At 33.5% G+C, this 125,078-nt stretch overlaps 9 protein-coding genes and 1 pseudogene across 15 annotated transcripts; 4 read left to right on the forward strand and 6 right to left on the reverse strand.

Moving 5' to 3' along the window:
* Positions 1-13,350: 13,350 nt before the first annotated feature.
* EID1 (F-box family protein) lies at positions 13,351-17,898 on the reverse strand. 2 transcript variants are annotated; one of them, XM_086450643.1, is made up of 2 exons: positions 16,252-17,898; positions 13,351-13,650 (listed from the first exon to the last, which is right to left on the reverse strand). In XM_086450643.1, the coding sequence occupies exon 1, from the start codon at positions 17,243-17,245 to the stop codon at positions 16,256-16,258; it is 990 nt and encodes a 329-aa protein (XP_086306769.1). In that variant the 5' UTR covers positions 17,246-17,898; the 3' UTR covers positions 13,351-13,650; positions 16,252-16,255. The 2 variants fall into 2 exon arrangements, with proteins under 2 accessions (XP_086306769.1, XP_086306768.1); XM_086450642.1 differs by having other exon boundaries at positions 13,351-13,658; positions 16,252-17,893.
* Positions 17,899-32,435: 14,537 nt separating this feature from the next.
* On the reverse strand, positions 32,436-41,251 carry LOC147395997 (serine/arginine-rich splicing factor SR30-like). The gene is made up of 14 exons (XM_086450312.1): positions 41,126-41,251; positions 40,699-40,790; positions 38,408-38,473; positions 37,374-37,448; positions 37,172-37,280; positions 37,038-37,084; positions 36,852-36,909; positions 36,217-36,266; positions 36,039-36,095; positions 35,824-35,939; positions 35,639-35,743; positions 32,974-33,007; positions 32,806-32,886; positions 32,436-32,702 (listed from the first exon to the last, which is right to left on the reverse strand). Exons 2-14 carry the CDS (start codon positions 40,783-40,785, stop codon positions 32,658-32,660), a joined length of 930 nt encoding a protein of 309 aa, XP_086306438.1. The 5' UTR covers positions 40,786-40,790; positions 41,126-41,251; the 3' UTR covers positions 32,436-32,657.
* Positions 41,252-49,524: 8,273 nt separating this feature from the next.
* LOC147395998 (Transducin/WD40 repeat-like superfamily protein) lies at positions 49,525-58,639 on the forward strand. The gene is made up of 16 exons (XM_086451504.1): positions 49,525-50,368; positions 51,090-51,162; positions 51,401-51,667; positions 51,833-52,947; positions 53,225-53,366; positions 54,588-54,833; positions 54,920-55,217; positions 55,354-55,475; positions 56,155-56,274; positions 56,469-56,600; positions 56,683-56,805; positions 56,887-56,997; positions 57,072-57,218; positions 57,296-57,421; positions 58,228-58,344; positions 58,452-58,639. Exons 1-16 carry the CDS (start codon positions 49,659-49,661, stop codon positions 58,467-58,469), a joined length of 3,867 nt encoding a protein of 1,288 aa, XP_086307630.1. The 5' UTR covers positions 49,525-49,658; the 3' UTR covers positions 58,470-58,639.
* A 1,252-nt stretch (positions 58,640-59,891) lies between these two features.
* Positions 59,892-64,652, reverse strand: LOC147395999 (peter Pan-like protein). Of its 3 annotated transcripts, none has more exons than XM_086451531.1 (8): positions 64,521-64,652; positions 64,195-64,259; positions 63,927-64,103; positions 62,425-62,655; positions 61,633-61,725; positions 61,341-61,528; positions 60,519-60,712; positions 59,892-60,228 (listed from the first exon to the last, which is right to left on the reverse strand). In XM_086451531.1, exons 2-8 carry the CDS (start codon positions 64,210-64,212, stop codon positions 60,173-60,175), a joined length of 957 nt encoding a protein of 318 aa, XP_086307657.1. In that variant the 5' UTR covers positions 64,213-64,259; positions 64,521-64,652; the 3' UTR covers positions 59,892-60,172. The 3 variants fall into 3 exon arrangements, with proteins under 3 accessions (XP_086307657.1, XP_086307656.1, XP_086307658.1); XM_086451530.1 differs by having other exon boundaries at positions 64,195-64,251; positions 64,521-64,641; XM_086451532.1 differs by lacking the exon at positions 59,892-60,228 and having other exon boundaries at positions 60,514-60,712; positions 64,195-64,251; positions 64,521-64,646.
* Positions 64,653-68,973: 4,321 nt separating this feature from the next.
* LOC147396000 (uncharacterized) lies at positions 68,974-74,295 on the forward strand. The gene is made up of 3 exons (XM_086450923.1): positions 68,974-69,130; positions 69,246-69,336; positions 73,920-74,295. The coding sequence occupies exons 1-3, from the start codon at positions 69,061-69,063 to the stop codon at positions 74,056-74,058; spliced, it is 300 nt and encodes a 99-aa protein (XP_086307049.1). The 5' UTR covers positions 68,974-69,060; the 3' UTR covers positions 74,059-74,295.
* Positions 74,296-91,179: 16,884 nt separating this feature from the next.
* Positions 91,180-92,141, forward strand: LOC147396001 (UDP-glucuronic acid decarboxylase 2 pseudogene; annotated as a pseudogene).
* A 67-nt stretch (positions 92,142-92,208) lies between these two features.
* LOC147396002 (UDP-glucuronic acid decarboxylase 4) lies at positions 92,209-95,253 on the forward strand. The gene is made up of 6 exons (XM_086449893.1): positions 92,209-92,434; positions 92,792-92,871; positions 92,986-93,069; positions 93,184-93,258; positions 94,296-94,388; positions 94,821-95,253. Exons 1-6 carry the CDS (start codon positions 92,314-92,316, stop codon positions 95,031-95,033), a joined length of 666 nt encoding a protein of 221 aa, XP_086306019.1. The 5' UTR covers positions 92,209-92,313; the 3' UTR covers positions 95,034-95,253.
* A 2,878-nt stretch (positions 95,254-98,131) lies between these two features.
* Positions 98,132-102,500, reverse strand: LOC147396003 (Small nuclear ribonucleoprotein family protein). The gene is made up of 6 exons (XM_086449895.1): positions 102,408-102,500; positions 102,232-102,286; positions 101,919-101,943; positions 99,521-99,598; positions 98,449-98,553; positions 98,132-98,367 (listed from the first exon to the last, which is right to left on the reverse strand). Exons 2-6 carry the CDS (start codon positions 102,234-102,236, stop codon positions 98,251-98,253), a joined length of 330 nt encoding a protein of 109 aa, XP_086306021.1. The 5' UTR covers positions 102,237-102,286; positions 102,408-102,500; the 3' UTR covers positions 98,132-98,250.
* Positions 102,501-104,198: 1,698 nt separating this feature from the next.
* Positions 104,199-110,952, reverse strand: LOC147396004 (caffeoylshikimate esterase-like). Of its 3 annotated transcripts, none has more exons than XM_086450908.1 (9): positions 110,800-110,952; positions 110,532-110,604; positions 110,302-110,392; positions 110,177-110,209; positions 108,772-108,918; positions 107,289-107,419; positions 106,041-106,178; positions 105,329-105,427; positions 104,199-104,698 (listed from the first exon to the last, which is right to left on the reverse strand). In XM_086450908.1, exons 2-9 carry the CDS (start codon positions 110,550-110,552, stop codon positions 104,330-104,332), a joined length of 1,029 nt encoding a protein of 342 aa, XP_086307034.1. In that variant the 5' UTR covers positions 110,553-110,604; positions 110,800-110,952; the 3' UTR covers positions 104,199-104,329. The 3 variants fall into 3 exon arrangements, with proteins under 3 accessions (XP_086307034.1, XP_086307033.1, XP_086307035.1); XM_086450907.1 differs by having other exon boundaries at positions 110,532-110,560; positions 110,800-110,949; XM_086450909.1 differs by having other exon boundaries at positions 110,532-110,560; positions 110,872-110,887.
* Positions 110,953-113,525: 2,573 nt separating this feature from the next.
* On the reverse strand, positions 113,526-120,445 carry ATOEP16-4 (Mitochondrial import inner membrane translocase subunit Tim17/Tim22/Tim23 family protein). Of its 2 annotated transcripts, none has more exons than XM_086451474.1 (7): positions 120,322-120,445; positions 120,167-120,218; positions 119,938-119,969; positions 119,815-119,848; positions 118,314-118,381; positions 115,577-115,748; positions 113,526-114,327 (listed from the first exon to the last, which is right to left on the reverse strand). In XM_086451474.1, exons 1-6 carry the CDS (start codon positions 120,403-120,405, stop codon positions 115,614-115,616), a joined length of 405 nt encoding a protein of 134 aa, XP_086307600.1. In that variant the 5' UTR covers positions 120,406-120,445; the 3' UTR covers positions 113,526-114,327; positions 115,577-115,613. The 2 variants fall into 2 exon arrangements, with proteins under 2 accessions (XP_086307600.1, XP_086307599.1); XM_086451473.1 differs by having other exon boundaries at positions 113,537-113,981.
* Between the last annotated feature and the right edge of the window lie 4,633 nt (positions 120,446-125,078).

Here is a 125,078-nt window from a genome sequence, read left to right on the forward strand (position 1 = left end):
AATCTATCCATAAAAAGTCATTAATTTCTTTGTAAAAAATTACTAATTTATGTCCTAGCTCCTAAATAATTCATAATAATTCTTATATATATATATATTTATTTATTTATTTATTTATTATTTATTTATTGTATAGGGGTTCGGTTCTCGATTTGGTTTGGTTCTATACAAGATTGATTTTAGAACCAAATTAAATTTGTCGATTTTCCATTTTTATTACCTATAATCGAACCGCAACTTATTCTAAACCAAATCAAACCATCTTAAAACTATTGATTTGATTCCGTTCTCGGTTTGAACCGGATCAAGTTGCACCCCAACATAAAAGTCCTTTAAATAATGGGGATCGGATGTGACCATGACATGTTAGTTGGGAAATACCGTTTCTACGATTAAGTCAAGGTAAGCTTTTTTAATCGTACTTTCTCAGCTCATATATGTATTCTTTTTTCGCTTGTGATTGGGACTCATGTTTTAAATTTTTCACAACTACTTCAAATGAGAGAGCTGCTATTGGCACCCTAATGTTTTACTTATTACACCTCAATTACAAATGAAGAAAATAAATGAATAGTTAAAAATGAGTAAAAGTTGGGTGCCAACAGATAAAGGGCAAATTATCAAAAAATCTGTAGAAATTTTTTTTTTAAAAGGTAACAAACTTTTTGTTTTTATCATTAGGAATCCAAAATGTCACTTAAAGTGGCGTTTTTGCATTCATGAGAACTACAGCCCCAAACTACCCTCTGAAAACCACACTTGAAGTGGCATTTTTTTTTTCTATATTACGAGCTCTATTCCAAGCACTGCAATCTGGGCAAGCGAAGTCCAAATCCGATGGGTTCAACTCGACCTTGGGTCAAGTTTGGGGGCAATTAGCTAGAGTTCATGCCTAGGTTTGGATAAAAATAAATAAATAATTTGACCGAACTAAATCAGGTTGGGTTTGGGCATAGACGTCGGATTGTCAAATTTGCCCAAACTCGATCTTAAAATGGTTATAATTTAAAAATATTTTTAAATATCTTTGTTTGTTTCTCATTCACAATTCACATTTTTTTTTTATTTATTAGAAGGGTATCTGGCCAGCTTGTGAGCACCAACTATTCCCTCCTCCCCGAACAAGACCTGCGAAATAGGATTTTAATCCTGCGATCCGTGTTCACAATTCACATTCTAAACTCTAATCATTCATCATCACTTTTTCTAAACAATTTCTCATGATTTCATGCATATAAACTTTGAAATATATTTTTAGGATAAATTATTGTAAATTTTATGTTTTTTTTACATACATACTACTTATCTTTATATAGGTTATTATGTTTTTTACATACATACTACTTATCTAATATTAATGAGGAATGAGTCAACCCGACCAACCTGACTTGGGTTGGTCTTGGGGTTAGCATTTCATGCCTGAGATCGGATTGGGTTCGGGCACGGTTTGGTGTTTGTCAAGTGTGGGTTGGGCACGGATTGATCCCAACCCGCCCAATTGCAATCCTACTCGCGCTAACCCTCTTCTTCTTCCCGCTTCTTCATTTCATTGATGCACATAACACACTCTTTCTCATTTTAACGACGCACACAACACACCCACTGCATCAAGATTAGTCTTTTTTTTTTTTAATCTATTTTATTTGTTCACTCTAGTTTGTTAGATACCCACAAATTTTTTTATGAATTTCATGATGCACCCATGATCTATCATGAATAGATCACGATCTTAGAGCATGATCAAGATCTTTATATCATTATTTATTTGGAGAGTTGTTATTTGCACAACAACATTTACTTATCACACCCCAATAAAGAATAAAACATACTTTTCAAACATTACAAAGGTTTGACACAATAGTATAACACTCGTTCAAACAATTTTATCAGTTGTTTATAATTATTATTAGAAACCTATAGAATCCTAAACACAAAAAAATATAAATTAAATCTAGAAAAAAAAAATCGAGTGAGATTTTATTGGCACCCCAAGTTTTACTTATTCTCTCGACCATTAACTTATTTCTTTATTTTTAATGTAATATGTAAAAGTTGGGGTGCCAATAGAAGTTCACTTGATTTTTTTGCTAGATTTCCATTTTTTTGAGTTTTGATTATAAATGATCGACAAGGTCACATATCAAGTGGTATTTGGATCAGATATGTTAGCATTATATATTTAAATATAAAAAAATATTATTTAAAACTTATTATTTTTTTAATAGTTAATTTTATTAATAATGCAAATTGACTGTGTATCCCCTACGAATGCAATCTTAATTACAATATTTAGGGATTGGGACATTAGTGCTCCGCGAGAAGTCCTTACTGCTACTACTAATTTTTAACAATACCAACGGTTACATACAATGTATACATGTGTTATATTTTAACTAAAAGATTTTAGCCACAAACTTGCATGTTTCATCTTCTAGTTTACTACTTATATCATTTACAAGTGCGATATCAATCATAATTTTTTAGGGATTGAAACATTAGTGGTTCGCAGGAGGTTCTAGATGTTGTTGCAAGTATAGGCATACGAATGATTACCAAAAGGGAGGCTCATACTGATGAGTCTGGATCCCATATTCTCTAGAGCTTATAGATGGATAATACTTAATAAGACTTATATTGGAGATCTGCATCAAAGTGTATTGTCATACCGAACTGAGTTAGATTTTATTGTTCCTTCTTGGTAAATATAATTAGTTTAAATATATTTTATATGTTTAAAAATTTTAAATATTATTATGTTAATTTTTCCTAATTTTTACTCAAATATTATTTTCTACTTCTTTTCAGGTTGTCTGGACTCATATTATCCTTTAGTAAAGAATATGGAGATGATGAATACGGCCCAAGATTTAAGTACCTACATCATTCTTGTGTTCTTTTTATGCACATCATCATATCATCTTGTGAATAGATGTATGGGACAGTTCGATTTACAATAGACTATCCTAGGTCATGTTCATGTGTGGGGTGGAAGAGGGAGGAGAGATGAAATACAAGCTACAACAATTAGAGATTGGGAAGAGAGATTTATGAGATATCGCGTAGATGGTCGATTCTACCCAAACTTGTAAGGTACTTTTAAATATCAAATATCCAATTAATTAAAATTTTGTAGGAAATGTTAAAAAGAATATTTATTAATATTTTCAACTTATTAGCCATCCTAAGAGTTTTGAAGATGGTATGGCTGCCCCCCGATGCATAATCCAAGGGTGCAGTTTGTTAAGCTTCAACATATACCTTGAGGTTATATGGATGACTTATACACAATATATACTATAGATGTTACAATGCGATGAGTTGTAACATTTATTTTAATTAATTTTAAAATACTTTATAAATAAAGACAGTTCGATTTACAATAGACTATCCTAGGTCATGTTTCATGTGTGGGGTGGAAGAGGGAGGAGAGATGAAATACAAGCTACAACAATTAGAGATTGGGAAGAGAGATTTATGAGATATCGCGTAGATGGTCGATTCTACCCAAACTTGTAAGGTACTTTTAAATATCAAATATCCAATTAATTAAAATTTTGTAGGAAATGTTAAAAAGAATATTTATTAATATTTTCAACTTATTAGCCATCCTAAGAGTTTTGAAGATGGTATGGCTGCCCCCCGATGCATAATCCAAGGGTGCAGTTTGTTAAGCTTCAACATATACCTTGAGGTTATATGGATGACTTATACACAATATATACTATAGATGTTACAATGCGATGAGTTGTAACATTTATTTTAATTAATTTTAAAATACTTTATAAATAAATGAATAAATAAAATTAATAGATTAATTTATTTTTCAAATCGTTACTATTGGTGCTTTGATTCCTTGCATTTGTGAGATGAGTATAGATCTACGCGTAGTAGATGAGTTGGATGTTGTTGTAGAAAGGCTGAACTTGCTACCACTATGGCCTCTCTAGATACCCAGACTGGGTGAGCCAGTTTATCAAGTTCCACTTCGATAGTTGTCACAACGTCGATGTCATCGATGTGAGCCTGAGCCTACGCATGATTGGGAAGAAGCTCATTATGAAGTTAGTATCCATGATGACGACGTAGAGGAGATTGCTCGATATGAGGGTTATGAGATGCATGATGAGCCTAATCATGTCCAAGCTAGTCCAGGTGATTATGTTTTATTGGATGTTGACCAGGATCGGCATATGGTAAGTGCAAATCTCGAGACAAGGTATTTTTCATCTTTGTTGGGTTCATATTATAATATTTCTTATGTCATTCATTTATATCTATGATTGAATCACCATATGAACATCACACACAATACCCACAAACTCCCCACTATGATGTGCACCCATCATTTGCTCACGTAGAATCATCATAACTATCATATGGATATTCCTACATGCTCCCCATTATGACCTACACTCACCATTTGTGCTTGTACCATCTGTTAGGGATTTGGGTATTATTTTAGCTAGTAGACTCCAAACTAGGGCCTACGACGTAATCTACCAAGAAATGTGCCTAAAAAATCTACTTGGGAGTTATTAAAGGGTCATTGTAATCAAGGCAAGTAATATCATCGTTAGACATGATTTATTTTATATTTGTAGATATTATTTTTATGTATGTGGTGATTGTTATTGTATTTACGTGTAACCATTCATTTTCACTTCGTCATGTGTCATCGATGGGGAGATTAATTTAAAAGTCATTTCATTAAAAATAACTATATTTATTTCTCAAAGTTTGAAAGTTAAAGCACCCTAAGGAGATAAGAGAAATTATAAATAAAATAAAATAAAACACTACGTGAAAATACCCAAATATCGACGGTCCAAAACCGTCGAATTATGGAGTAATTCGACAGTCTCGACCATCGAACTGGCCTATCGAATTGTACCTTGTCGAAAAAAAATTCGGCGGTTAAAAAAACTACATTAAAAAAACAATCTGGTCAGCAAATTGCATGAATCTGCTTCAATGATGGTGTATTTCAGATTTTGTAGAGTTTCTCTGAAACCATAATTAAAACTAAAATAGTTTATACGGTACTGTATTAGTTAAAAACTGATTTCATTCATGTTTTGATAATGATTTTGTAGAGTTTCTCTAAAACCATTTTACAACGTGTTACTAACAACCAATTAGTTAAAAAAACCGAAACAGAGTTGTGGGTCTAGTGGCGGTTACATCTCTCTATCATCATTACCTTATAAATATCAGATTAAGAGATGACTTTAAAATACAATTAAATTAAAATTAAAATTAAAAGATTTTAAGAAGAAAAAAATGGGTTCAAGTTCAAATCTTCGATGGGTTTGTTTGTTTATGTTCTTGTTGCATGGGTTGCTAATGTTCATTGTACTTCCGAAGTTTTCAATGTCTTGGACTGTGGTGCAATGGCAGATGGCAAGGACTGATAATGCTAAGGTTAGGACTTCTAAAAACTATATAAAAGAAAATAAATAAAGAAAAAAAAGATAAAGATAAGAACTATAAATATAAAAAAAAGACACAACTCCTGCTGCGTGAAGCCTGACATGCGTAGCTACCAAGCCTCTCTACTCTATGTGTTTGATAGAGAAAGAGAATGAAAATCTTTTCGAATCCCTTTCCTTAACAGACACGACGGCCTTTGACCAAAGGACCAAATCAAATCAAACATATAATTTATATATAATCATATAAATACAAACTGAATCTCAATGCCCTCGAATTACAGTGATTCAAATAGTAGTTCTAATTTGTGGTTTAACAATCACAAACCTTGAGTTTCCAAGTATGTTTGCTAATATTATCCCACATTCTAGCATTCTAGATATTCTAGTACTAGTTTTCTTTCAAAGGAGCCCGGATTTGATAGCTATATATCTTGAAGCTTTTGCATTTCTTCTTGTGTAAGTTGGGATAATCTCCCCTATTCTCTTGTAATATTTCTTATTCTCAAAATATGTAAAAAAATGGAATTCCAGATGGACAAGTAATGCTGAGTAATTCTTTGTCTAATTAGATCGTTGGCATTTGTAAAGATGTGGTAGTTTGGCCAATAAGTGTGGACTTCTGCTGTCAACTGCAAAAATTCCGAAATGCATTGTAGACTGGTTCAAACCGACTAAGCAGCAATGTTGCTGGTGCAGCAATTAAACCAAAAGTATTACATTACACACCAAGAAGAAATTAAACCAATCCAATCCCATCTGCTTAAGAAATACTGCTTTTTAAACTCTTGAATAATTTATAATTTGCACTGAAAGAAAAGTCACCCAAAAATTGAGATAATTAGATTCAAAATAGAGTTTTCCTTTTCTTCAAAGATGTGACCGTTCCACTCCTTCCAAATTCCCTAATAAATGGCAAAGGGAAATGAAAGTCCAAGACATTGCCGGCTCAAAAAAGATCAAATAAGACTCGAGACACTAAACAGCCCCATGAAAATGGGAGTGCTGTTAACAAATCTTTGTGCTAAGTTGATGAACCAATGGCATTATGCCACATGAATTGAATATGCAAGCGTGATTGATTGGTTGGTTGGTGCAGAGAAAACATAGGGAAAATTTTTCTGTACGGTTTGGACTTCCCATTTTAAGTTCTTTTTTTTCCCCAATACACGTGACGTAATGCCATTGGTTCATCAGCTTAGCACATAAATTTTTTAACAGCAAAAGGCGTATTCAGTACAGTACCCACAAAAGAAAGCCAAGTCAAAACTAGGCCGAGTCAACTTCATTCGATTGGATTTCAGAATAACTGGCTAAAACTCATTTGAGCCAGAAACTCAGCCAAGTCAACTCGAAAACTTAACAGGTCAGGTTATAAACTCTGCCAAGTCATGCAGTTATATTTAATGTCAATCCAAAATAATAATAATAATAAATACAATTCTTATTCAGAATATAATATAAAAAAAAACTTTATAACTATTTAATTAGTGTAAATTTATATTTATTTGACTAGCTCAATGAGTGGGTGGGTCACATGTGTCTAGCTCAATGTGTAGGTGGACCATGCACATGGTACACATGACGGAAGATTGAATTTTAGTTGCTCAAGTGGGCATGGTTGTGTCATGAACTTGAACTCAAAGAGGTATTTAGGCATGGCTCTTAGGTGATTGCTGAAGAAGTGGACAAATTTTGTTGGTGTTGGCGTATCTGTGTTAGTAATGGCTTTTAATTAAAATGCTTGCTTTTATATACAGAATCTGAGAGTACAAGGTGAGACATTTTTTGGAATGCTAAATGGAAATAGGAGGCTTGAAGCAGGAGTAACTATATTGTTGTTGTGAAATTATGAGAGTTTGATGTTTGGTTTCTATTACAAGAATAAGAGATGACAGAGGAGTGTGTCTGTTCAATAATAGGGGTGCAACTTGGTCTGGTTCAAACCGAGAACCAAACCAAACCGATCGATTTGGGATGGTTTGGAATAAGTTGCGGTTCGGTTCCAGGTTACGAAAATGGAGAATCAAGCAATTTGGTTCGGTTCTTAGATCATGATTGTATAGAATCAAACCCCTATGCAATATATATATATATATATATATGGGAGCGGTTCGGCAGCCCTAAAGTTTGCCAAGTTTGGTGCCAAACATTTTTTGTAAATCACTTTTGATGGGGTTAGAAGTTTTGGAATAGGCTGATTTTTTGTAAGGATGATTTCTACGGTGAAGAGATGATTGACAGAGAGCTCCAAAAATAGACCCTTAACGAAAGAGTCCAAAGATAAACAAAATTCAAAAAACAATCTCCATTGGACATAGCTAACAAGAAAACAGTGAGATGGACCATTGGCATGTATAAGAGGTCACATTATACATATAGAGGGAAATCACAGAGTTGACAGAGAGCTCCAAAAATAGACCCTTAACGACCTAAACTCAAATCAAAGAAACTACGTTCATATCATCTAAGCTAAATTCATAGAAAAGTGCATCCAATTAGATTTCTCTAATTTTATATCCAAATTTATCAGAAAAGTTCCAAAAAAAAACTATAGATCACCATCAAAACATAATAATTAGAGAATATTAAAGTGAAAAATAGAAGCAGTAAAGAAACTAGAATAAAAATATAAGAAATAAAAAGAAGTGAAGATGGTCAATAACTCTACGATTAGAAGTTCATTTTAGCACAAACAAGCTCGGTAAACAAGATTAAAGCATCTAAAGCAGAATTTTAACAAGATTAAACTGAAATTACAGAGAAAATTATAAAATGTACCTCTTAAAAGGCTAAAACGAGTCAGGAAGAAAATCTGATTTGCAGAAACACTAAAGATCTCTGGATTTGAAGCAGATCAAAAATCTATCAACGAAGTGATCGATCGATCGATCGGTTTGATCAATCGGTGTTCTCGAATGCCTCTCGAATGTCTGGTTTGATCAGTGATCAGTGTTCTCGAATGCCTCTCGAATGCAGCTCGAATGCCGCTCAAATGCCTCTCGTATGCCTCTCGAATGCAGCTCGAATGCCGCTCGAATGCCGCTCGAATGCAGCTCGAATGCCTCTCCAAAGTCTGGTTTGGTAAGAAATTCAGAGTCGAAGAGGGAGATTGAGAAGAGTAGATCGAAGAGGGAGATTGGAGATTGAGAAGAAATTTCGAAAGGATTTTAGCGCAGTAAAGAGATGGTTTTCCTTGAGAAGAGAAGGAAAATTGAAACTATTGAATAATTTTATTAAAAATAAAATATAAAATATAAAATACCGGTGGGTCGTTGGGCTGGGGCTGTCGAATACGTTTGTTGGGCTTAAATGCGGGCTTTGGGCCGATGAATATAAACGTGAGATTTGGGCCGTCGAATTTAACGTTAAATAAGCGCAGAATTTGGGCTTTTTTGACGTAGTGAAACTTATATAAACAAAACTCATTGAGTTAATTAAATTTTTTTTTCATAATTTAATTTATGACTAATCTTATTAAGAATTATTGTTGAATATTACAAATTGAAAGAATGGAGACTTATAAATTCGAATGACATCAATAACATCACATATTTCCATCAATGAACGTAATGAGAGATAAAAGTTGAGAAATAATTATACTTTAGAAATTTTGATTACTTTGGAATATATATTTTCAAGTTCTTTAATAAAAAATATCAATTAAAAATTTCTCATAATCTAATGTGATAACTGATCTTATTAAGAGTTGTTAGTCGAATATTACAAATTGAAAGAATGAGGCCTTGTAACTTCGAATATGTAATCTCCGGTGACATCGATAAATTTTGTATATTTCCACCAATGTATGTGATGTCTTCGACGTGACCTCCATACCAACAAATTATTGCTTTTGAAGACATTTTGGATTAATTAAGAAAATAAAATAAATAAAAATAAGAATAATAAGATGATGGCAGAATTTGAAATTGTTCTATAACTTGAGAGCATCGGTAGCAATGAGAGAGATAAGAATTGAGAAATCGAACGGTGAGGAAAAAATTGAGTGGTGTGTGTGTGTGTGTGTGAGAGAGAGAGAGAGAGATAGATGGTGAAAACGGGGTAAGAATTGAGAAATCGAACAGTGAGGAAAAAATTGAATGGTGTGTGTGTGTGTGTGTATGTGTGTGAGAGAGAGAGAGATATGGTGAAAACGGTAAGTTAAAGGTATACATTTCAACCGTAGTTAACAGCTACTTTAAATGCCACTTTTTTTTTTGTATCAATGTAAAAGAACGACACTTTAAGTGGCATTTTAGATTTTGAATGATCAATACGAGAAGTGTGTTATCTTTTTTAAATATTTATTTTCACTTGTTTTTCTATAATTTATCCATAAATAAACAATTAAGAAAATTATTTTAACAAGTGCTATAATGTTGAGATTATAATTTGAGCCAAACCTTGATAATGTTTGAAAAGTGTTTTAACCTTGAATTGGAGTGTGATAAATAATTTAAAATTTTGGGGTATACTACAGAAAAGTTTAGGTGCCAATAACAACTCTCTAAAATAAATATTATAATCCATATCGTCATATATTTATAATTTAATATATTATAAAAGTATTTTTTTTAATTTAAAATATTGCCTAAGATAATTTTAAATTTTTATAGACTATTAAGTCAATATAGCATTATAGATTTGAAATTTCACCTACCGAGCTAAAGAACCCCACAGTAGTCAACAACATCATTACCCTTTGAAAACTGCATTGTCGTGTCGTCTAAATGTCATTCATGGCTTTGTCTCTATTTTCCATCAGACAACTATTTGGCTAAAACAAGTTTATGAAAGTAGCCTTGCCAATGGATTTATTTCTTTTGTTTCTTTCTTTTTTTAAATGCTAAAATCTAATAACTTTCAAAAGAAAGAAAATTATTTTCATTGTCATGGGCAGGGGCGGAGCCAGGATTTTGCACACATGAGGACAGTTAAGAGAGGAAATTTTTTTTGAGGGGCAGTTAAGAGTGATTTTGTTTTTTTTTTTTTTTTTTTTGGTGTGTGTGCGCGAAGGGCAACTAAGTGTTAAAAAAATGTAAGGACAATAGTGACGGATTTTTTTCATTAGCCGCTATTATCTATTACAATAACTCACTAAACTTCAGTTTTTGAAGGTCCTAGTAGGGACAGTGCCCTCACTATAAATCCACCCCTGGCCATGGGTATCCATCTAACCAGAATCGAAACCATAAACCTTATTTTCAAATCCTCTTTTTTTTTTCCTCTATACGCAATTAGATTCGAATCAATACAAACCAAACTGATTCAATTCTATATGATGGATAATCATGGGCATCCATAATCAATTCATTTTGCTATTTCTTATTATATTGTAAATGGTTGAAAGTATCGAGGGGGCTGTGCATGTGACCGTGGGATTAGTCTCACCCAAAGGGTGAGGATACTCACGATAAGAAAAAATATATAAGAGATCCTCTGATTCATGAAGAATGACTTCTAGAAAAAAAACACACACATGATCCCAACTATCCAGATACAAAATCCAACAGTTGCAATTTATCCTACTAATAAGTATCTCCTAAATTTGTATTATTAAGATAAGCATAAATCTCAATTGTTGGATTTTGTATCTAAATAGTTGGGATCATGTGATTTCTTATAAGTCAAAGGATTCCAACTATATATATATATATATATATAGGCTCCGTTCAGCACCAAACATTTTGGCCAACATTTTAGCCAACCATTTTTGTCCTACATGGGTTAGAAGTTTTGGTGTAGAGATCATCCTCACCAAAAATCAGCCCATTCCAAATCTTCTAGCCCCATGTTTACAAGTTGAAAAATCGTGAACCGTACATTTTTTGTAAATCATTTTTTATGGGGTTAAAAGTTTTGGAATAGGCTGATTTTTGGTGATGATGATCTCCTCACCGTAGAGATTATCCTCACCAAAAATCAGCCCATTCCAAAACTTCTAACCCATGTTTTGAAAAATATTTTGCCAAAATGTTTGGTGCTGAACATTTCCCATATATATATATATGGAATGTTGATGTCACGTGAACAATCTCCACGACATTTTTTTTCAATATTATCCCTACCTATTTTGTCTTTTTAGTAAAAAAAAATAAATGTATATTAATATTTTACATAACAAATACATTTATTAAGATTGATATACCATTTTCTTTTTTTACTAAAAGATAAAATAAATAAGGATATTATTAGAATAAAAAATGTGGTGAATAATGCTATGGTACTCATGAGCTCGCATTCCCTATATATATATATATATATATATATATGAGTAACGTTCACATTCCCCTATATGGGTTAAAAGTTTCAGGCCAATTTTTTGTAAGGATTATCTCTATGGTGAGACATCATCCTCACAAAAAATCGACCCAACCTGAACCAAAAAAAATGAAAAATGTGATACTTCCACTCCCAATTACCTTATGAACTGGACTGGAACTGATCCATTGACACCCCCACTCCATTGAGTACATATTCTAAAAAACAATGAACTTATATATAGAAGTAAATTATCTTCAAATTGATTGTGGATCATCATTGAACTGTTGATTTTACACTATTTTTTTTGACTCCTTTGGAAAATGCAGTTCAACAAAATCTGAATGAACCCATAATAAAACTGTTGATTTTTTTATTTATTTTTTTTTCTTTGGAAAAGTTAGATCTGTTGGGTCTAGTACAATTTTTAAAATACTCTCGGTGCCATGGAATTAAACAACAGATTTTCTTTTCAAAGTGAATCATGAGTTCTACACACAAAAAGGGAGTCCAGACGACAGCAGGGGCAGAGCCAGGATTTTCTCGTGGTGGGGGCAAACTATGGTTAGTTGTATAGTTGAAAAACTTGAAGACGAATGGTTTAATGGAGAAATTCAGAGATTTTTCATTAGAAATTGAAGAAAAAGATACTTTGGTCATTTCAAATTAATATATGAGAAAGCCCGGTGAAGAGGCAATATCATCAACAAAAAATTGAAAGGGGGGGAGGGGAGAGGGAATTGGAAGGAGGTGAGGGTATGGGGGCAAAAATTGGAGAGAGGTGAGGGAGTGGGGACAAATGGGATGTGTAATTAGTTGAAAATATAGGTGTGTCAAAGTTCTGTGGGGGCAATTGCCCCCACCAGCTCCCTACTAGCTCCGCCCCTACAGACGAGTAGACTAGAAATCACCAAGATATGGCCAAATGTTCACAGGGTCCTATAAGTGATCGATTCTCAGACTTAGGCAGGTTCATTGGTTCATGGTTTAACATATGGAGTAAGATTCACTAAGAGTAGGATGAGATAATTTATTTCTAAGTTTGCTTGGATTCTCTTACACTATACCAAACTATAACTTGTTAGCTGTTTACGAGCAAAGGACCAAAATGATGCCTTGACACTCGATAGCACAGATCAGATCAAACCTATCAGTACTGAAAGCTACCCAAACCCACTGACACAGTGTTTAGGGTCATTAGCCAAATATATTAGGTGCATCATGTCAGATAAAGCATATATCAGATATTCAACCAAGTCGTCATGCTATACGTCACACATTACAGGCATAAACGCACAGACATCATTAGCATACACGACCAGTATGACAGACTCTGTGACACTACACTAGGGCATACTTTGCACCATTAGGAACCCATGAAGCTACCCATAAGGATCCCCACAAATCAAGCTTTCCCAAACCAAAAAAAATCCAAAAAAGTTAATGTCAATCAACTCTTATTCACGAATTACCTATTCTATCAACATATCATCAGATGAGCTAGCAAAATAACAGCTCATTGATTCTAAGTTCTTTGGCCCACCATACCATGTCAAGGATCAACACCAAAAATACAATTGTGTTGACTCCTCTAGGCCAAGCCAAGTTCAAAGCCATGACCAGGTCAACTCATGTCTCCCACATTGTCCATCTGAAATCATATACAACACCCAACATAACACTTAACAATGTCATTTACCTGTTCCGCTCCTGTTCTTTAGGGCACGACAACCAGTGAATAATGTCAAACACAGAATATTACAGATTTCAGTTCAATATCAGACTCAAATTACTTAGTCCTACAACTGAATAAAGTCAAACCATTTCGAAATTCAAATTTAGTTTTCATTGGATAACATGTACTTGTGCCAAATTGTGAAGAAGCTTGATGTCCATGGACTCGAAGAACATGTCCCATTCATCCCACCTGATCACCAATCTAGTACAACGTCCCCTGATTCTAGATCCCTGATGGGAAAAAAGTTTAGCAATTAAGAAACACAATTATTATCATTTACCAGATGGAAATTTTACAATAAAGAGAAGATTCTTCTCACTATGTCGTTGAGGCGTGAATTAGCAGTATAAGACAATAATAAGACCAGCTATCCTTTATGGAGCTGAATGTTGCGTGGTCAAGAAGCATCGTGTTAATAAATTGAGCATAGCAAAGATGATGATGTCGAGATGAATGAGTTGAAAGACTAGGAAAGATAACAAGAAATGAATGTTGGAACTGCTTACTATTGGAGCAAGTTGACAGAAGAGTTTCATGGGGTCTTTTTCGAAGATTTTATTTTCAAGTGCGAAGTTGTACATTATATGTGATTGGGGTGGGGGTGGTTGTCCTTTGTGCTGTTTTTTGGTTTTTTTTTCTGTTCTTTTTCTTTGTAAGGGGGGGTCATCTCGTCCTCCTGTTTCTTCTTTCTTTAATAAAATTTATACTTATCAAAAACAAGAAAATGTAAAAGTATCTCTAATAGGCGATAAACTAAGAGAAGCTCAACTGAGATAATTTAGCCATATTCAATGAACGCCGATTACAACCCAACTTAGGAGAAATATTCAAGTTGAAAGTTCTAAAAGAGCAAGATGAAGACCCAAAAGAACATGGATGACAATGGTGAAGGCAGATATGAACACTCATTTGGATAAAAGATCAATTTAAACAACCCCAAATCTTTGGACAAGGCTTTAAGGATGAGGTGGACCAAACCAAAAGAAGATGTTGCCTTGGAATTGCAGGCTCAACCACAAGTGGAGATGAAAGACACGTGGGCAGGGGAGATCAACCAGTATAGTAAGTTGTTCTAGGCTGGTTTCATGGTTATGGAGAAGAGCTCAAAGTTCATTGAAGGATGGAATCTCTTCTCTATTAGATATAAGGGTAACAAAACTATTTTAACTTTCGAGTTATAGCCATCGACACAAGAGGTTTGCAGAGCCAAGACCAACTCGATTAACACAAAATTAAGCCAACTAAAACAATAAGCATAAAACGTGTCATCAACAAATCCCAATAGATCAGAACTATTTCATATATAGGCAGGAATTGATCCATTCACCGAAGAAAACCAATCAATCAAGTTTGATAAATATCGAGGAAACATTGATAGAAAACAAGGATTAAAAAGGTGATTAAGGTGTAGATTGGTTGGATAAGGAAGCCATGGACATGACAAGACAATAGACAAAGAAGAAAAATTGTACCTTGTTAATTATCTTTAACACAGACATGGTGCTTGGTGGTTCAGAAATTACAAAAGGCGGCCATGATGCAGTGTTGAAGTAACCCGTCAAGGTTTGCTTAAGATTATATAAATTGAATGATGTAAAGGGTAAATTACACCATCGGTAGGGTACTGATACAGTACTAATACAGACTGAGACTATATCTATCCCCAACTGACCCATAAAACATTGATTTTGAGTTGAAGACACAGTTTGTTACCTCCAAAAGATAAAGTATAGACCACTAAGTTCATCATCATCGTCGACGTCAGAGTAAATTATTACACTATTTCGTCTAGAGCAATGTCCCTTGTTACATCACTCAAGGAACTTGGGAGCTAAGTTTGAACAAAAAACATTTGAGAAAGATAAAGGTTCTCTATCTAAATTTATAAATTTCTTTTTTTCCTTTAAATATTTCAGAAAGGGAATTGTAATGAAATTTCGAAAAAGCTTAATCGTTTTTGCCCAAATTTCTTCTACATGAATGTCCTTGAAAAAAATCTACGTTTTTTCATTGTTTTTTACTCAGATTTATATGTATATGCCCTCATAGCTCATGAAAATAACTAGACCAAATAGTTTAATCCATATAAGGTGAAATGTGTACAAAATGATGAAGACAGTACCAGTAAAGTAAATAAAAACTCTTAGAACCATCATTGTGGTCTGTCTCTAAGCTCCCCATTCTTACGTAAGCATGTGACATCCATACTAAAAAATTTAGCATAAAGAGGGTCTTGAAGATATACATAAATAATTTATTCGCTAATACATACCACAATTATTAATTTTGTAACTCTTGCACCAACCCAATTACCGGATCATGTTCCCTTATAATAAGTCTACATCCAATGTCATTCCTCCCTTCTTTCATTAAATTAAATGAAAGAGTTAAACTTTAGTCGACACCACAAGCATAAAATAATGCAGGAAGGTCACTAGAAGTCCTATTGGGAACACCATTACCTTCAAATTTCTCAAACCTTATTGTTTAGTGTTCCTCAATCTCAATAATATTATTATAACATCCAAAAGCAACAAATCAATGGAAAAATCAACATAACAGATGGTGAAGAATCAATTTTAATAATATTGAACTGAAATTACTAAATTCAAAGCACACATTCACACCTTACAAAACAAAGATCAAATTATTTAAATGAAATAGTTTAACTTTTAATCATCACCACAAGCATAAAATAATGCACAAAGATCATCATAAAACCTATTGGGTACCCCACGCGTCGCAATTTTTTCAAATAACAGATTAACTACAAAAATAATAATAATAATAATATAAAATTTCATGAAACAAGAAGAATTTTACGCTGTCAAGTGTACATTGGCCGATCCGTCCATGCCCCAGAAACGTGCCCATTCTCACAAACATAAGCTCGAACAACGGGCTCTCCATCGTCATGGTACCCAAAAACCCGCCTCAAACAGAATGCAGAGTGAAGATCCCAAGTCTCCTTACAAGGGCAAAACGCACAATCGAGTGAAATTTTGCTCCGATTCCCATCATTTATCGTCCTCCAAACCTGTGACCGCTTGAAATTCTTGAAAATTCCTCGAAAAAGCATGTAATTACGCTTCTCTTCGGTGTGAACACACCCGGGCCAGTCACATATGTAGAGACAATCCCCACGAAAACGACTCGCAAGAAGTTTATTCCCTTGTTCACGACTCAAATTCCACACCCCTGGTGCTAAATGCGACTTGATCAATCTACTACATTTCTTCCTCCTTTTCTTACTAATCGAGAAATCTTGACCCACCTTAACTACATCCCCCTCTCCTTCTCCTAACGACAAGGGTTCTTCCTGAGCTTCCGAAACATCGTACACCGTATCGAAATAAAGATCATCAAAAAGTGACCAACATGAATCAGAATAGGTAGAATTGGTTACTGAATTGCTATCGAGACAAATTGAAGGAGTGGGCAAAGATTCTGCGATCTGGGTTGTGGCAATTTGTCGATAATTCTCATCGGGTCCGAGCTCTCGTTCAAGACCAAAGTCCGAATTCTCTAAGAGAACACCAGATAGAAGGAGACCTGGGCAGCAAACAGAGAGCTTGTGAAGAGATGCCCAACCTCCCGGAGGATCATATGGTGTGGTGGAGGAGGAGGAGAGAAGATCGGAAACTATAGAAGGAATGGTTTCCAAGCATTTGTTCTTCCAGAAAATTTTGCGAATTAAAGATGAGAATTTGGTACAAACGCAGGCGAGACGAGACCAGTGTCGAGGGTCGTCCTCGAGTTGGAGGAAGATATGTAGAACAACATCGTCAGAGAGACTGGAGAAGGTAGTTTGGTTCATCTGTAGAGAGAGAGAGAGAGATGGGTATCGATTCCTGCTCTTCTTCTGGTTTTCGTTTTTTGATTTGGTGAGAAACTGCGAATTGATTTTAGGGCGAAATGGAGGAATTTAAGAGATGGGTTTTGAAATTTTGATCTCTTGTTATTTTTATGAGTTTTTTAGATGGGTTTTTTGAGAGAGAGAGAGAGAGTTTTGATTTGGTGAGAAACTGAGAATTGTTTTTAGGGGAAAATGGAGGAATTTAAGAGATGGGTTTTGAAATTTTGATCTCTATTGTTATTTTTATGAGTTTTTGAGATGGGTTTTTTTTTTTTGAGAGAGAGAGAGAGAGAGTTTTGATTTGGTGAGAAACTGAGAATTGTTTTCAGGGGAAAATGGAGGAATTTAAGCGATGGGCTTTGAAATTATGATCTATATTGTTGCTTTTACCAGTTTTGTGAGATGGTATTGGGGAGAGAGAGAGAGAGAGAGAGAGTTTGGAAATTAGGGTTCTTTCTTTGGGTTGGTTTTAGGAAGGATAGATAGAATGGGAGATGCGACTCTTTGATTTGTTATTTTGGATTTCAGAATTTCAGATTGAGTTTTGTGATCCAATTGTTTTGGGTTCAGATCTGTGCTTTAAAACCTAACCAAACCGGCGGTTGGACCAAATCCCCGTAATAAAATGAGAAAGAGTGATGTTACATGGACGCTGTTTTTACCCAACGCCCCTTTTTCTCTCTCCTGCCCTTTTTCTCTCTCCTGCCCAAAGTCAAGAGAAAAAAAACAAACTTTCTGATTTCATCCCCCTGAGACTTGACATTCAAAAACATGATCAGATTCAATGAAATTGTAGAGAATAAAATTATATGAAAAAAAATTTTAATTAATTTGAGTGTTAGGTGACAGTTCATTTTTAACATTTTAGATCAATCTCAAAAAATAATATATTTTTAATTTATTTATTTTTTAATATGAATATTTTCATGAAACCTAGAAAGTTGTGTTGTGGGATTGTTAATGTGATAATTAATATTGGCCTAAGATTTGAATTCTCAAAATAAAAATAATAAAAATAAAAAAATTTAAGACAAAGAGCAAGAGAGAAACTATTTATATTGTTAATGTCATTGCACCACATGTCAAACGTTTGTTAGAGTGTGAGCCAGCCTCTTGTTGGGTGTCAAGGGCTTGCACCAAAAACTACCTCCATTTAACATTTCTCAATGAGAAATCCTTTCCTTACTAAGAGAGTGAAGAAAAAGGCCTTACTAAGTCTCATCCACCATCAAAAAGACCTCGAGATGCCACATAAAATCTTGAGATTTATTTAAATCTTGAGAACTTATTTTACAAATTTAAAGTCCTTTTTTTTCGGTGGATGAAACGTAGTAAGATCTTTATCCGTCATTATGTTAGTAAGGGTAGTCGAATTCTAATAAAATTGACTTGATTAGTGTGTCTCAAGGATTTTTTTCAAAGTTCAAGCCTTTTAATAATTACCTTTTTTTTATGAAAATATGCTAGTAGGTGGCATGTGCAATAGGGTTGGCAATGATCTGAAATATACCAAATGTCAAAATCTTACTAATTCGATCCAATCTGAAAAAAAAAAAAAAAAAAAAACATGAAAAGTCGGATTCGGATCTATCCCAATCCGATCCAAACATATTTCAATAATTTGTTCATTATTATTAATTTCATATAAATACATATGGATAAAATGTTTTAGTCTTTTTTATTTTTCTCTACATTGTAGTAGGAAAGTACATTTTTTAAAATTTTATATTTTTAAAACTTTTGAACATTGATAAGTTGAAAATAAGGCATGTGTTCAGATCGACTTCAGATTAAGGATGAAATGAAATAGATCGAATTGGAGTGGCACTGATCCGATACCAAATTGATCTGTTGTCAACCCTAATTAGCAAAACTGCAAATGCAAATACATTACAAAAATTAGGATTTATGTAAAATTAAAACATATTCTAATTATTTTAAATAATTATTTTAGAAATTTTAAGTAGATAATTTAATTTTATATCATAGGGTGATTTTGAATTTGTATTAAACTGATGAGTCGTAATGAATGAACACGATTGACATGGCAAGAGCACAGAACCATAGATCTTTTTCTTTATAATACACACGAAAAAGATCTATGGTTTTCTTCCCTTGCCACATCAGTCCTGCACCAAAAATCGTGTGCATTCATTATTATTCTAAACTGATATTTCATTGAAGATTAAAAGGGTAATTTTATAATTTTAAGAAATTAATGCATGAGACCTTAACAAAAGTATAATATATGTTTGTAATTTTATTGGTTATTTTTTTAGCAAAACAACTCTAATAATTTTGTGGGGGTAACTTTTAAAGAAAACTTTTGGTGTCAACAGCCCTCTACTCCTTGTTCTCTCATTATATTAGCAAAGAAATGAAGATAAAATAGTGGCTGATTAGGAAGAGTTTTAATACAGTCCAACCAAATTGGATCCAACATTTTAAAGTCTTTTGGGAGCCTACCACTTGCAAGGTCTTATGACTTATTAAAAGAGCAATGATATTATCACATCATTAGTTATAAATAAACACCATTAGTGATTGAGTCGAGATAATCTGACTCCCCCTACCCATCACAGAATCATAGATCAATTGCCTTGGGATACACAAGAAATGATTTATGATTATGCATATCCCTAGGCAATTGATCTACGATTCTCCGATTGGGGTATAGGGGGACGTGTGTCAGAGGGGGGCGTCAGTAAATCATTACACGTAGTGATTATATCGTACATTGTGATTTTACAATAAAACCATTTATAATGATTATTTATATCATAATGGTATGATAATATCATAGCCCTATAAATAAATAAATAAACAGTACTAGATATGAACCTTCTTCATGTTAAGGGATTTTTTTGGGTATTTTAAAAACACCCCCATTTAAAATTGGTGATATTAGGTTTACCCATTTGCAAAATGCAAGATTATGCTCATCCCCCTAATTGAAAGTCAATGTTGTTTTGCTTGATGATTTAACAGTGAAATTTTGATATTTTTCAAATTTTAATTTAATAATTTAAGTATTTAAAGTGCATTTTAAAAAATAAAATTCAAAACTTCACAATTAAATCATCAAGAAAACACAAGATTGGCTTATGGTCGAGGTGTAAGTCTAATCTTGCATTTTGCAAAGGGGATAAACCCAATATCACCAATTTTATTGGGGATGTTTATAAAATACCTTTATTTTTCATATTTAGTGTTGTGGTGGGTATTGAATGTTAAAATATAGAGAGATTTATCGGGCAGACCTATCTGTTGCAATTTTATTACAAAAACTCTCTTACTTTTTCAAGTGCACCTATCTGTTGCAATTTTATTACAAAAACTCTCTTACTTTTTCAAGTGTTTTACCTGAGAAAACCTTACTTTATGTATCGGGCTAGCATGACTAACTTAGTAAGATTTCAAATTTTACTAAGGGTCATTGGGTCTACATGGATTATCAAATTGGAAATCAAACAACATAATCTGTTAGATTTTGTAGAAAAACTAAGATCCAAAATAACAAAATTAAAAAATGAACCCGTTTTAAACTTCATCCAAAGTATTGCAAATTGATGGCTACCCAACACCTAAATTTAAAACTAAAATTCAATAGTGAAAATTAATTTTTTATTTTTGATATTTTTTTTAAAAGTTCTTAGAATTTTGTCTTTAAAACCATATCAAATCATGTTTTTGGATGCCATAAATTAATGTGGTTGGATCCACTCCACGATATGTTAAGTAACAAATTAACCCCATCAATTTGAATTTTATGACATAGATCACAAGGATTGTTGGGTAACAAACTTAATAAAGTAAGGTTTCCTTGAAATTATTAGATAAAACTACAACAATTAGATATGTCGAATAAATCTCTCTAAAATATATATATATTTATATAGATAAATTTGACTTTCATGCTCATTTTAGGATTATTTATTTATTGGGGGGAGTGGGAGCGAGGTCTTCCTCTCTTTTGGGTCCTACAAGATAGGGTCTTCTCTCCACTTTTAGGTTTTTTCGAAGTTTCCATATTTGGAGGGTGTGGTGGGTATTGATTTGTAATGAATAATGGGGACTAAACAAGTACGAGTTGAGACACCTCTTCAGTGTATTTTTTATATTTGATATAAAACCATAGCCACTTAAATTGAATGAAATTTAAGGGATCTCTTCAACTTGTGGCCCTTTGTACCAGTGTCAAGGACTTGTTGCGCTTTCATATTCCTCTATGTCTTGTCCTGTCCCCCTCATATATTGTTCTTTAAGGATTATATATTCAGTGGCCTTTATTAATGCTACATTTCTCTTAATGTAGATATAATGATCTCTATTAAGGTCTAACTTATCACAACTTTGCTTTCAATCAAAGCACTTCTATTATCACTTTTATTTGAATTGCAATTAGGATATCATACAAATTTTATTTTTTATTTTTTATTTTTTAAGGCGGGGTGGGATTGTTTGGAACCCTCGACTCGACTAGCAGGGGTAAGGCAATTGACTTCTTAAAGCACCATATATCACTTAAATCTCTCGAGTACCTACAATACCCCCACATACCATACATACCGAGTTATTATATCAATTATTTGGTAAAAATAATTACTCATTATATTTTTTCTTTGTGGGATTAGATCATCTCCAATGCAATATGTTTCTTTCTACCCATCCTTCTTAATTGTCGTTTTGGGTATTGGAGTCCAAAATGGGTGTCTCGAACATACTACCTATTTCACACCATTTTTTAGGTCATGAGAATTTTGAGTATCCAAATAGGTCCTCCACACAATTGACCCATCTTTTCTGGAGGGAAAAAATGCAGACAGTTAGTTGAAAATATTACAATTTCAGATCTATTAAAATTGATTTTAAAAAAATATTAGAATATTTTTGGGTAGCAAATATGGGGTAGCGCAATTGGAGTACATACCTTATGAGTACCAAAAGTGGCTACTTACAAGCACCAAATAATTCATAAATAAATATGATCGTATGGGTAACGATTGTTAGAAATTATGTGTAAATTAGAAGAAATTCGATGAAGGAAGAAAAATAACTTCTAGGTTTAAATTAAATTTAATATTTTTTAAACAAATATTATCCCTACTAGTTAGAACCATAATACACAAAGAGTTAAATAACAAATTCCTCCAGAATATAGAGAAGTCTACATTCAATTTATTAAATCGGATTATGTACGATTCGATTTAATCTAAAATACTCGAGAATAAATGGGAACTAAAGATGTCAAGTACTTAAGTTTAAAAAAAATGAGAACACAAATTTTCAATAAAGAAATCTAATTTATGATTGACTTTTTATAGTCATTTATGTGTTTGTTGACCAAGGGTCATGATTCAATATCTCTTGATTCAAAAACCGTTGAATCGTGTCTGATCTCAAATCTAATGATCCAGATAACGCTTTATCGAAGGTATGTGTCTTATGCTTTTTACTCAATACATATTGGTTGAATTTGAGTGATCGAATAGTTTCGATCGATTATCATTTGATCAAACGAATCCAATCATCATTGATACAAATGTATTATAAACACTCAATCGTCTTTTCGCACGATGCAAATGCACAATTGGTGTTTCGCACCACCTCAAAACACTGGATTAAAACCTAAAAATGTGTGACACAAATATAACTATGTTTACTCTTTCTTATAAAACATTCCACATTTTCACTTGTGAGTAATGTACAACTAAATTATATATATAAAAAAAATTCAAATTTCTAACTTAAGATAAATCCAAAATAAAATCATAAAAATAAAATTTTATTTTGAAATTTAAACAACTGTGTTAAGGGTCAAGTTCAAACGACAACCATTTCAACACACATATAGACAACGTGTTTTGTCTTATATGGGCAAAAATATTTGGAATGGACTGATTTTTTGTGAGGATGATCTCTGTGGTGAGGAGATCATCCTTGCCAAAAATCAGCTCATTATGAAACTTCTAGACCTTCCAATTTTTGTTGAAAAATTATAGACCGTCCAATTTTTATTAATCAATTTTGATGGGGTTACAAGTTTTAGAATTGGATGATTTTTTGCCAGGATGATCCCCTCATCACAGAGATCATCCTCACAAAAAATCAGTCCATTCCTAATATTTTTACCCATATAAGACAAAGACGTTGTCTATATGTGTGTCGGAATGTGTGTCGCAGGAACCCGACCCCTGTGTTAAAGATGCTCTTAAAAGCATTTACAAAAGTTTGGTGTCGTTAGTAGACATGGAATTGTCATTGTTAAGTGTATTATTAGGTCTTAGATCATGATTGCCACATTCCCCAAGATAAGACTGGTGAGTATGCACCTACTCTTAAAGTTGTCGCCACGGGTGCTAAGCCACTTGTCAGACACTTTTTTAGACTTTTTTTTTTTTTTTTTTATTTGCCAGTAAAGGACAATTTGAGAAAGATGTCTCACTGTGACCTAAACAAGAAGGTATCTGTCAACTCACATGTATTAAATAATAATAAATAGAATTTATAATGCCTCTAATATGGAGATATATATTATATTTGGAGGGGTTTTGTGGCCCAAATCATTGTTACCTATGTCTTACTAATGCGAAGTTCGTGGATCAAAAAGTTAGGAGGTTGACATGGAATTATGTCTAAATATAAGGGGTGAAAGTGTAATTTATCATCAAAATATTAAGATAATTTTAAAAATAAAATAATGAGATATTTTTATAATTTTAAAAAATTAACTAGCATGTCAAGTTTGGATTAGAAAAATCAAACTTGAAATACCAAATCTAAATAAACTTCAAATGTCAAGCAAAATATATCATATAATTTAATATTATTTCTTGCATATTATCAGATAGAAATTGTTGGTCCAAAATCAATCTGATAAGCTGTTGAATCAGATCCTTATCAGAAATATAAATCCTTCATCCAGATTTGAAGTTATAAAATCAAAATAGGTCAGATTTTGGTTTTGATCCAATTAATTGATATCCCTAAATATGTATCTTAAATGTGTGTATTTTTGCCTAAAAAATTTGGTCAAGAAGGTCAAAAGAGCAAAATGTTCTACTTAAGTTTCAAAATTGAACAAAAAAACAGTTTAAAATTGCCAAAATCTTTCATTGCTACAATAATAAAATCGTTATATATATATAGGGTCACGTTCAATGGCAAACTTTTTAGCAAACTTTTTGGCAAAACATTTTTAAAAACTTGAGTTAGAAGTTTTGGAATGGGTTGATTTTTGGTGAGGAGATCATCATCACCAAAAATCAGCCCATTCCAAAACTTCTAACCCCATCAAAAACAGTTTACAAAAAATAGACGGTACACGATTTTTCAACTTGTAAACATGGGTTAGAAGTTTTGGAATGGGCTGATTTTTGGTGAGGATGATCTCCTCACCGTAGAGATCATCCTCACCAAAAATCAAACCATTTCAAAACTTCTAACTCATGTTTTGAAAAATGTTTTGCCAAAAAGTTTGTCATTGAACGCTACCCATATGTATATATGGGGGCGGTTCAAGGGCCATATGAGAAAACATATGAAAAAACTTTCGTTTTTCAAAATAAGAGTTAAGAGGTTTTGGATTGAGCTGATTTTTTGCAAGGATGGTCACTATGATGAAAAGATCATCCTTACAAAAAATCAGCTCAATCAGAAATTTCTAAATCCATCAAAAGTGATTTACAAATTAGTGATAAAAATTGGTAAAAAATCGACGGTTCACATTCTAAATCACTTTTAATGGGGTTAGAAGTTTCAGATTGGGCTGATTTTTTTTTTTTTTTGGATGATCTTCCCATCATAGAGATCATCCTCACAAAAAATCAGCTCAATCCAAAATTTCTAACTCATATTTTAAAATTTTATTAAAAACGAAAGGTTTTACATATGTTTTCTCATAAGGCTCTTGAACCTGACCCCATATATGTATATATATATATATATATAGGGTCCCGTTCGGCACCCTAAGCTTTACCACACACTTTAACAAACGCGTTTTGTCCTACATGGGTTAGAAGTTTCGGAATGGGCTGATTTTTGGTGAGGATGATCTCTATGGTGAGGGATCATCCTCACCAAAAATCAGCTCATTCCAAAACTTCTAACCCCATCAAAAATGGTTTACAAAAAATGGACGGTCCACGATTTTTCAACGTGTAAACATGGGGCTAAACGTTTCGGAATGGGCTGATTTTTGGGGAGGATGATCTTCTAATCATAGAGATCATCCTCACCAAAAATCAGCCCATTCCAAAAATTCTAACCCATGTAGCACAAAAAACGTTTGTTAAAGTGTGTGGTAAAACTTAGGGTGCTGAACATTTCCCATATATATATATATATATATATATATATATATATATATATATATATATATATATATATATATATATACATATACATACATATATGGGAAATGTTCAGCAACAAACATTTTGGCAAAACATTTTTCAAAACATGGGTTAGAGGTTTTGGAATGGACTGATTTTTGGTGAGGATGATCTCTACGGTGAGGAGATCATCATCACCAAAAATCAGCTCATTCAAAAACTTCTAACCCCATCAAAAATGGTTTACAAAAAATGGACGGTCTACGATTTTTCAACTTATAAACTGGGGCAAAAAGTTTTGGAATTAGCTGATTTTTGGTGATGATGATCTCCTCACCGTAGAGATCATCCTCACCAAAAATCAGCCCATTCCAAAACTTCTAACCCATGTAAGACAAAAATGATTAGCTAAAATGTTGGCCAAAATGTTTGGTTCTGAACGGGACACACATATATATATATATGGGTAGCGTTCAATGGCAAATTTTTTAGCAAACTTTTTGGCAAAACATTTTTCAAAACATGAGTTAGAAGTTATGGAATGGTGTGATTTTTGATGAGGATGATCTCTATGGTGAGAGATCATCCTCACCAAAAATCAGCCCATTCCAAAATTTCTAACCCATGTTTACAAGTTGAAAAATCGTGGACCGTCCATTTTTTGTAAACTGTTTTTGATGGGGTTAGAAGTTTTGGAATGGGCTGATTTTTGGTGATGATGATGTCCTCACCGTAGAGATCATCTTCACCAAAAATCAGCCCATTCCAAAACTTCAAACTCATGTTTTGCCAAAAAGTTTGCCATTAAACGTGACCCTATATATATATATATATATATATATATATATGGGAAATGTTCAGCACTAAACATTTTTCAAACATGGGTTAGAAGTTTTGGAATGAGCTGATTTTTGGTGAGGATGATCTCTACGGTGAGGAGATCATCATCACCAAAAATCAGCCCATTCCAAAACTTCTAACCCCATCAAAAGTGATTTACAAAAATTTGACAGTTCATGATTCTTTTACTTGTAAACTAGGGTTAGAAATTTCGAAATCAGCCCATTCTGAAGCTTCTAACCTATGTTTTGAAAAATGTTTTGCACAATGTTTGGCACTCTTTAGAGCCTCCGAACACTCCCCATATATATAATATATATATATATATATATATATATATATATATATATATATATATATATATATATATATATATATATATATATATATATATATCTATATATATATATATATATATATAGGGAACGGATCAAGGGACATATGCTAAAACATGTAACATTAATAAATTTTCAAAATATAGGTTAGAAGTTTCGGATTGAGCTGTTTTTTTTTTTTTTTTTTTTTTTTTTTGTGAGGATGATCTTTATGATGGAAAGATCATCTGGAAAAAAAATCAGTCCAATCTGAAACTTCAAACCCCATTAAAGTGATTTAGAATGTGGATCGTTGATTTTTTGCCAATAATTTGAAAATCACTTTTGATGGATTTAGAAGTTTCAGATTGAGCTGATTTTTTGTGAGGATGATCTTCTCATCATAGTGACCATGCTCGCAAAAATCAGCTCAATTCAAAACCTCTAACCCATATTTTGAAAAACCATTGTTTTTACATATGTCTCATTAACCGCCCCCATATATATATATATATATATATATAGGGTAGCGTTCAAGGGCAAACTTTTTGGCAAAACATTTTTCAAAACATGGGTTAGAGGTTTTGGAAAGGGCTGATTTTTGGTGAGGATGATCTCTACGGTGAGTAGATCATCCTCACCGAAAATTAGCCATTCCAAAACTTCTAACCCATGTTTATCAGCTGAAAAATCGTGGACCGTCCTTTTTTTGTAAACTGTTTTTGATGGGGTTAAAAGTTTTGCAATTGACTGATTTTTGGTGATGATGATCTCCTCATCGTAGAGATCATCCTCACCAAAAATCAGCCCATTCCAAAACTTCTAACTCATGTTTTGAAAAATGTTTTGCCAAAAAGTTTGTTAAAAAGTTGGCCATTGAACGCCCCCCATATATATATATATATATATATATATATGGGTCCCGTTCAGCACCCTAAGTTTTACCACACACTTTAACAAACGTGTTTTGTCTTACATGGGTTAGAAGTTTTGGAATGAGTTGATTTTTAGTGAGGATGATCTCTATGGTGAGGAGATCATCCTCACCAAAAATCAGCTCATTCCAAAACTTCTAACCCCATCAAAAATGGTTTACAAAAAATGGACGGTCCACGATTTTTCAACGTGTAAACATGGGGCTAAACATTTCAGAATGAGCTGATTTTTGGGGAGGATGATCTTCTAATCATAGAGATCATCCTCACCAAAAATCAGCCCATTCCAAAACTTCTAACCCATGTAGGACAAAAAACGTTTGTTAAAGTGTGTGGTAAAACTTAGGGTGCTGAACATTTCCCTATATATATATATATATATATGGGTCCCGACACCAAACATTTTGGCCAACATTTTAGCCAACCATTTTTGTCCTATTTGAGTTAGAAGTTTTGCAATGGGCTAGTTTTTTGTGAGGATGATCTCTACGGTGAAGAGATCATCATCACCAAAAATCAACCCATTCCAAAACTTCTAGCCCCATGTTTACAAGTTGAAAAATCGTGGACCGTCCATTTTTTGTAAACCATTTTTGATGGGGTTAGAAGTTTTGGAATGGGCTGATTTTTCATGATGATGATCTCCTCACCGTAGAGATCGTCCTCACCAAAAATCAGCCCATTCCCAAAACTTCTAACCCATGTTTTGAAAAATGTTTTGCCAAAATGTTTGGTGTTGAACATTTCCATATATATATATATATATATGGGAAATGTTCAGCACCCTAAGTTTTACCACACACTTTAACAAACGTTTTTTTGTCCTACATGGATTAGAAGTTTTGGAATGGGCTGATTTTTGGTGAGGATGATCTCTATGATTAGAAGATCATCCTCCCCAAAAATCAGCCCATTCCGAAATGTTTAACCCCATGTTTACAAGTTGAAAAATCATGGACCGTCCATTTTTTGTAAACCATTTTTGATGGGGTTAGAAGTTTTGGAATGAGCTGATTTTTGGTGAGGATGATCTCCTTGGAGATCATCCTCACCAAAAATCAGCTCATTCCGAAACTTCTAAGCCATGTAAGATAAAACGCGTTTGTTAAAGTGTGTGGTAAAACTAAGGGTGGCGAACGGGACCCTATATATATAGGGGGGCGTTCAATGGCCAACTTTTTGGCAAAACATTTTCCAAAACATGAGTTAGAGGTTTTGGAATGGGATGATTTTTGGTGAGGATGATCTCTATGGTGAAGAGATCATCATCACCAAAACTCAGCCCATTCCAAAACTTCTAACCCCATCAAAAACAGTTTACAAAAAATGGACGGTCCACGATTTTCAGCTTGTAAACATGGGTTAGAAGTTTTGGAATGGACTGATTTTTGGTGAGGATGATCTCCTCACCGTAGAGATCATCCTCACCAAAAATCAGCCCATTCCAAAACCTCTAACTCATGTTTTGAAAAATGTTTTGCCAAAAAGTTTGCTAAAAAGTTTGCCATTGAACGCTACCCATATATATATATATATATATATATATATAGGGAAATGTTCAGCAACAAACATTTTGACAAACATTTTGGCAAAACATTTTTGAAAATATGGGTTCCAGGTTTTGGAATGGGCTGATTTTTGGTGAGGATGATCTCTACAGGGAATAGATCATCATCACCAAAAATCAGCCCATTCCAAAACTTCTAACCCATCAAAAATGGTTTACAAAAAACGGACGGTTCACAAATTTTCAACCTGTTAACATGGGGCTAGAAGTTTTGGAATGGGCTGATTTTTGATGAGGATGATCTCCTCACCGTAGAGATCATCCTCACCAAAAATCAGCCCATTCCAAAACCTATAACCCATGTTTTGAAAAATGTTTTGCCAAAATGTTTGTCAAAATGTTTGTTGCTGAAAGGGACCCATATATATATATATATATATATATATATATATAGATATGCGTCAGGTTCAAGGGCCATATGAGAAAACTTTCGTTTTTCAAAGTAAGGGTTAGAGGTTTTGGATTGAGCTCATTTTTTGCAAGGATGGTCACTATGATGAGAAGATCATCCTCACAAAAAATCAGCTCAATCATAAACTTCTAAATCCATCAAAAGTGATTTACAAATTTGTGATAAAAATTGGTAAAAAATCGACGGTCCACATTCTAAATCACTTTTAATGGGGTTAGAAGTTTCAGATTGGGCTGATATATTTTTTTTTTTTTTGATGATCTTTCCATCATAGAGATCATCCTCACAAAAAATCAGCTCAATCCAAAATTTCTAACCCATATTTTAAAATTTTATTTACAGTCGAAAGTTTTCCCATATGGCCCTTGAACCTGACCCTATATATATATATATATATATATATATATATATATATATATATATATATATATATATATATAGGGTCCCGTTCGGCACCCTAAGTTTTACCACACACTTTAACAAACGCGTTTTGTCCTACATGGGTTAGAAGTTTCGGAATGGGCTGATTTTTGGTGAGGATGATCTCTATGGTGAGGAGATCATCCTCACCAAAAATCAGCTCATTCCAAAACTTCTAACCCCATCAAAAATGATTTACAAAAAATGGACGGTCCATGATTTTTCAACTTGTAAACATGGGGTTAAACATTTCGGAATGGGCTGATTTTTGAGGAGGATGATCTTCTAATCATAGAGATCATCCTCACCAAAAATCAGCCCATTCCAAAACTTCTAACCCATGTAGGACAAAAAACGTTTGTTAAAGTATGTGGTAAAACTTAGGGTGCTAAACATTTCCCATATATATATATATATATGGTAAAAGTGTTAAAACTAAAATTGGTGAGGATATTTTTGAAAATTTTAAAGTTAAATGGGTAAAAAATGAAAAAAGATCAAATGGGTTTAACGGGTAAAAAAAAATATTGAAAAATTATAGGGAGTGGAGTGTAAAAAAATAAATTGATTCCCACAAAATTATAATTTAAAGAAAGGATTAAGATGGTAAAAGTAAAAAAAATAAAGTTGTAGTGTAGGTTGCGACATTTGTCCAATCACAAAACTTTAATGGAAGGTTCAGTTTAGCTCCAACTCAAAAAATAAAGTACTGTTTTATTATATAGATATGAATCGGGCTCTACAACCAAATCCTATCCAAAGTTTGTATTATATGAGTTAAAAGTTTTATAATGGGCTGATTTATTTATTATTATTATTTTTTTTTTGAGAATGATCTATGTAAAGATTCCTCCTCACAAAAAATCAGATTACTCCAAAACTTCTTCTGACCCCATCAAAAGTGATTTACAAACTAATAGTAAAATAAAACCAAAGTCCTAGTAAAAAATGTGGTCTAGGTTAGGACATTTGTAAGGATGATCTCCTTGTCATAGAAATCATCATCATAAAAAATCAGCACATTATGCAACTTTAAGCCCCTATACGACAAAAAAAACTTTGACTAGGGCTTGGACAACTCACTGTTGAATTTTCATTTTAAATTCGTCCATTTTCAAAATCATGGATCAAACCCTTCCACCATAAAAAAAAAAGGATTTTTTTATCAAGTTTTTCACGAAATCTTCTAGAGGGCTTTGTCGTTGGATTGCCAATGTCAGCTCAACGACACTTTGTAACTTTGAACAAAAGTTACGCTCATCATCTCCTCTCGAGCTAACCATTTTTTTTGTTCTTCTTTAAGGCTGTAGCTGAAAAGACAAAAACTCCACGGATAGGGATCCCACTCAATTTCTCTTCAGGGTTTTCTTAAACCCATATTTGAGGGTTGTGACGAGTGTCGAATTTATAAAAAAATTAAGGCCAAGATGAAATTTTATCCTCATTTTCTGGTTGTTTGAGGGGCTTCCCTAGCTTTGGGACCCATAAACAGGGTCTCCTCTCCATTTTAGGGTCTTTTGGACTTCTGGGGAATGTAATGGGTGTGGTGTACCAAAAAAGTACTACTAAAAAGGGACTCCTCTCCACCAAGACTTGGGCTTTCATGTGCATTCATCTTGTCCTACAAAAGTAGGAGAATGGAGGTCAAAAGACAGCAAATCGTCAATTTAATTTGCTGATCCCTTATTTGGCAAATTTTCCGAAAATTTTGAAAATTTTGTGACACGTATTATATTTCCACACAAAACAAAACAAGCTTATTTCCAAGCATATCAAAATATTAATTAAAAGCTTGCCTAGAGCAAGAACCTAAAGTATTATAAATATATCTCAAAACTTACAAACTGGTCTCCATTGTTCTAAAGGTAATACTAGAGTGACTTCCCAGGACACTGGATTCGACATTGAGTTGATGTGGTGCTATGCACTGAACCATAGATGTTTTTCACTTGTATCTTGATGAAATGCATCCATGGTTCTGTGCACACCTCCACGTCGGGGTAGTGCTGATCGGAATGTCATAGGAAGCCACTACAGCATTTTTCTTGTTCTCCATCAAGCCAACACCATAAGACAATAAATACTACCCAATATGCAGTGATGCTGGCCTCAATCATACCAACTCACACGTTATAAAAACTATCATCTACCCAAAATCTCCAGCACTTGCAGGACACTTCATGCCATGCAGCTTTATCAAATAGACTGCAGTACCAGATGAGGGCTTGCTGTCAACAAACTAATGAATCTGAAAATTGGGCTTGTAAATGAGGCAGATGTTAGGTTTCATGATCCCAATAGAGATCTAGATTTTGGGGCAGTGACCAAGATGATAAATCTGAGCAAGCTCAGATGATATATTAGCAACAATTTTGATGTGAGATAGGGAATAGTTTTAATTTGATAGAACTCCAAATCAACAATTTAATATGATACGCCACACATTTAACATCTATTCAATCAAATCTACTAGCATCTAAATTGTTACCACTTAAGGTGCATATTGTCCAAGAAAATATTTATCAGGTATGGTTAAAACCTTATTATCCTCACTAACGGCCTCTAGAGTCATAAGATCGGCTACGATCAGATCTCACCTGCCAAACACACCTCCAGCAATCAGAACCCGGAAAATCAGAAAAATGGTTATCATAGCTAGGCTGACTGAAAAATATTAAAATTGAAAATCCATTATTTTACAGCAGGGGAACGAGATCGAGATAAGCTCCTGCTCCGGCTCGAACTGGGACTCCGCCGACTAGCACGTTTTTGGTGAGGACGCTGCACAATGCTAACTCAGTAAAGCAAGGAAATGAAAAGCAATCAATTGCACAGCATTTTTCTTTTCAAGTAGGCTTAAGAACTTACAGAAGGTAATGGAGATATGGATCTTGATGGAGATCTGCAAAAGTTCCAGAAACAATCCAATTCAATAATATCCACAATTTTCCTTTTAACAGTCCCATGTCAGAGTAACCATATAATAGAAAGAAAAAGGAAAAAACTCCAGCACCATTCAACATAAAACATAGAGTCAATCTTGTAACAATTCCTACCTCAAGCCTAGAAAGGATACTTCACCCAGCAGGATCACGAGAACCTAGCTGACCCAATCAAGTGAAGATAAAACATCAACAAAAGCAGAATATGTAGTCAAGATATTAGGATAGGGGAGGGTCAACTTTCCATTTGTATCACTGAATTTCATGTTAAGACTGAGTGCAACTCCTAAAGCGTGTCCACTTTGGAGGAGAAAATGATTATGAATTTGTTCCCAAAATCACTAGTTCACAGTAAGTAATCCAACTTTAGTAATGCATTCTGTCATCCTCTCTGTCCCAGCCTAGCTCCAATGGACATGAGTTACGCATAATGTATAAGAATTAATATATCATTCAGGTTTCCAAAGCTGCCCGTCTATGAAACAGCATACCTACCCGACAGAATGAGTTGCAGGCACTTGCGCCATATCCCTCAAGTTCCTAACATGCAATCCCCAAAATCGCCGCATATCTAGAGGGGAAACAAACAAGGCAACCTTCGTAAACATGGGATAATAGACGGGCAACCCGGAATGCACTGTCAATTATCCTCATTTACCTCTTGAAACAAAAATATTATGAAGTGAAGCAAGTACTAAGAAGATTAAAAGGAAAATAAATAAATAAGAGTGCACGGGGATATAATTATAACATTTGATTAAATGAAGGAAAGGGCGCCAATGCAAAGGGGCTCCAATGCGAAGGGAGGACCTCATGTTTAAGAAGTAATCATGGAACCGATGGAAACCACTATTATTTATTTTATATTTTACAAATAATTTACTATTATATACATATAGTACCAATACAATTTTTTTATCTCAAGGAGAAATGCTTGGAAAGATACAAAATCATGGTTGGGAAAGGTCAAAGAGGCAAAAGCATTGGAAGTCTATTTTTTTCGTTGAACAGCTACTCACATATAAGTTGTCCATTCATTTGACAATCATTGGAGCTTTAAACTAGAGTCAACAAAGTTTTTAGGTCTGAAATCTTGGTGCAATACTATACATTCCGTACAATAGGTGAGCTGATGTGCATAGGTGGTAGCACATTCAAGAATACCCATACCGAAACAAATTGCCATAGCCGATGTCCTTGACAAACTCAAAGAACATATGTAAAGAAAATCCAAAAACCTTACGTTTAATGCAATTTGGTATCAGTCTAAGTAGAAAACTTAGTTAGACATTCATTCCGTACAATAGGTGAGCTGATGTGCATAGGTGGTAGCACATTCAAGAATACCCATACCAAAACAAATTGCCATAGCCGATGTCCTTGACAAACTCAAAGAACATATGAAGAATATAAATACATAATGTGTAAAGAAAATCCAAAAACCTTACGTTTAATGCAATTTGGTATCAGTCTAGGTAGATAATTTAGTTAGACATTCATTACCCTCATTAACATATAAAAGACTGCAGTTGCAGTTCTGAATACCCTCAGAAACGAGAAACATGCATTAATAATGATCTACAACCTTTATCATCAAAGGCAATCACCTAGGCACTAGGCAATGAGAGACCATATTGCCTCTCCTGCTCTAGGTGTGGTGATACAAATACGCGAATCGGATACATCTCAATTAATTTGAATAGTAAAATACCCAACTTCTAACATTGCAATAGAGAGAAAGAGAGGTGAAGGTAATCCATGCATACATGTCAATTAACATGCACAGATAGAAAACATCTCAATTAACATAAATAGTAACTTAAAGAAAAGACTTCCTCAGTGCATAAATGCAAATTGGTTTACAGAGAGTATGTTCTATAGCTGGTACACCAAACTTCGCAATCAGAAGAAAATGAGTTCACTTGAATGCAGCACCAAAATCCAGTCAACAAATTGCAAGGATCATTTTATACAAATTGCAAGTCCCAAGCCCAACTAAAAGAGGTTGACAGGTTGGCAGCCCAAATAAAAACATCACCATCTCCTAACATGAATCCTGATCCTTCATTTCATTTGGTTCATGCTAAGGTGTTGACATGGCTTCAGATAACATTGAATGGCGGAACAAAATTCACTCAGCCAACCAAAATTTTTGGGGTAAGCATAACTTACACCAAAACATAACTTTTTCTAAAAAGACCATAAGAACCCAGTAAAAGCAGACTAAAAATTCTTTTGTTTTTGTTTGATAAGAGCAACCGAATGTAGAAGACAAAAATAATGCGGCAGGGTGGGGGAAGGACTGAGAAATCCCAGTAATTCCCAGTAACTAACTAACACACACACACAACTATATATATATGGGCAGCGTTCTAGGCCCTAAAGGGAGCCAAACATTTTTCAATATACAGGTTAGAAGTTTTGGAATGGACTGATTTTTTGTGAGGAGACCATATATTAAAAATTGTTTGGCACAATGTTTGGCTCTCTTTAGGGCCTCCAAACGCTACCTACAAACATGAAAAAGGATCAAAGGAATATAATCCATGAATTACATACCGAAAATAGGTTAATGGAAGAACAAGGCCTACCTTGATAAAGATCGTGGCTTTGACCATGAACGAGAAGCTGAAGAAACAGACCTCGATCGAGATCTATGACGAGAGCGAAGAGAAGATTTGTACTTTGGAGACTCACTGCAAAACAACTCACAATTGGTTAAGAACCAGTATCACACAACAATACTCTAAAACACACCCATGACAAATGAAACAACCTCCGACTCCTGCTTCGACCATAGCTGTAACTGCGACTAGGGCTTCTGCTTCTCGAGTAGGACCGACTATGACTCGGGCTCCTGGATAAGCTCCACCTTGAATCATATTCCTTCACCTATAATAACCAACTGAATGCGTAAAACTCATGCAGATAGAGTTGTACGACACAAAAGAAGATATCAGCATTCACGACTATAAGTGTATCAAATAGTACCCGAATATACGACCGAGAAAATGCATTCCGAAATTCAGAGTCATCAAGTTTCCTAATCTGCAAAGGAACAGAAAATCACAAATAACCACCTAATATTTCAAGGAAATTACCATGAGAAACATTGAAGATCATCCACTCTGATGAGCCATTAATTATTTATTTAATACTATCAACTTACTGCGTATTTCAAGTCATCGTAGTTTGTGTAATCCACAATTCCTGTGGTGCCTACAAAACAAACATAGGACAATATTTTAGAAGTAAAATTGGAACTGAACAAAAGGAAACCATGAATAGACTATGGACCTTCACATCAAAACTTAACCATCTTATTAAAAGCAAATGGTATCAGATTTTATTTGTAAACCGGGGGGGGGGGGGGGGTGAAACTAAAATTGGAAATGAACAAAAGGAAACAACAGATAGACTTTGGACCTCCACATCAAAACTTAGAGAGAGAGAGAATCATAGATGTTGAATTTGAAAGATTACATCATTTTAAGTCTATATAGGACTTGAAATTCAAAATAGAAAAGGTACATAGTTTCATGCTCTTTGTTTAGTGCCAAAATCCTGTCTTGAACATTCTCATCAATCTGTCATCTCAGAATAACAAGTCCTGAGACTCTCCCGGCAAGAGTCATGAAACAGCAGTTCTAAAGCAGGAGCAACATCACAAGTAAACATGTATAGGCACTCCTCCACACTTAATGTTGTGGATAAGTTGAATCTTCGATATATTTGGCATATGTTGTCTTACAGATGAAACAAATAATAAAAAACTATCAAAATTAAAAGTTGAATGCAGCTCACCGCCACGATCACGGAACACTTGTGAGAAACAGACATCCCCAGCTCGACGCATGTGATCCTAGCCATGGAATACATGCAATTTAAGGCCCATAGAATCAAAGAAGATAAACAAGTTCAAAGGAAAAAGAACGAGAGAAAGAGATGAGTTTGGAAACAAATATTAATAGATTAAGGACTTAAGATTACCTTCAAATCTTGCCATGAGGCAGACGATGGTAATCCAGTTATCAATACTGCATAAAGAAAAATATAAGGCAGATAGTATCATAGGCAGCGTACAGAATAAGACATGAGACATTATTAAGGATGGGAATGCACACCACGATAATCAGAGTGCCTGGAGACTCCACCACGACTACCCCCGCTACTGTAACTGCTATAGCGATCAATTGATGATGATAGCCCTCGCCCGCCGTGAGCAAGTTCTACCTATAAATAAATGGAAACATATGGAATACTGATTCACAGGTACTTGTCAATCATAGAGCAACAATAGCATCAAAAGCAACCAAGGATACCAACCCGAAGTCGATGTCCATCAAAGTTATACCCATCACGACCATGAATAGCATCTTCAGCATCGCGAGCATCTTCAAACTACAGCACATGGAGAGCAGAACAATTAATGGAGGGGTAAGCCACACTTTCACCCCCTGTGGTTTGGTAAAATTCCATGTTGACCCCCAAACATTTTAACAATTGATCTCACCTCCATAGTCACCAAAGTCGCCAACTTTTTCAAAAAAATCGTGTTTAAATTGCGATTTTAAAGACTGACGATTAAATCACGACTTTTTCAAACACGATTTAATCTTTGACTTTTTGAAAAAGTCGAGATTTAAAGAAAAGAAAATGTGATTTTTTTAATTTTATTTTTTTGGCTGAGCAAGCTAAAGGGTTTTTTCAAAGATCATTTATTCTTAAGTTTAAAATAGGATTTGATGATATAAATGATAATATCACTTAGTAGAAAAAAATATGTTGTCTTAACACTATTTCGATTTTTTTTTTTTTTCAACTTTTTCCCTTGCCGACTTATTCCCAAACCCCAACTTGGTGACTATGCTCACCTCCCCCATAGTTATCTAACAGGATCAATTACCCCCTTTCCGTCTACTTACCATTAACTAAACAGTTAGAAAATGATTTTTACTTTTTATGATGACCATTTTACCCTTTTTTTAAATGTTATTCTTTTTTATAAACAAAAATATCCCCATGAAAAAAAAATGGGTTTAATAGTGAATGTTTAGACGGGAACATTTTCATAGTTCTAAAATTTATTTATTTTGTATAAAAAAGATAAAATTAGAGGGTAAAATAGTAAATAACATCTAAATTTTAACACCGTGTATTGTCAAAATGTTGGGGGTCAACATGGAATTATGCTAAACCATAGGGGGTCACCCTTAATAGAATAAAAAAGATGCATACATTACATATGTAAAAGCATTGCAAGAAGTGCACATGATGCCAGTTATCAAATAACTAAATGACACCATGTGTCACTGCCCAGCATCTTTTGAAGTTCCCTGTGTGCAGGTGGATCAATTTACCTCGACAAATGCATAACCTGGGGGTCTTGGTGGGATCTTCAGATCAATATCCACGATTGGTCCATACTGTAATGTAAAAGCCAATAAGAAAAATACAAAAGTAAGCATTACGCAAATAATGCAACAGAAACTACTTTTTTTCCATTCTCACATGTTACTATGTTATCCAAGCATACCAGCTTGGATGGATCACCGAGTACCAATAATGGGAACTGAGACAAACCCGAGACAATGCATTTGGTGCATAAATTGTTTTTAAGAAATGTTTGAAGCAATTAACTGACCTTTAGATCCATTTATCTTAAAAAATCATATTTCCATAACCATATGAAGCACACCAAGAATAAACTAAGATGGAAAAATCTCTAATGCTTAGATAAGCTACCAAATACCAGTGGCCTAGTGGATAAGGAGAATGACTTTTACTTGGATGATCATGGAGCCAACACTACTGGGTATGTTTCTCTATTTATCTATTATTGCATTCAAAAGATATGGTGATTAATGAAAAAGAATGTTCTAAGTGGCATTTAGTGAAGGGTCATAGGATTTTAAGTACAATAGAAGGTGCCATTTAGCTAAGTTGGTAAAGTCTTGAGGAGAGTTGATCTCATGGCCCAGGTTCAAGTACCATTAAACCCACCTTCACCTTTGTTAACCACTAACCCCTTGTTTGCCTAGCAAAAATAAAAACTATAGTGTAATTGTGTACACCATGTGTTCAAAGTAAAAGAACTGGTAAAGTAATGCAACACTCCATGGAATTAATGAAACATGAATGTTTTTTGCCCGACTTCTGGGTAGAACTACATACCAAACATCAGCATTATTCAGGATTTCTAACCATTAAGTTTATTATAAATTTCTATTCAAAGATATCTAACCATTCAAACAAATGTTCTCTTGCTTCAATTTTTTATTCATGAATGTTTTGCTTTTCTAAATGTCTCAATTACTCTCTCAAATACACACAACAAACTTTAAATAATAAAAAAATCAAATCGTTTTCTTTGACCATGGCAATACCAAACTGTCTTGGCCAAGACAAATCGAAATGAAACAAAAACTTAGATCATGGATGAATCTATCTAGCTAACTCAAGGTTCATAGTTATCAAATCTTGACATCAAGGGTGAGTTGTACAAAACCCACCAACACCATGCCATGATCATAAAGGGTTTTGCTGACCATCTAAACCTTCGGCACTGGCAGTGCAAATAAAAGTGTTAAAGTTCCTTTGTTCATATGAAAATTAACCTCAACAACTTTGTGGTTCACCTCCCCCATTCCCACCATCTCATTCCACGACCTCCAAGTCTGAACAAATAGAACAACAACCCGAAGTTGTTGGCATAAACCTTCTAAATAACCAAAATAGATATACAAACTAGCACAATGCAATTGGATGCAATTTTTGGTTCGAAGTAGAATAGATCCCTCACTATTTCTACCAGTCACCATCTCGACAAAAACCCGATTTTCCACACCTTATTATCCCCCAGCCAAGCTTATTATCCCCCAGCCAAGCAGAAGCCACGAAGAAAACATTAAGAAAGTCGGAAGACCATTGATTATGGGCGTGACTGGCATAAGAAGCTCCTGTTCGCACTCTGGGCCTATCGAACGTCTATTCCTACCAATGCAACGCCCTTCGAATTCATTTATGGAATGAAGGTAGCAAAACATGTAGGACTCCCTATTGGCATTCTTGCAGCCCTCCAAAAACTTTGCTTGTCACTAGTTCTTTTTAAAAAGTTCAAGCATAATACTTTTTTTTCAAATAACAAATTTGGTCAGTTTTACACAAGATAACTAAAGGCATAGGGAAACGACTCTAGGAGAGAACGTGTATATGTCTAGTTTAAGGTGGGGTCAATGAAATTCACCCAATTAAGTACATGATACACTATAGAATACTGAAATAGTCAAAAAATAGAAAAAGTACCCATTGTCGTGTCAGTTCTTAAAGTCATAATTACGATGAATAAAAAGCAATGCCCACAACCCCTTACATTGATTGTCTTAAACAGTGCTTTTATTATGGATTTTACCTTTTAAATATGCACCTAATTGAGTGTGAAATGCCCTACCACGTCATATTTTTAATTTATAAAATAATTTAGTAGTGTCTTATGTTTCTATAACATGTTTTTTAAGTATCATGAACCAAATTTGAAAATATTGCAACAAGCGAAAAATATAATCAATCAATAACAAAGTAGAATTAGGTGTATAATATATGAATCAATCGCAAATAAACAGAAACATGTGACATAAAAATCTATTGTTACCTTGTAAAACAGATCTTCTACTTCTCGTTCACGAATATCGCCGGGGAGGTTGCCGACATAAAGTGTTCGACTTGATCGACTACTCATGATTACTGAAACCATAATAAAAAGATATAAATTACTAGAAAACGTAGACAAACAGAGGAATTTTAAAACTTTCAACAAAAAAAAGGTAGATCAAAATCAAAAACCCTAAATTTCTCATTCTAAGCAGAAGAATTCAATTATCGATACAACCGACTTACTGAAGGAAATCGATCCAAAATACACCTGTGATTAGAGCCAAATTTTAACAAAAAATAAAAATAAAAAGCTTCTCCACTTGCCTATTTTAAAATAATTAAGAAAAATCAAACAAAATAAAATAGAGAGAAACCAGATAATGGTTATGATTTCTAGGGTTTAGAACTCATGGAGAGAGACGTACCTTCGCAGCAAAGATAATGGAATTTTCGAGGGTTTGGTTTTTGCGAGGTGAGAAGGTGAAACCGGTAAATCGGTATATATTGGATGGGCCGGACCGATTTGGCTACAAAGTCCACATGTCAAAAAACAAAGCCCACTTGTCAACATTGTTGACTGAAAATCTTAAGCTACTGTAACTTCTACAGAATCGTGAGAAATTTGAGGGTTGGTTATTAACACACCAACTTATACTTATAACACAATAATCCATGTTAATTGTTGTAAGTAGGGGTGTCAATGTGTCTGTTCCAAATCGATTCTTATGATATTTGAAAATATAACCTTTATATTTTATCGATTCTGGTTCTTGTTTGTTCCGATTTTAGTTTTAAAATAAGTGGAACCCGAAACCTGAACAATCAAAACTCATGGGTACTCGTCGGTTCTGATTCTCAATAATCGAATGAGAAAAATTATTTCAAAATCATTATAATAAAAAATTTCTTCTAAAAATTAACATATTATTTGTAAAGTATCAACTTAATAATAATTTGTTCTACTAAAATGATGATTTAATGACTTTTATTTTCAAATATTAAAATGTACTTCCTTTACAAGTAACAAATTTAAAAAGAAATGACTCGTCTTAAATTCAAATATTTATGAAATATTGAAATTTATTTTATATCATATATGTTTTTTAAAAATAGGATTACCTTGAATCATGTATAATGTAAAAATAAATGACAAAATGAATCGGTTATGGGTACCCACGGGTACCCATCGGATAGAACCTAATGGTTCCGATTCCTATCAGTTCGATTCCACATTAAACTCGACTCTAATCAATTCCAATAAAAAGAGAATCGGAACCGGAGTTTTTGATTTCGGTTCCGGGTAAATGGGTACCCATTAACACCCCTAGTTGTAAGTAAAAGTTGGTATAGTAACAGACCAACTGTCATTTATAACAGACTAATTCATGGAATGGGACTAGATAAGTCTTCTAATGAAAATATTCTCTTAAACAAACACAAAATCTTTTCCATTAGGAAATCTAACAATCATGATAAAATATATTTTCCAATTATGCATCGTTGGTCCGCAATATAAATCGTAATCGTTGAATTTTATGTTTGCAAAGTTGGGTTTAGCATTAGCTTATGAGTCCTTTTTCATGGGTTTATGGACCATAAGTGTTAGATTTAGATAGTTCGCACATCATTGCAAATGAAATCTATATAAGAGTGCTAATAATATGATGTGGTCTTGGCGCACAGCCTTGATGCCAGTTGAAGTGTTTGCTCACAGCTCAACAAATGTTTGACATGTGATACGAATAACATCAGCAATAGAAAAAACTTCTCTTTCTTATCCTTTGCCCACATATTTATTTTTTTGGATTTCATTGGGCCCACATTGATTATCACATTTACAATCCAATAGCATAGCTTTCTAGATTTCATGAAAATATTAATATTTAAGAAAGAAAAAATATATTTTAAAAAATATTATTTTTCGAGTTTGATCCAAGGTGTTGAAAATGGACAACCAACGAACACCCAAATTTAAAAATAAAATTCAACGGTGAAAAATAACTATTTTTTTAAAGTTTATATAATTTTACATCAGATCATGTTTTTTAATGTCACAAGATGATTAGATCAGAAAGTTTTCTTTTTTTTTTTTCACTATGGGCAAGAAAGAGAAAAGGGCGTTAGCTAAAAACTACGTCATATTATCAAAATTCTCTACATAAAGGATGAGAAATACATATTGGCAAGTGCATGTTGATTGAAAACCTACTTGAGATGAAGGAAAGCAACAATGAAGCCATTAACATGCACCATTTTAAATCTTGGTTCCATGTCTTGTTCGCAAACTATATCAAGATGAGTCCGATGACTCATTTCAGTATCTTAGAGAATTTTGAATCATTATATATATATATATATATATAGGGTGGCGTTCAATGGCCAACTTTTTGGCAAAACATTTTTCAAAACATGAGTTAGAAGTTTTGGAATGGGCTGATTTTTGGTGAGGATGATCTCTACAGTGAGGAGATCATCATCACCAAAATCAGCCCATTCCAAAACTTCTAACCCCATCAAAAATAGTTTACAAAAAATGGGCGGTCCACGATTTTTCAACTTGTAAACATGGGTTAGAATTTTGGAATGGGTTGATTTTTGGTGAGGATGATCTCCTCACCGTAGAGATCATCCTCACCAAAATCAGCCCATTCCAAAACTTCTAACTCATGTTTTGAAAAATGTTTTGCCAAAAAGTTGGCCCTTGAACGTGACCCATATATATATATATATGAGACAACAAGGGTGGATTTACATTGGGGCAACCAACCAACTTACCCCCACAAGAATTTTTGAAGTCTATGAAAGTACATGAGTTATTGCGACATATAACAATGGCAAATAAGAAAATTCACCTCTATTGTCCTCTAGAAATTTTTTTAGGAAAATTACTTAATAGTCTTTGGCACTAACTTTTCTTTCAATTTAATCACCGACTTTTGGGTTATCAAAATAGTTCATTTAGTGGATCCTATTTTTAAAATCAGTCATTGAACCTCACTTTAGATATTTCTCACGATTGAAATGTTAAAATTGCCCTAACCATTCAAACTCACCATTTTCATCCAGAAAAATTGGATTTTCGGCATCCTGGTCGAGTTTTGAAATACTTGAGGATGAGGATGAAGAAACGGTCATAGGGTTTTTTTTTTGTTTTTTTAAAGCATTTTGAAGATGTATGTGTTTTGCTTCATTTTAAATGAAAATTGATCAAGGATGGTTTATTGGTATAAAATCATCTACACAAGTCATAAAAGTTTTAAGTCGATCTTTCCATGTATCTTAGTTGGAAAAACTAGAAGAAAAAAAAATTGAAAACAAGTGGATTTTATAGAGTCAGGGTCAAGAATTTTTATTTCTGAGTTAAATATTTTTATGTCGACAATAATTTTTAAAAAAAATGTCGACCTCAACAATAAAAATATTGAACTCAAGACTAAAAATTGTCAACCTCGACGATGTAATACCCACCCATTCATTTTTCAAGTTTTTTCAACTAAAATACATGGAAAGATTGACTTAAAACTTCACATAAGGACTTGTGTGGATGATTTCAGACCAAAACAACCATCCTTTATCGATTTTTCTCAAAAAACGAAACAAAAGAATTGAAAAACCCTAATCTTTTACATACATCTTCAAACTACTTGAAAATGCCATCTTCTTCCTTCTAAAAATCCTTTTCATTGGAATGGAGTCTCCAAAAGTGAGTTTGAATGATTAGGAAAATTTCGACTTTTCAATCTTGAGAAATGTCAAGAGTGGGGTTCATGGACTATTTTGAAAAAAAGGAGTTACTAATGGGCTATTTAGATAACCCGCAAAAGTCAATGACTGAATTGAAAGAAAAATTAGTGTCAAAGACTATTAAGTAATTTTTCCAAAAAAAATTCTCTATTGTTGCCTCCACCAAAAGAAAAATTCACTTGGTTGCCCCCACAAGGGTAAAATCCTAGTTCCGCCTGTGCCAATCAAAAAGAAAAAGAAGAAGGATAGGCATCTAAATTATAGTGTCTAGTCTTGATCATGTATTTTCTCATGGTAATGCGGTTAGGTTGTCCTTGCCACTCCATAATATTAGGTTACCAATTTAAGATGTAAACCTATAATAAGGCACTAGGCCTTGAAAGTTGATAGTTTTCGACCTATTGGGTTGGATCTATCTTATGGAATCCATCGAGCCTAGTTGAAACTTGATTCCTTCAACTATAATAATCCAAACCAATTCATATGAAGACAGACATGAAAACATAAGAACATCTTCAACAATGGTTTTTAAGGGCATAAATGGATCATATATCACTCTTCATAACCATATAGGTGCACGGTTCACCCAAGTTGTCACTCAAGACACCATGAACTATAGTGCTAGCGGTCATTGTGAATGCCACCACCACACGTAGTCCAATTAGCACGTGCATCGCAGTGCCTCACCCGTCACAGTGGCTTCATTATGTGAAATAATAGGGTACGAGTCTTCTCTAACCAAAATGAGAAGATATCAAATAACAAGCATAAAAATTACAAATTTTGAACAACAAAAGCAAGTCACAAAACAGGGGATTTCACAAAAACAGAACACTCTCATAACAATAAAAAAATCATAAAATCTTTCTTTTTTTTTTTTTTTTTTTTCCCCTTGTTTCTCATACATAAAGTAAGAAACCCAATTGTTAGTTTTATCAACAAGATTAGCATTTAGTGCTCTCATGATCTCAAATTCAAACATCAAAATCTTTTGTGCATTTGTTGAAAAAAAATATTCCCTTAAATAAAAACAGTGGATCCCACCACATATGAGGAAGAACCCCAACATTGACATCTCAAAGCACAAGTTGATAACATGATTTGAGCATTTTTCTAGGGAAGTAGGAGAAAAAAGGGACATTAAACTTTGTTCATCTCTTTTAACATTCATATTCATAAGATTCTACCTCTAGGTATTTGCCCTACTTATTGGGCTTTCACCTGTTGTGTTGCATGTGATTCTTTAGGCTTATTGGCAAGTCATTACCTAAATATACTGCACAATTTAGTCAACGAAAAATTATGGTTGTCGTGACATTATTTTATCGAAAACTTGTGCTCTAACTCCCCAGGGTTGGTGAGATGACCGAGACTACGTCTTAGGAAGCAGAGATCTTGAATTTAAATTCCCCTTTAGAGATCTCCCTCAAGGATTTATCCCAAAAATTAGCTGGTGCAACTTGAGGGAAGAGGATTGCATGTGTCCCGAGGATTAGTTAAAGTGTTCTAAGAGGCCCGTACATCTCATTTCAAAGAATAAAATAAAAAATAAAAAAAATTATGATCTTAAACTACTCAAAATCCTTGCAAATTATTAATTGCTTGGTAATGTGTACATACAAGCATAGGGACTTGGTAGCATAAACCCCAAGGATAATATATTTTTCTTGGAGGGAGAGAGATCGAAATTTGGTGACGATCAACATGAAGCATTGTTTCAAAACTTGACCGAGATGTATGGTACGAGTCATCTCGGTATCAAGCATGGACGAGACAGACAGATAAGTCAACTTTTCGGACGAGATTTATAACCTCAAGTTCAAATTTTTTTTTTTTTTTTTTGAACATGACGTCTCAAACGTATCAGAAAACTCGTTAGAGACAACTCGATATCTGGTATGGACAAGACAAGACAAGACACGAAACCGAGTTTTAAAATCATGACATGAAATCATGAAAGAGTCGATCTCAAATATTACATGTTACATCTTGGGTAAATCAAGTTCTTGGAAAATAGCAATTGAAAGCTTGGAAATTGCATGTTCTAGAAAATTAGTTTTCCAATGTTGTTGTTGTTTTTTTTTTTTTTTTTGGTTAATAAACAATCGAAAACTCTTTTCAAACGATGAATAATGATCCACAGGTAAATTCCTGGATAAAACCATTGTTAAATGATTGTGGTAGGTTAAGAACATGCCCTAACACTGTTTCCACGTGTACTGACTAGATCAGAACATTGTTTACCCTCAAAGCACTAGATAGACTCTCTAGGCTAAGACTTTTGTTTATGTGCCCGTGCCCGACAACCTCTAAACCTGACCTTGACATTAATTGAAGTTAGGCTTATTTTTATTACCTATAACTCCAAAAATGTTCATGTAAGGACGTGGGGCCACAACATGATCAACCAATCAAATCACTTGTGGAATACAGAAAACCACTTATTACGCTTTATTGTGAATCACGAGGGAATAATGTAAAAGGTAAATCAACAATTATTTTTGAGCTTGTACTTGATATGGCTCACTAATCTTGTGATTGCTTTTGTGGTACCTTACCAAGGGCTGTCAGTTGGGCCCATATTTTCCTCTAGTACCCTATAGTTTCATTAAAAGATTGAAAAATCGAGATCAAAATTCTTTCGTTGAAATTTAAGGATCGTTCATTTTCAATCTTTGAGATTAGGCTTAGAATTTTTTTTTTTTCAAATTTGATCCAAATCATGATTATCACATGACTGATGGATTAGATCTTATTTTCTTCATGGCTGCAAGAAAATTATACCACAGATATGATTTTAAAACTCTTCTGAAATCAAGACGTATCATTCGAGTTAATTCGAAATTAGAGCTGAACGAAATTAGCTCACAAGTCACTTTTTTGATTGAGATTTAATACCTCGTATTCAATTTTTTAATTTTTTGAACGAGACGTCTCAAACATATCGAAAAACTCGTTCGAGACGACTCGATATTGGACCTGGACAAGATGAGACGTGAAATCGAGTTTTAAAACCTTGACCACAAAAGATCTGCCCCGCCCCCCAATTAAAAAAATAAATAAATAAAGGGTTAGGACCTTAATATTAAACCCACAAAAGTAAAATTGGGTTAAAAAAAATTTAAACTCGTTAGATTCGAATTGAATTAGGGCTTTACAATGCCTACTTCAGATCTATTTGGCCCAGTAGTATATTGTATGTGTATACATTATGTATTAAATAATAATTTGTTTTAATCATGACTATGACATTCATTTGGACAAGAATGTTAGATGGTCTTTAAAAAAAATATGTACAAATTTGTTTAAAATTCATTCTTTGGGATGATTATTATACGTGATTTTTTTATTTTTTATTTTTCAAATGAAAAGGCAAATGCTTTTTTTATGAAAAATTAATCGTTTTTATAAAGCTCAAAAATCTCTACCCATTAAACCAAAATAGAAGAAGGTAATTTAAAAATAAAAGAAAAATATTTTTAAATTTTCTATAATAACAGCAAATTGGTCCAACCAATTTGACTAATTTTTTGTTCAGTCCATAATTTAGTTCCTAAGATATTGGTTTTAAAGGAAGATTATAAAAAAATTGAAAGGTGGTGAAACCTCGAACTCCATCGATCAAGTTTTTTAGAGAAACAACTTATAAGACCCCATTTCAGCTATTTAAAATTTTTGTCCAGATAGAAATATTCTTCTATCTACAACATTGGATACTTCTATGGGGCTTTGTCATGTTCTAGCAGCAAGAGTGTATGTATTTATGTCCCTTTCATGACATCCTCACATAGTTTGATTTTAATCATGGTTTAAAATTTAATTTTACTCAGATGAAGAAAAGAAATAAAGATCAATTTAATTGCTACATCAAGTTGAAAGTTGAAACACAAAATAAAAACTAGATAAACTCAATTTAGTGTGTTTGGTAACACTTTTGAAGTCTGAATGAAAGTGATTCACTTTTTTAAAATTCAAATTTCAGAAGTTTTATTTTCATTTTTGTTTCAGATTTCAGACTTCAGAATCAAAATTCAGAAATTTTAAACTAACGATAACGACGCTAGATAAAATTTTGATGTTTGATTTCTAAATTTTAGACTTTAGATTTCAAAAATGTTACCAAACATAACCTTAGTTTCGACGATAAAACATTATAATGGTATTGTGACCCCTCACTCAAAATCAAATTATTCCATTGAAACATTCCAAAATGAAACAAAATTTTGAACCACGGGTGGGCACCTCTTAATTATGGTAAAATGGTTGTGGCCGCAACAAACGATAATCATCGGTACTCTTGATGTGATATTTTATTTTGGCCTGACAACTAATGCTTCCAAACCAGTGGTGGTCATTTATAAGATGGACAGCCTGGAACTCTTCCCTGGTCATGCAAAGGTTTTAGAGTCATGCTAATCTGACTCTCCCACGTGGCATACTCAATTGACTCCCCTGACGTGGGGTCTGCTAGAACCATAGAATTCTTTTCATCGGGATACACAACTGCATAGAAATATGGGGATGTCCGGTTGCGTATCCCAACTCCTAAGGCATGAAGTCTATGGTTCTAGAACAACCCACGTAAAGGGAGTCGATTTAATTAAGATTTTTTTTTCTTGCATTTATTCCCCACCCCATAACAATATTTACATGTGTGCAATCAAAATAAAGCCATTATCTCCAAAGTTTAAAGTCTCATTTCGAGACAATATTTCAAGAAATTGTGAAATATTCAATGTTTGGGAACCAATATTTTGTAATGGGATCGGTTGAAATTGGAATGTACCATCCAAACATGTCATTATTGGGTCCACTGCATTGGCAAAACATATAAAGAAAACACCATCACTCTCTGTAGTGTAGCTCCAGAAAACCAAGCCTTCCAAATCCCTGTAAATTCTAAAAAGGTCAAAATGGTAATTCAGCTTCACAGCAGTTTGATAAATAAAAAAAAAAACTAACAAATAAAAATATTTTTCTGTTATTGTTGACTTCTTATCCTCTCTCTCTCCCCCTTAATGAAGGCAACGGTCAAATTTTTGTCTTTAGCTACTAGTGCTATGGAGGGACCAAAAAAATTTGGATTTTGGCTGAAACAGTCACGAGGATGTTTTCCATCCTTTCCAACACTCTGCAACAAATCCTTTATCACTCTCTTCTTTCTCTATCTCTCTTATCTTCTTCACTCACCCTTCTCTTTCTCATAAAACAAATATGTCTCAAAATTCCACTCTTACTTTCAATGATCATGGCAGATTAGACCTTGAATGCATTCGGGTACTCGTAAATTTAGTCAATCAACATATTTTCAGATTCCTCAAAGACCCAACGACTCGAAAATCTCTACAATTGAGATGTACTTCCAAGCTCAAGATACAAAAGCAAGAGTTCTTTGAATTCTCCGAGCAATCTATATTGTCGAATCTTTATTGGGGTATTGAGAGTGTCGAAGCAGCAATTCAAGCCAAATGGCAAGAAGAGAGGGCTTCAAGATTGAAGAATTCGGAGCGAATGCTTCAAGTTCCAGCGTTGCTTGATGAATGTGGGAGCACGGGTGGGGTACAAAATCGGTACTTGGTTTGTTGTTCATATTTTTATCTCTCTTTGGTTAGAAAGCTTCAAAGGGATGAGTGGCAAGTGACACTACATTTCCTTCAAGCTATGTTGGTATACCCACGACTTGTTCGGATGAAATTCGCACCGGAATTATGGGAAAATGTTTTTCTTTCTCAAATTATGAGTGGAATGGGGGATATAGGTGGATGGAGCTGCGATGATGTAATCGATGAGATGACAAAGCAGTTGGCAAGAACGTACAAAGATAGGTTGATGTATTACCAAGTCGTGTTATATGGAGAGACGACTCAATGGAATTGGGGATGCAGAGTTGCTCCTCTGCTCGACGATGACTCACAATGTTTCATGTAAATTTTCTCTTCTCTTGTTTATCCAATTCAATCCCATAACTTGTTAAGTCATAAGGTTATTAAAAAATTACATAAAAGGTAGAAAGTGAGATTTAGCAGAACCAATCCTTTTTCAAAATTATTCGTAATCAGAATCGCATGGTCTTCAATCCATTAGATAAATTTGTTTTTTTAAATGGGATTCATGTTGAACTTGACAGTATCTCATGGATTGTACTCATATAATATAATTTTGGAATGAATAGTGCATGGGTCTAAAGCTTATAACTAGGTGTTGTAATGGAGGATTGAAGCTAGAAGTTCTAACAACATCAAGGAGATGGGGTGCACCAAAAAGCAAGAACAATTTTTCTACCATCGGTTATAGATAGGTTAAGTCCCACTCCCGCCATGAACATAACCTATTTGCTTAGATCAAATATATGAAGTTATGCTTTTGGGATACGAGGCATAGATGATGATGATGACGACGACAAATTAAATTAATTTTTCCGTTACCCTTCTTTCAATCTTTCTCTCTTCATGTACTCAAATGAAAGACATATCGTAAAAACTACTCATCCCAACACTATATCTTAGACTTGTGTAACTTTGTTCTTTGTTAGTGTAAACTAAAGAGATCACAGATGGGTTTTTCTCTATGTTACAAGCGTTAGGCATGTGTTGAATTATTTAACATTACTGCAATGCCTCACTATTACTCATTGCTTATGTACAGATATGGGAATTCCACCAGCAGTGAATATGTTGACTCAGTTGAACGTCGAAATGGCTGGACAAAGTTTCATGATGTAAGACTTGGCTTTTCTTTCCTTCTGCAATACAAACACAATATTCAAATCTGACTCCAATGAGAACCAAAAATCAGAAATTCCTTTTATGTTTTGGGTCACAGTTATTGTCACCAAAAAGTTCGAGGGCTGCAAACAAATCATCCCTCAGAGATTTTTAGGCTGACAATGAAAAATATATATAATTTTACGGTTAGGAGATCTTATTAATTTCTATTAACATTGTATACCAATTCAGGGTGAGAAGGCTCATCCACTTGAACTTCAAGAAGACAGAATTGATGAAATGGAAGATAGAGCTAAGGATTCTATAATTACTACAAAGCAAAAAAATACTTCAACTCGAGATGATGGAAGAACTCTTTTTACAAAAATGAATGAAATTTATAACAGGGACGGGAACTCGGGTACGAAATGCCTCCAAGATATGTTGAAGGAATCTCAGTCAGATATGTCAATTTCCATCTATTCGAATAATGATTATTCAGAAGAAAGTGATTCGGAGGTAATGCTCCAAATAGAAACACTAGAACCCAATATTTCAATCACTATTGAAAATTGATATATGCACATAGTTTTCTATCACAAATTATTTCCATGATTAGACAAGCATTAGTAATTCTAGGAGTGAAGATTCCTAAACTTCTACTTGTTTTTCTTCGTGAGTCAGGAAAATATGGATACCAGTGAAAGTTCAGCAAGAATCACGACAATAGAGGCAGATAATACACAACTAGACATCGGGGAAGAAAGCTATGAAGTAAATACCCGTTATTTCTTTTCTAAACAATTCTTTAATTCTATCAATGATTTAAACTTATCTATCTTGGAACTAAGAGATATCGATTCAAATACCTTTTGTAATCGGTATGTGGAAGAAGGGATAACCCTAAGAAGATCAGAACAGCATGATTTCAGACTACTTGAGCGTGTGTCATCTACAACGCTGAGGGACTATAACTTCAACCAAATGGATCAATGGGGGAGTTCTTCCAGAAGGCAAAGCTTACACATGGAAATAATGGGAATATTTGAGAAGGCAGTTTCAACACTATGTTTCTCAAACCGAATTGGAAAATTTGAAGACAACAATGTAGAAGTCTCAATGATGTGGAAAATGTTGAACAATAAAACAGAAGCAAAATATGGGTTGTTAAAGGATGTAATCCTTGATCATTTATTAAATGCTGTTTCAACTTCCAAAGAAGAGTGGGTTATAAGGGCATCGGTATCTATACTCTCAACATTGGTATCAGAGAATAATACGGTTATGGATGATATCAAGAAAAAGGGTTTACGTCTAAGTGATTTGGTGAGAGCTCTAAAAAGAAATGTGCATGAGGCAGCTGTCCTGATTTATTTGATAAATCCATCACCCTCAGAAATAAAAGCTTTAGAACTTTTACCTGCACTATTGGAGGTCGCATGCAATTCAAACAACGGAGGACACACGTCACTTCAGCTGACACCTTCGGCCGCGTCACTAATGATGATTGAAGTGTTGGTAAATGCATTTGACCATGCTACAAATTTCATACATTTGGCTGCAATTAGTACACCTCCGGTTCTTTTGAAACTTGTGAACGTTGAAAGAAATTCAAATTTGGAAGAAATGATTTCTTTGGCAGCTATTCTAATAAAATGTATGCGGTTTGATGGAAAATGTAGAAAGATTCTATCACAATCTACTTCCATGGATCCATTTATTCGTCTCCTAAGAAGTAAGGAGAGCCGCGCCAAGATCATTGCACTTCAATTTTTTCATGAACTCCTCCGCATGCCAAGGTATGTGCAAATGTTTCACATTGTTTCATTAAATGTAACTTGATACTAGTATGCGTCATAGGAACTAAACAAATTGAAAATAAACAAAACTATTGGGATGATAATGCACAAATCATATAGTAACACTTACTCATAATTATATGAAAGCTAAACTCAAATAAATTTTTCGTAAGGAAGTGAAGACAACATTGCTAATTCATAGGAGTCTACCATATCTTGCAATGGTTTTAATATAGCTTTCTGTTTTTGGTTTTTTTTTTTTTCCCGTGTGTATCAGGTCATCGGCAATTACGATATTGCATCACATACTACAACCAGATAGCATCAATATTATGCACACATTGCTGTCCTGTGTCCAAAATTTACAACCAGAGTACAAACTGATGGCAGTGAATCTGTTGCTTCAATTAGACATGCTGGTAAACTCCACCGTTAAGGAAATTTCATCTTGTATTGGTCAATTGTTTTCAAATTTAGTTTTGTTAAAGAATTTGTCTAAGTATGCAGTCCTCAAGACAATCCAACGCATTTTATTTGTCTAAAATAATCCTGTATTTCTACACTAGCATCTTGTTTATCGAGAACTATGTTCCTTAAATGCATATTTGCAATATTTTTTTCTTTTATAGAGGGTCAAGACATGTGCCACAGTTACCTTGACTTAGAATCAAAATTTGATTGTACTATTGGCGATGGATTGGCTTCATATGCAGTGTACTCAGATTATGCCGACGTAAATTTTATAGAGACGAAATTGCATTCCAACTAAGTTTCCTTAGGCTGTGACTTGGTTACTTAAAAAATGTTCAAGAAAATTAGAGTCACAGAATACATTATATTCAAGCACCAAAACAGTAACAAACCAATCAGAAATAACCCAAAAACACAGTTCTTATGCACAACCAACTCTACTACAACACGTAATTTAAAACCAATTGGGCATATTAATGGCCTCTATAATAATTTTAGATGACTAATCATTAAGGATGAGAAGAAGGGAAGTAAGTTATCCTCCCTTACTTGTAGAGAAATCAATCCAAGAAGAATAATTTAAGAAAAGTAAAGCAAGATGCAATCACTCACAAAACACAGATATTTTTACGTGGTTCATTCAAGATTGAGCTATGTCCACGGATCACACCAATTTCACTATGAACAGAAAATTCACAGTTACAAATTATATATATATATATACTAGGGTTTTACATAATACCAGTGAAATTATGAAAATACCCTTGGGAAAATTTATGACACGTGGCTTGATTAACAGTACCTCCTTATTGTCCAATACCATCAAACTCCACAAACCCGACAACATTCCTGTGGCATCACATGGTGTGCATGATCTTGGGAATTTTGGACCAAATATTCAAATAGTCTCACGGTCTCACCAAGAAGATATTTCAAGTCAAAATTATAGCCATATATATTCTGACTATCCATAACATGATGTCAATTTTTAGACCAAAAGATAACTTAGGTGAATCCCACTTTGTGGATCCTTACCATCCCACATGAACGATATGTGTACAGCTTTCATAACATTGTCATGTACAAGAAGTCATTAAGCTTTCCAATGGGTTTAGAATATTAGTTGAAGCTTGAACTTGCATCAATGAACCATAAATTATATTTTGCAGGAAGATTCGGGTGGTAAAAGTATATTCAGAGAAGAGGCTATGGACATCCTTCTAGAAGCAATTGCATCGGAAGAAAGCTCTGCAACACAGATGTTATCTGCATTTATACTGTCAAATCTTGGTGGGACTTATGCTTGGACAGGAGAACCATATACAGTGGCATGGCTAGTAAATAAAACAGGTTTAACATCATCACATCACAAGAATATGATACGAAACTTTGATTGGTCCGATCAATGTCTACAAGTAAGCACAACATTGAACAACTTGTCTTAATGTAATTTATAACTCATATTTATGACCCCTTACGTCTCGAGTGATGATAAATGCAGGATGGCGGCATGGATGCATGGTGCAGCAGGATTGCAAGAAGTATCATTAAGATTGGGAATCCTATTTTCCATGCCTTGGAAAAGGGACTAAGGAGCAAGACAAAGAATGTATCACGGGACTGTCTAACAGCAATTTCATGGATTGGATGTGAAATTGCAATAACAAGTGCAAGCAACCTAAGATATTCTGCTTGTGAGATCTTATTAAATGGAATTGAGCAGTTTCTGCATCCAGGATTGGAGCTCGAGGAAAGACTCTTGGCTTGTCTTAGTGTGTATAATTATGCTTCTGGAAAAGGTAATCTGTATAACTTTGGAATAAGGCTTCAATGACAATTATTATTTTCTTAATCTATATTTATTTCTTTGTAAAAGTTTGGGAAAAAAAAAAACCATGCACTAACATAGTTTTCGTTTGGATATTCTTCATGTAGGCATGCAGAAAATAATTCAATTTTCAGAGGGAGTACGAGAGTCGCTGAGACGTCTTTCAAGTGTCACTTGGATGGCAGAGGAATTATTGAGAGTAACTGATTATTTTCTCCCCACTAAGTCGGTGAGTCTGGTTCCACACTCTTTCTAAGCTACTCTCTAATGAGCTTATTACATTAATGCTCATCCTGTAAAGCTTGTGAGAGCAACGAAATAATCATTATTTGCAAATGCAGACTTCATGTACCAAGCATGAAACAAAACTTTTATTACACTAATGCACACCATGAACCTACATTTATAATTGGCTTCACATTGGAAGGGACATCATAACACTACCTAACGCTCTAGCAATTATAAATATATATGGACTCCAAAATAGGTGTCAGTGTTGGACACATATACAAGGTGAGGCATCAGCAACAGTAACACATGAGACTCAACAGACACATCTCTATAATTATATTGTAGTATTGAATGATAGATGATAAGTATTAGATGACACGAAAATTTTTTAAATCATATGAATTGTACAAACAAAACCAAAAAAGAAGAGTAAAAATATAAGTGGGATTCATCGCCAAGTTGCAATGTCACCAACAGATATGTCCAAAATATGTGACAAAGCTATGGTCTGTTAACTATAGGGCACCATCATTACCAGGATTGAAGTTCTTACAGTAGCAATTGCATTAGTAAATCAGAGTAATATATAATTGTGACTCAACTTTCTCTGATATTGATTATTAATCATAATTGTTCATTAACAGACTTTCCCCTATTAATTACATTTGTAAGTGCAGCGTGTTTCTTGTGTCCATACACAAATTATAGAGGCAGGTAATAAGTGCTGTGCGGCTGCAAGTGCTCTCATCTACTACAAGGGACAGCTTTACAGTGGACACTCGGATGGATCAATTAAGGTATCCAAATACTCGTACAATCATAAGTGCCAATTTAGCTAAGTTGGTAAGATGTGGAGTGTTGTTCCCACATCTTAGGTTCAAACCCCCTTGAACCCTCGCTTTACGAATAATTTTTTTTTATATAAAAAAACAGATAGATCACTCAATTATGATATAAAGTCAAACTCTAATGTGAGTCTATATCAAAATAGGTATGGGACATCAAGGGTCAAACAGCAGCGCTTGTATGGGATGTTAAGGAACACAAAAAGGCGGTTACATGCTTCACACTTTCCGAACAAGGGGACAGCCTTTTAAGTGGATCCTCAGATAGAACAATCAGGGTAATAAATTTCACTTACCTCTTCTCAACATAAGGAGGAATAAAATAATATTCCTTGGACATGAATTTTTATTACTCAACAGGTTTGGCAAATGGTTCGAAGGAGACTAGAATGCGTTGAAGTGATACAGACAAAGGAACACGTTCATAAAATAGATACATACGACCAACATATCTTCGTAATTAATCACAGTCGTGGACTAAAGGTAATATGTGGAGGAAATAAATAATTTTTATCATTCTTTGCAAAATCATTTCAAAACATAACAAAAGAAGCTGTGTTTCAGGTGTTTGATGCATCAAGAAGCGTTAAAATTATTTGCAAGAGTAAACAAGTGAAGTGCATTGCTGTGGTTAATGGAAAACTTTATCTAGGCTGCATGGACTCAAGTATACAGGTTGGTCTAAGTTTGTCATTCTGTAATAACTTACAAAACAGGCAAACCCATTGAAATTTCAAATCTATTTATAGGAAATAGATATAATAAATGATCGGGAGCGAGAGATCAAAGCGCCTGTAAAGAGCTGGAGAATGCAAAATAGGCCCGTCAATTCAGTTCTTGTATATAAAGATTGGCTTTATAGTGGAAGTGCCATCGTTGAGGGTTCAAATTTAAAGGTTTGTACCAAATATTGTAAGCTTAAACATTTAATGAAATGGCGGAGTAGCTTAATTTGATTGGAGTGATAATGCAGGAATGGAGAAGACACAATGAACCCCAATTGTCAATAATGATGGAGAGAGGAACATACGTGCAAGCAATGGGAGTAGTGGAGGACTTCATATACTTGAATTGCAGCTCATCACCGAACATCATTGAGGTGATGATTCATGATTTTTTTTTTTTTTTTTTCAAGAAAATTTTGAAATATAAAAATTAGAGGACATATAAGGTAACCATTTGATAGATCTAAGATAGCATACCTATAGACCAGGGGCACAAAAAAACCTTCATTCAATTGCCCTTCCAAAGGTTGATCATTCAAAATGAGTATAACCATCCATATTATATATTTTTCTGAACTTTTCACAATATTTTCAAACTATCCAAAAGAATGAAATATATCGAATAATTACAATCATCCAACTTCAACAAAGGCTAATCACAGACCCAATTAGAAGAAATATTTAAGTTGAAGGTCTTAAAAGAGCGATGAAAGATCCAAAAGAATGTGGATGGAGACAGTAAAAGTAGAAATAAATTCAATATCAATAACAGAAGACTTGGCTTTGGACATAGTGGAATGGAGGAAAAGAATTCATTTAGCAGACCCCAAATCTTTGGGATAAGGCTTTTGTTTGTAAAACAAAACATATTCTAATGATGGGACTAATACACTTCATATGGACCGAACATTCTAAGTACGCTAGAGGTAGATTGTCCCTAGTATGGTCAAATTACATAACCAGACACAATTTTATAATATTTACTTAGATGGAAAATTTTATCCATCTACATAAAAATATTTTTTGGTGAATTTTAAAAAACCAAAGGTTAATAAAGGTAAATTCACTATTATTTTTTTTTTACACAAATGGATAAATTTATCTGGGTACGTAAACATTTTAAAATTGTATCCCATTGAATTGTATCCGACTGTATAAAACACCCTTTTTTTATAACCAGATATGGTTGAGAGGGGCACAGCGAAAAGTGGGAAGATTATCAGCTGGAAGCCGGATAACAAGCCTCTTCACCGCAAATGACATTGTTTTGTGCGGCACAGAGACCGGGTTGATCAAGGTTTGTAATCTAATCCATCTTGTATTAATGTTAAAAGTCTTTTTTTTTTTTTTTTTCACTTTGATGTTGGTTCTAATCCTGGTACCTCCAATCTTCATAAATGGCAGGGCTGGATCCCTCTCTAGAAGCCAAAATGGCACAAATAACCACTTACGTGCTTACATTGTAATATTCTTATAGAGGAAGAGTCAAGTCTGATCTCTGATGTTCAAAAAATTATATCACTTGGTGAAAATGTCTTCATGTACCATGTACCATAAATGTGAATATATATATATATATATATATATATATATATATATATATATATATATATATATATATATATTTGTAGCTCAATAAACATACCTCAGCCGTTAATTTTTGTTAAATTTGAACCTAAAGTACTAAATAAATATATGGTTCCAGATTGCAACTTGCGAACAAGCACATAGTGTCCATTGGAGATGGACACAAACCATTAATAACATACACCATCAAAATATTATGTCTTTGAAGTATGAAGATGGATACCCCTCATTTACAATTGAGGTGAGATCTACATAAACGTTTGACAAAAACTTGATGTTTATTAATCTCTTAAGGAATGTTTTTTGAAAATAAAATATTAAATATATCAAAAGACATTTTTGTTGTATCTTTTAGTTGTTTATATTATTTTCCTAATCCAATTGATTTTAGAAAAGAAAATGGGCAAAAAATCAAGCTAACTTACCATTATACCACAATCGTAATGGTATCAAACTTTTGGTGTCCAAAACCTCTGGACATTGTAAGTATCCTTTTGTAATCAGATGCAAATGAATGATCCAATACCTCTGGACATTGTAAGTATCCTTTTGTAATCAGATGCAAATGAATGAGTATTCTTTTCATTTAAAAATATTAAATTTGTGAAGAGAAAATTTATAATGATGAAGAAGAATGAGTTTCGAGAGAGTTTTATATAGGTAGAGTCCGTTTGGATACCCTTAATTTTTTATTTTATTTTTACATTTTTACTTTGAAAATTGAAAATTTTAAAAAGTTGTTTGGATTAATTTTAAAAGATTACTTCTAAAATGTAAAATAATCTTAACTTCTTAAAAAGCAAAAGGAAACTACTTTCTACTTTATTCTACGGTGACTTTCTACTTTATATCCAAACAATGCCTTATAGATCATTTTCTAACTTTGGGTGAGGATATGCGAATAGTACTTCGATTTGAGGTCAACTAAGTAAAATACTCTTCCTTTGTTTTTGTTTTTGTTTTTTTTTTTTTTAATGGCATTTTACCTGGTGGAGGTAAGGTTACATTTGATTTCTTCAACAAACAGTTCATCACAATAATCCATGGGTTTCAGGGAAAGTAAGGACATTGGTTCACCTCTACTGCTGACTTGTTTGTTCTTAAAAGTTTCTATAAACTCAACAACAACAACAACAATACCTTATCCCCAAAGACTTGGGGTTCTTGTACTCTGTCCAGAGTGTCACATTGTTTCTACTATAAAAGCATTTATAAAATACCAACTCAAAAAATTTCATTCTATTGGGAGCCAATTACTGAATCAATTCTTAATTCTCATTTCAGCTAGTAATAAAATAAAATAAAAAGCTCATACTTTTTCAATCATGAAGTACAAAACTGTATCTCAAGTGCTTGAGAGAGTAAGTGAAACAAGAAATCATCTTCAAACTCATGATACACATTTTTCCAATGGCTTCTCTCCAGAAAAGCCGCAAACATCTATGATAACTAAACGTTCTTTCATATAAGTTGCAGCTTAAGGTGGCAAAGCAGTTGTGTCTTGGTCTCTGAAGTTTGCTAAAGGGGCACTAATCATTCTAATCTGTTTCCTGGTTTTCTTGATCAGCCTGCTTTCTCTCCTCATCTCCATTTCCTGATAAAAAATAAAATGAAAACGTGAGCACATGGAGCACATGGAGGACTAATCTCCTATCCTCAGTGAGTGTGTCTGGGTGTGTGTGAGGAGAAACTTCAGGTTATTTTCTTTATTTTTAATTGGGGTGTAATAAGTAAAAGTTGGGTGCCAATAGCAGCTCTCTTTAATTTTGCTTGTAAGTAATAAAAAAAAAAATCCAATGAAACAAGAGACACCATTGGGTAGTTCCTAACTGCTTCAGTCCAGTATCATAGGAAGGAACCGAAGTACGCAAAATATAAACTAACCGTATTCATTAAATATGATTCCTCCGGAACACAATCCTTCCTCAACTTTAACGAGTTGAAGAGTCATCCTCGGTCCAATCTCTTGAAGCTTGACGGCACTTTTTGTAGAAGCCCTGTTTACCCTACCAAGATCATTTGCAAGACTCACAGTTGCTGCTTCATCATCTGCTTCACTTTCTGATCCATAACCAGCCCTTCAAAAAAAAAAATAATAGCCAAATAAATCACTATATAGCATAAGATAGGGAAAATGTTAACATAATTAAAGGGATAATATATATATGTATAACATGTGTTTGATGGGAAGGTTCAATCTCTTCGAAAGGTCATCAACTCATCTTTAACATTTAGTTTATTTGTTTTTTTTTAGCAAAGTTTGCAAGGACTTCAAGGATGCCTTCTTTGAAGACTTTAGTTTAGGTGGGAGTTGGTTTTTAAGGCTTGATTTTTTTTTCATTCTTTTGTTTCTTTTTCTTTCTTCTATGTTTTAGGTAGGTCCGCCCGACCTGCTATCTCATTTTTCTTATAAATACAGTTTATAATAACAAAAAAAGAAAGAGAAAACTTTACATGAGCCTAAGCTAGTTATTCACAATAAATTCTGGTTCAAAGAGTCATATCTTCTTGTTTCAACAATCCAAAAACAAGATTAAGGCAGATTATGATCAATTGTGAATTATTGCATTTCTCTTTACTTTTATATTGAAATCAATCGCAATATAAATAAAGTAAGCTCTACAGTACTCATTCTTTGGAGTGCTGCATCATGCATTTCATTCTGTTCATCAAAGATAAATATCCAAATAAAGAGAGAAATTTTACCTGGTAACAAAGTCACTCACATCTTGAAGAGTCCTCAAATCTGGCACCTGATGGTTTTGCACAAATTTTCTAATTCTACGAGAAACACCAACGGGCTGTAATCTGATGGAATAATGCCGAAAATCAATAAGCTTTGTTTCCTTATTGTAATTAAGTAACACAATGCGTTGGCAAGAAGCAAGCTTGACCTACACAACACGAAAATGTGATGAGCAAATTAAATGATCTAAGACAGGTGTGCTTAAACAGGAATGGTGTCAACATGTTGTTGAAGTATGCTTCAAACACTCACAGTATTAACATCAATGGCAGGAAAAATATTCTGAAACATTATAGTTGTGAGCTTTAGATGCTGTTCTCCAGTCCCAAAACCCGAAAGGACAATCTGCCAGACATTTTTAAATAAGCATGCACTCATAACAAGAAGAATGGAGTTTATTCAAATCCTAAAAATACACATTAGGCATCTAATGAAGGGTCAGGTTCCCTTGACTCGTGAAGAATGACTCTTGGAAAAAACACATGATCCCAATCGTTTAAACACAAAATCCAATGGTTGAAATCTATCCTCGGGATAAGTATATCCAAGATATATATAATGAAGCTATGCATAAATCTCAACTGTTGGATTTTGTGTCTAAATGGTTGGGATCATGTGTCTTCTCATGAGTCACCGGAACCCCATCGAATGAAATATACAGAAAATCTATAGCCTCAATATTGCATATGTTAATAATTAATTCTTCTCACCCAATGCCTTTAAACAGAACAGAAGACCAGTACAAGTAATTAAATGAGAAGGTTTTTATCATCCAACAAGGATGGTTTCCACACAAGGCACTTCTTGGTAAAAATCGTAAAAGGGTGGATCCCAAATATCAATCCCCTATAATCCATTATCATAATTCTCTGACAGTAGGTTTTCTGTGATTTCACACACTAAGTCAGGATGGCGTTAAGTACAGAAGAGTGAAACACAGAACAATATGACAATGTAACACCAACCACAACAAAAGCCAAAGTAACAAACACACAAGGAGGGGGGGGGGGGGGGGGGGGGGGGGGGGTGGTAATAGAAGCTTACCAAAGGAGAGTTTTTAAAAAGTTCTGGAGGGCACCTAGGACGCAATTGGGATCGGGCCACATCAACTGCTAATGAGTACTCATGCATTTTAAATGTAAGCGTTGGGCCTTGAGGAGTCCTTGCAACCCTTAGATAAGGTGCACTTTCATTTTTTGATAACATTAGAAAATGTGTGACACCCATAGGCCCCGCAACATTCAAAAACTCCTTGAGATTATTCCGTTTCTTTTCCTGCAACCATAAAGCAAACGCTGAAGTATCAAGATAGCAAATTTTAAAATGTTAACTATACCCCCCCAAAAAAATCATAATAGATAAATACCAGTAAGCTAGAAAAGGTAATAAAAGACACCACTCATATTACTTGAGTGAAAATGCTGGAAAATTAGATATTTTATCACGAAAAATCATGGTCTAAGATTTCTAATAATGTGCGAGTAATTTAAGAACTTCTTCAATCACTCTGCCCCATGTGAATTTTTTCCGGGCCTTCTACCTCCAGTTTTAGCCTTATGGCTTGTCTGTTGGAAAATTTTACCATGGCTTCCAGGTTTCTAGAACTTAACTAGCAGCAAGTTTCCTTCAAAACATAGCTCAAGTTTCCAATGAGAGCCCTACTTAATCAATACATAATCTGGAATCCTTAAAATCAACAGACACACAGTTAAATTTGGTTTCCACAAAATCATAACCATTTATCAAATAGCATCTTCTAGGGTTTTTTTTAACTTAATTTCTTGACAATGTGAAAGTGGAATGCATCCGCCCTTCGCCATTGTTTTTTTTTTCTTATAATTGTAAATATATTAAGAGAACAGAAAAAAAAATACAATCGGTGGTCGAGATGACCAACCACAAAACAACTTAAAAGTTACAAAGAGAGTCCCATCTAAAAACGAAGTCCACAAAAAATACACCCTTAAACTCTGGACATAACTTACACCAAAAATACAATAAACCCAAGACACTCAAAATCAAATCATGTTCCGAAGAAGTCACCCCTTTAAAGATTCTCTTGTTTCTTTCCAACCATAACCCCCAAGTAATAGCGAAAGGAAGAAGCCTCCAAACAATTTTCTTTCTTCCCTTGAACAAGGAAAAATCTCAACTTTGGAACAAAGATAACATCGAATTTGTGAAGACATTGAAAACTTTGAAAAGTCCGAAGAAGTGGGACCAAATGTAATAAGATATACGACAGTGCATCAAGCCGTGGTCCACATTTTCACCATTCGAATTACAAAGATAACAATAATTTGGAGTCATAAATCCTTGATTGATTAAATGGTCAAGGGTGGGTAACTTGTCAAGGATGAAGATTTGCCATTGTCATGAAGAACAGTTTTAAATTAGCATATATTTCATGGAAATTTATCTGTTTCTTAACAAATAACATTGATTGATGACAATGAAGGAAGAATTACTTAAAAGATTGCCAGATTGTATTTTTCAAAGATAATGGAACATTAACACATTAAAAAAAAAAAAGGTAAATTAGTAACCTTTAGCTTAAGTGCTGTGTGGGGAAGCATCAACTTCCTTAAATCCATTTCAAGTTGCTTCACGGAACCGGGCAGCTTTCCTCTCGCAAAGACGAAACTTTTTGGGATCTTATCACCCGTGACATGATCGACACCGGGCTTCTTCAAGACCGATTTTACAAACGTCTTCTTATTCTTCTATAATTCACAGTAAAACAAAAGAATCTGAGTGTGAAAAAATAAAACCCATTAATAAACATAAATTAAGATCTGATTCTACTACACTTACATTTCTGAATCGAGCCATCTCTTTGATTAGTAATTCAACCTAGGGTTTCAACCAATCCTGCAGTTCTTCAAGAAAAATATTTTTTTAGGTTAAATTCAAACTTAACCGTTTATATCTGAAACAAACAAACATCAATGAAGACAGGTGACTGAAAAATATAATTCCCAATTTCTCCAAATTTGCTAATAGCATGAATTAGGGTTTCGTGGTAGTGGTTTTAACCTAATCGGTTGAAGGTTTCCAATTTCCATAGGGTTTTTTCTCCCAATATATCACCCAAAGAAGAAAACTGATGTGATTAACAAAATTAGGGCAAAAAAAATTACCGTTCTCAAGCTCTCTCTTTGTGTTTCTTGGTTCGTTTGGGGCAACCGTTGGAGTGGTGGAAGAAAACAGGGTTTTACAGTTTTTGACTTGAAAGAAGAGTTTTTAGGGTTTAAGCAATCACTTACATGTCCTGATGAGTTCAGTTTGACATATACGTGTCGCGTCCCCAGAAACTGATGCGTCACTAAAACATCAAATTTTCTGTTCTCTAATATAGCGAATAAAAATGAGAGAGAATAAATTTAGAGTAACAAGTGATGAAATCGATTGTTTGGAATAAAAAAATTTAAATTTCATCCAAATTTGATGACTAAAATTCAAAAATCAAGTTGAACGTTTGTGTATAGTTCCAAAAGGTATTTTGATCAATTATGTGGAATGAAAAATTTAAAAACCGTGATAATCTAACTTATCCACATGGCATATTTAATTGACACCCTTGAGGTGACATATTTGAGAATCGTAGATATGTATTTCTTGGGATATATTCTTTATAGGGAAGTGCAATTGTGTATCTTGAAGCATACGGATCTATACTTTCCAAACATGTCTTGTCAAGGTGTTGATTGAGTATGCCACTTGGATACGTTACATTATTACGAATCAAAATTTAAATGTCATCAAATTTGATGATTAAAAAGTCATCAGAAATCAAGTTGAATGTTTGTGTATAATTTGATTAGAGAGATTTCTATAAGATTCATTATCTCAAAAGGTATTTATTTATTTTTCAAGAAATTGCCCCATCAAGCATTTTGCTTAATGAAAGTGAGTTCATATCTGAATTCACTATCTCTATTATGCTTCTTTTGGACCAATCTCTCAAAAAAAAAAAAAAAAAAGTTGGAATGATGTCCTTGTGGTACATTTTGGTTGGAGTTCAAAACACATTAACTCCTAACCAAGCCTTTTTACATTACATGCAGCCCAATATATTGAAGGAAAAATTATTTGAAGGACCCTCGCGAAAGGATTTCTTTCTAAATAGTCTATTAGTTTTGCACATTAGCTTGATAGAATATGTAGTAAACTTTTTTCTTTCTTAATGGTCCCTCATACTATCGAATTCATAATTTTTACTGTCGAACTCAATGCTTTTTTATTTAGTGTCGAGTTCACATTTTTTACTATCGAACTCATCACTATTTATTGACAAACTCGGCGCTTTTTAAATTATTGTCGAGTTAACCCTTTTTTAAAATAAAAAGTGGTGAACTCGACACTGGTAAAATCCAATCATTTTCAATTTTCGAGTTTTTCCAACTAAAATACATGGAAAGATCAATTAAAAACTTGAGATAACGACTTATTTAAATGATTTCAATCCAAAAGAACCGTATTGATCGATTTTCATCCAAAAACTAGAGAAAAAAAAAGTGAAAAAACTCTAATTTTTTACATATATGTTCAAAATGTTTGAAAATGGTTTCTTCTTCTTTCTTAAATCTTTTCTAGTGAAATGGAGTTTATGAAATTTGATTGAGATGTCAAAAATACAATTTTTAGATGAAAATGTTGAGTTCGAATAGTTAGAGCATTCAAACGTGAAAAGTCCATGGACGATTTAAAAAGAAAAAGTCTATTAAATGACCTACCAAGCAACCGTTGAAAACTTAGGAATCATTTAGAAAGAAGTCACTCCGCAAGAGTCCTTTACGTAATTTTCCCTGTATTGAATCTCAAATTAAAATGAAACGTGTATGTAGATGCCATATGGTACTATAGGAATGAGAGACCGTTTTGGACCATGACTTTTTTTTTCTATACAATATAAAAAAATCTTCTATTCCAACTTTCACAAGATTCATCATTTCAAACTACTTCCTAAGATTTAGTGCTTCCACAATATGCGAGACATTTAATGGAATCAATTGAGAAGCAACTCTTGTATGCACAAAGAATAAATATAAGAGGGGAAAGAGAAGCACAAAGATAATTTAGGTCAATTTCATGATCAATTTAAAATTAAGGTATTTTCATAGTAAATTCCCATGGTTTTTGTCTTGTTTGACTTTCTACAATGGTGAGAAACTAAAAGTGAGTCTCAATAGCCTTAGCTAGTATTATATATACAAGTTAGTTCAAGGGCAACAAGTGTGACAACAATTTTCGTCTTATATGGGCTAACGGTTTTGGAATGGGTTAGTTTCTTTTTTTTTTTTTTTTGTGAGGATGATCTCCCAATCATAGAGATCACGCTCACCAAAAAGCTGCACATTTCGAGGCTTCTAAACCAAACATTGTGTCATACATTTTTCAATATATGAGTTAGAAGTTTTGGAATTAACTGATTTTTTGGTGAAGATGATTTCTACGACAAAGACATCATCCTTATCAAAAATCAGCTCATTCTGAAACTTCTAACCCCACTTTACAAATTGAAGGATCATGGATCATTTAATTTTTATAAACCATTTTTTATGGGATTAGAAATTTCAAAATGTGCCGATTTTTTATGAGGATGATCTCTTTATAGTATAATTCATCATCGCAAAAAAATCAATTCATTTTGAAACTTTTAACTTATATATTGAAAAATGTTTGATTTTATATATGGCCCTTGAACGCCCCCATATATAAAATTGTGAATCAAATCCCAACAAAACATATTTTTAAGAGTCGTGATAAACTGACTTAAAAATAAAAAACATACTGAATTAATGTGGCACATGCAAAACCATAGATTTCCTCGAGATACAAAAAAGTGATTCATGCATATACCACGCCAGATGAGTATATTTGAATATCTTTTTTGACCAAACTTATATTATTATTCACTTTGAAAAAGTACTTTGATAGTTGCCCATTTTGACTAACATGAAGAATAAAAAATCAAGCAACTTCTAATCATTAAGAAAGGTATTTTACATTATAAGATACAAGAAGGTGACATATGCAAACGCACATGCAATGTAAGAGCAAATTTATAAATTAACATATTAATTAAAATGCTTCCGAATATTAGAGAGTATAAAAGGATAATTTTGAAAATAACGAACATGATTTAATGTCACCGGCGTTGATTTTATTGGTTTTTTTTTACCACAACGGCCTTAATTATATTAAATTTAAATATAAAAATGAGAGTATTTGCGGGATCCAAAATTTGGTGTAGAACCACTTCTACTTTGACTTCTCTCATTATAATAATAACAACGAGATAGGATGTAATCTATGTTGCTAAAATTAATGGTGAAGAAATCCTTTACTCACAGCACTTAGATATAATGTGCAGAGGAGATTCATTGAGTGTTCCAAATTTTTCTATATGCTAACAATTTTCTGACTCGATTTTTTTCAATCAGTTGACATGGCAAGAACACATAACCATTGATATTTTTCTTGTGTATCCCGAAGAAATGATCTATGGTTCTGTACCCTTGCCATGTCAATCGAGTATAGATTGAGTGAAAAGAATCAAGTCAGAAAATCAAGACTCTTTTCAATAAGATTTCGACATTGATGATTGTAAAATAATTTTTTTCTAAATCAATAAGAACTTGAATTCTTATAAGTAATAATTTATACTTCTAGGGTCACTGGTACTCAAATTAGAGTTGACTCATAAATAATTCATTAGTATGACAGACAAAGAATGATTGTTACTGCCAAAAACTATCATATTAATGGTTAGTGTATTTATCATTGAAAGTGAATTGATATATACTTTTATCGCCTTCATCTATATTTTGATTTTCTAACTAGAAAGTCTTTACTCAGTCAATACTCGACTAATGTGTTACGAACATGAAACCATATATCTACTTCCTCGGGATTCACAAATGCAAATTCCCATAAAAGATGTGCATTTGTCTATCCCGATAAAACAAATCTATGGTTTCGTGTCCATAACATGTCAACCGATTGAAGATTTTTTAATTAGAATATCAGCACTCCTATTCTTTATTTCTTCTTTTCGTTCTTTTAAGACATTAAGCATGAATAGAATCGTGTTAATCAAACTACCCCACGTGGCACACTCAATTGACTCTCCTTACATGACAAGTTTAGTAACCGTAGATCCATGTCTCGGAATATAAGATTTTCTCGGGATACACATTTTAATGGGGAAGTGCAATTTCATATGCCAAGATAGACAAATCTATGATTCCCAAACTTATCACGCCAGAAGAATCGATTGAATGTGCCACGTGGGGTAGTCAGATTATCACGATGCACTTGAATATTTATTTTCTCTAGGAGTCTGACCAACCGTTGTGGAATATGCCCAAATCATTATAGTCCAACATTTTCTTAGATTTATAACTTATTAGAGCTATTTATTTTTTTTTTTTATTTTTTTTCTTAATGCATTTAGCTTTTAAATCTTAAATCCTCCGTATCAAAATAATTAATAAATGGTGTGGCAGTAGCAATTCTTAACATTTATTTGTCACGTGTCAGGAGTTTGACTGCCCAACGCGTCTGACGCACGTCAACAAATTAGCTTTCTCTTCTTCGTTCTCTCCTATAAATACAGTCGCCCAACATAACAGAGTTCATTCACCGCCTCTTTGTCACAGAGAAAAAGATACAAAAATGGCGGAATCAAAGAATACTGTTGAATCTATAAGGCATTGGGTTGTGGAACACAAGCTTCGAACCGTAGGTAACGGAATAATTGATTTTTCCCTTTTTTTTTTCATCAAAATTTCATTTTTTTCCCCTTAATTTTCGATATTTTGAACTTTATTTTGGCTTCTTTTTTTTTACCTATTAAAAAGGGTGTCTTTGGCTGAGCGGATTAGCTGGTTCGATCGCTTACAATTGGTCTCAACCTAACATGAAAACCAGCGTCAAGATCATCCACGCTAGGTATAATCTGCATCTCTCCTAACGAAATTATATAATTGTTCTTGTTTTGTTGATTCCCTCTATTTTAATTTTTATTTGATAATTTGTGCAAATGGGTGGAAATAATTGATGAAACAAGAAAAAAAAATCCACTTTATGATTTATGGCTTGAGATGGATGGCATTTTGGATTGCAAATGGGTGGAGATAATTTGATGAAACGGAAAAAAAAATCCATTTTATGTGCATTTTTTCGTTTTGATCGTGTTGAATTGGAGTTCTGATGGGTTATGTAGTTCATGAGGAAAATTTAATTGGGAGCAGTATACGGTCTATTGAATTTTGATCCAGTTTCTAGATTAACGATAAGCCTTACAAGCTTGAGGAAATTCTAGGGTTCTTATTGATTTTATTTAGGGAATTGGATATCAAGGAATGAGGTGAGGGAACTTATGAATTTTGTATGGGAAGAAGAGGTTTTATGTATAATTTCAATTCAAGATTAGTCTTTTCACCTTTCAAGATTAGTTTAGGAGATCATTAGACAATTGGGTTTTTTTGTAGAATCTTAATGTTGGCTAAACAGCCGTAATAGGTTAACATCTGGAGAAGAACTCAACCAATTCTCTTGGGAAAATCCATTCGATAATAGAATGATAGACAGCCAATTATTTGAAACCCTATGAAAATTCTAATTTGGTGGAAATATGGTTGATTTAGTATACATTTTGCACTGTTTTGTAATGAAGTTTCCTTCACGAATTGGATGTGGGTTTGTTAAGGTTTTAACAATGCAACTGTCTAGACGATGTTATCTACGTTGGGGTATTGAAGTCCATTGAATGAATAGACCATGGAATTTGTGTGACACCAAGATGTCTAGATGGACCTTTTTCATAGACAAGTATGAATATTGTGCTACCACTTGATACTTACATGCTTATCAATGGATGTCCATTGTAAATTCATCAATGTGTGTGCTGTGGTGGAGGCGGGAATGCTTAGGCGGGGTGTGAATGACACTTCCTCATCTCTCTTTCTTAATTTGGAAGATGTCCTAACATGTACCTGTGAAATAAATAAACAGTAGAAATCTCTCAGACAGTTAGGTTTGCCTGGTAAATTTCCCTATTCTTTAATGACCATTATATACGTAGGTAATCATAAGGGGCATCAGTTTCAGACATGAATCCCCAGCACTATAAATCTCTCTCAAAGCGTAAAAAGCCAATGCTTCTAGAAAATATGTAATGGAGATCTAATTTCTTGCATCAATCCCCACCTCTATAAATCTCTCTTCAAGTTTCAACTATTAATGAAATTGTTATAACGACATCTTTTTGGTTTTTTAAGGCATCTTCTTTTGTTTTTGTAAATTGACATTTTTTTTTAAACCTTTGCCTTCGTGGTTTGTAACCAAATTAAAAATGATTATACGCTTTATATTGTAATTTTATATGAATGAAATCATTGTTTGATACCATTACTTGTAATTATTGGTATTTGCATTATTGTTTCTCCTTCCCGTATTTTTATAGTTATATCCAGGTACAATCTACGAAGATTATTCTGTTTAAGTCTATCCCCTTCATCCATGATTAGCTTAAAAGCTTTCTGCCGGGGAAAATAATTTTTTTTATGTCAGAGAATTTTTTCTTCAAATATTTCCCCACCTTTGACTTTCCGGGTATCTTGTCTAAATCAAGTTTTTCCCCAGCAATCTTTAAACCCAAAAGAAGTGGGATTTCTTCCACAGAAAACTTAACCACCTTATCATCAAATAAAAACCCTGTATCCCCATCCCATATCTCAACCAACACCTACAATAGATTATTGCTAATCGTAACTTTACTAACCTTTGATTTAGTGATTATAAGAAAGAAGAAGGGTGTCATCCGAATTGTTTCTAGGACATCTTCTTGTTCTTTGATTTTTTTTAATTTAATTTCCCGACATTGTCCATGTCGCAGCAATGTCTTAGTCTCTTTGTATGGTCTTCTTCTTTCATTCTCTTAAATCTGTGAGGAAAATAGAAAAGAAAAAAAAAACAATTAAAAACTTATTGAAGGTTTTGTCCTATTTTAAAAACTTTCTGGAGAAATTCTCAAACGTTTGCTACAACTTGAATTGTTTGCCCCGACTTGACTTATTTCTAACCAGAAGCCTTTTCTCTCTGTTGTTCTTGCATCGTCAGTTTGAATGAGGTCACTTCTCTCTGTTTTTTTTGGTTCTTACGTCGAAATCTCCTTGCTGGTTCTTGGTTCTTTGTTTAGCAATCGCTTGGTAAATCAAATGGGGGAGTGGGAAGGGGCAAGGAAAGGGTGTTTCAAAAAGAGAGTTGTTATTGGCACCCCAATTTCTTAAATTGTTTATCATACCTCAATTAAGATTAAAACAAACTATTGAAACATTACGCAAAAGTTTGGTTCAAATTATTATCTCAACATTACAATACTTGTTCAAACTATTTCAGTAGTTTTCACGATTATGATTAGGCTCATAGAAAATCTTAAACCAATAAATAGAAATCTAGCAAGACAAAACTACTGAGAGAGCTCTTCTATTGGCACCCCAACTTTTAGAAGCCAGCAGGTCCTTTGGAGCTTGACCGCTAACTCATGAGCAAAGCCGCCTTTTACCGCCCCTCATGCAGCATGAGTGGATAAAAAAGCTGGTTCTATTGGCATATGGATCATTTTATTTATTTTTAATTGGGGTGTAATAAGTAAAAGTTGGGGTGCCGATAATAGCTCTTAAAAAGAGATGGGACTAGGGTTGTAAATGGATCGGATCAGACTCAAAATCCGATCCGATAACTCCGGTACCGGATCTATGTTTTGGATTCCAATGCGGTTTCGATTCCAATCTCTTATTAGATCAATCATGTCCCAATCCAATAAGGACCCGATCCGATAATATGTTACAAAGTATATAAAATATATTATATATTTGTTTAGATATATATAAGGTTTACTTAGATTTTATATATATAATAGGGTTTGGTCCCATCTGGACCCGATCCAATTATTAGTGGATCGGATTTGGATCATAATATTGAGTTTTGATAATAAAAAAATCCAATTTGAAAAGGGTCTGATCCGATCACCAAATCGACCTCGATCCGATCCAGACCCGATCCATTGACAGCCCTAGACACTACAGTCCAATTTTAAATGGCTTTTACTAATTTGTTAAAAATATTATTTTTTTGGTAATAAATAATAAAATTTATGTTTTGATAATTTTTCCAAAAAAAGATGGATTCTCTTGGCACACCATTTTTTACCAATCCTTTATAAAATGCATGTTAAGTCTTATCCGGTGTTGAGTGCAGCCTCCGCAAATAAAAGTCTCTGTCCACCCCTGCATATAGATATAACTTATGTTACCTGATTTGTGGGTCACTTGATTCAAATTTTGGTTCATGATTCGCCAATCAAGAATATACCTGATCCTTTGGGGTAGATAGAGATGAGGGTATTTGAAGGAAGTGATGAGGAAGGGGAAAAAGATGTTGAAGATGGTAAGACTTTGGGGAGAAAAAATATGGATTCTTTAATTGAAGATGAGGGTATTGGATTAATTTTCGTCAGTCTATTACTATAGACTAAGGTCAAAGGGACATGCTATCAGTTTGAAAAATTCCGGGGATGTCTAAAATATTATTAATATATGGAGGGGGATGGAAAAATTAGTGTAAAATGATAGTACTCTTGGTTCACTACTTCACTAATCAAGAGCGAATTGCACCAAACAAGATTGTGGTTCAGTTCTTTAGAAAAATATGGTTCCTATTAGAAAAAATATTCAAGCCAGAGGTTCTAAAAGAGTGAGAGGAAGACCTAAAAGTGGTGAACGTAAATATGAACACTTCATATTAATAACAGAAGATGTGGATCCGAACATGGTGGAGCAAGATTGGTTCCTTGGGATAAAGCTTTAAGGATGGTTGATGAGGACATCATAACCATTAAGAATCTTCAGTTGGATTGAGAATTGTGACCCTAGTGGAAGTTCAACTTCTATTGGCATCCCTTCATCCAAACACTTAAGGGATTACTAATTGTAAGATTGTGATTGCCTATGATCCAAGCTAAGTATTTAGCAATTTCTTATTTGAATTGTTGATGCACTAGTGTTTAGGTTTATTTCTTTATCTAGTCATTCTATATCTGAGATTCACCTTTTTAGGATAGGCTTCACCATCTTGCATCAATGATGATGTAGTATTATTGACATGTGGAAAATTCATATCCCTTTTTAAGTAGTAACTTGTAAATCCATTGAATGTCTTGCCTCTTTTGTCATCTATTGCAAATTACCTTTTTGAAAACATATATACACGGCTCGGATTTTCTTCAGAAATATTTAAGTAAGACAGACAGTGAATAGTGAGACCTATGGTGAAATCTCAATCCGAGAATTCATCCCCATCAAGGATTTCCATGACAATTTTTGTCTGTAGAGCAATATGGGTCATTGTGACTGGGAATCGGCTCTTAAATTTTTTTATTTAATTTTGCCTTTTGTTTCTAGGTGACATTTTTGAACAATAAATTATTTATTTATTTTCCTATTGTTGTGCTTTATTTTGTTTGAATCCAGGCTACATGCACAAGCTCTTACACTGGCTGCCTTAGCTGGGGCTGCAGTTGTTGAGTACTATGACCACCAGTCTGGAGCAAAGGCTGAACGATATGCAAAGTTCCTTCCCCCAATGGATACCCACACACACAAAGACTGAAGGAAGACTTGATGAAACATCTATCCCCATACACATTGTTGGATATCTTGCTATACTATTATATTTTCAAGCTAACAAGAATTTTAGTCATATTTTGAAGGGGTAGTTGGTAAATGTTCCATATGCAGAGGAAATTTCTTGCTCTCTTAAGCACCTTTTAGAGAATTTCTCTATTTCATCTTGAGATGCATATTGTTAATGTTTTCAGGTTATCAGATTAAACGCTTTTGCTCAAAATTTATTAATATTCTGTATTACATTTACAAGTAATAAGATTTACTCCTATCAAAGGGAAAACTTTGCTATTTATGTACCCTGCTTTCCCTAGTTTTATAATGTTTTGAAACACGTTCGAGTCTGGGATGATTCGACCTGAGGTTCAAATGACACAGCCTGATATTGTGAAAATCACGACAGAGTTTATATAACCTTAGTGTCACTGAGTTTTGTTTGATGTAAAATACTCAATTTTTAGTGATTTAAGAGAGAGGTGTGGGTTATGAGTCACGGATGGAAAATTTTCTCCTTTTCTCTTCATCCTTAGCCTCCACAGATGAGTTATGTGATACAACTCTAACCATCCATTGATTTTCTTATTTATTGCTCTCTCTCTCTCTCTCTCTCTGAAATTTAGACACTTTTATTTAGGTCTCGAATCCAGTGTTGTCATCCATCTAATTTTATGTACCTTCTTCTCATTCTCTCAATCTCTATACATAATTGAACCATGGCAGCATAGTTTGTTATATGTATTCTAACATTATGTTATCTGCAATGCCACATAAAATAAGAATCATTTGTTACAGCAGAACCAGAAGTGATAGTGGATAATTCAAGAATCAAAGTTGATTTGTTTTTATAAAAAGAAGATATCAATGAAGAATATACACAAAAAGGTATTTGTTCATGAATATGAGTGGTTTCTTTTTTTTTTTGAATTATAGTTTAGTTAGATCAAACAAATATGAATATAAAGTTATCCATGAATTCATTTATACTATTAACAAAATATTATATGTAAATTTACAACAACAAAAAAATTATAAATAGAGATACAAATTTATTTTTAATAATTTTTTTATTTTTTATTTTATACCTTCAAAGATTAAAGTCCTATATTATGGAACTCATTACCTATTTTTATAGGATTACCGTCCTCAAATTCTAACTAACAATTTCCTCCTATTGTGATTTCCCCATGACATGGTCGTAGATCTCACGAATCCATGATTATTTGCATCCTACATTTAAATTATCAATTTCACTTTTGAACAGTTGCCATGTTTGAAAAGATCGTCGTTCTTCACGAATAAACCATCTTGTCCAATAAAACGATTCATCTTGTAATATGGGTCAGGATGATGGTTGTAAATCTCATCTCGTACGAGACTGGGACGACTCGCCTGAGCCATCTTGGTATCGTCAATGAACGAGACGGATAGACATGACATTTCATATCTGCGTCATCTCATGAGATATACTCGTCTGAATCACTGAAACTTGAACCTGGATTTTGTATAATTATTATTTTTTGAAATTTAAATATTCATTATCTAAATAAAATATGATTTTATAATAAAAACATCTTCTAGTCTATCTTATTTTATAATAAAAATATATATAATTATTTTCATATAAATATATATGAATAAATAATTATAAACTAAGTTAAATGTTTTATCTCATTCCAGATGAGTTGACTTGTCCGAGACAACTCGATCTCATCCATGGATGAGACGACAAACTGAGATTTAAAACCATAGTCAGGATGCGACCCAAGAGAAATCATATCCTATCTCGAGGTACCACCATACCTTTAGTATTTTTAGATGAGTGCAACGAGCCTTACTAATGATTTCACCCTCACCAAGGGTCTTTGGGCTCACCTTGCGTGCATCCAAAAACATGATCTAATGCTTCAGGACTGTAGAGGACAAAATTCTATGAAGTTCGAAATAAAACAATCCAATTTTAAGTTTGGGAGTTATGAGGAAGTTCGTTAACTGACCATTTTCAAAATATTGGATCAAACTCAAAAGAAATTGTTTAAAAAAAAAAAATGAGAAAATCTTACTAAGTTAATGAGGAAAGTATTTCTTTTTCTAAATTACCTTGACTAGGATGTGACCTTATCATCATATGCCATGTATCTTTAGAATGGTTTTAAAACTCGTTTTGACATCTCGTCTCGTTCGTGAATGAGACTGAGTTGTCTCAAACAAGATTTTTTTTTATTAAAAAAAAAAAAACTAAGAATTTGAACAAATCATATCTTTGAGACAACTTATTAACTCATCTCGTTGGTGGATGATATTGAAACAACTCTAACAAGTTGTCTCCATCTCAAACAAGTTTTAAAACCATGATCTTCAGTTAACACATATACATGCAAGATTAGTTACATATTTTTTACTTATACTATATCTACTAGAATATATATGAAAAGAAATTTTCAATTAAATTATCGGACATCCCTAAAGTGACTGCAGGACATTGTGTTTGACAGTGAGTTGATGTGATGGTGCACATAAAAGTTAGAACCATACATGCTTTCACTTATATCTCGAGAAAAAATATTTATGGTATCATGCACATCTCCACATCAACTCACTGCCGAATGTAGTGTCTTATTCAGTCTATTTAGCATTTTCCGTAAACTATATGCCCGGAATCTTGTGATTATGATAATATTTTAATATGGTTCATGAAAAAGTATTAAAATTTTAATATCACTTTCGTGTGTGTGTGTATATATATATATATATATATATTGTTATAAGATCTAAAGAACTAACTCATATTTTATTTTCTATGATTTGTTCCTATGTTACTTGACTCGTGGGTTCGAATTCGGATTCACTACTAGAGAATAAACCCGGTTTATAGGGGCAGATAGAGATGAATGTATTTGAATGTTTGAATAATAAGGTAAAAAAGAGAATGACAATAACAGATTTTGGAAAGAAAAAAAATTTAGAGGGATTTTTTCAAATTATATCAACATGTGGAGGGGAATTTTAAAAAATTAAAAGTGAAATAGAATTCGTTGAAATCGAATCGTACTGCGAACTGGTTCGGTTCGTTTTTAACGAATCGGGTAACCCTACTTTGTCTTTGGTCCATCAATTGTTTTTATTTTTTGATTTGGATTAATAAATAAGGCTGTCTGTTTGGTAGGGTGCATGATCCTCGGTTCACCAAAACTAAATCATATATTTTCGGAATAAAAAAATTGAAAAAAGGACCTGACCAACCTTTAGTTGAACGGTATACTGCCACTTGGTAGTGGACCACAAAGCACAAACGAGAGAATTTGTTGAGGGCCACGTGTACGGTGGACAGTCAACTAGTCACTGAAATCTGTCCGACGTTACCCTATTTCTGCTGAAATTACATAAATACCCTTCTACGTTAGTACAATCACAAAAATGCTTTTGTATATATTTTCGAATTTTTAATTATAAAATAAAAAAATCTGTTTAAGTATTTTATTATTAATGTATTTTAATAAAATATATATAATTAATTTAAAGAGCTCCTATTGGCACACCAACTTTTACTAATTACACCTAAAAAATCTGCTTAAGTATTTCATTATTAATGTATTTTAATCAAATATATAATTAATTTAGAGAGCTGCTATTGGCACTCCAACTTTTACAAATTACACCTAAAAAAAAATCTGTTTTAGAATTTTATTATTTATGTATTTTAATCAAATATATAATTAATTTAGAGAGCTGCTATTGGAACGACAACTTTTACTAATTACACCCCAATTAAAAATAAAGAAAATAAGCTAATGGTTGAGAGTTAGTAAAGATTGAGGTGCCAATAGAAACTCTCTCTAATTTATTTTTATTTTTTGTGTACAGAACTCTACTTTTTGGGTTTAGGATTTTACACGGAGTCATGATAATCTAATGCCTAACTGATAATCGATTCACTCCTTAATTTAGAGAAATTCTATTGGCACACAAACTTTCACTTATAATACACCAATTATTTTAAATTAAATGGTTGTTTCATTATTAATGTATTTTAATAAAATATATGACAGATTAGATACTAAAGAATGAGAAATATATTACAAGTTGGTGGAAAAAAACCTTTGATTCTAAAAATAATTTATTTTTTATTTTGATGGAGAGGCTCAACCCAAGAAAAATCCACGATGAAGGAAAACTATTTATTAGTATAAAAAATGCTAACACACACTTGTTTTCTTGGGACAGAGTTGGAATTATAAAATATTTTAAAAAGATTTTCTCTCTTCTCACCATTTTTTGAAAGAAAAAAAATTCACATTTTTTTCTCTCCAATTTTTTTCTCTTCTCTCCCCACTTAACAATCCAAATAAGAGAAATCGAAAGAAATTCATTTATTTTCTCTTCTCTCCATTTCTCTCAATCCAAACACAGCCTAAAGAACAAGTTATTGTGGGCATTGAAGTTACAATATCATATCATATCGAAATAAAAGTGTGTTTATTTGGGGTTACATGTTAAAGTTGACCCCAAAAAAGATAAGGACATTCTAGTCAAATTATTGTTTTTTTTTTTTTTTTTTGTAAATATAAGTGATTGAAGGGTAATTTGGAAAACCATATAATAATTATTAAAATGTCTAGTAGTGAAAAATATAGATTTGTGACTCACTTTTTAGAATTTTCCTTGCAAAGATTTATTGAATTAATATGCATAAATGCTAATTTAAAAACTTTGAAAAGACTGTTTCCTTCGTATTTATTTAGACTAGAAGGTGGCATGTGCAAACTTATATGTATTAAATGAGTTTATTTGTAATTTAAAAATATTGATTAAAGGGTTTTTGAAGATTACTTGATAAAAATGTTACTTTTGTGATTTTGAAACTGAGCAACATGAGTTGCAATTTTCTTAGTTTCTTTATTAAAATGACACTATATTAAATTTGAATATAAAAGTGAGGGCATTTATGATAATTTCAATTTTGATCTCGAATCTATTCTACTCCGCCATCTTTCATTATAATATAGTAAAGAGACGAGAGATAGTCCCCCTTGACCTCGTCTTTTCCAATTGGCTAAAGCAAAATGACGTAAATGATCACTTAAAAATGTGAAGAAACTAAATGGGATAAGAAATCACCAAGTTACAAGATTCCTTCAACAATCATAGGTTTTCTCTTATTAAACCAATCACACTAAAATATAAAATACAAAAATAAAGAATACAAGACGTATTTATTTAAGGATTCATCGTAAATTTCGACGACTACATCTCAGAACTCCAGAATGCATTTCCGCTAAGTAATGTTCTCTCTCTCTCTCTCTCTCTCCATACATTACCAAAAAATCCAATCCTAAAGAGAATCTAATTCATCCTAAATTTTAAGTCCCAATCGAATAAGATCATATTTTATTATGCCTTTGACATGATAGATAAGAAGGTTGTAAATTGATCTTAGAGCAACTCCAACGGATGTCTCTATTTTGGCATACTCACTCATTTTAGAGATGATTCTCTTCTCATGCCTAACTTCTAAATCACAATTCATATCTCTAATTCACTATTCACCTAATAAAAAATAAAAATTCTATTGGCAACCCAAGTTTACTTATCATCTTATGTTTAGTAGAAAATATAAATATATACATTTAAATTAATTTCATTTATATCAAACAAAAAAAAATTGAATATTCATGATCAAACTTATTTTTTATTACAAATTTGGTTGAACAATTGATTGAATTTGAGTTTAAAATATTTTTATAAATATTTAATAAAAATATTGAATAATAATAATAATAATTAAAAATAAATAAGAGACAAAAATTATACTTCAAACTTATTTTTATTAACAAAGGTAATTAAGAATGACATTTATGTTAAATGATAGGGACACAATTGATATTTGTACGAAATAGAATGGTGAAATAAAGACCAACTCTATTTTTATTTTTATTTGTCGTCTCTAATTGTAAAGACGTGAATAGTGATTTAGAGGGTGTGTAAGAAATTAAGAAACCAATTGGAACTAGGTTTGGAGGTCTCTATCTCTAAATACAGAGATATGGAGATCAGTTGGAGTTGCTCTTAGGATGAATGCTTAAATTGCCCTTGGAATTTGTGCTAATCAATGCTCTGAGATGAGATCTAAGTTTGCATTGTACGATCCTAGCATCGAGATGTGCACTCAAATCTTTGATCCATATGAAGTATTTTATTTTCTCTTATAAAACCCTTGATTTTTATTGCATGGTTTTAAAATGGATATCTCAAGTATTCAACTAAAGGTGCAAGGGTCATTTTATGTAAATAACATATAATAGATGATTTCTCCAAAACTTTCAAAAGGTTATTTTAGATATTTGATAAATAATACTTCAAAAAATGTCACACTATTTTAAAAAAGTGGATCTCAAACAATCCTTATTTTCTTCCTCGAAAAATTTGATAATTTTTTAGGTTTTTTTTTTTTTTAATGTTGATAGAACGTATCGAACATCATATGTGGTTAGAAATAATATTTTTTTATATATAAAAAGAATGTTACCTATGTGTGTCCTTTTAATATAAAAAGAATGTTACCTATGTGTGTCCTTTTAATGGACCCATTAAAAATGGTCCAAAATTAGGTTTGAGGAAATCTTACTTGGGGGGCAAAGTTTGATCATGGCAAAGTTGTTTGAGATATATTTAAACCAGTTGGTAAGCTTGGCATTATGTTTGAAATCATTGGAAATCCATTATGCGATTGTTAAAGACAATTGTGGTTGAAATGATGATATGTAATGTTAATGTTAGGGTTAGGGTTAGGGGCTACCAATCCATTGCTTGACCTTCAAACAAATGGTTTGTAAGATGTATCTCATCAAGATCTTATTGGTGAGTGTTTCTACAAATATCATTATTATATATATACACACGAGACCAAGTCGTACTAACTTGGCCGTGATTTTCAAAATATCGTCTCAGACATCTTATTTATCTCGTGAGATGATGTGAATGTTGAGACAACTAGTATATCCGTATCACTGTTGGATGAGACTGAGATGATTCAGATGTGATTATTTATAACAAAAGAATTATTGTAATATAAATTATTAATTAAAGTGTTTTTCAAAGACGGTTTTGAAACTAATCAAACATGAGTATAGGAAATTGGGATTGCAATCTTCTTGATTTTTGACCAAAATGATTAAATTATTTTTAAAAAAAAATTAGATATATTTATTTATAATTTTATCTTTCATAGTCTTTTCACCCATCCATCTCAGTATCTTCATCTCGACTATAGTCAATTTATTAAAAATATTACCTCTAGATATTCTAGCATTTAACTCCATAAAAAATGTCCGAACTTGTAAATTTATTATTAGTTTGATTGAGATGTGTCGATCATATATAGTACTCCAAAAGCTTACATCTTCTTTAATTATCTATCACTAAATTTATAAATAACATTCCCCTCAATCTGTTAATCTCTATGAATAATAAAATCAAAGTAACAAAAATAGTTGCTACTGGAAATTTTCCAAATATCAATTTTTATTGTCCATCTCTCTAAATCAGCTCTTTGTACTTCTAATTTTTCATCGACTCCTTCTCAAATTTATTATTTTATAATTTTATAGCAGAAAATTTGTTTTTGTTCAAATTCTATATTCATCAAAATATTTCGCAAAATAAACTGTAATTTATATAACGTGTGCTGATTATGGTACGAACCAAATTTACACCACGTCTCAAATTACACATCATCTCAAGAGATAAACAAGATGATATTTTGAAAATCTAGGACGAGTCAGTAAGAAGCAATTGGGATTTTGTAAATTTTGATTAAAATATTATTAATTTTTTAAAAACTTAAATGCCTATTATATAAATAAAACTTGATTTTATGACTAAACATCTTCTAATTAATCTTGTTCTATTAAAAATAATAATTTTAAACTAAGTTAAAGGATATATCTCACCCAAGACAACCCGGTCTTGTCCATAGATGAGACGTCAAATCAAGTCTTGAAATCATAGTGGTGATCCAATGCTTCAAAATTGTAAAGGACAAAATTCTATGAACTTTCAAATTTTTGTTTTCAAAAAATATTATTTTTCATCGTGAATTTCAATCTTAAATTTGAAAGTAATGTGAAAATTCGATAATTGTTAATTTTCAAAATCTTTAAAAAGATTTTTTTTTTAATCTAAAATTTTGGATGAAATCTAGAGATATGTGGTGATGGATTGCTAAGGTGGTAATCTATCTCAACAAAACGACCCTAAATAAGAATTAAAATCTTTACTAAGTTAGGAAAAACGTCTGAAATTAACTTTTTTATGGTTTGAAAAGTCTTCCAACGATTTGCCGTCCACTTGACAATGTGGTCCCACACTCACCAACCTGAACAAAACTGCAAGTTTGTTAAGTGCCACGTGCATGGTAGACCGTCAACGTCGCTTGTGACTGAAATATCGCACGACGTGCACACAAAATCCGGTGGTCCCCACATGCTAGATCTCCTTAACTCCAGCTCGCTAGCTTACTGTTTACTTTCTAAAATTACGGAATTACCCTTTTATATTTATAAAATGACTAGATATTTAGGATCAGGTTTTGTCGTTGTGTCGGTATCGTACTAAAAAAAAAAGGAAATTTGATATAAAATAAACGATATTTTAAAAATACACCCTTGTTAAATTAGTGATATTGGGTTCAACCCTTTGTAAATTTTAATTTTATTCAAAATGCTTTTCAAATACTTAAATTACTAAATCAAATTTAGAAAAAAAAAAATCAAAATTTCACTCTTGAATCATAAAAAAACACAAACTTGACTATAGTCAAGGTGGGTAAACCTTATCTTTCATTTTACAAGAGGGTAAATCTAATATCACCAATTTAACATGAGGAATTTATAAAATACTCTAAAAAAAAATACAAAAAATAAGGGAATTTAAGTAATATACTCATGCAAAATTAGCACTATTTCTCCCATCTAAAATGAGAGATTAGGTTTACCCCTTCCCTAAAATCAATGTCATAGATTGATGATAAATTAACCATTGAAATTTTGATTTAGTAATTTAAATTTTTGAAGGGTATTTTTAATATTTTGAATAAAAATCTAATTTGAACAATTAATTTATAATCAATCAACAATACCTACTTTTGATAAGGGGATAAACCTAATCTTGCATTTTTGTAGGGGATAGCTCTAATTAGGGCTGGCAACGAATCGATTCAGAATCGGATCAGTACAATTCCAATATCGATCCAATTTTTTTAAAATATGTACCAAATTCAATTTGATCTGAACGAATCAAAAAAATATGTGAACTGAACTCGATCTGTTTCCCTTAATCTAAAATCGATCTGAATAGATGCCTTATTTTCAAATGATTAATATTAAAAAAAAATTAAATTAAAAAAAATCTACTTTCCAACTACAAATATTGAGAGAAACCAAAAAGACTAAAATGTTTATCTATATGTATTTATATGAAATTAGGAATAAAAAAATTATTAAAATATGTTCAGATTTGATTTTTTTCAAAGCAATTGGAATATATCTGAATCCAATATGAAAATTCAATTTTTCATGTTTTTTCAGATCGGATCATTATATCCTTATTGACCACCCTATGGAGAAGGGAGAGAAATCAAAGCAAATACGACCAACTCCAACCCACGTCTTTTAAGTTTTCCTCCAAATTGACAATTTAGAGAGAATGCTCAACTCTAAACCAATCTGAAACACTATTCATTCTAGAGAGAATTTCTAAAACACCATTCGTTCTCTAAAATACTATTCATTCACTTGAAAAAATTGAAATATAGAAGGAATAAAAATGGTATTTAAAGCATATTCTACAAAAATATAAGGTCAAAAATGACCGTTATATAAAAAAATGATAAAATAAGTATTTAAAAATGTGAATAATGATTTAGAAACTCCCTCTAAATTTTTTATGATCTCAAACGTGAACAATGATTTAAAAAGAATTTCTCTAAAATAAAGACTTGTCAGAGTTGGGTTCGGATGTATCTATCTCTAAATTTAGAGTTTTAGAGACCGGATGGAGTTGATCTAAGTCATATTTTGTGTAAAAATCCTTCTATTATATTAAGAAAAATATTGGATTGGCACGGTGAAATATCATAATTTTTTCTTCTTTTACTCATTGTATTTCATATGTAATTAATCGGGTATCCACCCGTATGAGATAAGTGATTATGAGATTCACTCTCGTCGAGTAAGAAATCGCAAATGTAATATCAAATGAAAGGGAACTTTAGAAATTTTATTATTCACTCTTAGTTTTTACTAAACACTAGTAGTAATGCTGACATATCTCCAACAGACAAAGATAGAGAAAACGACGTCCATGATGTGCCCACTCCTCACCGTCATTTTTGGACTGCAACAATAACATCCTTGTTCAAGACCTCACCCCTCTAACCCTAGTTTTGTAAAGAAATACTCTCCATCTTATACTTTTAAATTTGGGAATCCTTGAAAGTGTTGTGTGTAGCAAGTGATCTTGACACGTGGATGGAATCATATTTCAAGAAGTCAACTAAAGGAAGCAACTTATATCAATGTGATTGAACCACCAAGGGTTAGCTGATTTGGTAAGAATGACTAGATTTGCTCTCTAAGTCATGTCTTCAAAACTCTATATGTCATTCCACTAAAAAGGTGATTATTTAATAATGTACACGTGCCCAGTAGAATGACACATACGACCTGTAAAAACAATATATATAAGAGAATATTAAAGTCCAAAACCTCATCAAGACCTTAGCATTGTCCAATATGTATTTTTTTCAATAATACCCCTCGTTTTATTTTTTATTGAAATAGACAATGATGTAATGGTCTTTTACATAATAAATACTATGAGCATTTAAATATTTTGAATTAAATATATTTTTTTGAAATAAATACTTTAACAATCAATATTAACATAATAAATATATTTATTATATAAATGATTAACATGTTCTTATCTTTTTCATTAAAAGACAAAATAAAATAGAGTATTATTGAAAAAAAGAAGTGTTGAACAATACTAACGTCCCCATGAGGTCGTGAATATTAGTATTCTTTTTATATATAAATATAATTAATCACTTTAAATATATAGAGATGGATCAAGGTTGATCAATTCTTCCATCTAATGCAAATCAGAGAATATATATTTTACATCTAAAAAATTGATTAATTTATAAGAATTAAAAAAAAAATTTATTACCTTAACTAAATTCAAAATCGAACCAAACTAAACCCGAACTGGATAAAAGGGAAATTACTTAATAGACAATATAGTAAGGCGTCTTTCTAAATGCACCTTGGCTTTGACGTTGTATCTTAATAATCTAATTACTAAAAATATTTCTTAAATAGTTGATTTCAACTATTTGAATGATCTTAATAATTCATGTTCAAACGTCGAGGTCATTAATTACAATTACATAAATTGTCGATCTCGAAAATTTAAATCATCGATCTCAATTATTAAACAGAGGGTGAGGGGTGTTAAAAAGAAATTTTTTACCAAATGAGCTACCAAATTATAGCTTAAAAGTTAAAGATGTTGAGAAAGAAATCCTCCCATTAGTGTTCATTAAGTAATTTTCCCTTGCAGTAAAAAAAAATAAAAAATAATAATAATATAATTTAGGGTTGGGATTCAAGATTTTAATAAACCCAAACATTTGCCTAGGGATACACAAGCAAAATATTATGTATATCCCAAGACAAACGATCTAGTTTTGTGATGGGGCGTGTATTAGACGGGGGCGTAAAAAAATCATTACTCTTACAAAAATACTTTTAATTTTTAACCAAATCAATGGTATATGTGTTATATCTTGAAGGAATAAGGGGGAGGATATAAAATGTCTAAAACGACTAAAATATTATCTATTTTAAAAGATATGATGCCCTTCATTTTCAATCTGATCGTTGAGATTTTACTATTCGTACATTAGAAACCTGAAAATCATGGTGGGTTTTTGAGACTTATTTTCTTCATCTTTATTTTCCTACTTTTACTATCGAATTATAAAATAATATAAAACACCAATAAGGTTATGTCTCATCTTATTTTACTTTCTTAATTATTTAAAAATGTCAAAATATTTTTCTGTGATATATTTTATATTTTGGTTTGTTACTTGAAAACCTTCCATTATTTAATTTTTTAATTGGCACACTAAAGATGGTGATAGATATTGTTTGTGTACAATAATGTTAGAAGCTATTATCTCCCTTATATTTTCTCTACAAAGATATTATACAAACTATACACTGTCCATGGTAAATGATGGATATCTTTGTCTTTTAAAAAGAAATTATACTTTAATAGTGTTAAATTATTTTAATTAATTAATACAATTATTATTTTTTATAATTTGTACTTGATCCTGTCTGGCTCCTCTCCCCCAAAACCCTACTTTCTAATAAAATTTTATAGCAATTCTTCGTTCTTGAGAATCCTTAGAATGTATGTCGATGATCAAATCAATATTCAATTTTAAATAAAATTACGCACCTTAATCTTTAATTTATTTGTTTCTTATTTCTAGTTTATCAAATACGATTAATTATAATGCATGCTGTCTTTTTCATGCATGTCATGCTTAGAGCCATTAACGTTGTACTTATTATGGGATTTCAATTGTAGAGTTTTGAACATAGTGATCATGTATTAACAAAATGTTATAATACGTCTAATAGGTTCATACATATATTGCTCAACAATTCCTCCACGTTATAATTTCAAAGAGATAATCCTAGTAATAATCTTTGTTACATGATCTATAAGCCCCCAAAAGCAAGGGCGGAGCTAGTAAGGAGTTGGTGGGGCGACACCCCCTATATTTTCAACTAAAAACATGACCCATTTGCCTATTTCCTCACCTCTCTCCCCATTTGCCCCTACACTCTTACCTCCCTCTAAATCCCTCTTTCCCAATTTTTTGTAGATGACATTGCCTCTTCATCGGGTCTTCTCATATATTAATTGAAAATGACTTAAATATCATTTTTTTCAATTTCTAATAAAAAATCTCTTAATTTATCTTTAAAATCATTCATTTTCAAGTTCTTCAACTATATAACTAATCATAGTTTGTCCACACTACAAGAAAATCCTAGTTTTATCCCTACCCAAAAGAATTTTATTCAAGTATCAACTATACTTTTTGGTAAAAAAATTTTGAATCAGGCCTGTATTTGGGTTTTGCCCAGTTCATAGATCATGGTCTTGTCTAAGAACTGATCTTGAGGCACGTGCAACGCATGCACATGACATATACTAAGTAAGTGACAATACATCATTGTTGGGGACTCCTAAAAAATTAATGATCATATTGAGTATTGGACTCACAACCTATAAGCATTCTTAGAAGTCCATGAATAAATAAACTCGTACAATTATAAGAACGTCCGCAAATATGTGGTATATATGGTAAAATTTCGTGTCCCTTCGATGAATAGTTTGTGACTTGGTGCGTTTGGTTGCTGTAATGCAGTTAAAAGCTGGTTTCCGTCGTACCCTGAGTCCCTGACAAGTGATAGGGACATTGTTCTCAAATTATTGCCTGGTTTCCTAAATTTGAGGATACTGAAGGGTAATTTGGAACTGCGAAGATATTTTAAAACGGATGTCAAACCTACTTTTACGTGCGAAGTAGGTAGGCAGGGGAGGTTTGAGATTTTTCCATCAAACGAACGGCTAAGATGAGAGAATATTATGTAGAGATTCTAATAAAAGATTATTTAGTAAGAAAGGGATATTAGAAAACATATCCTTTCCACATCTCAACTGTTCATCAAACTGCGTTTGACCTTCGAAAAGTTTTAAAAAAAAAAAAAAATTATTATTATTATTAAATAGTCTTGGGAAAATAATTAGAGTGTTTTCATTAAAAGTTGAAGGAAAAGGGTATTTAGGTTATTTCTTATTAATTTATCCAAGAAGACATAAGTCAAGCAAGAATGTCATCAATTTAGAAGTGATAGGATTTGCTTAGAAGTGATAGGATTTGCTTTCTAGGTCATGACTTTAAATTTTCATATACACGTGACAGAGTGGGATGGTGCTTGCGGCCACGTAGACTAGTCTCACTTAAGGTGGGGATATCCAAAAACAAAATATTCATCAAAAGCCAACATGCCTCCTTATGCGTTTATCTTCTCAAATATATTAATGCAAAAATGACCTTATAACCCTCATCTACAACTTGAAATTAAAATCCCTTTCAAAATCAATCATCTCGAGCTTATTAGGTTATATATATATATATATAGGGTCCCGTTTGGCACCCTAAGTTTTACCACACACTTTAACAAACGCGTTTTGTCTTACATGGGTTAGAAGTTTCGGAATGAGCTGATTTTTGGTGAGGATGATCTCTATGGTGAGGAGATCATCCTCACCAAAAATCAGCTCATTCCAAAACTTCTAACCCCATCAAAAATGGTTTACAAAAAATGGACGGTCCACAATTTTTCAACGTGTAAACATAGGGCTAAACATTTCGGAATGGGCTGATTTTTGGGGAGGATGATCTTCTAATCATAGAGATCATTCTCACCAAAAATCAGCCCATTCCAAAACTTCTAACCCATGTAGGACAAAAAACGTTTGTTAAAGTGTGGTAAAACTTAGGGTGTTGAACATTTCCCATATATATATATATATATATATATTCTTTTTTATCATGGTCTTCAATCTTGATATTACTATTTGTTAACCTTTGAACCTAAAGAAATTTTTTTTTTTTTTTGAAGTAGAAGATGATGTTATTTAATGATTGAAAATTCTAGATTTTCTACTTGAGATATTAAGGCAAGGTAATGATGGATTGAAGATGAAGTTAAACATATTAAAATTAATTTACTATAAAACTTGAAGATAATTGATTTTAAGAAGAAAGTTTGATCTGAAAATGATAATAAGAATATTTAATTATGAAAATATAGGAGTACTACAAATATTCACCAAAATGTAGAGGGGTTTCTAAATAATCTAAAAATTTAAGGGATGACAATTTCAAAAGAGACATATCATTTGAATAATGCTGAAGTGACCTCACATCGCACACCCTGACGTGAAAGTGTATGGGAACCATAGATATTTTTTCGAGAGACGAGAGAAAAAGCATCTATGATTCCTATCCACTTTTCTTGTCAAGAAGTGAGATATGAGGTCTAATCTTGAAGTCACTCCAACACGACTCATATCATTGTGTTGAAAAAATAAGGGTATCTCGAATATTCACCAAAATGTAGTTGAGTGTTAAAACACTAAAAAATTAAGGAGGCCAAAACAATTGAGGGGAAGGTGGGAGGCACATTATTTTTTAGGATAGGTTAGGGGGCAAGATTGTCAAAATCAAGTTAAAATATAGAGGTATCTCAAATAAGACTTAATGTAGAGGTGTTCTTTAAATCACTAAAAAAGTTGCGCGGGGCGGTAGAGGCAACTACCCCTGACTCCGCCCCCACTGGAACATATGCTCTTTCCAACAAATTACCTAGGGATTCCCACAAAAATTAATACCTATAAAATAATATTGATTTTTACTTTTTTTCCTTCCCATCTCAGTCGTATAGTTTGAAAACTTAAAACGATTAAATTGTTTTTAAGTTAGAACTATAAAAAGCAAATATAATTTAATTGTTAATTTTTTATGAAATATTAATTAATAGCTAATAGACTAATTAATTGTATTATAAATCAAGATCCTCTACCAATTCCTTAGATTCACAAAGCCCATTTGTGCCCCACTAATTAATAAATAATCATTAACTAGTGGGCACATGTTGTGTTAGTTTATTTGAGGGACATTGGTTTACAATCATATTTCCACTAAATAAATAATATTAAGGGAATCCACCTGTTGATTAGGTGGGTAAGGAAAAAACTTTGACGTAGGCCGCTCGCTTTAAAACATTTAGAAACCCTCTTCATTGGATTACACGTGGAATTTTCAAGGAGGTATTTCAAAATTTGTTGAAAATATAAGGGTGTGAAATAAGTTTAAAACGCCACATGTCTTATAACGAGGAGGGTTCCTTCAAAATTTGATGGGGGGGGGGGGGGGGGGGGAGGTAATGGAATTTGGTTGCATCGACTGTCATACCACCTAGTTATATGGATCACAGATCAATTAATATTCAAAATCTTTATTCGAGTATAACATGAATGTACATTATAAATTTTTAAGAGTTCTTAAAAAGTATTATTTCTTCATCAACACATTTTAAATTTAAGGGTTTTCATCTATTTTGAAATCCTTGGATTAGAAAAAAAAAATTATTATAATTTTTGAAAATTGATACAAATCATGAATACTAGAGGGTTGACATGTCATTTATGTCTTCATGCCGTAGTTTAAAAATGAGTCGTGTTGGCCCCAAGAGTGTATCTCATATCACACGTTCAGACGTGAAAGTGTATAAGAACCATAGATGTTTTTCTTTAAGATATAAGTCAAAAAGCATTTATGATTTCTACACACTTTTACGACGAGGTGTAATGTGTCATATGAGGTACAATCTCAAGGACACTTTAGCATTGTTTTTGAAAAATATGTCGGAGATTCAAGATGACTTTCTTGACATTTTGGATTTCGACTTAAAAAAATTTGACCATATCATCTAGATTTTATATTTTTGATAAAAATAATTAGTTATTTAATGATTTAAAATATTTTGTGAGTGAGCATCTTCTAAGCATTTTATAATATATAAAAAAAAAAATTTAAATATTCAAAACGGAGTTAAATAGTTTGTCACTCTATCTCGTTCGGACGAGTCTACTCGGTACCCATGGGGGTTGGTGTGAGACCAGACGTGTTTCGAATCTAAACGTAAATGCATCGAAACGTACGGTTGGGATGAAAGGAGAAACAGATCTATTACGGTGGGAATATCTAGATAATGCTTTCCCATTCTAGCCCTACGTTTGACGTAGAGTGTCAAACGATGTTGGGACAATATCAACCGTTCACTACAAGTTTCGTTACAATGTCACAATTTCGTTACTATTTCACTGTTTGAATAAGATGGGTAATATCGTAATAATAATAAAGATCAGGGGATATTTAAATCGGGGTCACAGCTTAAATTCCAAAAAAAAACAGAGAGAAGTAGAGCATCGATCACGCGCCAAGAAGCGATTTTCTGGCGCGAATTGCTGCAAAGTAGCAGCTCTGTCTGCTGGTTCAACTAAACCGAAGCCACTCTCCTACATAAAGGGTTCTCTCTCAAATCTCTCCTCTTCTTCGTTCCAGTTTTGATTTCCTCTACAAAACCCACAATTTCTTACAAGATTTCATCAGCCCATCAACGAAAATTTTCCCCCCAAATTGATACATCTTGACTGGGTTTGTGGAGAACGAAAATGGGTTCAGAGCTGATTTACAGAGGCCATGAAACCCAAACAATGGCAGATGTAGATTACCCAAAGCCACCTAAACCTTGGATCTCTGTAACTCGTCCAATCAACTATTTGCTTCGCGAACAGCGTCTCGCTTTCATCCTAATTGGAATCGCAATCGCCACTCTCTTCTTCACCATCCTCCCTTCTTCGTCCCCTTCTCATTTCAACAATAACTTCGAATACCAAACGATCCCTGATTCGTATTCTGGATCGAGTCAACTCTCTCACCGAATTGTTTACGAAAACCGTGGTGGGTTCAGATCAGTGCATTCAGGTGGGAAGATCCCTCTTGGTTTGAAACGAAAGGGGCTTCGAATCGTTGTTACTGGTGGAGCTGGGTTTGTTGGGAGCCATCTTGTGGACCGTTTGATTGCGCGTGGAGATAGCGTGATTGTGGTTGATAATTTCTTTACTGGAAGGAAAGAGAACGTTATGCATCATTTCGGAAACCCTAGATTTGAGCTCATACGTCATGATGTGGTGGAACCCTTGTTGTTGGAGGTCGATCAGATCTATCATCTCGCTTGCCCTGCTTCACCAGTTCATTATAAGTTCAACCCAGTCAAGACCATCATATCCTTTCCTTGATTCAATCTCTGGGTTTCGTTTCTATTTTGATTTGGGGATTTGGGGGTTTGGGTATCTTCTCACGCGCGACCACGCGCACGTTTCACAGAGAGAGACTCAATTAACCATGCGCGTGTGAGCGCGTGAACACTCCGTTTTTTATTTAATTTTTATTCGTTATTATTTGGGTTTTTTCCTTGATTCGATTAGTGTTTTTTACAAGACGAATGTTGTTGGAACTCTGAACATGCTTGGATTAGCGAAGAGGGTTGGTGCGCGGTTTTTGCTAACGAGCACCAGTGAGGTGTACGGTGATCCTCTGCAACACCCACAGGTTGAGACCTACTGGGGCAACGTAAATCCCATTGGTAAGTCACCTAAATCTGACCCACATCTGACATTTCGTAATGTATGCAACCGGCGCACGTTAGTAAGACTGGCTGTAATGTTATCTAATTTGTGCTTATGGAGACTTGACCACAAACGGAGTCCACAGCCCCAATGCTTAGTAAATCAAAATGTTCGATTTTTTTAGGCGCATTTTAGGAAAAGGGAATCATTTTCTTGTAATAAAAAAAAATTCCCAAGTTTTAGTGAAAATTTTCTTGAAAATCTGAGTGAACAATGGAATCATCATCAATTATTATCACCCCATGTGGTGTAATGCTGGAATCTGACACATTGGAGTTGAAATCTGACACATGTGGTGGTGGTGGTGGTGTCAGGTGTTAGGAGTTGCTACGATGAGGGAAAGCGAACGGCGGAAACTCTGACCATGGATTACCACAGAGGAGCTGGGGTTGAGGTAATTATTTTATTTTATTACTATTTATCTTAGAGATTTGTATTCATGATTCCTAGGGATTAGTATAGATTTTGTGGAGATCAGATGTTTTACTTTGTTGGGGTTGTTTGGCAGGTGAGAATTGCTAGGATCTTCAACACTTATGGACCTCGAATGTGCATCGATGATGGTCGTGTTGTTAGTAATTTCGTGGCTCAGGTGAAGTTTAATTTTTTTTTTTTTTTGGGGTAGAATTTAATAATTTAAAGAAATTTTCTTTTATATTTTAATTACAATTTTTTTTTTGTGGTGTTAAATATAAATATTGTACAGGCATTAAGGAAGGAGCCATTGACTGTTTATGGAGATGGGAAGCAAACCAGGAGTTTCCAATACGTTTCAGATCTGGTAAAATTAAAATCTTTATTATTATTATTATTAATATAAGTATTTTCTTGCTCTGCTGTCTTAATGTGGTCAATTGTGTGTGAGGGGCTTATTGTAGGGCTAGATTTGGAATTAAGTAAAATTGGTTACTCAGTCATTATGTAGGGTTTCATTATGGAAAAATTGGGATATCTGAAAGTTAATTTCATAAATATTTGAGTTTTTTTTTTGTTCACAAAAAAGTCAATTCGGGTCCACAACATGGTTTTAAAACTCGTTTTGATCCATGACGAGACCAAGTCTTCTTGGACGAGATCCAATTTATTTGAGTCACCCCGGATGAGATTTAAAACCATGGTCCACAAGGGTAGTTTTGTGAATTGGGGATGGCCTCAAAACATGTTAGTTCGTGTGATGGTGTTTGGGGAAGTATTTCTAAACATGGTTTTAAATCTCGTTGGAGACCAAGACGTCTCGGTATTGTCCACCAAGGAGAATGAGACAGATAGACAAGTCAAACGTATCGGACATGATTTAAAACCATGGTTTATATGTCTCATTGTTGAACAAGACGACTCAAACTCAAATGTATCGGAAACTCATCCGAAACGTCAAAACGAGTTTTAAAACCATGCTTCTAAATGCATGCACCTGGTGGAAAACAAATTCTATGGATATTTCAAACATTAATTTATATATATTGCCCTTAATGGATAACCTTTTAATTGAGAAGATATGAAGTATAGTATTATTGAAAAATGTTGGTTAGGTGAGGAAAATGGGTTAATTATTAAATGTTAAAAAATGAGTGGTCGATAGTTCAGTAGTAGACACCTACCTGACTCGATTGCTGTTTGTCTCTATTTGTTAATTGAGATATGATTGGGAAGTTGGGTAGAGATTAGAAAGCATGGGCTGTATTTCTTTGAATTTTCAGATTTTGAGGTGAAGGTTGGTAGTGGGGAAGGGGACTGACTGACCTTTTCTACCATATTTGTTGATTATTCATAAATAAATGTGATAATAATTTTTTGATGGGTCAACGTTGATTGGTACAGGTGGAGGGTCTGATGCGATTGATGGAAGGAGAGCATGTGGGGCCTTTCAATCTTGGTAACCCTGGGGAATTCACCATGTTAGAACTTGCTCAGGTATTTCTCCTTCCCTCTTTTCTATTCTATGTGATTTTTAGTTGTTGAGGGTGTTTTTGTCAATTTTATTACTCTTTTGTACAAGACCATGGTCAAGGTGTATGTCATTAGTTTTTGAAAACATGGGTTTTTTTTTGTCCTTTGGTTTAGACTTGAATTTAGACAGACTATTGACAAATGCTAGGTGACCCCATTTCTGTGGGCATAGACAAAAAAAAAAAAAAAAAGAGAGCCTTACTGGTGATTTATAGCCTCTAAATTCAAGCAATTTTTTTTTTCTTCAATCAAGGACCTGAAAAGTACCTTGATCGAATGGCTACAAATTATTGATCATGCATGATATAGTTTTTTGATGGTCTGTGGTGAGGATATGACACATGTCCCATGCCTGGAATTTCATTTATAATAAGTTGGGGGTATGTATGAATGCAGGTGGTGCAGGAAACGATAGATCCAAATGCTAAGATAGAGTTCAGACCCAACACAGAGGATGATCCCCACAAGAGGAAACCTGACATCTCGAAGGCTAAGGAGCTGTTAGGGTGGGAGCCCAACGTGGCACTCCGCAAGGGTCTGCCACTCATGGTCTCCGACTTCCGTCAACGTATCTTTGGTGATCACAAGGAAGGTGGTTCCACCTCTTAATCCATTAATAGTTCATCATCTCCGAATGTTCCTAAATGTAGTAGCAGTAGTTCAGCAGCAGTGACATGCTCTCTCCCTCTCTCTGGCATTTGTTATGTTCTCCTTATGAGTAATTTTTTTTGTTTTATTTGGCTTGTTTTAAGGTTTTTTTCTTTTTTTTTAAGGTTTAAAATCATAATAGACAGCAAGTTTTGCAATGTCAAGAGATATCTTTCATGTATTTTTTATTTTCTGTTTCATGCATCTGTGATAGTAAATAACAATAGAAGCAATATAAAATTTCAATTATTTGAAGGTGAGAAATTGAGACTATCTGAAAAATGCACCATCTTCAACCTCGGGCTAGATGAATCATTTAACTCGGTTTACAAATTATGAAAATAATTATAATTTTTTTTATGAAATATGTAGACTAGAAGATGTTTAATAATACGATACTTTTACTTAGATAAAATGTATTTAAATTCTAAATAATGAATTGTTTTAATTAAAATATGCAGAATCCCATTTTACTCATCTTATATATCTTGCGAGATTCTGCAGTCGACTGCAATGTGCTTATCTATCTCATTCATGGACGATGCCGAGATGGTAATGACTTGGGTTAGTTATCGTGGTCTCGGATGAGATTTGACACCATGACTTCGATTCATTTAGCTATAATTGATCTCCCACTGAGAAAACAACTTTAGCAAAGTTAAAACTTCAATTACTTTCTTCTCATTGAGATTTAAAAGAAACGTGAGTACAAGTAGCTATCTCATCTGAAAAGGGAACTTGGCAAGACATTATAGATGATTTGGGGAGGGGGGTATTTCAGTCTTTTGAAAGAGAGATGGAGAAAGGGTATGTCAAATATTTACCAAAACCTTAGGCTTTCGTAATTATGGGTTCTACACTCAAGGACGTTCTATAAGAAATGACAAAAGCGTTGATATGTATATATATATATATATAGAGAGAGAGAGAGAGAGAGATGTTTCACTCATGAATTTGGTAGTGTTTGGGGGAAAAGGTAAGAGGTCCCCCACACGAAAGAAACAAGTATTGGTCCCCCATCAAAACAGAGAGAAAAGTACCCTACCCAGACCTTCTCTGCCCATTTGTTAGTTTTGAGATTCAAAATTGGAATCTCACCTACCTTTGCTAAATGCTTAATAAATTTCCACACTTGTCTTCTACTTCCTGCATCATTTTCTAAGCTTTCAACACCACCTTTCTTCCCCCCCCCCCCCCCCTACCCTTTGATCAACATAACCATAATAATAATAAGAGTCGTGCTGGGGGTTGACACAGGATTTACTGTGATTCTCACAATTCTGATGTCAGAATTGTGAGACTTTGCAGTAAAAACCGTGTCACCTCAGCATTACTGTAATAATAATAATATCATCACATTTCTTGACGTGAAAGTGGATAGGAAATACTTCCACTCGTATCTCGATGAAATGCATCTATGATTCCCATACATTTTCAGATCAAGATGTGCAATGAGATTCCAGCTTGTGAGGTCACTTCACAATTATTCTAATAATAATAAAGTATTATCCGAAAGATAAGTAGTCATCATAAAAGTTGAGAAGGTTTGAATCATTCAAACCCCAAGCTCCTCCGATCATTCATTGGACTTGTCAACAACAATGGAAGATTTACTTGAAAACTCCCGTAGATATATGAGCCGTTGCCCACTTGGTTAAAGGATCAAACTGTCAGAAGAGTACAGTACCAGATCGTGCCAACCCCCCCAATCCAAAACCCATTGCACCACCCAGAATCTTTGGGATAGGAATTACATATTTTCTTTGTAAAAGCAACTATAAAACTATACCCTAACCATAGAAATATACAAATGGAAAACCTTGGTTAGTGAGTCAAACTGTCGGCGAAAAGAATTGCTTCACTTCAACCCTGATCATTGCTTCATTCATTTCAAATATCCAAAGGAATGGAAATGGTCTTATATGATCCATAGGCCTTAATTCTACATTACTTTACCTTCTCATTACCTTGGTTGTAACCACAATAGTGGGGAGATTGAAGAAGATTGTTCATAGAATTAAGAGCAGCTTGTTAAAGAGGTGTTCTTGCGGAATGCTATGTAACTGATTCATTCCAACTCAATCAAATTAAAATGAAAAAAATTTATATGGCATTAAAATCAACTATGATTTACAGAGCTGAATGTTGGGGCAATATTGAGCATAATAGAGATTAGAATGCTGGGATCAACATAAAGCTATACATGAACCCATTCACAAAAGTGTCACAATAACTCTATTTAGGTTAGGTGATAAATTAAGGGCAAATTCATTCAGATGATTTTGACATGTGCAACGAAGACTAAACAGCCTTGGTCAGGTTGTGGTTTTCTCTCTCTAACTTTCCATCATTACTTTTCTAAAGTCGCCTTAACCTCCTTGTTCTTTTCCATTTTCCTACATCACTACTAAAAAATATCCAGAGGAAGACCAAAATGGAGGTGGATTGAGGTGTACCAAGTACAACTACGCAACGGCCCTTCAATAACAGAAGACATGGCCTCAAGTGTCATAGATCCACAATAATATATGATCACGCAAAGACTACATCTAGAATCATACACCCATGGCATCGTCTACAGATCCCCAATGTAGACATAACACTGACAAATACAAATATGAAACTAGCATATGGATATGAGGAAATCGTTCTGCCACATATACTAGAGCATTTGATGGGTCAACTCAATACTGTAACGATCCAAACTGCAGTAATAGGATTTTAACAATCACTTTGTTTTCTTACCACATATACGGTCTACAACATTAACTGTTAGTACAACCCCATGTAAAATACAAGAATTAATAAGTTATTGGCATTCATCATCTCACTTCTGTAAAAATTCATGTTGGACACCTAAAATGAAGAAAGTTATTATTTCCTAATCCTCCCGATGGGCAGGTGAGGAAGCACCTTTCATGTATCAAGGGATTAGTACCAATGGAGTAACTTTGTAGAATAGAATTGTGTACACCTGAACCGACAAGCAATGTTCTTAAATCGACCAAGCAATCCAAGATGCATACATACACAAAAAAGCTTAAGGTAGCAAATAACAATTACCAAACCAATTTTTCTTTAAACAGCAAATTAGATAGCAGCAGTCTCGCAATTCAATTTGTCTAGGTCAACAAAAAGTCTCTAGATTTGGGATATTCTACATGACAACCCTCACCTCTCACTTAGGGTTCCTAAGAACAATGATAACAGAGTCCCCGCGAAGGAACATCTTACTGATGAACCTATCCTTATTAACTGGGTGAGCTTTCTTCTTGCCTTTCCCTGTCTTTGGTACCTGTACAAGAAATCAGAAACCAACTTAGCTGAGGTAAAGAGTAGGGAATTGATAAACAATGTTCTCTTTTACAAAATCTACCTCTGTCCACATCTCCCTGACATTTTCAAGAACCATGTTGCAGTGCCGATCAAAGGCTCTCACTCGGCCAAGAAGCTTCTTGTTGTTCCGGCAATTAATGAGCACCTGAGGAGATGGAGGAAGTTATAAAAATGCGTGAGATCCACAACTTAAACTCGTGTTTTCAAAGAAGTTTTGGAGGCATACGCCCAAGTAGTGCATTCAAAAGAAGCACTAAAGCATATCTAGAAAAGCTTACACATACGTAAAAAAGCCCTGAAGCATCATTCCATATAAATGGGTACACACATGTGAAGCACACACTTCAGACCAAGGCATGACCCAAGGAGTATCCCTGGAATCACTCAATTGAGGTATGCCTTTCTCGCACCTTTGGTTGGTGACGTCTTCCTCATATCCTTGCATTTTCCGTCTCTTACATAGGTAGGGATATACACCAAATTCAACACAAATGAAACATGTTCATGGGGGCCACATGGATATGAGTCAAAGGAGTGATTTTTGGCAAGGCTAATGTCCTCGTCATGGAGATCATTCTTACCAAGAATCAGCTCTTTTCTATATTACTAGCCCAAAGAGAATTTCAATTGAAAATTACGTTTTCACCATTAACTTGAATTTCACATATTGTGGTTAGAAGCTTTATAAAAAATAATATGTTACCAGGATTATCTCCATGGTGAAAAGATCATCTTTCCCAAAAAAACAGCCATCACCTACACATGAATGTGTCATTTTAGTGTATTTCATTCCATGTCATAATATCCCGACCCTTCTTAGATAATTAGTTTTTTTATTTATTTAGGGGGATATTTATAAAGCCATCATACCCACTTTGTTCCCTAGACCAACAGTTTTAAACCACTACCATAGACCTCAAATCAATAAGAGCAGATACACTACCAAATCAGGGAAAAGAGAAAACACAGGCAATGCATGTAAGAGGATTGCACAAAGTAAGACTAGAGAACCAAAGAAGCACAATCATAAAATCTCATTCTTCAACCCTGCTATTAACAATTGAATGACTCAAATATTTACTTTATGGGTCCTGCATTGTGAAGAACTTTACCTGAGTGTTATTCTTGACACTCATCATCAAGACAGATAATGGGCCCGTGTTAAATTCCTCTTCCTCAGTCTTGCCTGCCTGTCACAAATACTTTCGTAAGCATCAATAATGCATGCATTGGTACACACAAAAACAGAATCTAATTACTCATGTTAAGGTTAGGTTCCAACCCCTCTGTTTGAAGGAAACATGTGACAGTGACTTCAGATTTTATAATGAAATAAAGAAAACAGGTTTATGACATATCACCATACAGAAACAATATAGCAATCTCAATCAAGGAGCTAACATGCAACCAGACCAACCTTTATTCAATCAATTATATTCCATTAAATTAGTAAAATACCAGTTATCACTTGTAGACTAAAGGCTAACCAAGCCTAAAAGTAGAAAACCTCTACTTGCAAAACAAATAAATAGCCCCGATCAACACCTAGCTGATATTAAGACAAACAAGTTCTTTCTTTCTTTCTTTTACAGTAAGCCTATTTTTAATGTGATCAGTAACTCAACGCTGGTAGGATTCAAACCTAGATATATGGTATCATCACCCAAAGACTTTACGAACTAAACTAGTTGGCACCTGCAAGACGAACTAGTTCTCTACCATTGAGGTGAAGAAATGCATGTGAAGTTTGATAAATTTAGCTCTAAATAGTAGGAACCAGGAATGAAATAGAACTATCTATGCCAAGAAGCAAGGAAACACAATAGGTTATAGAGATGCAAGCCCCTCCTACAACAGAAGTGATGTAGCAGTTGCTCGTAAAAAAAAGTTCATTTCCAATCATTACTGGGCAAGGTTCTCAAAAGCACTAGGCACACCTGGGGCGATGAGAGGGTCGCTTCGCCTAGGCTTGCCTTTTGGTTGACTAGGCTTTTTTTATTCCTTGACAATGAACATACCTGATACCTTCATATTTTATTATAATTTTACATAATGTTATGAGGGAAAAAAATATTTTGGAATACTTTATAATTGTCAATTCTTCTATTGTATGAGTTTTGGTCTTTTAGAAACCTTTTTGTACTTACAACTTCTAAAGATTAAATAGTAAATCACAAAATTTTAAAAATCTTGGAAAAAAAATGTAAATGATTTCTTTTTTAATTTTGGAGTGTTTGTAGTGACAAAAGGTAGTAAAAAAGAGAAGACAATAACCAAGATACCCTTAATAGGGTATGGGAAAATTGATTGTAAAAGAAAAGAAACAAAACAATAGGAATATTAAAATGGTTTGGATAAGTTTGGATTTTTCTCTAAAAAGTAATCCACATAAATTCAAGAGTGTGTTGATTTTCAAAAGTTGTTTTTAGGCTTTATAACACTAGAACAAGGGAACCAATAGAAAGAAGAAAATGATCGTGTTATGAAAGGGGCAGTCAAGACCTCGCCTTAGCTCGCCTAGGCCATCACCTTGACCCTCACCATTTGGGCGCCTTTGTATTTCAGCACCTAATGGAGTGTCTAGAGAAGGCAAGGCAATTTGGCCTCGCATTGCAATGCTTGGTCCCTAGGCGAGCACCTTTGACACTTTTGACAACACTGTTATTGGGGAAACAAATGCATACAACTCAGGTCAAACAATCCCAAAACGTCCAAAGACCCACTCACAGCATTTGTTTTAAGATCCAAAATGGGCTTTCCTAAACCCAAACGTCTAGCCTAATTAACTATTTTTGGTACAATTTCGGTTTTTTTTCAGAACCTCTAAAGGTCTCAGCTTCAATTTTTGGAGTTTTAAATTCAGATCCACTGTTGTAATCTAGTACCAAAACTGAGGTAAGCTTATTTATTTTCCTTGTTGTAGAGTTTCTATTGGAAAGTAACTCATTCAAGAAGTATTATTAGTTTTTCACAGAGGAAGTACACCTTTGATCTTCTAGATGAGACTGATTTACCTGGTTACAAGCCTGGTGATACACTCATGGATCCTAAACAGAGGTAAACTATAGATTAGGGGACTTGTTGGATCATTGAATTATCTTACTATTACTGGATGAGATGTCACTATTACAAAGAAGAATTGAAGTCTGAGGGATCAAAATTTTCCATACAACTTGACCAAAGCTCATATTACTATAGAACAATGGAAATCATAGTATGAACCCAAACCTACAAGCCACCACGATATGATTGGCAGTCAAAATACATACAATCTCAAATCTAATCAAAGAAACATACAATCAGTGAATTCTAATGAAATTAAAAAAAAAAAAAGGCAGACGAGAAAAGAACACTGTAATACAAACAATACCAAAAAAAATTAAAAAAAAAATGCAAATCCATAGAAAATAAAAATAGAACCAAAATAATTAGGGAATCCCCACAACTAGTAATCATTTTAATGCCATAATATCAAAATTAAAGTTCTAAGGTCAGGTGTATGTTACTTACAGTTGCATCCTCCTCCATGGGCCGACTGAAAACGGGGAAAAAAAAAAGATCAGCGATTCCAGTGATGAGCGACAAGTTAGAAAAAGAGGATTTTCGTTTAAAGAAGAAAATAATAAAAATTAAAATAAAAGAAATTTATCAACGAAAAACAAGACTATTATGCATGATTAAACTAGATTTCTTCCGGGTAATAATAATTGTGTTTTTTTCTTACGCATAAAATTCAAGATTTTGAAATTAAACCAACGAGAAATCAAATTACTGAAACTAAGTAACATTAGTACAGAGAAGTGAGAAATGATCGATTCGATACCTCATCTTGAATCAAAGAAGCTGAATCTGACTTCCTAAGATTTCTTCGATCGATTCTGCAAATAGAGAGGGGTTAGGGTTACTACTTGAGTGGGAAATTGTTACTGGTTCTTGAAATTTCCTCCAAAAGAAGATCAGATCGTGAAATACGAGCGAGAGATGAAAATTTAACTTTACCAGTGTTAGGGTTTAGGGTTTTGCCCTGTTCTTGCTCCCGCCTTTCCCCTACAGAGTTGAAATAGAGCGAACGACCAGACGTATTTATAGATGGAGGAATGTTAATGTATCTCCCATAAATACCTCTCATGCGAATTAGGGCCAAACAAAGCTCCTCGTGCACACACGTATCAATATCCTTATTTCTATGTTCCATCATCCATGATCTAGTTATATATTCTTAATGTTAATATCAATTTATAAATGAATGATCTATGAAATTATTTTGATATTTATTATAGAATAATGCTGAAGTGACTCAAGGTTGACCTCCTTTCACACTTTGTGCTTTTCATCGAGATACAAATCAAAAGCATCTATGGTTCGGAATGCAGTTCTACCCCGAAAAAGTGTGAAATGAGGTCAATCTTGAGATTACTCAATACAACTATTTACTATATAATCTTCAAAACCCTTTTAATTAGTATTCTAAATTACAAATAAACCCTTTTGATACATATGTGTTTGTACATGTCAACTTGGTTCGACATCAAAATTTGGACCTCACAAATGCCCTCACCCTCACATTTTAAGCTTAATATAATCAAGGTTTTTTTGGTCAAAAACTAAGAAAACTGCAATCTCACAATCCTTTAATCACGTTGGTGTTGTACAATGCATTTGGCCCATCATGGCTTGTGTTTAAAATAAGATACACTTTTGGCCTCCAACGAATGCACAAACAAACAAGCAAGAGGGTTGAATAAAAAAAAAACTTGTGAAAATGTAGTCTAACAAAATCCAAAGTAAGTTCTTATCATTCTAAAAAGAGAGCGGTCGTTTCGTTTAGAGTGATCACTTTGATAAGACCAACCGATCTCATCCAAGAGCAATCGACAGTTCGTTTGTTAGTTTTTTTTTTTTTTTTTTGTAATTTTATTTATAATTGATCCCCTATGAGCCAAATAGGGGAGATCAGGAAAAAAAAAAGTGTAAGGAAAAACTCGGCAAATTCACTCCACGAATGTATTTGAAGAATTTATTGGATCTTTCTTCCTTCTAATCCTTCTATTCTCGGTAAAATCTTACTTTAGAGTCTTTTTTTGTATTTGTTGTCCAACAAGTTAATGGGATAAAAGTCATAGGAAAATAGAGACTTAAATGACAAGTTCATCTTGAAATTTTTGTAAGAAAATCAAGGAATCATTCCATTACTTGTGAGGTTGAATCCTTGATCCATTATCCTTACAGTGAGAACAACGAGAAAAAAGTTCAGTCACTAACTCCCTCTCATTATCCCTTGATTTATTACCTTGATGATTCAAAAGAGAAAGAGAGTAATACCCCAATATCCCCATCTCCAAAGGAGAACAAACGAACTGGATTCAAATGAAGGAGAACAGAGGGTTAATTTTCAAAATTATAAAAACATCTTTTTTACTGCGTAATCTTCGAAAACTCTTTAACTATCTACTTAATTTAAGAGAGTTACTATTGCCACACCAACCATGTGCAATTCTTTGATAATTTACTTAAGAATTGGTGAGGTATTAGTAAAAGTTGGTGTGGCAATAACAAATCTCTAATTTAATTAATTTATGATTAATGATAATCTAACTCACTTTTTTTTATACACTCCTTGACCTGGCAGTTCACATAACCATAAATCTTTTTTACTTGTATACCCGAAGTAAAGGATCTACGATTTTGTAAAGAAAATGTACAAATGAGCCCTTTTGATACATGTGCGTTTGCACATCACCTTATAGCTTTGTTTAATGTTATTTACTTAAAAAAATCGTAAAAACTATGTAAGATAATATAGGCTTAGTATAATTTCAACTTTTGATACCCAATTAGTACAAGTGATTTTATTTTATTTCCTTTATACATTTCTTGATGTGGAGATGATACAAAAAATAAATCAAATCACTTAAAAGAGGCTACATTGCAGATTGATGGTGCGTGCGTAATTTCTTCCACCCACATAGAGGTCTTTCTTTCAGTTTCATTTCTTGCTGTTGTTGTTGCTGCTGCTGAATCGGGGGTTTGGGCACGTGAATGGTGGGTCCAAAGGTGTTGGTCAAGACGGCATCACCATCACTTGTTCGCTTGTCAAGCCAATCTATGATATCCATAAAAACAATATCTATATTGTGATCGGGCTCCCCAGCTGTAAGTCCATGCCACATTCCAGAGTACAGTTTGATGGTTTTGTCTCTACTCCCGGCTTGCTCATACAATGCTTGGCTCACTCCAGGGTCAGTAACTATGTCAGCCTCGCCATGCAATACAAAAAATGGTAATGTCACCTGTAAATGCATCGCCACAACATAATTAAACCAAAATTTACTACTTGGTGGCATAGAAAGAATGTCACCTAAGCATTGGTGTTTATTCCAATTATTGGGTTGATATCATGAATTATATTACACCATTTTAACAACATTATGAACTAAATATTAAAATTTCACATCATCATTATTGCCACATTATACTAAAGATTTGGGGTCGATTTCGTGTCAGTGGCACTCTTTATCAGTCAGAGTAGTGATTTATAGCCATTTACGCGACAGACAAAGTCACACACACACACACAAAAAAAAGAAGAGCTGCTATTGCCACACCAATTTCTATGTAAATCACCAAAGAATTGCTCACAGTTGGTGTGGCATTAGTAAAAGTTGGTGTGGCAAACTCTCAAAAAAAATTGCTAAATCATCACTCATTAATTTTTGGTGTGTGGGTCCATCAAGTAGTGGGCCAAACATCCATGGATCTATAGGCCCAAGTCATTGTTCTACGTAGTGCGCAATGGAGATGTGATTCATGTGAAGGTGGTAGCTATCTATCTCCCTGTGAAAGGGTACTTTTGTAATTTAGGGACAAGACAAATGGCAAGATTATAATAAAACTATAATACAAGGGGTAAAAAAGGAAACCTCGTTTAAGCTGTCCTCCAAACTCATGCTAGCTCTCAGCATCTCCAAGGCTGTTTTCAGTCTAGGTTTGTCTTGATATATCAACTTGTTGCTCCTGATCTGTACAATAAAAGTCTAAAATTACTAAAGAACCTATCCATGTATCCAAGAATTACACCCCTAACATAAGCCCATCATTAATTAAATACTAATTTAAGGAGATAATTACTAGAAGTAAATGTACTTTTGCTAAAACTATAATAGCAAATGTAATGGGGTATACATCCATTTATATTTCCTATTTCTTCTCAATTTTACCTTTAAAACCCTAGATCTTTTTTTCTTTTTCTTTTTTTCTTTTTTTCTTTTTTTCTTTTTTTTTTTAATTTTCCTTTCAAAATTTAGATTTGCTTAAAGAACCCAATGTTGGTATTTATAAATTGAGAACTTACATATTATTATTATTTTTAATTTAAAATGATAGTCCATGTTATCAAATGTTTGACGGTTCCTGAAGAAGTTCATGAGTAACAGGTATTTGTAGGGTCAATTCTAATTCTAATGGTTCGTACTAAGGAGTTGAAAATGATAAGAATTTGAATCCATATTATTATATTTAAGTTCCGATTTTGGGTATATATGACACACCTATGCCAAACGGGTATGAAAGATGGAATGACTATTCTACCCTAGAGAGAGAGCACAATGGGATGGGGTGGGGAGGGCAACTCACCTCTTCTCGCTTGATGGGGTCCTTGAAGGAAGAATCAATGACGTCCTTTGTGGGAACAATCTTCCATTTGGGTATGATATCTTCAACTCTCGTCAACATGCTCACAACAACTGGGTGTGGCTTCACCTTTTCCGAAATCTGCATGAAAGGGTACTTAAGACATTTCAAACAATAGCAATATGCCCGTGTAGCACACTTAATGCTTGGACAAACCTTCAGTAGACCTTCATCTTCCAAGTTCAATGATTGATAATTTGTTCAATTACTGAAGAAATCACCAATCAAATTGATTTAGTGGATAGATCAGCTTATTAGACCCCAAGAGTGTGTCAAGTGGTCTGTCAAGGGTGGCCAAGTGAAATAGTAATCCAACACTCGGTTGCATCAGATACTAGATTCTTTCATTTAAGGCCAATGAGATTAGTAGTGACCTTACTACTTCCCAAACAACCCTACACGTTTAACATTTTTCTAGGGTAACTGAGATGTTGCAATGATCTAGTAGTTCCGGTAGCATTACATATATTGTACAACATGATTTAAAGCAAGCTGGTCTGGACCCACAACAATCCTAAATGATGTCAAGGTTTCCACATGGGCTTGGCATGAACCAAAAGCAAGCTACAAGCCAAAGCTGCATTGGACCAGCTTTTGGATTTGGATTTGGATTCAGATTTCTACAGGAAGCTGGCCAGAAAGTTAAAAATTAGTTGTTTTTTTTTTGGTAGAACACCTTGGTACGATGCTAAAATTGCTCACAAAACTGTTTTTCAACTAAGGCCTCACTATTTTTGGAAGCACTTCTAAAATCCTAAAACGTATTTTGTCTCGCCTAAGGCCTAACCCTCTTGCGTATCGAGTTGGTTAATCCAAGTCATCTTGTTTTGGACTAGTCAAACTATTTAACTTGGTTTAAATTTAATTATTAATAATTACTTTTATTTAAATAACTATATCTTTTAAATTTTAATTATAAGTTAAATTAATAGATGGTTAGTAAAAAATTCTTATTTTGTATAAATAAAAAAGTTTTAAAACATTAAACCCGGGGATGCAACCAAGTCAATTTGAAGGATGATTCACATTGACCATCTCGCTTTGTTGCTTCTGAGACCAAGATGACTCGCCCATGTGAGCCATCTCAGACTCGGAGTTTTTAAACCATTGGTGGGATCACATGTGGGCCATAGCAACAAAATAGGGTGCACATTTAACCTGGTTCATTATATTATGGTTAATAATATGTACCTTGCACATGGGTGCGACAAGAATTGTACCGTTCCAGAAAGCGGGATCTTTTTTGTGAAGAAGTAGGGCCACTGCTCCCCCCATTGATTCTCCATACAAAAACCTAGCCTTATCCATGTACTCATCCTGCTCTGAAAACAACCAAACAGAAAACAATAGGAATATTTTAGATCTATTTTGTGCATTTTAGAGATCCCAAACAAATGCAAATATTACTTGTGTCTGTTAGTAGTAGGGCTGCAACTTGGGCGGGCTAACCCGATAGATGGGCGAGCCTAGGCTGAGTTATGTAGAAGATGAGTTCAAGTCTGGGATAAGACATCTCAACCCGAACTCAATTTGGGTAACCCAACTCAACCCGAACCCGATGCTATATACTAACATATAAACATTTTTTTTATTTTTTATTTTTTTTTAGTTATCTCTTCCTAAATATATTTGAAAAACTAAAGGAAAAAATCTTTTTATTTATTTTTGTTTCTATTTAAATCTATTGCTATATATGTTCATGTATAATAATACTAAATTTTCAAGATGAAGAGCCCAACCCACCGAAAGTTACCTAACCTAGGCTAACCCGAGCTCAACCCGATTTTAGAAGCTCAGTCACGGGTTGAGCTCAGGTTAATGAACTCAAGCCCGATGGTTGGGTAGACGGTTCAACAACTTGAATTGAGCCTAGGTTTACCCTCCAACCCACCCAAGTTGCAGCCCTAATTAGTAGCAAAGAAATTAGGTTTATAAGATAATATTACAAAAAAATATATATATGATTTTTTATTTAATTAGAAACTTTGATGATGGATGTTATAAATAGTTAGGCAAAGCTTTGCAAGGATACGTTTTTTTTTATCACAGACAACATTTCATTTCATAGTGAAAGTTATCGCATTTTAATAAATTAAAAAAAAAAAAACTACTTCTATAATTAAGTATGAAGAAAAGGAAAAAAAAAACGAAACACGAGTAGCCATGATTGGTTACAATCAAGTATAGTAACTTTTTTTTAAATATAAAGTTAGACAACTTGAGGGATGACATCCCTTGTCTCGTTAATAATAATAATAATAATACAACAAAAGTATGACGGTGCTTTTCTAAGTAAGAAAAATAAGTGGTTAAAATGACCAACATTCGTGCTCTTACCTACAATATAGGTAAAAAAAAAATATTTTGCTTCAGTTAAAAATATCATATTTACATAAATAATAAATAATGGACATGTGAGAACATCTACATCAAAGCTTTTAAACCATAATACTCTTATTGCAAACAAACTTAAATGTTAGAAGTCATGACATATCGAACAATGAAAAAAAAACATTTAGAAGTGATGGTGACTAAATATAATTGATTGCAATTAAGTAACCTGAATAACGTATAAACTTAGACAACTTAATGTATGGTTTGAGTTGTCTCTTTAGTACCAAAGATAAAGAACTACATTGGGCAAGTGTACTAAAGATTGCGCTTCAATGCTTACCACATACAGATTTGAAGAAGTTAGTGCAATCGTTGACGATGTTATCAAACTTCTCAATGTAACATCGGGCTCCTCTGGACCGTCCATGCCCTTCATAATCAATCCCAATCACACCATAGCCTGCATTTGCTAGCCTTATCCCACAACCTAAACCATAAAATATGCTATATTATTTCATCTTAAATAGGATTTTAGTAACACAAGTCCAAATCTCAACAACAACAATATAACAAAGCATTAAATACCCCCAATCATGCTTCTCCATTCCACTCTTTTCAAACTATTTAACATGAGTTCGTATCTACTTTTATGATCTCCATCTATTTTCTTTCAAGACCTTTTACAAGTCCACATCACCATCGAATAACAACATGATACCCATTCTAATAATTCAAAAAAATATACGTGTTGCAACTAATTAGATGGTAACCATCAAGGGTGTTCGGGATGACAAGAGAGCTAATTAAATAAATTAAAGGAGGTGTGACTAACTATTCTACTTTTTAAGTCATTGCACCCCATTACGGTTTCTTATCCACAATTTATTGTTTGCTTTGTATAAAATGATGTGCCTACATACATACGTTGCGGTGTTGTACGTAATTTCATAATTTGTTTGTTATAAGAAATTTTTGGTGTGGCAGCACAAATTCTTTAGAAGAAAAGCTCCAGCGAAACAGCTAGCATGTTATAGCCATATACCTGGCTAAGTCTATTTGTCCAGACCTAACCCCACAACCAAACGACTTTAGTAATCAATATGCAAGTATATGTAGGTTGCCCAATAAAAAAATTGACTTTTAGATCTCAGTCAATTTTTCAATAACTGGTGGGACCCATTGAAATAGAAATTACAAGGGGTTGGTGGGGTGACAAATTGGAAGAAACAATACTTTTGAATAACTTAGAGGGTCTTTGGCTTGGGCACACATGGCCACTCCAAACAAAACTTGTCCCACTGTACAAAAATAGAAGAATCATATAAAAGTAAAAGTACCCATTTAAAAGATTTAAATAAAGTAAGGATGACTAAAGATAAGGATAGCTTGGATCTGCAACAATATAGAAGGGTCATGACCTTAAATTATTATACAATAAAAATGTTTTTAAAAATAGTTTTTATTTTTTATTTTTTATTATGTAATTTTTATGTTTTATTTTAAATTAGTTTTAGATCTTCAAGTAGGAAGTGAAGAAGAAGAAGAGAAACAAAAACAAAAGTTAAAAAAAAAAAAAAAAAGAAAGTGAGAGATGGTTTTTTAATTCAACCGTACAATTAAAAGCTACTTACCAATTTCATAGTTTTTTTTTTTAATTATTGGTAACCAATTTATAGTTTCATCATTTATGTCTCCTGTGTGTGTGTGTGTGTGTGAGAGGGAGAGAGAGAGAGAGCATTTATTACCTCTCATGAAACTACTGCATTCCATGCCATAACCTGCAACCCATTAATCTAAATAAGAAAACAGTTTAAATGGGATTTTAAAAAAGAAGAGAGAGAGAGAGAGAGAAGATGAACATGAGAGAGACCATGGCAAAGAAAGACAAGTGCCTTTGGTGAAGAGATAGGTAACCATCTGCAAGTAAAGAGCTGTACTCCTCTTGAATTCCTTATATACTCCTTTTGAGTTTTGATTCACAAACAAACATCCCATCAAAATATCAACCTTTTAGAAGAACAATTTAAAATAAATAAATAAAAATACATAAAAGGGGGTGTTTGGCTGAATGGGTGGTGAACAGTTTCCCATGAAACTTACCTCTTGATACTCCACCTCCATATCAATATCTGCAAAATTAGCCTTAATTTAGCTTCAAAAGAATCCACAATCTCTGCACCCATACTCATAACCACCCAACAAAATAAAAATAAAAAAACATTAGAACATTAAAAAAATAAAACCCTTTTTTTGTTTCCCAATGACACGTTCAAAGATACATAAAAAAAATAAAAACCCATGTTTTGATTTGCAAAGCTAGATATGTAGGAATCAATAACATCCAGAACAGAGGAAGAAATTGACTTACAAAGAAAGACCAATGGAATAAAAATAATAAGTTCCACAAATCTTTAAGAGCTTTTGATTTGTGGAAACAAACCTTTAATAGAGAAGAAAAATAGAGTTTGAGAGTTAGAAAGAGAGAGAGAGAGAGAGAGATGAGGATGAGATAACAGGTGGGGTTTACGTTTGGAAGTTAGCTTTTTTTTGTGGATATTTGAAGGGTTCTACGGCTAATGTCGTGTACCAGCAGTTCCTTTCCATATATAGATGTTACGTTGCCTCATCCCCAGTTTGATTGACCCATACCCATCATAACCACGATATATTGCACGATACGATATTATATCTACAATTATATATCTTCTCGATATTTTTTAGGTAATTCGAACACGTGTTGGTGGGGGGTGGGATTCCTCAATTTAGCTAAATTCTAGAGCTACACCAACTCTTACTTACAACACATCAATCATTTTGAAATTAAACTCCAGTTGAAAATTCCATTGGTGCGCCGCTGGTAGGTCTCTAAAATAATTGTAGAACTAATATCGACACCCCAACTTTTATTTATTATACCTCAATTTAAAAAGAAAAATAAATGAATAAATGAGAATAAGTAAAAGTGGGGTTGCCAATAAAAACTCTTTCAATTATTTTTTTATGAGATTAATCATAATTTTAAGAATAATGATGAATGTGCACTATCTTGGTACAGAGTTGACGTGGCAAGGGCACAATGCACATCCTTTTCTTGTGTATCCTGATGAAAATGTTTTATGGTTATGTGCCCTTGTCGCGTCATCTACATACCCAACCGCATACCTAGACCATGTGCATTCATCACGACTCTAATTTTAAACAACTATTGAAATTGTTTGAATGAGTGTTACAATGTCTTGTAATGTTGAGATCATAATTTGACCCATACCTTTGTGATGTTTAAAGAGAGTGTTTTAATCTTTAATTGGAGTGTGATAAATAATTTAAGAAAGAATCGTGATAAATTGACTCGAAGAAGGTCACTCAAAATTCACTAAATTAGACAAAACTATAGATATTTTCCTCGTGTATCCCAAGGAAACAAATCTATAGCTCCATGCACATGCCACGTCAGTTGAGTGAATGTTGAGTATCTTTTTGCGAGTAGTTTATCACGACTTTTGAAAGAATTGGGGTGTAATAAATGAAAGTTTGGTAGCCAATAGTGATCTGAATTATTATCAAACGCTACTAAGGTGGATTCTTGATGTACCCGAGAAATCCATTCTTTTAGAAAAAAATTTATAATAAAAACCACAAAAAAGAGAAATGAAACATCATCTTCTAGGACTTTTAGTAAAATGTACCTTTTCTTCCTATGCTTCAAAGAGAGAATTCTTTGAGGAAAATATCTAGAGAAGAAGAAGTGAGTTTGATCTTTCTTCTATCATTAAAAAAAAAAAAAAAAAAGGCTTTTGGAGGACAAAAAATTAGGTTCCATAATTTTCTAAAGGAAGAAGAAAAAGTGAGATGCAATGTTAATTATTTACCTCTTAAGAATTATTTAATTTGAAAAAATTTGTGCATTATTATAAGTAAAAGTTGATGTGTCAATAAAAATTAAAAACAGTAGATGATGCATCATGTGGGTAGGTCCTAACCCACAGTTAGGTTAAGAATTTTCGTGATAAAATAATTATAGTCATCCTAATCAAATATTATGAATATATCAAGATCACTGATTGCAAACGCCTTACTTGAATGCTCCAGAGAATAATAGTAAAATGTTATTTTGCACATTTTGTTCTATAATAGAAGTTCTTTATGAATTCATTACTCATTTAATCAATTTATATAATAAAATACAATTGTAAGATCCACCGTTTATTATAATTATGAGAGATGAATGTCTCATCTATCTTTTGCATGAACTTCACTTTTTATTTTCTCTTTTCATCCCTTCACCTTTGCTGTCTTTGTTCTCCTCCCACCTTCCTCTTTTTTTTTTTTTTTTTTCCAATAATACCATTTTAAATACTATTTTCCTCATTTACCTTTTTATCCATAATTTTTTTTCAATAATATCCCTCAAATTTTTATTATTTTTCCTTTTTTATCCCCTTAACACCCAAAAAAGATGCACGTGTCATAGGCACAAGCGAATTCTAGTTCTATAATAAGCATTATAATTGGGATCTTTTCATTATGACAATTTTTTTTAAGGGCATCCAAAGTCCAAACCTTAAAGCAACTCCAATAGACTCCTTATTATAAAGAACCACACTACAAATTTTGGGTCGAAGAGACTCTTTACTGTCAAATGTTAAAGTAACAAACACGAAAATCGACAAAAAGACTCACTACATGTACCCAAGTGCGTTGGTTCGTTATTATTAAAAATATAAAAAAGTATTTTCCTTACAAAGGGTTATTTGACCCACATGAGTTATCATATTGACAATCAACCACAACATCTTTCTAAATTTTATGAAAAAACTCATATTCGTAAAAACATATTTAATTTTTTCAACTTTTGAACTTGATCCAAAATGTTGAAATAAACGACTACCAAACTCCCAAAACTTAAAATTATAAATCAACTGTGAAAAATAATATTTTTTTTTCAAAATTCTTATAATTTCATTCTCTAAAAACTTATGACATCAGATCATGTTTTTAGATTTCAAAATATGAGATCACACTCTTATTAAGATTTGAATCAATTTTCAATAAATAAAGATTCGTTGAGTTTGTTGGAGTACTCAATAAATTTTGAACTAACTAAAATAACATTAATCAGATTTTGACAAAATATATTCTTTATTGTAAAGAGCATCGTTAGAGATGCTCTTAGAACACCTGACTAATACTGCATGACACACATGTCACCTATTCCACACGTACCAAGTGTACTAGAATAAATTCTAGAAAGTGACCATCAAGAGGGGAATTAAGAGTGACTTGTACGAAACAATTTCCCCAAAAACTCCATTCAGAATTTTACAATCTAAAGTGACTTGTATGACACACATCCACGTCATAACGACTCCCACGATATACATTTTAATATTACTTCAGCATTATCCATCTAAATACTCGTGGTGGTCCATGACAGCTTCAGCTTCGAAATAATTTTGAATTCTACCTTCAAAAGCCGAGTCACACCAAAACCATAAATTGACTTTGAAAATCACTTGTGACGTCTGAAAACAAGAATCTGGCGCTCGGAAGCTGAAACAAACGGTACCTAATGTTACCAAGATAAAACTACTAATTAAGGAAGAATCATAATAATCGAATTACCCACGTGGCATATTCAATCGATTGCCACGTGGGATAATCAGATTATCACTATTCAATGAGAAATTGAATTCTGTGGCTGAATCTCGCAAGAAGGATTGCTCGTATATCCATTTTAGGACACGTGTCAATGTTTTATTCTCCGATCCATCCTTTAACTATGACATGTGAGGCAAAGAGAGTTCTGGAACTTCCATCTTATCCAATTCACACGTGTCGCCCAAGAATTATTACTTATTAAGAACCTTGGGATCTACAACACCATCCACCGTCCATTCTGTGATGTACTTCAAATAGAAAAATATTTTAATATTGAAGTATATTTCAAAAATTAAAATAAGCCAAATGACATAAAAGCCCATGGTAATGAAATTTGGACCAAGCACAATTTCAAATCTCACCCAAGTCATCTAGCTATTATTCATGATGTGAAAATCCCATGTGAATCATCTTGCATATTGTCTCCTTTGACAATCGAGATGATTCGGATGATATTTTGAAAATCTTGGCTTATTCAGTAAAACTCATAAATAGCACATTGGGTTTTCGGTTCCCCAAAATCCTAAGATCGTTGCAGATGACCATATAAGAGAGAAAGAGCCCGCATTTCCTAATTTAGATAGTATGATTCAGCAAATTCAATTTTCTAAGAATCGTGATAATATGATACCCCACTCTGACACACACCCCTATCACAGAACCGTAGATCATTTGCCTTGGGATACATAAGAAAAATATTTATGCGTATCCCGAAGTAAATGACTTACGGTTCTGTGATGGGGGCCTCAGAAAATCATAACTCATTTTCTAATATTGTAAAATGGATTTTATATATATGGGTCCCGTTCAGCAACAAACATTTTGGCAAAACATTTTTCAAAACATGGGTTAGAGGTTTTGGAATGGGCTGATTTTTGGTGAGGATGATCTCCTTACCATAGAGATCATCCTCACCAAAAATCAGCCCATTCCAAAACTTCTAGCCCTAGTTTTCAAATTGAAAAATCGTGGACCGTCCATTTTTTGTAAACCATTTTTGATGGGGTTAGAAGTTTTAGAATGGGCTGATTTTTGGTGATGATGATCTCTACGGTGAGGAGATCATCCTCACCAAAAATCAGCCCATTCCAAAACTTCTAGCCCCAGTTTACAAGTTGAAAAATCGTGGACCATCCATTTTTTGTAAACCATTTTTGATGAGGTTAGAAGTTTTGGAATGGGCTGATTTTTGGTGATGATGATCTCCTCACCGTAGAGATCATCCTCACCAAAAACCAGCCCATTCCAAAACCTCTAACCCATGTTTTGAAAAATGTTTTGCCAAAATGTTTGTTGCTGAACATTTCCCATATGTATATATATATATAAAGAAAAGAAGATATTTTTGCAACAATTTTTGACATGTAAATAAACCAAATAAATCATATCTGCCATATCATATTGTAATTCAAGGAATCAAAAAATTTAAATCAGTGATGCTTAAATGGCTGGCTGATATGAAGTGAAGCGAAAGGTTTAAGTATCACCTTTGCCTTTCGGCCAATGCCTTCACCAGAAGGTGTGTCAGGTTGCTGTTGATAATTCAGCCACAGTGGTAACAGCAGACACAAGAGCTGCCATGCCAAAGACTTGCGTCCAACTTCGGGTCCTGGCTGCTAGAACAGCCCCAGCAAGAGCACCGGCAATAGAAGCATTTAACTGTACAAAGAAAACTTTGACGGGTTCGTCAGTTGGTCATAAACCTCCATACAGAACCAAATATCTAAAGTTTGAAAAGAAGAAGAATGAGAGAATTTTCAAAACTTTCCCCTAATTTATTTTATCAGAGAAGGAATCATCCTACAAGTGACAGATGGGTTTTGCTACGGGGATAGAGTAGCATTTACGAGGCATTGTCTCCCTCAAGGTGGTTGTACTTCAACTAAAGGCTTCTACTAGGACTATCGAACACACCCATGGTGCTTGCCTCAACTTATATGTATGGACATATCCATGGTTCCAAAACTTGGTCTCTAGATCTGACTCAGGTATGGTTGAGACCAAGACAAGATGATGAAAGCCTATACTCAACTAAGTTGTTGCAAACTTTATATGGGTTGGAGGAGACTGAACTGAGAAGGTTGACATGGAAAGTCCTAGGCAAAGAATGGAAAAGATAAGACAGGTATAGGCCAAGATTCAAAACCTTATAGTATTAATCCCAAAATATATTTGAAATTGTCCATAGAATTCTAGTAATACTTACATGTGCACTTCCTTAGAATTCCTTTGAAAAAAAGACATTTTAACATCTATGAAAATAAAAAAAACATTTTAACACCCACAATACACAACTACCCAACAACAAAAGCTAATCCTCACTAAGATTACAGACTTTATCCCATCTTACAAGAAATTCCTCAAAGAAGATTCCCCTAATTCCTTAAAAACTTTAGACCAAAAAAACAACACCGCCAAAACAGAAGTGATTAGATCATGAATAGATATTTCATTTCCTTCAAAGATGCGGTCATTCCTTGCCTTCCAAATAGCGCAGAAAATAGCAAATGGAAGAATCCCCCACAGTATATGTTTAGATTTCCCGAAAGAGGAACCCACTGCAGCCAAAACTCAAGCAAAACACACATTGACGATGAAAAGCAGCCTAAAACTCCAACCAAAAGAAGAAAATGCACCCAAACATCCCTTGCCTCCAAGCGATGAAGAATATGATCCGTTGTTTCCCCATCCCTTTTACAAAACCAATAGAGCTCAATGCCTCATTAATCAAGACACAATTCTTCGCTCAACAATTCCTAACCGATCTATATATTCAAGTTCAACCATACCATGAAGGTGCCAACTTAGCTAAGTTGGTAAAGTCTTGAGGAGTGTTAATCCCAAGACCTAGGTTTAAATCCTGTTGAAACCACCTGAACCTATGCTTACCACTAACCCCTTGCTTGCCTAGACCAAAAAATAATTCAACCATACCATCAGCTTCATAATTAATTCTATACATTAGCAATCACGTACATTCTGCATCTACAAACTAGTCTCTAAGGGTTTGTATAATAGCAGGGAGGGGGGCATGGGAAAATTGTGTTCCCTGGAAAATGTGGTTTGCATGTGCATGATTGAGTGTTTTAGGAAAATCATTTTCCCAGCTGAGAAAGCAATTTGCCCCTCTGGACAGGAAAACATTTTCCCACAAAACGCCCCGGAAAATGATTTTCTCTTCTTCTGATGTTATTCTCTACAACTATCCCCACCCTCAAAACTATATTTAAAAAAAATCCACTCTTTTTTGAAATTTTCCTAGATGCAATGACACAACAGAATTCATTTTAACATGACCATTTTCCCTTCCAAAATGTTTTCACTACAACCAACCATACAGACTTTAGTGTTATTCTTATACAAAACTCATTTTTCCTCATAACAGATTTCACCCATGTTTGATCAGGCATTTTGCATAGCACATTGGCTCCAATTTCATTCGTACTTGACTGATAAATATCCGTCAGTCCATAGAGAAGCTCTTACAAGAGAAATGTTTCTGTAAGGTAGGATAGTCAATTTAACAATATGAATTTATTCAAATCCACAAGGAGAAGGGAAATAGGTTTCTCAGCCCATACAAAAAAACATTATCATATGTTACGGTGTAGGGTAGTTTATTCATTGATATATTTTTACAAGGGTAAGTTAATCTTTCTAGAGTATTTCATTTGTGTGTATGAGTAGCATCACACCATTCACACTGTGGCTGATTCTTATTAATCACATAATTCATTTAAACATAAGTTTTTTCCAGAAAATATAACTTTTGACCAGTGTGGTTTTTAGTGTGGTTTTTAATCCAGTACAGGGAACGTCTTTAGCGTAGGTTTTCTCCTTAATACACCTCTCTTTCTTTTTCTCAAATTCAGAAAAAATTCCCAGAAAGTATAATTTCTATTAAATTTCCCAGACAACCAAAATCCATTTAATATGCAGAAAACTTAAGCATGACACACAACTCATACCGGAACTGATTTTCATTGTTAGCATACTTGATTACACAATTACCCAGTTTAGGAAAATTGAAATTACTAAGAATTCAAGGAATAATTCAGTAATAAGTAACCAAATTTGAACGAAAAGTTTAATTATCCATGAATCGAAATACGATATATGCTGCTTATGCTCCTCAGGGCCCTTCAGTTCTTTAAATAGATGGTATAGAATCCTATAACCCATTGATGACTGACATTTACAGAAGTGAAATAAGGACAAACTGACCGAATCCTTTTTCCTCCGGTATCTTTGAATCCCACAATGTGTAGTAGAATAGATTCCAGCCACAAGTCCTAGTGAAAAAAGAATGGCAAAGCCGTTAGATCAGAAGCAAATGTGATTAATGACAGAGACTCAGACAAACAGAAAACTGAAAGAAGAGCCATTTCATTTATACAACCAATATAAAAAATCAACAAGAAGAAAACTAGTGTGACGGTATATCTTAAACTAGTTTAAGCACAATAAACAAACACGGACCAAAATATTGGGATTGGTCTCAAGATTCCTAGGCCGAGGCAGTGTAGTCACACTAGATCCAGTGATGTTCCGCTTTGAGACAAACACAAGACCCACAAAATCCCTAGAAATCTTGAAATTTTCCAAAAAATCGAAGAAAAAAAAACTTATAAATCTACACCTGTGTAGAATGAACTTATTTATGCATGTTCTATATACCCAACAAAGATAATCTTAAGTGTATCACATTGTCTCCTTCTGTCAATCCATGTTCTTCACATTCTAAACATGTCAATGCAAACAGTATCAATTGTTCTACACATCGATACTCCAAAATCATAGTGTTTAAACTTAAACCTCATGTGTAATTCTGCTACTAACACATGTTCCATCTTTAGATCATACTATAATTAAGTTCAAAATAAAAGGCAGACATATCTACTTTGAGGATAGTACAGTAATTTGAAGGTGACATCAAAAAACGTTGGCAACAGAAACAACCAACAACTTACAAAAGTACTTGCAAAGCCACGTGTCTTAGTACCGAGTACCGACAGCTTACAACCCAAGATATATCTAATAACAGCACCTCAGAATCAATCAAAGGTTTTCCATACTAACACACAAACAGCTATAACCGGGTTACCATTTCTTTTGCAAGACTACATACCCGGAAAGCAAATTTTGAGCCCTATTGTTCAGAACTTAAGGGTCGTAAATTGCAAGATTGATGCAAATAACATGATTCAAACTTAAGGGCCTTATTAACCAAATCCCCAAAGACCATTAAAACACATCTACAATTGCCATGCACGAAGACATAAATCTTAAAAGTTTCTCAAAAGGACATGTAAGATCTCTTTGACAAGCAATATCGATTCTTCAACATGAAACAAGTACGCCTATGTATCGATTCTTCAACATGAAACTTAACCAAAGCATGCCTATGTATGTAAGCTACTAGTATTAGAAATTTAGTATCTCGTATTTAAAAACATGCCGTTCCCCATATCAAAATATGAACTCCACTACAAACTCAACATGTAACCGTTCTAGAGACTAATGGCATTGCTTATGAGCAATTTGAAATCAGATTACGATCAGTTTTTACTAAATAATTGAACACGACTCAAATAGGTTTCCATAAAAGACTCCATAGAACCTCGATCTCTTGCTACAAGTGGAAGCAAACCCAAATTACTAATAACCAAACAAAAATTAAAAACATACCCAAATCTTTACAAATTAAAAATATAGATTGAATTACCGCATTGTAGGCCGAAAGAACTAGCCGACTTAGCCTACATAATTCAAAAAAATTTCAATTTAATAACTTAAAAACCAAATCATCAACACTTTTGGCTGAAATTGAAATCATAAAGAAACTTACCACAAAAGAAGCTCGAGCGATGCCAGTGAGACCTGAATTTGAAAAATAAAATACAGAATTTGAATTTAATTATTCAAAGTCTTACTTAATTGTTGGATATGTAAATAATCAATGTTTTAGAACTAAAATTGAGAGAACATATCAACAGCATAATGGATTTATAAGGATAAAATTCAATTTGAAACAGAAACAAATTTTATCAAAAATGGTGATTATGCTCGCGTTTTACCTTTTTTACGAGCATCGTAAGGACCAGCACACGAACCCCAGATTGTTCCCGCCTGAAACACAAACAACAATTAAAAAAAAAAAAAAAAAACGATATATAAGATATAAAAAAATTAATTAAATGAAAATTAATAAATAATTTTTAAAGATAAATACGGCTCCGATACGAAGGATGGAATCAACGGCGAGTGTAGCACATGGAACGTCGTCTTCGATGTCTCTGTCTCTGTCTCTCTCCATCTTTCGTTTCTAAATTTCAGAATAAAAGAGGGGCGCGGCGGGAGAGAGAGCGAAAATTTTACCTCATTAAGGACCTTATATTGGCACACCAATATTTCTACATAACACACCAAAATAGGAAGGGTAATTATAAAAACATCCCACGAATTAATAAGGGCAACCCACGCCATAACGGATTTGTTTTGTCTCATATGGGTTAAAAGTTTTGGAATGAGCTGATTTTTGATGAGGAGATCATCCTCACAAAAAATTAGCCCATTCCGAAACTTCTAACCACATCAAAATAAGTTCAAGAATCGTAAATCGTCAATTTTTTTTTGTAAATCAATTTTGATAGAGTTAAAAGTTTCGAAATGGGCTGATTTTTTGCGATGATGATCTCCTCATCATAGACATCATCCTCACCAAAAATCAACTCATTCCGAAACTTTTAACGTATATAAGACAAAACAATTTGCCTAAAATTGGGTTGCCCTTATTAATTCATGGGGTGCTTTTATAATGAATCATGATAACCTAACTACCCCACATGGCACACTTAATCGACTCTCCTGACATGACAATTTCGAGAATCGTAGATTTATACGTCTCAAGAAACAAAATTGTGCTTCCCCATAAAAAAAAAAAGTGTATCCTGAGACATATAAATCTACAATTCTTGAACTTGTCGTGTCAGGAGAGTCGATTGAGTGTGCCACGTGGGGTAATCAGATTGTGGGATTGCTTGAATGCACCTGGCTATGGGCTTACTTACTATTTGCACACTACTTTTGGTGCAGTAAACTTTTGTCAACTAAATTTACCTTATTAAAGATCTTATATTGCCACACCAACATTTCTTCATAACAAGCCAACATATGCAAGTATGGCGGGGCAAGAGGGGAGGGGGAGGGCTTGAATGCACCCTAATATGGGCTTACTTAAGAGTTGCCCCCTACTTTTGATGTGCTGAAGTTTTGTCAACTAAATGCCCAGTTGCCTTAAAGAAAATACTTTGAATTCCTAAATTACATCTTCTCTCTTGTGTGCTTATCTCACTTGAGATATTCAACCATTTATTGTGGCAACGCTGTGGGCAATTAACATTCTCATCGTTTTTGAAAATTTAGGATTTTACACGAAGTATGGTGTTTGATTTTACCCAAAAAAAAACTTATTTATCAATTGTTCCTAAACTATATCTTGCTCCCCACACAAAAGAAAATGTTGTTCTATAATATAAATTAGCATAACCATAAACCAACAACACTTTCATTGCTTGATAAACTTGTGGTGAATTTGTCAATTTCAAAGTGTATTGTATAATATCAACTAAATGGATGCCTAGATCAATTCATCACTTTTGGAAAATGGCTTTGATCATACATTCGTCAAGTCGTTACAACATATGCTCTAAGGGAAGTTCAAAAAGACCTATCCCCAAAAGCATATATAATAATAATTAATGAGGTGGATATATCAGAAGTTACACCACATTGTAGATCATTGTTGTTAAAAATGGTGAATTTGGGCACAACTTCTAAAAATTTGTAGGAACACAAAATATTTGATCATAGAAATTAACAAAGATAATATTTCAATCAAATCCAAACACGATTAACCTAATACTACGAGTCGAACCCATTCTTCATTTGGTTCGGCCAAAAGGATTTGACTCCTTCACCTATCCAAATCATAATGAGGTTTGGACTCCTTCAGAGCCAACCCCTTCACCTTTCAAATCACAAGGAGGTTTGGCCTCCTTTGGAGCAGACCCCTTCAATCTTCTAACCCAAGGAGGTTCAGCCTCCCAAAGAAGTTTACCTTTTCTTTCTTTAATATAAGACGGTTCAACCTCCACAATGAGCCAACCTTTTAATAATACAAAGATCAATCCTTCAAGGAGAATCGAACAGTTAATTAAATACTCTAAATTATAGTTATCCGAGTAGCATTGGAAGAAAGAATTGTAATATTAGTAGAGCAGACCTCAGATACATAACACGATTGAGTCAAGTCAAGGAATTGAATAGCCACCAAGTGAAATTGACTACATAGCAAAGGTTACTTTTCTTGTCAATTAAAAACTAAGAAAGTAGAGCTTTAAGGCCTTTATGAGCCTAGAAAGTGGAGCTTTAAAGCCATCATGAGATGAGAAAGTGAGTCATTGTTATCATAATGACATCATGAGTTATTAATGATATATATCATGGAAGGATGTTACATGTTCTAAGTTAATGAGCTAATTCTATAAACAATGAGACTTATCCCAAACCAAGGTAAGTTATAACACACTACATTAATCTGCTTCAAAACTTTTTTTTTCTTAACTTGGCATTTTTTCAAGTTCCAACTTGATCATCGGAAGCCCTTTGGCCAATATCACACCGATGTCTTTTCAAGTGAAATCAATAGAAAAGATGATCGAAAAGACAAAGTCTTGTCAAAGAAGAAGTCCGGAGAAAGTGGAATATCAACATGTAATTCAACGATTAAATCATCAACAACAATATAGACCTCAAAGAGTGAGAGATCTGAAAAATCTCTTGTAAAAGTGTTGTAACTACCCAAAAAAATGTACAATAATGGTGCTAAAATCAAAAGTTCCTTCAATTTTTTTTACGGTAGTGGATTCGTCACTTTTAAAATTTGGCGTAACTTTTGATTTATAGATAAGTTTGATTATTGATACATGTGCATATCAAAGAGATATTTCCACGTTGCCCCTAAACATACACTATAATAGTCATATAAACACATGAAAAAAAATATGCTACATTTTTTAAGCAAACAGATTGATTTATTTACCTATTTAGGTATTATTATAGATGTTTTTTTATTCAATATTTATAAGTTACCCCAATAGCACATATGGTAATAACTTAACAGTCACTTAGATCATAAGTCATAATAGTTTTTAAGAAATGATAAATACAACACATTTAAAAGGTGGCATAATTTTTATCCAAGTTTCAACTTTGGTATTATTACATAGCTTAGGGGCATTTTGATCAAAAGTGATGCAACTTTTTAGAAATAGCAAATTTACTTATTTGAAATCCCCTCCCCCCTAAAAAAATGTGACTTAAATTATTGAATTTTCAATAATTATTTTATTTGGTTTACGGTTGAACTGGTTTATGATGTAGAATAATGTATATGTCGTGAAAAATTATATACATCATTGATTTTTTTTAACAGATTGAATATGCAACTATGACAGTAGGTGAAGTCCATGGCTAATGAAATCAAACATATGGGATTCAATTTTCACCGTCATTGAGTTACTCATATCATTAAAATATAGGTTTATCAATAAAATAACCTCATCTCTTTGAGAATGAGACCCCGCAATTTACATAAAAAAAATCATAGAAAACAACGAGAATGTTAATTATTATTACAAGTAGTGAGAGCCATGTTGTGTAATACGAGACATAATAAAGATGTTTAGCTCCATTAAACATTTAGAGGGGTTCAATTTGATTAATTCAAATAAAGTCTTGTAGGTTAATTTAGAGGATGATAGTGAACCCTCTCCCAAATTCAATCGACCATTGGGCAGAAAGGATTCAAAAACGTGCTTAAAAATAAAGCAAGGAAGACATTTAAGAATCACCTTCAACAATCGTTTTGGATGGTTACGTGCAAAGAAGATAGAATTTGAATGTGTTAAAGCCGAATAACTAGATAACACATTGGTTCAACATAATAAATAATTAGAAATTGATGCTAAAAAATTACGAATTGATGTTGAAAGCGTATGAATTGATGTGGAAAGAATGCAACTTGAGAGTTGTATGCACAATGAGTGAATAATGACAACCAACACTACTGACATGGATTCGATCACCACACAATATTATATTGGCGTTCAGATGGAGATTTATTGCAAAAGTAGATTTTAATTTTTAGTAATGTATTGTATTTCGAGAAACTCAATTGACATTATTAATACAAATATTTTTTAAATTTTAGTGAAAATGTAAAATTTTAAATCTATAATACTTAGCAACAAGATTTCTGTTATTGAAAAATTAAAATTCATAATACTTAGCAACAAGCTTTTTATTCTTGAAAATTTAAAGTTTATGATATCTGACAACAAATTTACAACAAGTTTTTTATGCTTGAAAGTTAAAATTCATAATACTGAGCAACAAGCTTATTATTCTTGGCCGTGTCAATCCCACAAGTGCTCAATAAGATTTCTCTGCAACTGAGAATGTGTTTCCTTGTCTCTGGTGTCATGATGGATTTTAAAGAAATATACCAATTCACCTATATGCTCATGCGACACTAAAACATGTGGACTTATATCAAATGTCTCAAACTCATAGTCACTTGTATCTCCTTCATCCTCAATGATCACATTGTGCATTATTATACACATTTCATAATATATTAAATATTTCTACATCCAAAAAACGTGATAGTCTACGCACAATTGCAAAATGTGTCTAGAACACCATAAATGTTCATTTTACATATTTCATTACCGACTCTTATTTTGAAGTAAAAATTTTATTTTTTAAATTTTGTGGATATGCAATTTTTTTTACAAATGTTGACCATGTTGGATAGATACCATCAGTAAGATAATACCCCATCATATAATCGTGCCCATTACTTGTATAGATGACAAGATATGCATGTATATTAGCAAGTTTAGAAAAATAGATGAGATCGATCTA

This window comes from Akebia trifoliata, chromosome 8 (genome assembly GCF_017979445.1).
Source record: "Akebia trifoliata isolate Shusen 1 chromosome 8, ASM1797944v1, whole genome shotgun sequence".
Taxonomy (NCBI): domain Eukaryota; kingdom Viridiplantae; phylum Streptophyta; class Magnoliopsida; order Ranunculales; family Lardizabalaceae; genus Akebia; species Akebia trifoliata.

Coding starts and splice junctions, on each gene's coding strand:
- EID1 (XM_086450643.1), bottom strand. CDS start 17,245: ATGAACCAAACTACCTTCTCCAGTCTCTCTGACGATGTTGTTCTACAT.
- LOC147395997 (XM_086450312.1), bottom strand. CDS start 40,785: ATGAGTAGTCGATCAAGTCGAACACTTTATGTCGGCAACCTCCCCGGC. Junction 36,910..37,037: donor CCTCATGGCAAGATTTGAAG/GTAATCTTAAGT, acceptor TTCCATGGCTAG/GATCACATGCGTCGAGCTGG. Junction 35,940..36,038: donor TTTCTCGGTCGTATATTCGG/GTACTATTTGAT, acceptor TGGTTATTATAG/GTGAAGGAATATGATTCAAG.
- LOC147395998 (XM_086451504.1), top strand. CDS start 49,659: ATGTCTCAAAATTCCACTCTTACTTTCAATGATCATGGCAGATTAGAC. Junction 54,834..54,919: donor GGTCCGATCAATGTCTACAA/GTAAGCACAACA, acceptor TGATAAATGCAG/GATGGCGGCATGGATGCATG. Junction 57,219..57,295: donor TTGAGGGTTCAAATTTAAAG/GTTTGTACCAAA, acceptor GTGATAATGCAG/GAATGGAGAAGACACAATGA.
- LOC147395999 (XM_086451531.1), bottom strand. Junction 61,529..61,632: donor CTGCCATTGATGTTAATACT/GTGAGTGTTTGA, acceptor CGTGTTGTGTAG/GTCAAGCTTGCTTCTTGCCA. Junction 60,713..61,340: donor GTGAGTGACTTTGTTACCAG/GTAAAATTTCTC, acceptor TTTTTTTTGAAG/GGCTGGTTATGGATCAGAAA.
- LOC147396000 (XM_086450923.1), top strand. CDS start 69,061: ATGGCGGAATCAAAGAATACTGTTGAATCTATAAGGCATTGGGTTGTG. Junction 69,131..69,245: donor ACACAAGCTTCGAACCGTAG/GTAACGGAATAA, acceptor CCTATTAAAAAG/GGTGTCTTTGGCTGAGCGGA. Junction 69,337..73,919: donor GTCAAGATCATCCACGCTAG/GTATAATCTGCA, acceptor GTTTGAATCCAG/GCTACATGCACAAGCTCTTA.
- LOC147396002 (XM_086449893.1), top strand. CDS start 92,314: ATGCTTGGATTAGCGAAGAGGGTTGGTGCGCGGTTTTTGCTAACGAGC. Junction 92,435..92,791: donor GGGCAACGTAAATCCCATTG/GTAAGTCACCTA, acceptor TGGTGGTGTCAG/GTGTTAGGAGTTGCTACGAT. Junction 93,070..93,183: donor TTAGTAATTTCGTGGCTCAG/GTGAAGTTTAAT, acceptor AATATTGTACAG/GCATTAAGGAAGGAGCCATT.
- LOC147396003 (XM_086449895.1), bottom strand. Junction 98,554..99,520: donor GTGTCAAGAATAACACTCAG/GTAAAGTTCTTC, acceptor CCATCTCCTCAG/GTGCTCATTAATTGCCGGAA. Junction 98,368..98,448: donor TCAGGGAGATGTGGACAGAG/GTAGATTTTGTA, acceptor TTTCTTGTACAG/GTACCAAAGACAGGGAAAGG.
- LOC147396004 (XM_086450908.1), bottom strand. CDS start 110,552: ATGGAGGTGGAGTATCAAGAG. Junction 110,393..110,531: donor TGGAGGTGGAGTATCAAGAG/GTAAGTTTCATG, acceptor AAAACTCAAAAG/GAGTATATAAGGAATTCAAG. Junction 110,210..110,301: donor ACTTGTCTTTCTTTGCCATG/GTCTCTCTCATG, acceptor AATGGGTTGCAG/GTTATGGCATGGAATGCAGT.
- ATOEP16-4 (XM_086451474.1), bottom strand. CDS start 120,405: ATGGAGAGAGACAGAGACAGAGACATCGAAGACGACGTTCCATGTGCT. Junction 120,219..120,321: donor CCATCCTTCGTATCGGAGCC/GTATTTATCTTT, acceptor TTTGTGTTTCAG/GCGGGAACAATCTGGGGTTC. Junction 119,849..119,937: donor TCGCTCGAGCTTCTTTTGTG/GTAAGTTTCTTT, acceptor TGAATTATGTAG/GCTAAGTCGGCTAGTTCTTT.